This window comes from Scleropages formosus, chromosome 13, assembly GCF_900964775.1.
Source record: "Scleropages formosus chromosome 13, fSclFor1.1, whole genome shotgun sequence".
In the NCBI taxonomy this organism is placed as follows: Eukaryota; Metazoa; Chordata; class Actinopteri; order Osteoglossiformes; family Osteoglossidae; genus Scleropages; species Scleropages formosus.
Genome location: NC_041818.1, coordinates 23491625 through 23635803, shown reverse-complemented (window position 1 = coordinate 23635803; position 144179 = coordinate 23491625). Strand labels below are relative to the sequence as shown.

The 144179-nt window shown below is 48.9% G+C and overlaps 1 protein-coding gene across 4 annotated transcripts; it reads right to left on the bottom strand.

Annotated features, from left to right (window-relative positions):
- Positions 1 to 59103: 59103 nt before the first annotated feature.
- On the bottom strand, positions 59104 to 116438 carry pcdh19 (protocadherin 19). 4 transcript variants are annotated; one of them, XM_029257378.1, is made up of 5 exons: positions 114208 to 116438; positions 109726 to 110071; positions 83578 to 83636; positions 81577 to 81749; positions 59104 to 61474 (listed from the first exon to the last, which is right to left on the bottom strand). In XM_029257378.1, exons 1-5 carry the CDS (start codon positions 116355 to 116357, stop codon positions 60918 to 60920), a joined length of 3285 nt encoding a protein of 1094 aa, XP_029113211.1. In that variant the 5' UTR covers positions 116358 to 116438; the 3' UTR covers positions 59104 to 60917. The 4 variants fall into 4 exon arrangements, with proteins under 4 accessions (XP_029113211.1, XP_029113212.1, XP_018588945.2 ...); XM_029257379.1 differs by having other exon boundaries at positions 109939 to 110071; XM_018733429.2 differs by having other exon boundaries at positions 109726 to 110053.
- Between the last annotated feature and the right edge of the window lie 27741 nt (positions 116439 to 144179).

Sequence of the window (144179 nt, the reverse complement as noted above, 5' to 3'; positions counted from 1 at the left end):
TGCCATATGTGATTGTCATAATTAATCTTTTGTGTTGAAAAAGAAAGAAAACTGCAAGTGAGAAAAGTGCTTACTCTAAACGTGCCCCTGAGTGTAGGGATGGGTGTTAAATACAGTTGCTGGGCCCACTTTTTTTTTTTTTTTTTAAATCAGGCACATGGGGGGCAAATTTATTTAGCATTAGGTTTACAGCCACCCTGAAGAACCCCGACGGTAAATCCGACATGGGTGAGAGGAGCACTAATACATTTCAAAGAGCCACCAGGAACAATGAAATGAGTTCTTTAGAGCCTCTATCTGTTTGTTAATGTTTTAAAAGACGTCCTATTAAATTTAGAGTTTTTTTCCCCTTCTTGGGAACTGGAACTGGGAGTAAAATGGAACTGATTGGCAAAATAAACCAACCAATTTCATAACCGCTTCTCCCGAGCGGGATCACGGCAAGCAGGAGCCTGTCCTGGAGACACTGGGCACAAGGGGCACACCCTGGACGGGACGCCAGTCCATCACAGGGCCACGACTAGGTACCCAGGCACAGCCGAGCGAAGGTACTGGAGCAAGTGCAGGGCAAGCGCTTTGCTTAAAGCTACCACAGCTGGAGGCGGGGATCGAAACGGCAACCCTCGGAGCCAAAGGCAGCTGCTCCAATCGTGATGCCACCAGCCGCCCTTCTGGTTGGTACATTCACTTCAAAATAGCAGCTCAGCAGCCTCCCTAGTGGCTCATAGGTAATTTACCGTTCACCAAGTTTAAATCTTTTGGTACACTAGCCATCTGTGGCAAGGAACACCAGGAAACAGACTGGTGTGTGTTTCTGTAGGTAGGGATTATGGCTGGATCGATGGTTCTCCCTTGATTCTCACTAGCGCCACCTGTGGTCAGCAAAGGAACTGCATGGCTCAAGGCGGAATCCGGAGTACGCCGACGATGCCACATCGCGCCGTGAAGCCTGCAACCTGCCCAGTGAAATAAGTGGGCAGCTCGTCACTCGCGAGTTGGTCCGGGTTGCGTACTTGGAAGGGTGATGAACGTATCTTGAAATTGGCCATAACTAAATTGGGAGAAATATGGGCAATGAAAATAAAGACAAGCTGAGACGCACACTTTCTCAGCGTCAGATGCGATGCAAACTTGCATTTGGATTTTCAGCCACAAACTGAACTCAGTTTGGAAATTATTTCCATGGCCCCTTGAAACCCCTCTCCATTCACACACACGCAAGCACACGCACACACACACACGCCACCGTTCGAGAATCCGACCACCTCCTGTTAAGTAACGCAGCAGATTCGAATCCCCCTAGTGATCGGTATTGATTCAAAGGGCAAGTTGATTACCAATTTCTTCACATGTTTATGAGTACTTCTGTGCGCTCGCTCGGTTACAATGAGCACCTGCTGGGGACGTATTGATCAGCTCAAACCTTTGAAGGCCATTGATTATTTCATCTATGTTTCCACAGCGATCTCCCGCATGTAGTTATTTTCAAACTGAATTTTTCTCTTGGACTTTGTCCATAAGACAATTCTCGAGAATTCCTCGTGACAGAAAACACTTTGACATTTACACAAACGCACGCGCTCACGCACGCCCGAGAAAATTATGAACAGACGACAAATTACTCTCGGAGCAGAGTGCAACCTGTCAAGAATCTACTTGTTTATTGGAATCTCACGATTTTTGTAGCCTTTCGCTTTTACCGAAGAAACGCTGATGAGGACATCGGCGCTTTGTGGGATTGGTAGGAGCCCAGGATGTTGGAGGAAGGATAGGGTGCCTGGGGGACCCGGGGGAAATTTGGAGCGGTGCGGTTACGAGGTGTGGTATGCCAAACACCGTATTAACGCTGCAAATAGCCAAAAACAAATAGCTAACAGAAAAGAGGATAGCTTCCACACGGAACGGTGTAGTGTTGAGAGCGTTGGGGGGGGCAGCGAGCCGCATTTGTGTAAACAACTGGCAGTGAGCAGGAGCAGAATCCATCTTTCCTCGGCACTGTGCTGAGAGCCACCCCTGTCGCCTTCTCACCGTCGTTTGCTTCTCCAAGTTTTTTTTTTTTTGCCTTTTTCCACTCCGATAAAAGTTAATTGAATTGGATCTTAATCTCTTTTAAGATGTGTCAAGAGGAAATAAATAAAGAACTACCATTAGTGAGAGCAAAGAAATCCTCTATCTCCCCTTCGCTCGGCCCCCAGGATCGGCTGGTTCTGCCGATTAGCTTCGAACCGTTTGGCGCTGAATGGCGAGGTTTTTATCAGGTCCTGTTTTTCGCTCTCGGGTCAAGGTGCACCGAGCGAGACCCCCGGGGCGTCGTCTCACGGGGCGGCTGACAGGGGAACGCACGACGGCGCAAAGCCCCCCACGGGGGCAGAAAAACGAGTCCGCCAGCTGCCCCTTTGCCTCCTGTAATCACAATGTTCTTCGTGTTTGCCGCAGGACAAATGTGTCAGTAACATCTCTGTTTCTATGCCATTTCTCCTCTTATTACATTTTGCATGAAGGAGAAACGTCTTTATCATTCCAACGTGTCTGTAAAGTGATTCTCTCAGGATGGCGGCTGCTCGCCGCACACACAGTCTAGACTTAATTGTATGGACAGATTCTTTTACACGGAACATCCTGATGATGTGTTAATTGTTGTGCAGTACCCTTCACGAAGATATTATCCTTGACTAGTCCAGTAAGATGAGCTTAATGCATAAATAATTGTATGCAGCTTAATGTACTGTACATATGTAGCATCATAACTAATCTTGGACAAAGGGGTTGACTAAAAATCCAAATTATATTTAAAGATAATATTTAATTATGAAGCAATTGTGCAAATTTCTTTGGTTTGGATTGATTAAAATTCTTTAATATTTATTTGTGCAGCTACCTAAAAAAACTGACCTGTGCCCCTCCCTTTGCATCATAGCTCCGCCTCCTTTTCCACGCAGCGAATCAGCTTGCACCCAAGCACCGATTGGATGAGCTGGGCCACCAGCGGCCTGCAAGCTCCTGACAATTTTACTGAGTCTATGAGCAGCCGAGGGGTGGACCCCACTGATTTTCTCACCCTCCCTCCAGTGGATCGAAGCCAATTTGTTCCGCCGCCGGGCCTTCCAGTCACAGTCTGGGAATTAATATTTAGTTGACGCCTTTTTCCAAATCGGCTTACAGTGTGAGGACCCTTAAACATGTTTGCGCTCTCGAGAGTACAGGGCAGCACCCTCACGAAACAGGCGCAGATCAGCTAAAATACAATTAAATGTTAAACATCCCGTTTTATTTATATATATGCTGATGTGCGACAGCTTCCTTTAAGAGCACGGCCGAAAGGTGTGCACTTCACAACTCAAAAATGTAATGTATTTCAGCGGTTCCACGGCGTGAGAACGTTGCTCTAAGCGGCCCTGGTTCCACGACACGTCCATTCCAGAACACCTTGTTATGTTTGCGTAACTTAGTAATTTTAGGCCAGCAGCACACATTGTGGCTACAGGTCTTCAGTTTTACTCTCTGAAATGTTTAAGAAGGTGGGTGTTTGTGTTGAGTTCGGGAAGCTCTGTGCTGTCTGCCCCACTTTTCTTCCAGAAGACACACCGGTGAACTGATTTGTGTAACTGAGCTGAAAACCCAAACAAAGACGGTCTCATTGCGTGTCCTTACAGCAATTTGGTATTCGGTTTTCTAAAAAATGTTTCTCTAAAGAAGCTTCTCCTGCGACCGTGTCAATGAGGTGTTGTACAGAGGCAGGCAAATGACCCCTGGGAGGAGAACAAGAAGAGAGAAAAGCGGGAGTTACGCTGTCACCAGGAATGATATTAATACAAACCTTACTTTCACAATGTAGGGTGACCGGAGGGTGGAACAACTAATGCATAAAACAAAGCATCTCTCCTCCTAATAAGAAATACATGAGCCGCTGCAGAGTTTTAGAAATTAAATTATTAAAAGGAAATATTGTATGAAATAAGCTCCAATCTGTCTCAATAAAGCGTACATTTCCCCACCGCTGTCACGTCATTACCCCTTGGGCTGTAAATCTTTGAAAAGCGGGACGTGGCTGTCGCCAGCTGTCTGGTGACAAACGGTGACAAATCAAACCCCGACGAAGGTGGTCCGAGGGTCGAGCGCGTCCCCCGCGTGGGCGCACACGCACAAATACGCACGCATACTCCGAGATCCTTTCCCCTGTCAACCGGAGGAGCGCCACTCCTCTGCTGGAATTTTATTTGGCAAATCATTTTTAATTTGCTGGGACTGATGGCCATCTCAGTTTCAATGTGTTTTTTTTTCCCCCCTCTCTTTTTTCGGCCTGCCATACACTTTTTTGGCAGTGAATTTATGGGCTGCACTGCTGGGAGATGAATGCGTTCCATATTTCATGCTGTCATTTCTGCTCGCGCTAGTTACAGCGCGCTTGTGTGCATTCCTTCAGACGGCATATGGAGCCGCGAAGGCCCGGCCGCCTGTCATCCGAGGACCCCAGATGCCACGAGGAAGGTGGATGTACAAACACAGCAGTGCTCTTTGTCCTCCCGACCAATTAGGACCAGGGGAAATGTGAAGGATGCAGCCTGCCCCAAGGACCGGATACCAGCATTAGCTGTGGCACATGGCAGTTGCTAAGCAACGGCATCTATCTGTTATTGAGCAAACTTGCTGTCTTTAAGGCATTTTTCAAACATAAATTTGAAGTGTTTTGTATATTCCTGATAAGACCAGATGCTGCCAAAATACAGCCGCATACCTTCCTCGCGTTGCTGTCACGAGAAGCCTTGCATTGATTTTAATTGTAATTACAGCTCTTGAATTTATAAGGGTGCACAGTTATGAAGCAAATAAAAATCTTGTCCTGAAATCTGAGTGCTGCTCGATGGCAGGTTGCGCGCTTCTTCACGTCTTAGACCGTGCCGCCCTAAAATCCCAGGCAGTTAAAATGTGGTTTTCCTGTGTGTGTGATGTAAACACCTAAGGTGGGGGTGTTTGTTTTTGTGTGTGTGCGTGTATTAGTGGCCTTGTGTGGAAAGCAGATGGTAACGTGCCGGGACAGGTGTGGGCCAGGTAAAAGTAATGTGAGGAGGAACATGGTGTCCAGGGATGAGTAATCGGGGCCCCGGTGTTTGTGCAAGGACAGGGGAGACGGGTGCGGGGGAAGGCGATACGGCGCGGTGACGGCCGGGTGGACGTCTGACGAGATGTCTCCTCCGCAGATCACAAAACTGTGCAACCGAATCCAGGGTTACGACCTCATCGTGACACGGTTGAGATCACAACCCCGAGGGAACTTGATACGTGTGCTGAGGCCCAACATCAGAGCGTAGCAGGAGTCCGCTTCATTGTTTGTATGGAATGATGGACGAGAAAAAAAAAAAATCACCTGTTTCACAGTGATTAATGGACGGCCGGCTCTTCAGATCACATGGCCAGAGACTTGCTTTCAGGTTTGCTCCACCTCAATCCTTGACCCGTGTTCCCCATGGCGTCCGGTTGAAAAACATTCATCCATAACCATGGCAGTTGTACGTCATCCCAGGAAACCCAACGGTCACTCACTTTGTAAACAGTAAAAATGCCCTGAACCATGAGAAGCAATGTAATGTGCATATAATGTGCCCTGGGAGGCCCTGATTTATGACTCGAGGCCGTCGATATGTCTCCTCATCATGGCGAAGTTCCCCTGTGTCTTCACCGGGATCAAAACAGCCCATTCACTTCAGATTCTTCATACGTCACTTTTTTTTTTTTGTAAAAAACAAATCTGCTGGTGTACGTTCGGGCTTTGATGCAAGGTCAGATGTGAACAAATACAAAGTCAGAGAGTAATAAAAATGTTCAGTCCGTCCTTCGCTTGTAACGGAGCTTCTCCGTGATTCTCTCTTCCCTGCTGCGACTTCAGGTTCCGTTGATGAACTTCAATCAAAAGGCTCTACACACACACACCGGTACCGGTGTCTGAATCAATGGTGCTCGAGACGCATGTGACACGGGTGCCAGGGACACTTCAGTCATCATCAAGTGCCCTGTTGTCGTTCACCATCTCGGGCTCTTTGTACGCTGGATTAGCGATTCTTCGGCACCCGCCATTTCTAAAATGAGTTGGACGCCTGGAGAGACCTTTTGTTTTTCTGTTTCGGTATGCCAGGCTCCAGAACACGGGGGAGATAACCTGATCCAATGAAAACCTTCGTCTCATAGCGATAGAGAGCACTTCCAGATAACTAGGCAACTACCTCGTCGGTAATCTTACGAATTCGAAGGTCGGTAAAGAGGCTTACTGCCATTGCTTTTCTTTTCCATTCCGCCGCCGTGGTGTGTTGCCTATGCAGGCTGCCGATGAGGAACCTGTTTTGTCGCCAGTATGAGGCCACCCACACGTTATCGTTTCCTATGGAAATGGCAGGGGAAACGATTAAATGTGCGCCTGTGTTTTTTTTTCGCTCATACCGCAAGGTTGCCGCAGAGGACCGAGTAGAAAGATTACTTCACAGTTTACGAAATAACACGCCGGAGTCAATAACCCATAAAAAAGTTTGAAATGTCAGCTCGAAAATACGGGCCCCGCGATGTCCCTTCAAGATTGCTGTAAATGCTGCTTTACAGTTAGCCATCGATTGAGACGGCTTGCCTATATCCAGTGGCAGCCAAGTGGAGTTCCAGAAGGGCGCGAGAAGGAGCGTCCGACTCGGAGGCGATCGGAGAAGGGGGACGCAGGCGTCGCGTTCAAGGTGTTGCCGGGAAGTTGGTAAAAGTGCCAAACGTGGCAGGGAGCCAATAATCCGTTGTGTTAAGTGACCCAACTTCTCAGGTGTTGTAAAAGGCTGCAAATCAGCCATTTCTGCGTTTTTCCCTCTCCCTCCCGCGATGCAGGTTTTACCAAAGCTTTTAGTTACACTTAAAGGGTGACAAGTAGCACAGTGTTTAAGGACAGGAATTGTAACATAATTTTGCCGGTTCAAGGCCAAAGTGGGGCCCTGTTAAAATACCTGTTGAGATTTTAACCTGTATTTTTCTACCCAGTTGCCTGCAATGTTGTAAACGGTCACTTTGGATAAAAGCCCCAGCTAAGCAAGAATATAAAAACATGGTTTTACCCTCTCTTGACTGGCAGGGTTTGTTTTGTGAAACCACATCGTTAGGTGGCTCAAATCACAAATTATTTCTTATGGGAAGAAAAATAAATTATGCATCTATGTTCCCCACAACACCTAACACCTAAAAATCACTAAAACACCAAAACAAAGATGTTTCCAACAATAACATTATCATATCAGCATACTTTATTTATTTATTTTAAAATATTTTATTTCTGCATTTATTTAATCACGGAAGAAGCCACATTGGCAGCACTACGTTTGACAAAACATTTTGGCTTGTAGACACATTTGTGTGTTGCTACATCAAAACGGCTGGAACTTGATTTGCACCAAAAACACCCGTACCGCGAGTCCAAAATGTAGTGTGAGCCAAGTTCGGCGTAGCAGTCGAACTGGCCTATATATTTTGCAAAAAATCCCAGTGAATCGAGCCAAAGGGCACCTATTTTTGTGTCCCGCCTAATTGAGTTTTCATTATGGGAGGACACATACATTTACATTCATTCACTCCGTGGACACTTTTCTCCAAAGTGACATCCAACTCAGGGTAAACTGAAGTTCATTTCATGGCTGGCAAAGCTTTAGCTGCAGATACACGACCGTCAAAGCACAAGTTTGTCCAATTCCAACCATTTTTTCCCAGTGCACATTAAATGAGTAGATGGACACAGAATTGAGTCTGATAAAACAATACTAAAGTGACTGTGACAGATGGTATGATGCAAATTTATAAAGCAGTCAGGAGATCGGGAAAGAAGCGGGTCTGAAGGGGATGCATCTCGAGACCCTTCTTGAATGTTCGAAGGCATTCAGCAGCTCTGAGGGAGAAGGGGAGATCGTTCCACCAGAAGCAAGAAGCTACAGATTTTCAGTTTTGGACATCTCATGAATGGGGCCACAGAGGAGTCAGAAGTGGAAGAGCCCGGCAGTTTTAGAGGAAATGTGAGGAGCGAGCAGGTCCTCTAGGGAGCCGAACTCACTTCTGCGGGAGGTGAGTATGACAGTTCTTTTGTGGCTTCGCTCATTGCTTCCCACATTATATGCAGACGTTGAAAACGTGTCAAAGTGTGCCCCAAACAGTTAAAATTTTGACACGGTCATTTTTGAAGTCACCGCTTAATGTTCAGTCCTTGATATTCAGGATCGAGCGCAGCAGACGCACAATGTTGCCCATCGCGACGAACACGTCACTCTCGAGGCTGAAGTGTGCGGTACGATCGGCGAGTCGACGCGTGCGCTGACACCCTGGCCTTGGTCTTCCATTCGACTCTCGCCTCTCTTCACTTTTCCACCGAGCCTTTTCTGCCGAAGCGCATTTCGCTCGCCGAGGACACCTTGACACCGTGCTCTTTCGGGCCTTTTGTTGCTGCTCACAAAATCAAGTATTTATGTCGATTCCCCAGCAAAAATACCAGAATTTGCATAGACAACATCTTCATTCAAAAATTATAGGTGAGAGCACCAGAAGACAAAATTTCCTGTAAAAGGTCAGCAGAATTAGCTGTTTACCTTTACCATTTCCCAAAAAACTGGGGGAGGGGTCAAAACAGAGACCTTTGTTCAGACCTAGCGTTCACCGTGTTTTTAGGAAAGGCGTTTGGCTGGAAAGGACCGGGCACGGCGCGGCGTGACTCACGGAGAGAAGCCGCTGAATTGAGTCGTCACGGTCAGGGACGAATGGGTCTCGCTGCGTCCCTCCAATAGTGACAGTCAATCAAGTGACGGAATTTTTTTATTCCACAAATCGAATTCGGGCAGAAAGGCTCAATTGCAGTGAAGATTAAATTATTACGAAATGACTCCAGCGAAACTCGTGTGGTGTCGGTTGTCCTGATCCATGGGCCCATTCGTTGGACAGAGGACCAGTGGTGAAGGTCACAGTTGAGCTAGAAGGAGGGAAGGTGGGAGTAGGAGGGAAAACACAAGCAGCTCAACAATAACATCCAGCTCAGGGTTGGATTTCTCCATTTACCCCGGTAGACACGGTGCCCAGGACCTGCAAAATTTTTGGCACCTGCAAAAGAGAGAAAAAATATCAAAAAGTGACAAAAAAAAATTAGGAAAAAGGATCGAGACACAGAAATTTAATACAATCAATCAAATTTAGTGCAATTAAAACTTAAAAATGACATTTCAGAAACATCATTACAGAATTTCTGAGCATTTTCTAAGATTCCTTTCGTTTCTTTCTTCAGCTTCTCCCTCAGTCACATGGTTTAGCATTTACATTTATTTATTTAGCAGATGCTTTTCTCCAAAGCAACTTCCAATGAACTCTATGTAGTGTTATCAGCCCACACACCTTATTCACCCTGGTGACTTACACTGCTAGATACACTACTTACAGTGGGTCACTCATCCATACATCAGTGGAAGGCACACACTCTCTCTGTCACTCACACACTATGGGTGAACGGCATGTTTTCAGACTGTGGGAGGAAACCAGAGCACCCGGAGGAAACCCACCCAGACGCTGGGAGAACTTGCAAACTCCACACAGACTGAGCGGGGATCGAACTCCAACCCTAACCACACAGGTGCTGTGCGACAGTAGCGCTAGTCGCTGTGCCACCGTGCCGCCCATTAAAGTATTTTAATGTGCCTCACATCAGGCGATGTAACTCACTTGGCATTTACTTCCTTTTCGCTCATTTCAGGGTGAACGCAGACACCAAAATCAGGCGCGATCAATTACGGATCAAGGACCTGATCTGAGCGTTTATGAACCTTTGATGAACTGACACCTTTGAAGGGGATGATTGAGTCGTCCTAGTAGAATTTTCCAGCAAACTCTATGTAAGTGATATGAGGGGCGTGAGGTGCAGTGGAAGCAAAGTACCCTTGACTCCCCCCGCCCCCTTCCAGCAGTCATGTCCACTCACACTAACTGGCCCCGTTACTTTGAAGCACCGGGATGGTGATCGGAGCCAGAGAATCGACATCGACTTGGCTGCGGGCTGGGCTGGGCGGCGGCCTGGGCGCCGCTCTCACACCGGAGGACGGCGTCGTCCGAATCCTAATGGGCTCCCAAGCCACCTCGTTGTCCTCACCGCCCCCTCGGCCTTCCTCCTGCTTCGAGGCCTTCATTTGCAGTCCGGCCAAGCGCCGCGTCCCGAGCCCTTTGGCCCCTCGTTCCGGTGCAACGGTTGTTGCTCATTTGCTCACGAAGCCACCTGAAAGCCGAACAGCATTTTTTCTAAAATGGTGACAACACACCGGAGAATAATAGCTTTTTCGTCCTTTGGATTCCCTGAGCGTTCTCACATACATACAGATGGAGGAAATGGCTGCCGGGGCCCTTCGGCCGTTTCGTTTTTTCGCTCGTTCGGCGGACGCTTTTCTCCAAAGAGACTTACGGTGTTGAACTACTTAGCGATTAAGCCATTGATGCAGCAGGGTAAAGTTTACTGTATCGGTTCAGGGTAAGTACTTAGGCTCGGGGGATCCAAGTCGGGGTTCTCGGAACGGAACGCGGAAGCTCAAAGCGCGGCGTCATCCGCTGCTCCCGAGGAAATCGTTCTTCTCTATGCGTTCCTCGCGTTGCCTTTAACCTCGTTGACCTGCGATTGTCCGCAAAAAATATGCGCGTTCTGCTCGGATCCAAGGAGCGCCGCTGGGCGGTTCCCGCGCGCCCCGATTCATGCCGAGAACCACACCCGTGTCACGTTTCGAGCTGTAGAATATTACGATAATGGCCACAAGACAAAATCGTGCACCCCGGGTTTGGCGGCGACGTGGGGAAGAGACGGTGCGGAGGGGCACGTGTTTCGAGATGCCCGTCGACATTTCGCTTCCGCTCGGATCCATCCGAACGCGGGCGACGCCCCGAGAGACCGCGGTTAAAATCACATTGTTCTCGCTGTGGGGTACCTGCTGGAAAGGGCAGGTGCGAAGCCAGTAGATTGCTGTGGGAGGGGGGGAGGGGGTGCTGATAATGTGACACGGTGTCACTAGATGGGGGGCGGGTACTGAGGTCATGTCCGGAGGAGAGGGCACCTGGGAGCTCTCATTCCCCTCGAAGCTACTGTGCCCGGCATCCCGAGTCAAAACGCGGCTTTCCTGGGAGCGCGGTTAACGTGGTGCCCCGGATCAGGGTGCGTGTCTCCAGAAAGCCCCTCCCCCTCCCCCACCCCCACCCCACCCCACCGGCGTCCTGTAGGTGCTCATTGTGTCTTTTTTCCCTTTTTCTTCCTCATGTCTTTTATTTTTATCCCTCCTGCTGCTGTGTGGTGAGCTGCGAGGCGGACAACAGCTGCAAACACGTGCGAGCACACGGACACACAAACTCACACACACACACACACACACACCGCTTGATAAGCAGAGCCCTTGTTTTTTGGGGGGGGGGGGGGGTCTGTAGGACAAAATCTTCTAGCCCTGCTGGGGGCGCCGGGTGTCAGTCACAATGCTGACTGCTCGCGGGGGTGGCAGGAGACCTAATTATCGGTCTCGAATGAACCCCACCCCCACCCCCTCTCCTGACTCTTCCCCGTCCTTCTCCGTAACCTGACAGGATTTTAAATGGGCCATTTAATTAGCATTTTCTAAACATGTAGGGGCAGTATTAAGTTAACAGGCATCCCTTTAATTATTCATGAAAACAAATTAACCTTTAAATATCAGCGAGAGTGAGGGGCCCCGCCTGTTTTTCCTCCGCCGCGGCTCTCGTGAGCTCGCAAATTTTTTCTGGATGCACTCCTCTCGTCGTTTTCCCGAGGTCCGACTCTCGCGGTCTCGGCGAGACCCCCCTCCGGCCCCGGCTGCGGTACGAGGTTCGGCTGTACGTGGGGCACTAAGTGGTTCGTTATGTGACCGGCGGTCAAATGGGGTCAGATGGATGCAAGGCCGCCTCGGGCAAGGATTTGATCGCCAGCAAGGAAATGCGTAATAATAAGTTAATTAGACGTTGGCTTGCCGGACCCGGAGCCACGCTCGCGACGCCACGGCTCCGCGATAGGCTTTGGCGTTTGCGAATCCCGCCCCGGAACATCTTATCAGTCGACCGAAGTAACACGAGCTCTCGCATTAGGATTAAAACTCGCGTGACTTCGGAATTTTAATTGTTTCCGTGTGAAGCAAGAGTTTATTTGGGCGACTTTTCTTCCGAAACGAGACTGAAATAAGCCAATTTTAACCTTGTTTACTCCAGGATCCTCACTGACAACAGCGGCTTTAATTAACGCCGTTGAACGCGTGCATCCTTGCGACTCCAACAATATGTGACCTTTAAATATCACACTTGGAGCGTCGGCCGATTGAAGCCGCGCTCGGCACATGAGACCGGACATGTGGTGCCGGAGCCGCGGGCCGCGGGCCGCGTTCGCGCGGCCGCCGCGTGACCGCCAATGAAAGGAAACCCATCAGACGGCTGGAAGACTAAAAAAAAAGGGTCTCATTTAGCTGGTTTCATGTGTGAGGTCGGGGAGCGCAGCGAGGGAATAGGGGCGCCGGCTGGGGAAGCCAGGCAGCGGCGCGCTTTGGTCCGAGTGACGTACTTTAATACATGGAATTAGAGCACGTTCGGTGGCGGCTGCGGCGCTAGCCCCGGATTTTAATATTTCATTTTTAGAGGCATACATAATTTACTCGCATGATAAAAAAGGTTTATAAATACATGTAAATTGTCACGTACCCCCCGCCGACTGCTGCCTCTGAAGTGCGGAAAGGTCAAAGGTCGCTCCGTGAAAATGTCACCTCCCCGCGGGTTAACGTCACCGCGTTGTTCTCTTTTTTGGGACCTCGGGCATAAGATGGGTGTTTATTTGACAGCCGCTCTGTCCAGAAATACACCGAGCAGGAAGGGGGCGCTCATTATAGTCTGCAAAGAACGGCCGGAAAGGGCTGGGTTTAAGCTCACGTCTTACTCCAGTTCTGTATCTGTGTTAGGAGTTATTATATTGATATTCTTATTATGCAGCATATTTTCATTCTGTGTGTGTGTGTGTGTGTGTGCGCCCGCTGAAAAAGCTGAGAGTTGAACAGCCACTCTGTGAAAGCCCTTCCTCATCTCCACGGGTACGTGTTCGCTATGGACCATTGTCTCTATTCGTAACGTAGTTTAGATTTACTCTTCGTGGGTTTCTCCTATATTTTTCTTTTCTGTGTTTCTCACACCTTCGTCTGCAGCTATTTAACTCTCTTCCGTTTATAAAGTGGGCTATTTATCGAGCCAATTTGGGGTAACTATCCGACACAAGGGAACCACAGAAAATCCTCTCTTGGAACATTCTGGTAACAGATTCAATTTCTTACCACTACCTGCTGCTGCATGTTCTAGAAGCTCAGTGATGGAATGTGCAGAGACCAGTAGCCCGGCGGTTAAGAAACGGCAGCTGTGGGTCAAAAATCGCCGGAAGTGTCCTGCTGTTGGACCTTGGTTCTCCCTCTGTCCTTCAGTTCAGTGCTTTGGCAAAAACATGAAGATCGATCAATAAATTCCTGGGGTGCAGCTGATACCATAGTGCAAAGCACTGCTGACTTTAGATCTGAAGGTTACAGGTTTGAATCCCACCCTCCTGCCGCAGTACCCTTGAGCAAGGTACTTACCCTAAATTGCTCCATTAAAATTACCCAGCTGTATAAATGGGTGAATAATTGTAACCTTAACATTGAAAGTTACTTTGGAGCAAAGCATTCGGGTAAATATAATGTAAAATAGTGGTTTAAGCTCCTGTCTTCGTATGTGACCATCATAGGTTTGAGCCCTTTCTCTTGGTCTTGTACCCTTGAGCAAGTTTTCTCCCGTGGAAATTCTCAGCTGTGAAAAAGGGTCAATCACCGTAGGCAGGTAAACGTTAGAATTCGTTCTGGAGGCAAGCGTCCCATAAATGAATTAAACACAATGCATAAGTGCATAATAAAAAAAAGAACATTAAGCCTTTAAATAGCAGCGTTTTTTGATACTTCCCTTACGGAAAGGTACGAGGAGTACCTGGGAATAAAGGCGTCCGGGACGGCAGGCGCCGCGGATGAAAAGAACAGCGTGGCGTGTCGATCTCACAATAGGCCTGATCCGCCTGTGCTTGGAAATCACAGTCGCTCTAAAGTTCCTTTTGTGCCACTGTTGCAGCTGGAGAAAAAAAAAGAAAAATAAATGCGGCAAACATTTTGTCTTCATTGTTCTTCTCGCGCCGTCGCGGAATTAACTTAAACGATCTTTTAAGGAGCAAGGGGAGACGATTTTTGTTTCTTCGGCAATCGACCGCCGTAAATTGAGGCATTTGTACGGGGGAGACGCCGTAATTGCCGTGCAGAATTGTATTCAGATTTTTACTCATCAATAAATTAAGAACCATCAGCATCGTCTGATGATGGCGCGATCGTTACTCTTAAGTAGTGGGACGGAATTAATAAGGGAGCGGCGGAATATTCATTTGGAGGCGTGAATGATGGCGACCCTTTTAGAAGGGAGAATCGCGGCGCGGCGGCTTGTTTCGCTCGTTGCTCACGCGCTCTGTGGTCCTGTTTACAACGTCTGTTTACAACGCGAGGCGTGCGCCCGCTTCCCTTTTGATGATTCGCCCTGCGGTCGTTGAAGATTTCGTTTGCGGGCCGTTGGGCGAACCAGATGGACGGGCGTTTACTCCGGGGAGTTCTGCACTTGGCTCCGTTTCCGTTCGAGGGGTGTCGGAGAGCGGTGCTTCGGCTCTCGGTCCTTCCCTCTGGGAATGGCCCCCAGGGCTACGTCGCACTTTTAACCCCTTGTTGAGGGCGGTAATAAGCATCTTCCTCCACCCACCCACCCCCGTACTTAAAAATTCACGCATGCTCTCCTCCTGTGCTGTTGGCCTGAAAGGGAAGAAACCCCAGGTGTGGTATTAAAACAAAAACAACAACAAAAAAACAGGACGGAGGGTCTCGATCTTCCCAGGTGGTGTGCAAGTGTCACTCAGCCGCTCCCAACTGTCTCGGCTCCCGGTGCACGGTGACACGCCATTAAGGGCGCCGCTGGTAAGACGCTCGCTGCACCGCCCTCGATGGGGGACTGTTTACGTTGGAAAGACGTTTGTTTGTGTCAGGCTGGTGGCTCACTAATAGAAGTCTGTTTCTCACCACGGTGCTCTCTGAGTTCATCATAATAGCACACACACACACACACACACACACACTGACTGAAACCGCTTGTCCCGAGCGGGGCCGCAGCAAACCAGAGCCTAACCCGGGGCATAAGGCTGGAGGGGACACACGCCAGTCCATCGCATGGCACTTCTAGTGGGACTCGAACCCCAGACCCGCCAGAGAGCAGGCCCCAGGCAAACCCCCTGTCATAATAATAATAATAATGCAATTGAGTATGTGCATTTATCTGACACTTCTCTCCAAAGCAACTGTTTGCCCATTTAAACAGGTGGACAGTTTTACTTTAATATTTAGGGTAAGTAAATTTCTCCAGCATACTAGTGCTGGGGGGAGGATTTGAACCTGCAACATTTGGAGTAGCAGACAGCAGCTCTAACCATGATGCTACCAGCTGCCCCCGAAGTGTTTCGCGCTTTGATTAATTGCAGTAAGCGCCAGCATGTCAACAGATTGTCGGTTGAGTTCGTTTTGTTCCTTTGGTTTTGAGGATGGGGGGCAGATATCTCATAAATAATTTCCCCGGACTGTCGGGGGGTTTAGAAGTTTGGATAGACTAATGAGCTTCTGTAGGCGTGCGCTGGTCAAATAGTCAAAGAGACCCGAGGAGGGGCTTTACCACTTCGCATGGGCACCAGTGATGAGCATGTATTTAAAGGTAATTGTGAGCTTTTGCACAGCACGCTGGGTATGGTATTTCACCACGCTCGTCCAGATCATTCCCCACATTAAGGAAAATGGAACAAAAGAGTTTCAGCTGTTTAGTGGAACCAATCCACAGCTAAAAATTCACCATAGTGTTTATTGCTGCTTTAGTGCTGCCTTGCACCAGAAAGTTGTGGGTTTGAATCCCACCACCTGCTGTAGTACCTTCGAGCAAGGTCCTTACCCTGAATTCATGCAGTAAAAATTACACGGCTTTGTAAACGGACAATAACTGGAAGCTGCTGATACATCATTTTAAGTCGCTGTAGAGAGAAGCGTCAAATAAACGGTATTATTAACGATGGAGAGTAGTTACCTGGATGGGCAGCTTAAACACACTTCTTCACTGCTGCTGAGTGACCGTTGACCTCGAGAAACCGTCCATTTTTTAAGTCAACCTGGAATTTGCACCAGGTTCCACTTTGTATTTAACAACATCATCTCACGCTCTCTCTGTTAACCACAAAGGACCAGCCAGCAGGATGCCGGTCGATGTGACCAAAGCGGAAGGTAGCACCCGGTCTTCTTTTTAACCGGGTCCTGGATATGTAGGGCAGCGGTTCAGAGCGTGATGGCTGTGCTGAGAAGGCGAAAAGCCATTTGGAGAGGTGCGGTGGGGTGCTTTAGGGTTGGCGCACAGCTCTCTCTGCTCTCCCTTTGGAGTCGACGCTATAATTAAGTGAACACCTGTCTTTTACGGTTCAACCACACCCATATCGGACTTCATATGCCTGGGTCTTTAAGTATTTATGCCGTCACCCGATACGCCGTAATGTAAGAGGGAACATGCTTTTCGCCTCCGAAGAGCTCTTTTGGTGCACATTAGAGATGCAGCCATAGGCGGTAGTGCGGTGTAATTCCCTGACCTCACCGCTGACCGCTCCCCTTTCCTGCGTTATCCACCCTGATAATGATTTAATTTGCACTAGTGTTTCACTCCCTTTGTATCGCCTGTCTCACCATATCGATTTCGCCGCCGCTGTCTGCTGCAGAACTGTGCCGCCGCGAGAGAACGGCACGGCGCTCCCGAGGTGCGTCAATAATTAATCGGTGCGCGCTCATGCATGCGAAAACAGTTGACCGTTGCTGTGACCGCCCCAATATATTCCCAGACCGCAGCATCCAAGTATAGGCTCATTGTCAGCGTGTTTGCGCTTTAATGGCGCGTGTGCAGCCGAGCGCCTGAGAAATGAGCAGAAGAATGTGTTTCGGGCTTTGAGAAATTGTCGAGACTCTGGAGGTGAGGTGAGGTGTGGTGTGCTGTGGTACGCTGTGCTACGCTGTGCTGTGCTGCACTGTGGTGCGGTGTGTGCTCCGTCTCGCTGCAATCTCAGTCGTGAACACGAGACGAACCGTTCAGATGTGCTCGACGACACCTAATAGGCCCTCTTTCGGAAATGGCACTTTTATGGCTGCACAGTTGTGCCGAACTCTTTACGAACGCTTCGTTTGCTCTGTTCATCATCCAGTGGCGCCTCGAAATCCTCCCTCACAGAAGCCGATAAAATCGGGACACGTCACAGTGCAGAGAAAATAAGCACAGCTGGAGTGTCCTTCCACCATGCACCGTGCTGTGCTGTGCTGTGCTGTGCTGTGCTGTGCTGTGCTGTACAGGCACATGGGGCTTATTGTGAGAAGGGCTCCTCCTCTTCCGCTTCCTCTACTTGCACACTGCCGGTGTCTTTTGGGCTTTGAAAATGTGTGTCTGCGGGCCGAGGAGAAATAACTTTCCTGCACTGACAGCTCAGAGTGTATGAGAAAATGCTTCAGTGATAGGGACAGTTTACAAGTAAAGACACTAACTACCTCATTGATGGATACAGTGAACCAGTGAAGACGCTAACTACTTCATTAATGGATGCAGTGAACCAGTAAACACACTAACTACCTCATTGATGGATAGAGCGAACCAGTAAACACACTAACTACCTCATGAATGGATACAGCGAACCAGTAAACACACTAACTACCTCATTAGTGGATAGAGCGAACCAGTAAACACACTAACTACCTCATTGATGGATACAGCGAACCAGTAAACACACTAACTACCTCATTGATGGATAGAGTGAACCAGTAAACACACTAACTACCTCATTGATGGATAGAGCGAACCAGTAAACACACTAACTACCTCATTAGTGGATAGAGCGAACCAGTAAACACACTAACTACCTCATTGATGGATAGAGCAAACCAGTAAACACACTAACTACCTCATTGATGGATAGAGCGAACCAGTAAACACACTAACTACCTCATTGATGGATAGAGCGAACCAGTAAACACACTAACTACCTCATTGATGGATAGAGCGAACCAGTAAACACACTAACTACCTCATGAATGGATACAGCAAACCAGTAAACACACTAACTACCTCATTGATGGATAGAGCAAACCAGTAAACACACTAACTACCTCATTGATGGATACAGCGAACCAGTAAACACACTAACTACCTCATTGATGAATAGAGTGAAACAGTAAAGACCTAAATTAACTACTGCATTGATGGACACAGTGTATTAGTAAAGACAGATACAAACTTGGATGAACCCCTCTGATGTGTATTATGGCTCATGTCCAACGGGGGCTTACGCTTTCACACCTTTACCTGTGTGGGTTATTGCCGCAAACGCCAAAAAGCACACCCCCGCCCCCAAACCCTTTCCTTCCCTTTCAAATACAAAGACGTCTTCAGAGGGACGACGCAGCGTGAGGCATCGCTCTCCTTTGTCTCGCGGCTCACACGCTAACGCGCGCACCGTATTGTAAGCAGGGCGCACGGTGTCGTCCGGCGATCAAAGGTTTGCCGATATTTCGCTGAGCCCAGTTTCATTCGCTCCAATCTGGCTGTCTGCAAGATTAAGTGCAGCCATTACAAATGAGTGTCATTCATTTTGATGTCACAAAATGCAGAGACATTTGAAAGGCGGCAGCGGCGATATCTCGAGAACCGGAGTCACACATGAAGGCAGCCAGTTATCGGAGTGTATGAAATTGTGTTTCTGCCTGCACTTCTTGGACTCTGAATGCATTTTTTTTCCGCCACAAAAGGAGATGAAAAACTGCCCTCGCTGAGAGATTTTCCTCTGTAGCGGCTGCTATTCAGGATCATTGGGGAACGGGTAAAATGGACTCCAGGGTGTGTACGGATGCCTGGTTTTCACCTCCAATACGCACGTTCCTTCTAAGATCCATCCTGTTGTGGTCGAGGTCAAACCGCTTCGCCGTGGCATTCCCTGTGCGAGATGCCGTAATTTCACGTAGGACGCACGAACACTTACACTCGCTGAGCGGAGGCTGGTTTAGGACCACGAGCTCTGCGGCCGTTGGAGCGTTCTGAGCGGTTGAGGCTGGAAACTCGGTCACCTTGACCCGTTCCACTAACGGGGTTTGGCAGAGAAGGCCCTAGGCCCCGCATGGTGCGGCGGCACACAGAGGTGTGACCGTTGCCATCACTTGATCCTTGGGGCCACGTGGGAGCTGCTGTCCTGATCAGTGAGCCACTCACTGGAGAGGGGGACCCACAGCATCATTGTGAATAACTCATCCCACACTCTTGTTCAGTTTTTTCCCCACATCTTCATTCATATATCTGAAACTTTTCTCTAAAGAATCTTACAGTATTAAGTTTACTACAATTATTTACCAATTTACACTGCTGGGTAATTTTACAGGAGCAATTTAGGGTAAGTACCTTCTTCAAGGCTACTACAGTCAGAGGTGGGATTTGAACCAGCAACCTTTGGGTCCAAAGGCAGCAGCTCTAACCACTATGCCTGAATTCATATTCAACATGGAAAAACTGCTTGATGACAAATCACTATAAAAAACGTACTATGATATATCACATTATACCTCTTAATTGAACCAGAGTCACATGATACTCAGACTGAGGAGTAATAAACTTAAATACTGGAAATGAACACTGTAGGCCTGTGAGGTTTCTGTATTCAAATTAAAGTACATCTTTAATGACACGTGTTTTATGCCAATAAGAAATTTCTGTTAGTCTGTCAGCTTTTGGATATGGCTGATAATTCAAATTTGACAGTTACACACACAATCCACATAGAACAATTAAAGAGTAAAACTCCATGATATTGGTTCTGAATTAATCTCCATTATGGAAAGCTTTTAATTTCTCCCAGACTTGTGTCAAACTTTTTGTTTTATTGAGTTTAATCTCCTGAGTTTCTGTCCACATATTTGCTTAATCCTGCCATGTACCGGCACTCTTTTGAAAGGCGTAACACGTTTAATTGCTTCCTTTCTAGATCATTCTCCAAAGAACGCGTAAGGAAGGTGTTTATCTAAGCATTGCCTCCTGTGGCTGTGGAAGAAGGAACATAACTGAATTTCGATTTAAAGTGCTTTTCAGTTCCGTCATTCCCGCTTATTACACTTACTCATTTACCTGATGCTTTTCTCCAGAGCTACTTACTTTCTAAGTTACTTACACCGATTTACCCATTTATACAGCTGGGTAATTTTTACTCCACCAGTTTGGGGTAAGTACCTTCAGCAAGGGTGCTACAGCAGGAGAGAGATTTGAACCTGGGCCCTTTGAGACCAAACTAAGTGGCTCCAACCACCATGCCACCAACTAACCCCCCCCAGGCAGGTGCAGCCGAACTCGGGTTCGAAGTGGGTTGAGTCTGTGATCTCGGTTAAACCTTCAACCAGGCCTCCTTGAAGGGACACCGCATGGACAGACAGAAGGATTGTTATGGTGACGGCCATGAGATGAGCAGCTGAGACTCATGGGTAACTGTTTCAGTTTGAAAACAAACAAGTGCCTCCATGACATGACCCTGCACCCTCCCCCATCCTGAGTCCCCACAACCAACTCCCGAAAATAGTGTGGAGGTGGAGGGAGCGGGGCTGGTTACTAGGCAGTGGGAGTGCGATTAGTGTATTGAGCATCTCGACCCCCTTCAAGCCTTGTTGGAGTGGGGGGGTGCGATAAATTGCTTTAATATCACTTCATTGTGCTCACAATAGCAACAGTTGTCTTTGCTCGCCTGCCAGGGTGGTGGCAGACAGAGGCGCAAGGCTTTATGGGGGTGTATGACTTCCCCACAGGCCAAACCCCAGCTCGACACACACACACACACCAGCGACTGCCTCCCACCTGACCCTCTGGGACCCCTGAAACAATGAACGAGAAGTCTTGGGAGGGGGTTGGGCTGGTGCAGGCAAACAAAACGAATCCGATGCTCTGTTTTCTCTTTCTAATCCCCGGAGGGGCCGGTCTGACCCCTTGCCCCCACCCCAGGGCAGCAAGGACTCCGGCAGCCAGCCGGCTAACCCCACCCCATCCCCCTACCCCCCGGCCCCCACCCGGATCGGCCGTTAGCACATTCCCAAGTGCTGAGCGGGACAAGGCGGGGGGCTGGGAGCCGGAATGATAGACTGCGTCACTGGTCGGCACCGACAGTTCACTCAGTCATCGCGCTCATCATTCATCGCTTCCCCGTATCTTATCTTCAGCTATTTTTATTATTTTTTAATAAGAAAAACTGAGCTTTTGCAGAGAACAGCGAGCGACTTGCGATTCGTTCTCACACAGGAATATTGAAGATCAATTTTTGAACACAGGTCCTCGCACCACCGCTTCCCGCGTCGTTCCAGCTCGCGTGTCGAAACGCCTGTTTCGAAGCAGCTCGACGGCCCACACGCATGTTCCTTTGTCGCACGCGCCCGGGAGGAACTCGCCATGTGGCTTCGGAGTAAACGCTAATTAAATAAATAAGGGGAACGTGCTGTTGAGGCACAAAACATCTTTGGGTTCGTGTTGATGTGTCTGCGCAAATGTTTCTGTGCTCATGCGGCGCCATATTGACGACTGAACGGCAGCTTGGCGGTTTAAAAATAGCGCTCGGCTTTGAAGGTCTCTTTGTGTGTCTTGGGTAGCTGCCACGACGTTCGCGTGGTCGCCTGGTGAACGTCTCGCCTCCAGATCGATCGATTGATCGATTAGAAGGGGCCCAGAGACACCTGCAAGAAGAGAGTCTGACATAATAATAATAATAATAAGGGGGGCGCGGCAGGTTGAGCCGGTGCCCGCTGTGTGGCGGGTCTGGGGTTCGAGCCCTGCTTGGGGTGCCTTGCGACAGACTGGTGTCCCATCCTGGACGTGTCCCCCCGCTTCGGCCCGTGCTACCGGGTAAGGCTCTCGGTCGCCTCGACCCCGCTCGAGACAAGCAGTTGTTGCCGATAGATGGTTGGATGATAATAATGCAGTTGCCGGTTTGGATGTTTTGCTCCAGCTCAGTCTGCACATTCTCCCTGTGTTCAAATGGATTTCCTATATGTGCTCTGGTTTCCTCCCACAGTTCAAAGACATATTTCAGTTGCATTGGTGACTCTAACCTGCCCTTAGTGCGTTAAGTGAGTAGTTACAATTATTTATTTAGCAGATGCTTTTCTCCAAAGCAACTTCCAATGAACTCTGTGTAGTGTTATGATCCCACACACCTTATTCACCGCGGTGCCTTACACCGCTAGATACACTACTTACACTGGATCACTCAACCATACATCAGTGAAACGCACTCTCTCTGTGTCACTCGCACACTAAAGGGGAACCTGAATAGCATGTCTTTGGACTGGGGGAGGAAACAGGAGCACCTGGTGGAAACCCACAGACACGGGGAGAACATGCAAATTCCACACAGACCGAGCGGGGATCGAACCCGTGTCCTCTCGCTGTGCCGCCGTGCCGATTACACTGTGATGGACTGGTGTCCCCTCCACGGTGTTACCTGCCTCACACGCTATGCTTCCAGGATAGGCTCCAGACCACTGCAACCCCCACACTGGACAAGAGGTTGTTAAAAACGGAAAACAATAACAATAAGAAAATAAAACTAGTGCCTTTGAGTTGACAGTGGAGCACATGCTTAACTGCCTGACTATCGTTTTGGGAGCAACACCAGGCGAGAGACACACCATCACACACACCGCTACAGCGGTAATTGCTTAACGCTGGAGGATTATTTTGTGTCTCAAAAATGAATGGGAATGAGCTGGACTCCATGTGAAGCGTAAAGCGGTTTGCGTGATGCGTCTTTCCACTCCATGTGTGATGTTTTCAGACGCATCAACATTCTTGTGAGGTGTGGGATGACGGGAACATAAAGGGTCCCTTCCCTGGGTTTCCATATAATGGGGAGACAGAGGTTCGAGGCGCCTGGGCTGAATACGTGCCCATAATTAGGAGCGAAGGTCTGAAAATGCCAGAGCTGTGCTCTTCTTCACTCATCTACACACATGCCGCCTCTTCTCGAAGCTCCTTTAAATGAGCGGGAAGCTCAGTAACGCCGTTCACCACGATTCACAGTACAGCACAGCTTCATTCCCATGTTTTCATCTCACGGGTTCCTTTGGCACTCGAGACACCTATGAAAATAATCATCAGATTACCTTTTCCCAGCCAGAAATATGACTCCGGCGGAGCGGTGGCAGGAGAAGGGTTGTCCCCGGGGGGGACGAGGGGGTCGGCCTGAAATCGGGACAAAGACCTTTCGGCTCTCGGAAGCGTTCCGTCCACATTGTATTGCACCACAAACTGCAGTGGGCAGAAAGGGTTTTTAAGAAGACATCTCATTTCTTTCTTTCGCTTGTTCAGATCAGAGCGACCACCTTAACGTTACAATCGCCGGACTTACTGCGCTGAACACATTTGTCATTGTGTGAAACTGAATGCAAGAATTTCTTCTAATTTCCACTTCATCGCCCTAGATGGACAGTAATTACATCACACATCACATCGTCAGAACCGCTTGTCCCGTACGGGGTCGCGGGGAGCCGGAGCCTAACCGGGTAACACAGGGCGGAAGGCCGGAGGGGGAGGGGACACACCCAGGACGGGACGCCAGTCCATCGCAAGGTGCCCCAAGCGGGACTGGAACTCCAGACCCACCGGAGAGCAAGACCCAGTCAAACCCACTGCTCCACCGCGCCCCCCTCTGTACAGTAACTAGTTGGAGTGTTTTGCGTTTGAGAAGTTAAAAAAAAAAGCCCCTCAGGAAATACCATTTTGAGCAGCGGGGCAGCAGGTGGCGTGGCGGTTCGAGCCGAGGCCTTTCTATCTTAAGGAACCCAGTTCAAATCCACCTCTTTCTGTAGTACCCTTAAACAAGGTACTTACCCTGAATCAATACGGTAAAAATTACCCAGCTTTTCAAATCATTGTAAAGTTGATTATCTCACATTATAAGTTGCCTTTGACAAAGGTGTCAGCTAAAAAGAAAAATAATAAGATTAATGTGTTTGTATCCACCTTGGATATTGACTGATAGCTAGAAAACACATTTCCGTGGTGACGCTGGAGAGTCATGCGGTGCAAAGCACAGCTGAGATGAAACCGCGCCTTGCTGTGCCATTGATGTATGGTCAATAACGGCAGGACAAAAAACGTAAATGTTCAGTCGTAGCCGTCTGTCCAGGCCTAGTAAAGGATTTAGAGGAAAGCATCCAGTCCTGTTTTCTCGGAAGAATGGCTTTGGGGAAGTTATGAGCCGCTTGCCCTTGAAGGCTCGGCGCCCGGAGCGTTGCGGTGGACTACGGTCTCGCTGTATCCTTCCCCGCGCAGCATGCCGTTCTTCATCTGAGCCGCGCCGCCACTTCGATCGAAGAGCCGCCCCGCGAGACGCCACTCGTGGCCTTGACGGAATCATCCGGGCTTTGGCGGGTCCCCCCCTCCCGGGTCGACAGCGCTCGAGCATCGTCGGACGCAGCTTGAAGGGAAGGGATGGCGAGAAGGAGATGGGAAGGAAGTCGGCGACGGGACGACAGGGGGCCGGCGGGGGATCAGCGCCGCTCTGCCTTGCCAGCTGTCCGAGGTCGGGCGACCCCGACGCGCTCGTCAAATCGCCCGAGTGTAAAGCGGCGATGACTGGTGTAAACACGGCACGGCATCCCGCCTGTTTTACAGCCTGTCGTTGGAAGTGCGGCGCTGGGGAAGGTCTGCATGACGGTGCTAATGTTGCCCCTCGTGAATATGTGTGTATGGATGAAGATGAGAGAGGAGCGAAACCGTCTCGGGGAGCAGAGTCAGTAAGAAGAGCGAAGCCCCTGGTGAGGTCCAGAAGATGTGCAGGTGGAGACCCCCCCACCCCCTGCCTCACAGGTGATGGTCAGCGGTCACACACAGGGTCAGCCCGTCCAGGTTCCCAGCATCGCGCCTTGCTGCCAACTGTCACCGCGCGACGGCCGCCCGTGAGGGTCCGCGGTTCGGGACGGCTCCGGGAGCGACCCGAGAGGCGGGAGGCGAGCCTCCGGAGGAGAACCTTCCAGAACCGGCGCGGATTGTCATTCCGAGGTGTGGACGGCGCGTTACGGAACTGAACCGAACAGCGCCGGGGGGCGCCGGGTCCGTGTCGGGTCCTCCGCAGGACGAAATTATTCCACATCCCCTTGAGACACAGCAAAACCGAGAGGTTCCATTTTCCGCACAAAATAAATAAAAAGGCCTGGAAGGGAATTTTTTTTTTTTAAATGATGAAATTGATTTTCAGCGCCATCAGTTTGGCCATATCCCGCTCTGACACTGTAAATCTATATAGGCTGGTGTGCGCGCGAGGCACGGAGCACATCATGTTGAGAACAAGCGGCTCGGGGAGGAAATCATGAATTCTATTTGGCAGAAAAATGTAGGGCCTCCCAATAAGCACTGCTGCGAAGGCCTCCCGAGGCTCTGGAATTTTATTTCTGTCTTACGAATGCGTCCGTGATTATAAACCGGAAATTCTAACCTTGAATCGGGATTATTGCAAAAAAAAAAAAAAAAAAAGAAAAAAAAATCAGTAAATTATGAGCGGTGAGCTCGACCTCGGAGATAAACGGACCTTTGCGCCGTCATCGGAAGCGAGCGTTATTTCCTTATTTTCTCGTGGCTCCGATGGGCCGGAGTTGACACCTGCGCCTCTAGCTGAGAAGACGACAAAGAATTATTAATAGCACTTATCTTCAAAGGTCACCCGCAAATTGAATAAATTATGGCAAATATCAGTGTTTATTATGTGATTTGCATTGCACAAATGCGTCGTGACGGGGGTCTCCGCATTCAATTATGCTGCCAGCTGCTCAACGTCTTAGACTTAAGTGTCACCGAGACCAATAATCTCGCCACCTTTCTCATTTGAACGATGATTGTATCGACAGCATATACATTGGCGCGCGCGCACGCGTGTGTGTGTGCGTGTGTGAGTGTGCACGTGCGGATGTCTTCCACTCAATACGAGGAGGCGCTGAGTGGAACGTTGAGCGGCAGAAAACAGTGCCGACAAGCTACCTCGCATTTCTTTGTTGTCCTTACAATATGAGGAAAGCGGTTTACAACACGGCTTCTTCGAAACATCCTTGGAATAGATTTTCACACAGATGTAGCCGGGCAGCGAATACGCAAACACTTGTGGAGGAGTGGTTATTATTTGTCGATCTTGTAGTGCCATGTCAAAGGTAAACTAAGAGATATGTGGACATAACCACTGTGTGTGTGTGTGTGTGTGTGTGTGTAAATATGAATACTGTATATTCCTGATGTGGGGAAAATGCACTTTACAAGGAATGGAAGAATTTTACCCTCCTAAAACTGTGGTGGCGCAGTGGGTTGGACCGCAGTCCTGCTCTCTGGTGGGTCTGGGGTTCGAGTCCCGCTTGGGGTGCCTTGCGACAGACTGGCATCTTGTCCTGGGTGTGTCCCCTCTCCCTCTGGCCTTACGCCCTGTGTTGCTGGGTTGGCTCCGTGACCCCGTATGGAACGAGCAGTTCTGAAAATGTATGTGTGTGTGTGTGTGTGTGTACCCTCCTAAAACATGTACTTGAAATACACACACACACATTGTCTGAAGCCACTTGTTCCGAGCAGGGTCGCAGCAAACCTGAAGGGGAAGGGGACACACCCTGGATGGGACAGCAGTCTATCGAAAGGCACCACAAATGGGACTCGAACCCCCGATGTGCCAGAGAGCAGGACCCGGCCAAACCCGCTGCACCACCGTGCCCCCTGCTCTTTACTTTAAATACATTTAGGAAATCGGGTCTTCTAACTTTTACCTTTTAAAGGTGACTCTACGTCTACTCCATACTACCTGAGTGCCAGGTAACTTCTTTCTTGGGTTGCGCATCATCTCTTTTCTGCAAACTTGGATGGTTGCGGCTTTTCAGCACATGAAAAGCATGCCGGTTAACGTAGTTAATTGCATTTAGTTAACGTTAGTAATTTTTAACGATCTATAGTGGTTCTTCGGGGAAACACTCGATCGCAAACCACGTCTGCTGCTCTAAGTGCACCGGGGCTCAAAGCTGCCTTCTTTCGCTGTGTGTTTTTGCACGGGTCCTACTGCGCCTTTCTCCTCCGCACAGTGATGTGTTTCTCGCACACATAATGTCTTGACAGCAGCATCCCCAGCTCTCCAATTGACCGCTGTACGTCTGAATGAAGCCCTCCAGCGTGGCACTTTGGCTCTTTTGTGATCGGAGGTGGGGTGCGTCAAGGCCTCGGGTGGAGAAGAAATGGTGTTTTTAACAAGCTGAGCAGTGGTTCACGTGTTCCTCCAAAATCTGTGTGAATGATTAAAAAATTATGATTTTTACATGGTTATCTATCTATCTATCTATCTATCTATCAGTGCAGGATTATGGGGATTTACAGATTGTTCCAGAAGAACCTGGTGTGAGACAGGCTACTGAGGGAATAATAATAATAATTAGATTTAATCTCATTATCTTGTTTGACTTATTTTTTCGGTGATCTGTTTTTCTGGTAGGTTAGATGCTGGTTAGACGGAGGTCTCCAGGTACACACAACGTCTTACTTTTTATTGTACAACTCACTGCTTTGGGAATAATGCCTCTATCCTCCATTAAATCCTTCTGATGTCTGGTTGTCTTGAAAAGCAATAAAAAAAGATTTTCTTTTATTTTTTTTTTACTGTGAGTCAGAGGGAACAATAACTATTGTTAAATTCTCTTTGTGAATTCCTCCGCCTCTAATGATATTTGAGTTGCTCGAATGCAGGGTTGCGGTTTCCTTCCTATTACAGCTGACCTGGGAAGGTTCCCCTAATCAACACCATCAAACTCTCATGCTTGCATATTTATAATAGAAGATATTTCACTTCACAGATAATTGTTCCCTTTTTTCATGGCAAATTGAGAGGGGAAAAGCAATATCTAAGAGATTATCAAACAAAGCCAAACAAACGAATGCATCCACGAGCTCCCGTTTGTTTTTCATCTTTTCGGACAGACCTTGAGATCGATGGATTTGGGCCGTTTTTCCTTTTCTCTTCGTACCCCGTCAACGGTTCGTCCTCTGCCTTTGATCGGACGGACTGGAATTTGCCCTCGATCTGATACCGCGGTAGGAAAACTCTCGTCACCAGGCAGTTTTCCGCACGGCGGTAGTTACTATGTAATTATAGCGCGACGTGCCGCTGTCGTTACGGAAACCATTGCGGTTTAATTGCGAAGCAGGCCGAGTTGGCGAGAGCGTCTGGGCCCGCGGTCCGCCGAAAAGTGCTTTGTAATTCATGCAACCTTCGACGATATTTATATTCCACCTGAGTGTATTGCCCAGAGCCCCACTCAGAGATAAAAGGGTTGTGCTTGTTAAAAGGTAGCATTAGAAAGCGAGTTAATTTAGCCACTTTAATGTCAACTACTTGGTTAAGACATGTATGATTATACGAGACGTGCGCTTGCCAGGGGTCGATGCGAGGAGGCCGTCTATCAGCCCCGTGACCCGCCGGCGTCTCTGCGTGGGCGCTCGTTTTTTTGATACGGCAACATTAGCATCTGCTTAGTGGCCGGGACGGGACGGGATGGGACGGGGGTGGCGGGGGGGGTTGGGGGGGGACAAGCGGCTCTCGCGATAACGTCTCTCCTCCGCGTGTTCCCCCCGATTCAATTAGCACGGCCGCCTCTGCCAGTCAGGGTTGCGTGCAACGTTTCCGGGACTTTTCCCCACATTTGTAAACTAATAAAGCGCCGCTACCCTCCTCGGAATCTCCAGCTTGGAAATAATCATAGTTTTAATCTTATTTCTATGTAATTAAATCAGCACCAGCTTATGTATATCCATACTGTATAAATAGAGCGCCGTGCGGTTTGGAATATATGGCCTGTAGTCACACGTCTAAGATAATTATTTCCATGCCTAATTATTAATTCTGAGTAACCATATTAAAGTGAAATGTATTAATTCAAATTGAATTAGGTTTGCGTTTTGTTTTATTGGTCACATGTCTTCCGTTGCTTTATTTGCATTATTATCCTTGCCGGCGTTATTATTGTTTAATTGTTCGTACGGTTTTGTTTGCGCGCTGGGAGTCGCGGCGGCGTGTTTGCGGCCCGATCGGTGCCGGGAGTTTGATTTTGAGAGAGGCTTCCTGCGTCAGCGGGCTGCCGGAGCCGACACACTCACTTGTCAGGCAGTGCAGTCACTGAGCATGCTGGGTACTGGAGAGGTTTCATTACCAGAGGCTCAGTAAACACTTCCGTCGAGGAGCGGCAGAACAGAGCTGGACGCCCCAGTGAATCACCTGTCTCTTTAAATATGTGAGACTTTTAGTCTCCCGGCCTGAGCGTATGGAGTGTGTGTGTTTGTGTGTGTTTTACAGAGCGAGCGAGTGTGTCCAAGGGCCGGGCGGGAGAGCGTTTATTTGTTTTCTGCGGGCCGGAGACGGACCCCAGTGTTGGGTTAAAGCTGTTATTGTTATTTGTCAGCGGGTCGAACCGCCCTGCAGGAACATTCAGCCCTCAAAGTGCCATAATAGCACCGCTCTGAAATACCCCTCTTTAATCCTGTCTCGAACCTGAGGCCGGAGCTTCTCCAGTAACAGATACACACACACACACACATTGTCTGAGCCGCTTGTCGTGGGGAATTGGAGCCTAACCCGGCAACACACGGCGTAAGGCTGGAGGGGGAGGGGACGCACCCAGGACAGGACGCCAGTCCATCGCAAGGCACCCCAAGCGGGACTCGAACCCCAGACCCACTGGAGAGCAGGACTCGGTCCAACCCGCTGCACTACCACGCCCCCCTCCGGTAGCAGATAGCATTTTAATTTTCAAAATACCCATTTATACAGCATTTTTACTGTATTTGTTCCTGGTAAATTCCTTGGCCAACGGTGCTATGGAGGAGGTGGTATTCAAACCCAGGTCTTTGCCCTGGGAGGCAGCGGCTCTAACCATTGCGCCCCCTGCTGTGGAGGCACGACATGTTCACCATTCAGTTCATTGTATTACATGGGCGCTGCAGCTTGAATGATGATTAACTTCGGTCGGTGAGAGGTGTTTACTGTTTGTGTGCGTGAGTGTGTGTGTCCGCCCGGCTTTGTCAAGAGCATCAGTATGCGACTTCAGCATGGCGGAAATAAAACTTAATTACTCAAACGCCGCAGAAGAGTGCTAGGGCTAGCAGCTGGTGCTGTTGGGTTTCATTGGCGAGTTGACGAGGAGCTGTCAGCATCCGCAGCACAGCGCCACCTTGTCTTAAAGGACCCTTAAAGGAGCGGCGTACTTATTTTCGTTTAGTAGCGTGCGGTAGTCCTCTGACCAGGGTGTGATGTGTGTGAGAGGCAGCCTGGAACCTGCAGGGGCGCTGTGTTGAGTCCAAACCTTTGCTTGTTCCCACTGTTCTACTGCAGCGGCCCTGATCACATATAGGGGGCGAGGCTGGAGGAGAAAGAGCCCCTAATTGCCCACGCCCCCTCGGCAGCCCGCTCTCCCAGCCGGTCCCCCGGTAAGCACGGTGCGGTAATACTGACCACGGTATTCACATGGCAGGGAAGGGACCAGCAAGAGCACACTGAACAAATGCTTCCAGTCGCATTCCAGCATTTGATGCTTGCCGGTAACCTTGGCGATGGGCTGCGCCGCGAGCTTTACATTCCAGTCACGGCCCGGGCTGCGCCGAGTCCGGTTGCCTACCTTCCAGACGCACACGGAATACCAGCCAGGCTGGAGCAAACGTCCAACCCCCTAGACGCCGGCGGGCGCAGCGTGCCGCTTCTCCCGAAAATGGGCCGCAGCTCCGCATACCCCCTCCTCCTCACCCCTTGCTTCGCCACCTACTGCCCTCTGCCACACACACTGGAGAGTACTTTGTTTCCCCCCCATTTGTATCTGTGTGTGTGGGAGAGAGAGAGACTCGAAATGTACCCTCTCCCCATCCTGCCCTCCCCGCCCACACCCTTTGTCCATTCCATTCAGCTCTCAGGCGCCTGACAGCAGTGGTCACCTCAACCGGACCCTCTGATAAAGTGTTTGCTTTGATTCCCGGTAGCTGCCACTGAGCCGAGGACACGGCGCGAGGAGACTCGTCCCGACAGCGCCGCGATGCCCCCGACACGAATCCACTGGGGTCCCACTCAGACGAGCGCTGTCCTCCAGCATAATGACCACGCGAGCGTAAAAAAAAGAAGGATCCGCATCCACGACTTCCTTCCTCTCATTATCCCAGTTCCCCCTAATAAGATGAGAGTTTAGACTTTTTTTTCCCTTTAAGTAATAAAAGACGATGTAAAAATAAAAATGTTGAAAAGACGCTTTTATGATGGTCTGATGAATGAGGAGTTATTTTAAAAAGTAGGTGTCAATGAGGCATCTCTAAACATCTCATCAGCATTCGCCAAGCAAATGGTGTTGGCACCGTGCCGCGATTCCATTCTCCACTTGCGAGCTGGGAACGGAGAAAAATTCAGGCTTACGTAGCCTCGCTCGCTGTGAAGGACACGTTTCACGATGTCACGTCTGACCCGTGACCCCGAAACAAACGCCGCTTTGCTTTTACCCCCCCCAACCCATTCACCCTGGTTTTAATCAGCCGCTCGTACCAAGGTTACGTGTCGTAACACCTCTGACGGATCCATAAAGCAGTCAGTCATAAACTGTGTTTTTTCCCAACAGTTTACGTGTTCCACCCCCACCCCCCGCCTGCTGTTTTCCCACCCCCTTCAATCTCTTTACATGCAGCTCTGCTGAACAACCCAGGCAGCACGATGATGAGGCGAGAACTTCATTTAAGGCAGGAGCTGTGGAATCGGTGAACGGTGGAGATGAATGATGATTGGACGACCAGGTAGTTCAGGGCAAGTCACTTCCGAGCCATCGCGCACCCCCCCCACATCACATACATGTGGGAGCGATCAACGCACCGCCGCACGGTTTTGGGAACCACAGGCATCTGCTACCACCCCGTCTATCGACTCTCGCTCTGCTGTTGTTGTTTCAAAGCATCTGATGTTTGTTATGACAAGTTGGGTCTCTGGAGGTAGGCTGCTGGAGCGCCGGGCTACCCTCTCTCCACTCCGGCTGCTCGTGTGGGTCTGCCGGAGCTCTTGTGGCTGGCGTCGGCCCGCTCCAGACCTTCCCGTTGTGCACGAGGCCATTTGTGCTTCTGCTCCGGTGGATCTTTCATGAGAAATGTTATGGAACGGACTGCCGTACTCTTTGAAAGCAGCCATAGAAGCGAGAGGGAAGGGACAGAAGAGTCGGTGGCTAAGAGACATGCTCGGGGTGGTGCCGGGGGCCATGCCAGCTAGCATGCACACCACACTTGCCGATCCCCCGCTTGCCCGGCTGCCCGCACACGCTCAATTCATCTCCATCGTGTCGGACCCCCATTGAAGTGCTATAAATAAAAATGAACATTTTGTCACAAGGAAATGATGTATGGATGTTTCCAAGGAGAGATCATGGCGAGGAGGTGCAGGAGGGATGGGGGCTCATCGTGGACTGAAGGCATCTGTCTGGGAGTGGCTGTAATTGGTTGCGGCGTGGCGCTGCCTCATTAATATGGAGCCCAGGGGAAGGAGACAGCCAGCTTCTTCCCCCTGTGTTTGACTGTTCAGCTGTGTCTCCGTCGATGCTAAGCGCACGGTGCCCCCACCGGCCCCGCAGCCTGTTGTGAGCTTCGTTAGAAAAGAGGAAATGAATATTAATGCTGTGTGGTGGAGTTTGAACAGGAGGCGGGATGGACGGGCCCCAGCCCCCCTCCTCTCGACCGTGCTTAGAGGGGTCTGGTTGCCGGGGTCACGTCTTGCTCTCGGAAACTCTGCTTTGTCAGCACGCCGGACAGAGCCGAGGATTTCGTCTAGTTGACTTTGCGTGACACAGCACCTCTGAGGCCCCGTGAAAGAGAACGTGACGACGTCGCGTGCTCTGTGAGTCCAAAGGATTGAGTGGAGTAGCAGCGCTTTGACTCGACTGGCTTGCTTTATCTTCAACAGGTTTAAAAAAAATGTTGGCATGACTGGAGTGTGAAAGACAGTGACGGTGGAGCCCCTCTTCTCAATCACCTATTTGGAGTGTTTACATTTGTAATTAGACTCCCCTTTAATTTGAAAGGAATCCTAATCGATGCAAACCCATTACAATCTGTGTCCTCTGTTGTGTCGAGTGCTTTAAGTGGGGGAAATAAAAGCTGTCGATTTACTTAACTGGATGTGTTGAGTTTTAGTTGAGTCTGTTTTTCTGCATTCTATGTTGAACGGAGTCGGCGTAAAAACACGGTGCTTGACGGGCGCTGAAGGTGCGGCACACATGAAATGTTGATTCAGTAGAAACTGTTGAAAAGTCCTTAATTACCGACACAACTGCTTAGACTCACCAAGACAAGAGGTTTCGGGGATTTGGGTGGCAGAGGGTTCAGTAGAGTTCATGCTCAATACTTGGTTAGGAATTTGAGTGAGGAGGTGTCACCTTCCACGGTTTTCTCACCATGAGCGATCAAACGGTCGGACATATGTGAATCAGTCTGGATGAAACATGAGCAGTGACATGGGACGGACTTGAACCTGAAACCCTGTGATCGTCAACTCAACTGATTAAACCCAACAAGGTTCGTTAGCGATCATTTGTTGACCATAGTCCATCGCAAGAATGCTTTTTCTTTAGGCAAAAATCTTTAGAAAAACATACAAGCAATATAACTCTTTTTAGAGCATAGGGAAAAGTTTTTAAATTTCCCAAACATATCTTCGGTTTCCATCCTCCAGTTGGACCGCCAACTGTGACATCACTGCGTGTAACACAAAGTTACACTAAGATATCTGATAAGATGATGCCCAGTTTACCTTATCAGTTTCAGCCACATGTCTTTCATAGTGACCTGCTGTGGGATAAGAGGTCGGATCTAGACAGGATGGAACGGCAAGCGACTATCAGTTAGTTAGCAATCCATGCTGGGAGATCCTTAAACGGTTCTTGTGTGTGTGCATCGTCTCGGAAGTTGGTTGTTATGAAGTACCTGTGTGAAGTTATGGCCTCACTTTATACAATCATCGATGTGGACTTTCTATTTTCCAGTAGGGGAACAAAATCTGGTCATCCTCTAAAAACTTAACTGCAAGTATACGATAATTTAACTGCACTTGCTGGATAGTAGCTCTTTTTCATAATTGACAAGGTTTCACAACCATGTCATTAGTCTGAGTTGTCCTTTGTTGCCTTTTTTGGCCAGATCTTTGGGGCGTATTTTGACTTGTTGCTTTGATAAAGAATGAAGGACTGGCCAACTAGCCATATCCCTGATGGAATGATATGCCTCTGAAATATGCCATTATATCTATGCTGGTTGAGGTTGTTACACATACCTCCAAATAACCGCTTCAAGCTTTGATACTTTAATAGTATGTTATCAGTCCAACCATATCTTATTTTGCCAATCTAATCTAATCTTATCTTGTCTTGTCTCATGGGTTTGATAAAGATTACCAGTTCTGTGACTAAAAATGCTACCCCGTGCCATGATACTGCCACCCCCATGCTGGACTGGGGGAACTAAACAGGCACAAACCTGCACTCTCCTTCTCTGTGTATTATGAATACTCACTGGTTGGACCCAAATATGTCAGTGCATAAAATTAACTTCAGCTCTTCAAACATCCAGTTTCTCAGTTTTTTTTTTTTTGAGCCCAGGGAAATCTGGTTTCAAATGGGTATATTAAAATATTTGAGCGACACTGTTGGTAAGGTCGAAAAATAACGTTGACGGTACCTGTATTCATATGTAGTGTGTCAGAAACAATAGGGGAGGACAAGACCTGTAAATGGAATCAACAAAATCTCTGTATAGTCTGCAAAGTGTTTTTAGGAAACCACAACCCTTAGGAAACACAAAATGTCATTAAAGGATATAAGTCCTCAAACTTAGACGAATGTGCTTCCATTAAAGTTAACTCATCAAAATCCTGTGGTTAACAATGAATTATTCATTAAAAAAAATACATAAAAAAACTCTCTAGTGGAACATGCCAGATCCTCAGAGCAGAATTGCTAAGGGAATGCGAAGGTCAAATTAAATAGGTTTCCACACAAACTATTTAATGATGAAGAAGAATGAAAATGAGCTATAATTGGTTTAAAATGTCTAAATGTAAAGGACCCGTACAGGCCCTACAGCCAAATTAACATTTTCTGCAGTCGTCTTTGAGCAAAGTTAATAACTCTTCAATTAATCATGAGGGGTCCGAATTTCACCCTACTGTTCTTTAGACGTGAGGAGGTTCGAGCTCGCCCGGCTGCAGTGCGGCACGGAATGCTTCGCAGCACCTTTTCAGGCCCAAAGGAGGGATGCGGAGAACTTCCTTTCCTCAACTACAAACACGCTGAGCGACTTTACCATCAAGCCGTGCTAGAAAGCATCAATTAACCACACACAATGTTTGCCTCTTAACCGGTGTAAATTTTTCGTGTGTATTTTATTTATTTATGTATTTATTTATTTATTAATTTGTGAAGAATCAGTGCTCCATGATTCGTTTTGTGGTTTATGAGCCCGTACAGAAACATTAAACAGAAGAGGAGAGCTCGGTATTCCTCCGTGCCTCCTCTCTGTATTTGCTCTCATCCGTGGTTCTGAGCGATCGGCTTTTTAAGTGTTCTTTTTTCCTTCAGATGTTCTTTGAGCTGTTTACCCATGTCACGCAAAACAGGCCCTTATCTCCCTTTCCCCCTCCATTCTCCAGAGACATGTCCCCCCCCCCCTCCCCCCCACCTCCGCCTCCGCCACGCAGCTGAAAAATTGTACGGACTCCTCATTAGCATGTCTAATCTGCATAACCTTTGACCCTCCCCAACCCCGCAAACCAGGCTCTGCATCCTGAATGCAATTCTTCTGAATGACGGTCAAATGCGGCAATGGTTGATTTTGATGCGTGGAAGGGGCTCTCAACTTCAGCTGTGATGTCACCCCCCCCCGTCCCCAGTAACAGGACCTGGTCCCACACATTTAAATTATTCAGCCCCTTTTATTCAAAAGAAACCCAACCAGTGTCTTTCTTGCCAGGAAAACCCAAAAGCGAGAGGGATTTGGCACAGAGAAGGGGACGGCTGTGGGTCCCAGTGGGGCAATGGGGCAACAACCTGCTTGTTTGTGTTTGTGTCCTCCACAGCTCTGTGCCTCGGGCGTTAAGGTTGGCTCGTCCTTTGCGCTTCTTAGGCCAATATCATTCATGTCTTCGCTCAATTCAAAATATGTTTTATTTTAAGCTGCTTAAAAGTATGATTCATTCACAGCAGCAGTGGGTGGGCAGCAGGTGCAGTGGTCTGGATTTACCACTTTTACACTCAAAGAACCAGCTCTGTATCCCACCTCCTGCTGCGGTAGCCTTGATCAAGATACTTACCCAGAATTGACGCAGTAAAAATTACTCTGCTGTAGAAATGGGTAAATCATCGTAAGCGGCTTAACATTGTAAGTTGCTTTGGAGAAACACATTGCATGAATGTAAAGAAGCAGAGAAGCATCGGCTAGATGCACGAATATAAAAATAAAATGAATGCTCCCCTCTCCACCCCAAGGACATAAGTGGAGGAGAGAACATTCTGGAAGCATGTCATGAGGTCACCATGAGTTGATATTGATTCGACTGCACTTAACAACAATAACAGCGGTTTGATGGCTCTTTTCCTTGGCTGCTGGTTTCCTGACTGACATGCCTTTTCGCACTTGTCACGTTCCTTTTTGTAGCATTAGTAGATTCGCTTCAGAAGCTCCCCCCGCCACCGATGAGCCCAGCTAGGAAAGGGCGCCGCATTCCGGGAGCAACGACGCATGCCTCGCCGAGGTCGGCCTGCCGCTCACGCGTCCGTTCTTCCTACACAATCATCATCATCTCTGTCGCTCGCTCTCATCCCGCACATGTACGGAGAGCGAGCCCCTCATGGCGAGCTGTGGCGGAACCTCTCCGGCCCGCTAACAGCTAACAGCCGAGAGTCCTCGGACGCCCGGCGGCGCCCGTCTCTCCCAATCACCGTTAACTGCAGCAAAGTTCTCAAAATTGTTTTCTCACTTCGTCGCCACTTGGACGGCCAACTCGTAACCCGGCCCCTCGCTCTAAGTCAAAACATTTAGTCTTCACGCCGCTCTTAAACGGGGCCCAAATCTCGCTTCATTAAGCTGGATGCGCAGGTTCCCTCTCCGTGGAGAATCGCTCCGGCTGTCAGGTTGCTTCCAGCAAGGCGACCCGATAGCAACACGTGAGACGACTTTCTGCCCGGCACCGTATCGATCCCGGCGCTTTCGGCCGCCGTGAGATCAGTTTTGTTTTCTCTCCTGGGCAAGACTTGGCATGTTTTTTTGGAGAAACTTGATCCTTTTCCCCATTAGGGTTGACGTTTTTTTTCTGCAAAGACCAACTGGGAAGAATAACAATTAGCTCAGTGGCATTTTTCTGCTCCTTGGTGTGTCGGTAATAACATAACTGCCATTCTTTAGAAACCACTCCGCTTGCGCCGTTGTTGGCTCAGTTTCTATGGATACTGTTTTTACCAAAGCAATAATATCAAGCTAACTGAAAGGAGGATGCTGAAGTTGAATATCCCCCTTCTTTTCTCATTTCCTTGGAGAGAGCGAGAAAAAAAATAATCTGCCGAATGGGGTCGTAATTGTTTTGCCATTAGCGTGCGGAATATTTAGTTTGTGTGCAAACTGGATGCGTATCAGCTGCAATTCATGCCGGTGCATCTTTTGGTAATGCATGATGCTAAGGTTTACACACACACACGCGCACACAAGGTAAAGCAATGGAAGGTAAAGCAAAAACAAATATTTTCATCAGTCATGGAATCCCAGGTGTTACCTAACCTTTTTTTTGACTTTAAGACACTTTCTCAAATTTTTCTGCATTTACATTTACACTAATACAGGCGGTCGCCGACTTACTATGGGGTTACGTTCTGCGAAACCCACCGTAAGTCAAAAATGCATTTAATACACCTAACCCTACCGATCACAGCTTAGCATACGTGTGATTGCATTACGGGCTTGCCGCCTTCATGCCGGGCAATTATGTTGAGTTTCTCCTCAAGAGTAATCGCCCTCCTCCTCTTCTTCTTCCCACCAGTAGCAGGAGACACAGATGTGCGTTTCTGTGACATTATGGAGGGACAAAACACAGCTGTGTGACAGACTGGGAGATGCGCATCCCTGCTGCTGTCCAGCATCGCGAGAGAGTTTCGCTCAGCAAATCGCTTACCTGGGAAAAAAAAAATCAAAATTCAAAATTCGAAGTACAGTTTCTACTGAATGTCTTTCGCCAGCAGCGGGGTGCGGTGGCGCAGTGGGTTGGACCACGGTCCTGCTGTCCGGTGGGTCTGGGGTTCGAGTCCCGCTTGGGGTGCCTTGCGACGGACTGGCGTCCCGTCCTGGGTGTGTCCCCTCCCCCTCCGGCCTTGCGCCCTGTGTTGCCGGGTAGGCTCCGGTTCCCCGTGACCCCGTATGGGACAAGCGGTTCTGAAAATGTGTGTGTGTGTGTGTGTCTTTCGCCAGCTCGCCATCGTAAAGTCGAAAAATCGTAAGTCGAACCATGGTAAATTTGGGACCATCTGTATTCGGTTTTATATTTGTTCGTTTATCTGAGATCCTTGTCCTGGTCGGCTTATACAGTTAGATTAGTATTTATGTTGCTCACAGTTATTTTCCCATAGAAGAGCTGGGTTATTGTTTCAGGGTTAGTACGCTGAGCAACGGCACGATGGCTCTAACCACTTCGCCACCTGCTGCCTGAGTAGTAGTAGCTGCTTTGCAGTCATGGCGAATGTGGACTTGGTGGGGCCGTTCTTTAAAAAGTTAAATGGAGAACAACATTATCTCTAACACACACACACACACACACACACACACACACACACACGAGAGCCAAGTTCAGTGCGTAGCACAGCTGGCATTTATTCCACTGCAATTATTTATTGCCTTTAACATTCTTTTCCAGATTAACTGCGTCACCTGCGCTACGCACAGACATTTTAACGGAGAGATTTGAACCGGAGGAGTTCAGGTTTAATAGGGGTTCGCATGTCCTGCAGGTTCAGATGTCCCTCAGCACCCGAACCATAATTCAAACTGTGACCCTGCGGCTCGGCTCCTTAACGGCGCCTCCTCGCTGCCGCATTGTTGTGTGGATTGTTTTTTTTTTCGATACCGAGAACCGTCAGGCTCCGAAACAGCGCTTTTCTCCCCCTTTTAGAATTCCAGAGCGCATGATGCAATTTATAAGTCGCTCGACAGAAGCCGTCTGACTGTTTTCCCCTGAAAGAAGGCATTTTGTGGGCGCTGGCCCATCTCCGGAGCGTGTCGGCGATGGAGTTAAAGTCGCCGGGCGGCTCAGTGCCGCTTGCGCGTTCTCGTTCGCGGAGAACGTTGCCTGGAGCTGCGGGTGAGAGACGCCCGACCGCGGAGAGATCGGACACGCTCGTGCGGACGGCGAGCGAGCTGCCAGCCAGAAGTTGACCGAAGTCGTGGGGTCGTGAGGACGGGCCCGCTCCAAGAGGAACCGTTAATCTCCCGTCGAGGAGCCGCCTTGCGGAAAGGAGACGTCGCAAAGGCCTCGGATTTACAACCGGAGGCGCTAAACGCAAAGTCCTCCCAGGTCTGGGAGAACGACGGGGGGTGGATTTATTTACCCGAAGTGGGCACTCATACCAGGACTGGGTCAATGAGGTGCCCGCCCTCCTGTGGAACCGCGGCTCCTTGTCACAGAGGGCCCGGGACTCCCGGTCCCCCGCAACGCTGTGCAAAATGACCGTCGTTAAGCAAATTTGCATTGCTCCGGGATTAGAGCAATTACGGCGGCATTATTGCTTCATTACTGTGGGCAGACAGAAATTGTCTCTGATGAAATGGCTCCTGAATGAGGAAGTAATGATCAAGCGAAAAAAAAAAAGAAAAAAATTTGAAAAAAGAGAAGATTTGACAAAATAAATAAATAGGCGACAAAGGGGAGGACGACGGTCGCTCGCGGCAACGTGACAGCACGCGTCCGGTTTGACGGGGAGCGCGAGGACCACCCGCACCCTGGACGGGAATAAATTCAACACACACACACACACACACACAGAGAGAGACAGGCGCACGCGAGCCGCAGGTATCCATTAATCATACCAAACACCAATTATGATGGCGGCCGTCATCGGAGTCGCAAAGCTCCCTTTGTTTTCTAAACAAAGTACACAGCTCTGAGGAAAGGCAGAAGTGTAATTTCGGGGATTGATGTCTGCATAATAATAGCAATTATTATTGTTGTCATTATTGTGATGACAGGTTTTTTGCTTGGGCTCTTTTAGGTCAATGCAATTAAGCTGAATTAAATTTCTTGGAACAAACACAAATACGGACGGTGCGTGTGGGCCGCGCCCCTGCCTCTCGGCCTCACCTACGCGGGCCTCGACCGTAGCCGCGATGGCCGGTTTTTCGAAACAGGCTTCCGGACCGTTCCGCGAGCGCTAAGGCGAGCGGATTGCTATGGTAACTTTGTCCGCTCTTGTATGTCTCTCCGTCTCGCTCTCTCTCGCTCCCTCCACCCATTGCTTGTCTGTCTTTGGTGATAGATAAAAGCTGCGGAGTTGATCGCCCCCCGCTAGCGGGCGGGCGATGCATTGTGGGATCGCGCCGCGGCTTAGCCAAGTGGTCTCCGGAGGCGTGTGACACTGTTCTGATGTGGGCAAAGGCTCGATTAGCAGTACCATCGCCTCCATCATCCCACAGGCCTCCTCACAGCGAGCGAATCTGCTGGTTCCACTCATCCAGCTGGAGCTCGAGAAGGCGGACAACTTCCTTACGGGAAGCGGAAAACAAACGCCGGGATGAAAAGCGTGAGCGAAGGCCCTGTGATGAGACATTGCAGGTGGAATCAGCGCGACCTTCGGGTCGCTTTACCGCGGCTCAATACCGGGGTGCGGAGCGGCATGGTTACTAATGAGTATATCCTGCGAACACCAGGGTACCGACGGCCTACTAGGTTGGTCTAATAGCACACAATTAATCTGCGTCTCCAAGGTCTCTGCTGAACGGGTCGTGTGATCTATACCGCCGCGGTCCTTGATCCTTCCTACGTGTTGCTCCGCTGCCCTGAACCGCGGCGCCAGTCATCCGCACGCATGACCCTGAAACATTACTTTAGCAGACACATTGTTTTTTGTTAAATGCACATGTGCAGGTGAATATTTCTCTGGACTAATTTCCTTTACTGAAAACATCCATTTACATCATCCTCGACCTTTTTGCTTTTAGTGCTGGCTGTTTTCGAATGTATTTTTTTATTTATTTATTTATTTTTTTTTTTTTTTTTTATTCACCCCCCCCTTTCCTCCCCGGCTAGAGAAAACATTTTCAGCAGTTTATTTTTTTTAATATTCACCGATCCTTTTATCTGAAGTGACTTATATAGCTTCCCATTTACACATTTTCCCATTTATTCAGCTTTATATTTCCCTGAACAAACAAGGGTCATGTGCCGCGGCAACTCTAAACCCCCAGGCTTTCAGTGAGAAGTGTGCTGCCCTAACCGCCACCCTGGTGGCCTTCCGTTTTTCTTTTTTGTGTCAGTCTTTTATCCAGTATCTTTGCCTGCTTTACTTCATTGTTGACATCTTTTTCCATCAGTACTATTTTAACTGGTCTGCATCCTGCCTTTATTTTAAACATATAATATTAATAATAAAGTCTTAATCATTTGTGTATATATATATATGTATATAATCTGCATCTGTATACATACATATTCTAACAAAATTTTATATATGGTATATATATATATATATATACATATATATACTGTGTATAATGTATCAAGTACATTATCGATATAGTTTATATAGTAAATCTATATTTTGCATTGATCACACAGAAGTTACTTATTCACACTGTGATGAGTTAAAATTCTTTGCGCTATATTTTTACAATTATAATATGCAACATATAAATAAAAATACATTAAATATTATATTAAATTTTCCTTCTCCTCTTTCCTCATTTCCACCTCTCTTTTATTCCATTCACTTCAAAGTACGTTTCCCGAAAAGCGTTCTGCGTTGCATCGGCACCGAATGCATATCGTATGTACTATAGAGACAGCGTTGGCAACTATAGGGTATGGATTTTTCTCCTCTTAAAATTATGAAAAGAAATATATATCTTCTTCAGTTCGTATGGTAATATGTTCTTTTCTGCAGCAACTTCAGACAACTAAGATCATCTTTGATGATTTCGCCAAAAAAAAAGTAGAAAAATCGTGGAGAAGCAAACAGAAAGCAAATGGAGTTTATTTGTGAAAAAGAAATAAACGAGTAAACTCATTGAACTGTGTCGCTTTCCAGACAGGGCTTTAGCGTTTTGTGTGCTGTAATTATACGCGACGGATAATGATTCCTAATACTTACGGTTGGCAATGTGTCGTTCAGAAGGCAAACATCTGTCGACTCTGACACACGCGTTGCTTTATCATGTGCTGATTTATAATGCATCGCAATCTGGGATCACATCTTGATGTTGATTTATTCTTTTTTTTTATGTGCGTGCTTAGTAGGCCTTTCGCGGATATGGCTCGGCGGTAGGGGGGAGGAGCGGGCGCCTGGACATCCCCCCTCAGCCTCTCCAGTCAAGCACAGAAAAGTCCGGTCTTCCTAATAATTTCTTTCTTTCCTTCCCTTTTGTGCCCCTTCGCAATGTATTTTCCTAATGGTCTTATGTTTGAGCAAACTGCCCCACTGCAGAATTGCACCAGGAAATCCCTCAAGGACCCTTTCTAATAGCAGCACACTGTTCCATTAAAAAAAAGCCAAGTTTGCTTTCGAATTGAAGTCCGGGTTCATTAGCGGAATTCCTGTTGAATTTGGATCTCGCTCCCCAGTGGGACGAAGGCTGGAGCTGCGTACCGGGGCGTGTGATCGCGCGTGTGTGTGCGCGCTCGTGCTGTGCATACTCTCCCCAGAAACCAGCCAGGCCTCTGCGGTCGGACAGCATCGGCCGAGACTATGGAAATTTGCATTTGTCTGCACAACCGTGACTTTCCAAGTGTTCATAATCAACCCATGAGCCTCCAGGGGAACTTTGAAGTGGCTTTAAAGTCGCCACACGGAAGTGTAGGTTGCGTATGAGGGTTCAACACCTATTTTTTGCATGCGCATGTTGAACGGACAGCTTATTGCCAGCATCTCGCCGAGAGGAGCTGCGCTCGTTTGTTTGGCCGGCGGTCAGGGGAGCGGTGATCCACCTGTGCCGTTGTCCAGATGCTGCAGATTAAGGCTCGTCACAGTCGCTGGCCGTGACCGTAGAACTCTGGGAGGACTCACCGGTGGCCCGAGTTTGGTCCGAGCCAGAACTCCCTCGGACTGCGGCCATAAGCAGCGACGCCCTGCTTTCCGTGCCATCCCCACCTCCTCGCTCGTCGAAAAGACCAAACTCTATTTTCCGCTAATTTGCTTACTGCATTCACTCCTACCTGCAGCCCTTGGCGGAGCGAACAAACATGCCGCTTTGTTTTGTTGGTTGGACGGGCCCTTCTGCACGTCGTCCCCACCTCCTTGATGTGGCAGAGGCTCTGAATCGGAGAGATCACAAAGCGGGCCCACCGCGTTGCGAGGCCTTTGTGTGTCCCGCCAGCTTTGTGTGTCCCGCCAGCTCTGTGCGTCGAGCAGTAATTATGCCTCCCTTACCCGTTGGTGTGAAGACACTCGTGGCTGGTGTGGTATCGTTAATGGGAAAGTTTATTAAGCTAATCTGTTTTAAAGCAAGAAAAATCGGGAGATTAAAAAGATTATCCTGCTCGTAGGCACCGGCCCCTTGGACTTGGTTTTTCTGCCTTTAATACCCCCTTAGGTCATTGTCTTTGGGTTCTTACTCAATCGCTGCATCTCTTACTCTGCTCGTACTGTACTTTGCCTGTGACTCACATTTTTTTCCAGATATTAGAACGCTCAAGACATCGTGATGAACCGCTGCCTTCGCATCACCTCAAGGAGACCTGGTTTTTATTCTCTCGTTTCTGGTGCACTCCTCATCCGTCGCACGGCCGGAGCGGGAGACGGGAGGCAAGGGAGAAGGTACATTTAATGGATTCCACCTGCTGCGCCGAAAGTTGTGTACACCTGTCGTCAAACCAGCTGGCAAGCGACTGGCCTTTGTTTGAAGAATTAATTACTGCCAGGCCGGGGTACCAAAGGGCACGGGAGCGGTCGAAATGTCAGAGCCCCATGGTCCGTGGCGCTCAAGGCCCGTTGAGCTCCGAGACGACGCGTTGCTCCGCCGGCACGGTTAGCTGCCGCTGATCCTGTCATAGCAGTCCGTGGGTGGCAGCGGCGTAGTCTGATTTTTTTCTACCTTTCCCACATGGTGAGGACGTGTCACAGAAGTACAGGTGACATGTATCCCTTTCAACCCGTCTTGTCATTAGCAATGCATGCTGGGTCTTTCTTTTTTCGCAACACGGTTTGTCCCCGGAGCAGCGGGCACTAGGAGGGAGAAGGAAGAGTTGTCATTAAAGGGCCGGCAGTAGCGAAACGGGCTTGGGCCCAGGTGGTGCCTCCCATGGGATGGCTCAGCTGGGTGGTCCTTCACCGTACAAAATAAAACCCTCCTCCAAATAAGGGTCTCGCCATTTGACAGGAGCTATCGCTCCGGCATGCCGCAGCTGCGCCCCTCTTTGGCGGCCTGCTAATTGATTGGGAATCTGTGATTGCCCGCCTGAGGGCGAACCGCGAGACGCTGCCGTTTGATTGGGTTTTGATTAGCGATCGGATAAATCACCATCTCGGCTTCCAAGCAAGGCCCGCACCGAGGCGGGAATCCGCAAGCCTGCGCTGCGCGCTCCATTCCTATACCTCTGCGTATAAATAATTCAGCCGCGCTGCAGTGCAGTACGTATCTTCAAACACCAGGAACATTCTGGAATGCTATCCCGCTCTGCCACAATATGTAGTGATGTATTGCCCATGTACTGTTTTGCTATTTATCTGGAGAATGTTGCATCCTTACTCACTTCCTTGTTTTTCTCCCCAGGTGTTTGTCTCCGGGCAAAGAATTTTATTAAATATTCTTCATTCCCCCACCACCTCAGTCTTGTGTTACGTATCACGATGATAGGAAAGCTGATTTGGTTGTTGTTGCCACCGGATATTTTCGTGTGCAACCAATTATTTTCTTTTTAGATGCACAAAATGGCTCCTATGGTTAAAGCTAAAGAAAAGACTGATGATTATCTTGTGGAGTTCAAGCCAATTACTGTATATAGCGGTACCAGGGAAAAATTGAAGGCAAAATGTGTTTGTTTGGAAGGACAGCAAGGGCCAATAAGTATAATGAGACGTCGGAAACAGGTAGACGGCCAATATAATTTCAACAAAAAGCGGAGGAATGACTTGGCTTTTTTGCCCCTGACGCTTAGAAGGTTGCATTAATACCAGTCAATTGGGCAAAAGTACACAGAATAATTGCATCGCTGGGCACTAAAGCTCTAAGTCATAATAGCATTAGAAATATACTTGCATTTCCGCCGTTATTGGGCTGAGAGTGATGAGCAAAGTGTCATCAGAGAAGGACAACTGGTGTTTCCACAAGTCATGGATGGAGTGTAGCAGGATGTAACCGCAACCTTGCTGTTCATTGCAGGCACAATGATAGAGCTGCAATCCACATATTTCCATGACTCAGTCACCTTTCACTACTTAATGTTTTTAATCTGTTGGTGAAACATGCAATCAAAGAAATATCTTTGCAATGCCTCAAGTAGAAAGCTCATGTCCCATTTAACACGCCGTACAGCACGTATTCAAAAAAACGGTCATGTAATTAAAGTCTACTTTTGACTGTCAATGGAAATCCTTACTGCTTACATTTTTCTTTTAAAGGATGAATGAATGAGCTCTGCGCAGGCCTTCGTCGGACAAAAAACAGAAGGAGGATATTAAAAAGACATTTATTCACTTAGCACATTCTTTCGTTTGAAACAGAACCATTGCATGAAAATCCAGCAGGTACAGAAGGGGAAATCAGCTCCCCTGCACAAACTGAGGTTTGCTACTTGAGCTTGATTTTGCTTGTCATGCATGAGTTCCTCTACTTTTGTAATGATGTGGAGATGGTTGACGTATACTGTGCGTTGCGGAATCCTAGTGCCATTTCCTTCTGGGGATTAATCGGGTTTTCATTCTTTCATTCGGTCATTCATTCGTATTCGGCTGATCACCACGCTTGGCAGTTCGGGTCAAAGTGTTTTGTTACCAATTTGAGGTCACATTGTTAGCATATAGAAAGTTTAGGGGAGTTGGAAGAAGGAGTTTGTATATATAGTGTAGTTGGGGTGAGCAGATGACATTGTGGTTCGAGCCATCGCGTAACAATTGAGATACCTGGGCTCGAATATTCACTTCTGCTCTAGTATCCTTCAGAAAGAAACTTCTGGGTTTTAATCGCACTCTAATAGCCTTGATCGAGGTTCCTGCCCTGAAATGACGTAGCCAAAATTACCCGGCTGTACAAATTTGTAAATCATTGCAAGTAATGTTGTGTCGACAACTAACACCATAAGTCACCTTGGAGAAAAGCGTCAGCTAAATAAACGGCAAAGTGAATTTAGCTTACATTTACCTCATTTCTCCAACATGACTTACACTTATTTACTCATTTCACTGGGTAAAGTAAGGTAAGTACCTTGCTCAAGAGTATTGCAGCTAGAGGGGGAACTTGAACCTGCAACCGTTGGGTCCAAAGGCAGCAGCGCCAACCACAATGCTACCAGCTGTTCCTTGTTACGAAGTAACTCTCAGTGCTTCTTGATTGCGGTCGGCTCGTTCACAATTAATCTTAACTTTTGACCTTTTCGTGGTTCTGCTTGTGCTCATCCCAAATCTTCTTTTTATCTGTGCTACAGAGAGATTTCTTCCCTGCCCGGAAAAGTAGACATAGCCTAATGGTCATACTTTTCGCTGAGGACCTCAGCAAACCACAAAGCTTGCAAAAAGGTCACTTGAAAGGTCAATGCTGCAGTCTGATCAGGATCTGAACAGAATCGGTTGGGGCACAAAGGCGTCACGCCTCGTGAAGACAGCACTGTTCTACAGTACCGAGAAGAAATTACAATAGCGCGGTTCGATGGTTATTATCCAGTAATTACATTTGAAACCTTCAAGTGCAGTAGATGCCCAACTGTCAAAGCGAAAAAAAGAGAAAGAACAAGTGGAGAAGCTGTTGTCGTCTGCTGTCTTTAGCGTTAATGGAAAATCTGTACTTACGGAGACACCTAAGCGGTGCTTTTTTCACCTTACTGTAAGGTAATATTGCTCTCCAAGCTCGGACGCTCGCATTCTTCACATGACACCGCTTGTGTATCGTTCTGTAATGTGCTTAACCTCAGCTGCTGAAGCAGCGACCTGCCACTGAATGGGAGGCCCCATGTGAAGGTGCAGGGAGGCATTGTAAGTTGCCCTGGAAACAGGCGGTCGTCCTCACTGTCGAAGTGTTCGGTGGTGGAACGGTGGAAAATGACAATAAAAACGGCCAGCTGCCACTCACAGCAAAATTAAAGCATGCTTTTCATAAGTACTTTTGGTGTTGTGTTCGGTTTTTGTCCCTCTGCTGCCCCATCATTCCAACATTCACACGTATGTAGCCTCGATGTTAAGTGTCATTCAGTCAACGTTGACTCTTGGCAGCCATGTACATAGAGTTCCTCCGGAATGTTCTGTCCTCCACTTTTGTTCTTAGTCTTGAGAGGGGTGTGTCCATAGTCTCTGTGATTGAGTCCATCCATCTGGTTGGTGCTCGTACTCTTCTTCAATGTTCCCTAAGAATCAATATCTTCCTTTCAAGAGAATCCAGACTTGTCCAAAGTATAACCTCACCTCAGTCTTATCATTTGTGCTTCCAGTGAGAGTTTGATCCGGCGTCCATATGCTTGTATTCCTGTCCGTCCATCGCGTCCTCAAAGCTCTCCTTCGGCTCGATAGGAGCTCGAGTTTCTCCATCACGATTTTTCATTTTCCACGATTTTCAGATTTCACATCTGTGCACTGGTAGAGAAAACCCCACAACTCGAATACTCGTTCTTGTGGCTCACGTTGGTGAGGATCTTGCCCAGAATGTCCTTTGCAGCTCTTCCCGTTGTCGTCTTGGGCGGATCTCTAGAGCCTCTCGCTCTGATGCTACGTTATCAGGCCCTTGTTTCTGGCTATGTTACCTGGCCGATCCGTTTTGTCGCACTAAACGGGAAACAACGTTTCTTTGTTAATAAGGCCTTCTTTGTGGCGCTCTGCGACGCGGGGCCCCCTTCCCTCCTCCGAAACCGATGCACACGGCCGCGTGGCGGCTCAAAGCGCCTCCGCAGCCACAGAGCCATGGCGGCGGCAGCAAATTAATTAGGAAACAAACAAGATAAAGCGCGAGAGACTTCTCTTCTGCTCGCCAGGGTTTCATCTCCGCGCCGCACGGATCACAGGCTCCTGGCAACACACAACACGCACACACAACGCGCACGCTCTCACACACACAAACACACATGCGGACAGAAGAACGCCCCCGAATCTCAGCAGCTTCCTTCCTGTGCATTCAAAAAAAAAAGAAAGAACGAAAGCACAACCAACTCACCTTTGTTCTGCCAGTCCTGTGAGTTAATCATCAGGTAGCGACAAAGCAAGTGGAATTCCACCTCTGTGATGATGGCAAAAAAGTACATAAAGTGTAAGGCTGCGGTTTTAGTAAATTGTGTTAATACTGCGTCGTCATAAAATTATTTTTTCTCCCGTTTTCGGAGGATTTGTAATTATGAAGAATGAATGAAAAACTGATTTTTATACCTAGTATTTAGCGGCACTGTTTTTGACAAATTCTCACAACCCAACTGTGTGTGTGTTGTGTGTGTGTGGTTCTTTTGAACAAGTGATGCATTTAACCCACAGATCAGTTATCCGTTGTATTTGTCATTTAAGAGCTGCGGGGAAGAGGAGCAGGGCCATGAAGACCGACACTGCGCCACGCAGATGGTTATTGACACACTGAGTCTATTTCTGGGCATCCAAGTGGCTGCGCTTTTTCAGCCTAAGTGACCTTGTGTTTGCATACAAAGTTGTCATCATCCCACTGTTTGTGTCTACGCTCGTGTGTGTGTGTGTGTGTCACCGTGTGTATTTTTCCATCGCGTTCCTAGGTGGCACAGAAGCTGGAACTGTCACCTTCCAACTGAAGGACCTGGGTTTGAATCCCACTCGCACTGTAAAAGTCTTGATCAAGGTGCTTACACTGATTTGACACAGTAAAAATGATCCGGTTGTATAAATGGCTAAATGACTGGAAACCACGTAGAGTAAAAAATATCACGGTAAAAGTTGTCTTAGTAGAAAGTCTCACATAAATTCATTTAGCTGACACTTTTCTCCAAAGCAACTTACAGTGTAAAGTTACTTACAGTGATTTACCCATTTATACAGCTGGGTAGCTTTTGCTTGAGCAATTTAGGGTAAGTATCTCGCTCAAGGGTACTACAGTAGTAGGAGGGATTCGAACTTGTCACCTCCAGATCTCAAGCTACCAGCTTCCCCCATAAATAAGTAAATGTAAATATACTTATCTGTACATTAAGAGGGTTAGTCATTTTAGGAGCTGAAAACTTGCTGTGATTTAGTGGGGCTGTGGGAGGCATTTAAACATTTACGTGTGTGTGTGTGTGTGTGTGTGTGTGTGTGTGTGTGTGTGTGTGAAAGGCCAAAAACACACCAGTTACATCGGCAGCTTGTTGATTTTTTTATTCAGGGAACAAAATGAAATGTGACACAAGAAGCGCTTGCTCCCACCGCTCGCGTTTCCTTTTTCGTCGGAAGAAAAAAAGCAGCAGCGCTTTTGTTGCCTTCCTGCGCAAAGCGTTTAAGGCGACCACACAGCGGTGAATTAGCGCGCTCGCGGAAGGCGTCACGCGCAGCAGATGCTGAACGGAGGCGCTCTCCTGCAGGCGCGCTCTCGCTCCTCGCGAGGCCTTCGTTTCTCGTGACTCATGCGACTCCCTCGCGCGTCTCTGCTCCGGGACACGTGGCTATGAAAAGGACTGGATTAGGCTGTGTGATGTGCTGAGCTGATGTGCTGAAATTCTAACACATGTGGTGTGTGTGTGTGTGTGTGTGTGTTTACATCTGTCAGTTCTGCACATGGGGTCTGTGAACTGGGTGGCCATGGAAACATCACACAACCTGAGAGGCCTTCCCTCCAATTTCTCTAACAAACACTGCCTCTCCCTCTCTCTCTCTCTCTCTCTCTCTCTCTCTCTCTCTCTCTCTCTCTCTTGCTCGCTCGCTCCCCCCCTCTCTCAACCTTGAGACGCCCACCAGACCCAAGTAATGAGTGTGGTAATTAACGAGGAGCACTGCTTGGCTTTGTAAATTAGCGTGGACCATGTTGCGTCAGCTGGAACACACGCCTGCAGAGCCCAGCGATAAAAAAAATGAAAGACTCCTATGGAATACATAAAAGCAGCAGGCTCATATACTCCCAGTGCTGTTCTCATGTATATCTAAAGGACATTATTATTATTATTATTATTATTATTATTATTATTAGGTGGGCATGGTAGTACAGCGGGTTTGGCTGGTGCACGCTGGGTGGTGGGTCTGGAGTTCGAGCACTGCTTGGGGTGCCTTGCAATGGAATGGTGTCTCGTCCTGGGTGTGTCCCTTCGGCCTTGCACCCTGTGGGATAAGTTGTTGTCGGGAATGACGTTATTATTATTATTATGTGTGTTTGTACATTTTAAGATGCTGTATATGTTTTAATTTACAGCTGTCATTATATATATAGACTCACTCAGTTTCGCAAACCATTCATCCAGTTAGAGTTGCGGCACTATCTTGGAGTCACCGGGTGCAAAGATTGGGGTTACACCCTGGATGGGATAACGGTGAGTCAGAGGGTAGCCATACATGCGCACAAACTCACATACACTCACCCATAAACCCGCTGAGGGGTTTATTATTTAGTGTCACCAGTTCACCTGAACTTCATGTGTTTGGATTGAGGGAGGAAACCAGAGCAAGGAAACCAGAGCAACTGGTGGAAACCCATGCAGATGGGGGGAACACAAACTCTGCATGTACGGAGGTGGATTTGAACCTGAACGGTCCAGGTATTTTTTCTGTGCCACTGCCCTGACACCCCCCCCGTCCCCCTGATATATATACTGTACTCTACATATTTGTATATATAAATAGTCGACACCTTATGCATATATTGTACAGCGCTGCTTAGAAGTATGTGAACTGTATATGAATGGTAAAAATTCTTATCTAAAATATTTTTAAAAAAATCTAAATCTGAAAATAAACTTAAAAAATGAATAAATTATTATGATTCACACACCTATTTGCTTTAACCAATGCGATTTGCACCAGCACTACTTCCATGTTTCTGCTACACACGTGATTTCCTCTAAAGCAACTTATAGAATTGCTCAATACGCACATATTATATCACACGAGAAAGACTGGTTCTGATTAAATGACCATCCCATGGTAAAAGTAGGGACACAAGGGGTTCACATATTTCCGAGCAGTACTCTATATGTATATATAAATACATATACCCACAACATTTGTATAAAGTATATAGTATACTCTATACAATACAATCCAATACAATTACACACACACACACATATATATATATATTCCTCTGTGTAATATTTAATAAAGTCTCCCTGGTGTTTAGTGGTACTGTGGTAGCACTGAAACAAGATCTAGTCACCGATATAGAACAGGAACCCCGGACTAAAGCTCTTTGTTGAAGTGAAATAGAAGGCGGCAGGTCCATTACTCATCTTTGTCCAAAAAAACAGAAAAACACTTGTGGATGAAACACACGGCGTGCAGCAACTGACCCCCCCCCCCCCACCCCCCCTTCAATATGCTTGGCCTGCAATATGAAATGGCATTTGAACTGACATGCTCCTGTAATTTCGGCTATTCCTTGCACATTCGCGATCGCACCGTGCACCACAAGCCATCCTTTTGAATTACTCTAACTCGGGGAGAAGATTGCTTCTGGTCATCTCTCTAGAAATCGCCTTCGCCGCGTCGTGGAAAGGTTACCGGCCACCGGAATGGGGGGAGGAGGGTTCTCCTTGCCAAGATGAAGCCATTGGGCTTGCGGCGCCGCTGGACTTCGGTCAGCACACATCTTCCGTGTTCCCTGCCCGCTCCTCACCGTCATCTGCTTGCGTCTCCTCCTGGGAAAGAGTATCAGAGAGGGGTTGCGTTCTCCATGCGATGATCAAAACACCGAAATCAGATTTGTCTCTGAATTGACTCCGCCCACCAACACCCTTCTGCCTTTTGCTGACCAAAAGGGAGCTCACTGCTTTATTCCATTTATTAACTATCTGATGCACTTCTCTAAAGTAACCTACTGTTGTTTGCTTACTTATACAGCTGAGGAATTTTTACTATAGCAGTTGAGGGTAATTACCTCAATCGAGGGTACTACAGCAGGAGGCGGGCTTCGCACGTGGGTCTGGGAGGCAGGTGCTTTAACCACTAAACCACCTGTTGCTCCGATGACAGAGATGAAGGGAGACTCTTAGAGTCTTCAGCTCCATTTCTGCGCATCGTCCCTCTGATCTCTCCAGCACCGGCCACCGCAAACTCACCTGCAGTGAGACGGTCGAGCCCCGTGGAGGCGCTAGCGTCCTCGAAGCGCCTGGAAACCCTCGCCGAGAAGCGCCACTTGGTTCTTGATGTCGGCAGAGTGTAATGACCTTGATATTGGCTGTCGGCGTGCTGTGGGACATCCTCAGAGGATCACTCTATTTCTGCTTTTTTGTGCCTTTATCCCCTTTTATCTCCCAGTTTAGTCATTGCCAATTAGCTGCTTCTCACGTCTTTCGCCCAACGACACCCTTGCCGACCGGGGGAAGGGGAACACTGGCGCACTGGTCCATTCCCTACTTTTCACTCCACAGGCTGCCGGCGTCATGGGGCGACACACCATCTAAGAGGAGAGCGCTATTATCTTGATTGCACCCGGATCCCCACCAAACTGCGCCGAGAGCCGAGGGAATTTACCACGTCTGCCAACCGCAGGGTGAGCTCTCAGACGCCCTCGCAGACAGCCCACATGACGCATCAGCTGGACGCCCGGCTTATCCTAAGGTCGTTGTTAACGTTCCCTTTCTCTTTCACGTCTGGGTCAAAGGGGTCATTGTGGTGCCCCCCCCCCCCTAGACTGCTGGATTAGCCACACCCACATGCATGTTTTATGTATGAGATTAACCAGTGGCCTTTGAGAAAAGGGTAACCGTATCTGCATAGCAAGCTGGTTAACTGATAAAATCTGACTCGGGGTTTGGTTAAAAGAACACCCAGAGGCTTATCAACCATGTCCGACTAGAAGAACCTCTTAATCACCTGAAGTGAATGGCGTAGGGTGGACTAGGGTTCAGGGCGCTGGTTCTCAGTTTTGGCCCCAGTGTGGTGGAACCATCTCCCACTGCCCCTCAGGGTTGCTGAAGCCCTTTTGTAATTAAGGAAGGGTCTCAGAACGCAGACGAATAGATCTCGGATCTCTTCCTCACTTCTTTACTGATCTCCCAACAGCAACACAAACTTACATCAGGCCATCCTTCTCGATCAGAGTCAGTTCCATTTGCAGCTACTCATGACCGTTACATCTGCATATGTAACTCTTTGTCTGTTATGAAATTCACTTTTGTTAACCGAGTTATACATCGCAATGGAGAAAATAAATAGCTGTAAATAAACAAAAGGGACATACTGTATATTCATTATTCATAATCATTTGTCCAGTGCAGAAATGTGGTATAAAGCATAGTGCTTGAGGGAGGGTATAGACTGAACACAATACCTGTCCAGTTACACACAGATTCACAGCAGGTAGTACAGAGTCAGCAGTTCACCTAAAACATGTATTTGGACTGTAGGAGGAAACCTGGACAAAGAGGCAGAAAATGCAAACTCTCTACAGACTGAGCCAGAGTCGAAACCAGAGCTAGAAGCTGTGAGGCACCAGTGCTACCTGCTGTGCCACAGGATGGACTGTGGGCAGCTTTAGCAATAACGACCGAACCACACTAAAGAGTCCAGTGACAGGTGCTGTACTCGCACTCACACACACACACATACAAAGGAGCAATTTAGCTCACTACTGTTTACATTTGCTATGCACCGATTGTCCAGCAGGTGGCATAGTGGTTAAGGAGCTGCTGCCATTGGACTTGGAGGTCAGGGATTAAAATTCCACCTCCTGCTGTAGTACCCTTCACCGAGGTACTTAACTTGAACGTCTCCAGGAAAAAATACCCAGCTGTATAAAAAGGTAAATCATAGTAATTCACTCTTAGCGTTGTAAATTGCTTTGGAGAAAAACATTGGCCAGATGAATGAATGTGAATGTGAAGATGAAACTATGCTTGGCTGCATTAGCCGGCGGTGCCCCCGTTGCGGCCATGAAGAAGTCAGTCGAACAGGGAGGATTATGGGGGTTTTTGATACCGGTGTCCTGCCTTGTATCTGCGGCCCGAATGCGGGCCTCGAAAGGGTTCACGCGGGCGGCCGTGCTGCGGAGAGCAGCTTTCCGTCTGATTACTCTCCCGCGGTGAAGATAATGGCCTCGCCTAAAGCTACGGGGCCGTCCAGTGGCCCTCCCTCCCCAAGCGCCAGCAGAAGGCTGCGCCTTTATCCCATAATGCTCCGGCTGCCACAGGAAAGGGGATACTGCTATTCTTCATGCTTGGCAATTGCGCACATCTTTTCTCTCTCTTTATTTTTAAGATGGTTTGCCGTTTCTCTCCGCGCCTTTTCTTCTTTCTGGATTCCGGCCGAGATCTCGCCGCGTCGGGAGAATTAAAGAGGCACGGAAAACAGAGCCCGGCCCCTATTTTGCATATGTAGGAAAAAAGAGGCTGTGTCGGGGGGGGGGGGGGGGGGGGGGGGGGGGGGGAGAATTAGCTTTGGATATATAGAACCTGAAATGAAAACAAACAAGGGAAAACAATAGAAGAAGTAATTTTGGGAATTTTGGAAGGCGCAAACAACTGAAGGATGCAAATGGAAGGACTCGCGCACACAAAGCCTTCGCGGAGCAGGGCTGTGCGATACCCTTTAATTGTTGCCGTGGAAAAAAAAATGAAATGAATACGGGGGTGTGCGGGCAGTGCGGGGCAGCTCAGGGGCTCTCGGTCCGCAGGGGGTCCGCAGGGGGTCCGCAAGGAAAGAGGGCATCAGGGGTCGAACGGAAAAAGGTGCTCTGAAAGCCTACCTTGGCTGTAGGTATTTTTTTTTAAACAAATATGGATTTTATCCTGTTGTTTACCCATTGGGGAGAGAGTTTTTATTTTTGTCTTCACCAACACTACAGGCCTTGAGTTTATATTAATAAATATTACCGCTCGCTCCATTGATACTCTTAATGTTTTCACTGTGCTTTTCGTCGTCATTTTTTTTGTTTTTTCTTCATAAGAACCAGTTATTTTTAACTCTCATTATTGCCGTCTTGGTTTACTATTCATAGGTAAGAAAGAGCAGCGGTAGGAGTGTAGCACCATTAAAACAATGCTTTAATTATCCCTTTAGCTCCGGTTTCGTTACCTAATTACATATTTGACGCAACGCTCTGTCATCGCGAGCACTGCGCCCCTGACACTGTTTAATGCGGCCCCTCTGTGTTCTGCAATTGCTGCCGAAAACCTATGCAGGAGATATTCATGCGAGCTGTAAATTTGCATCTATTTATTTCGCGGATCCTTTTCTCCAAAGGAAGTCGCCGATTAATGGCATGCAAATACAGTAAGGGCATAAAGTAAAACAGTCGATCAACGCAAACACTCTCGGCGCGCGGTAATCAGTTGTGAATTACGGGTACGCTGCGAGTTTTTCTAAGTGACTGGGTTATTATTTGGCTTACTGGGCAGGAATTGTAAAACAGTTGGGAATGCGGCTGTCACGGCTAATGATGGAATGAGGTCGGCCCGAGAATGAAGATCGTTTGCACCGATCGGGCGCGGGGAGGATAACGGAAAAAGGACTCGGGGAACTGTTTTTGTTTTTCGGCAACGAACGCCTCGCCCTCGTTCCCTGCCTGCTCCGAGCCTCTGCGTTCGAAACAAATCACTTTAATTGTCCACCGATTCTCGTTTCACAATTCTTGAAATGATAATTGAAACGCTAATAGGATGCTAATAGGACGCGTGTCCTGGAGACCTTTGATATAAATCTCTCCGTAGCCACGCTTGGATGGAGGGGTTTCAGGGGGCTTCTTGCCGAACGATGGGATTGGGACGCGATTGCAGGCGAGCAGACGACGGCAAATTTTGGGGACGTCTTGAAATTCCGCTCCGGCTGAGCCGGGAAGGGTCTCGCGAAGGGCCTCGCGTCCCAGGGGTTTTCCAATATTTTAGATAAGACGATGAATCTCTTTGAAGTTCATGTTTTGACCTTAAAGAATCTGGGCCCCTCGGGTCGAGAAGGGAGTGTTATGAGAACCCTAGGGTCCAAACACCATTATAGGAATATTACTCACCCTCCCGACATTAGCAGGAGTCAGGGTACTATAGATTATCTGGACCCCTGGCTGGAAGAAAAAAGATCCTTCTTGTAGATTGAAGGAGGTGTGTGCGCGCATGTACATTACGAAAACTTTCATGTTTGCAGGACTGGGGGGCAGAGGCGACAGAAAATTAATTTGGAGGAAAAAAAAGAGCCCCCTTTGCTTATCGAAAAGGGCAGCTGTGTGGCAGCAGCTTATCTGCCTTGAGTGTGTGTGTGTGTGTGTGTGTGTGTGTGTGTGTGAGTGTTTCTTCAGCTATAACCCAGTCATGTTACCTCCAAGACACATTTTCCCATCAACATGGAACTTGTCGCACCCTAATTCCCGAGACGACAATCGGGCCCCTTTCACGAGTGTGTCCCCCTTCCAGGAATGGAGACCAGGGATCTTTAACCGTCCCCACTCGCTGGTGCGTGTCCAATATGAGCAACCTTTCTTTCCGCCGAGGGAGGGGGCACTTTAATTTCAATAATAAAATGGCAGTTTATTTTATTATTTCTAATAAAATCCATATAGAAATTCAAGCCTCGCTCGTAATTTATACACTGTGGCTTTTGTAATGAGGAATGCATAATATGTTCAAATAGGAAGATATTAATTAAATCCGTGCTTCAGTGGCATTAAGTAAATTTCCTCCTCGCCTGTCAGCGCGACACCAGCGGCTACCAGGCCTCTTGTGACGAGCGTCAGCGCCTATTTTTATTTTTGTTGTGAGGGCTCTGTTGCGTCAAATTCCGTGAGGTGAGGACCCCGGGAATAATTTATTCCGGTGACAACGGCGAGTGTGGCCCTCTTCTGATAAAAAATACAGCCCAGACATTTTTAATAAAATGTCATTGGCTGAAGCTCTTCCAGTTACCTCTTTCCACATTTCCATTTTTATTACTAATTAACTGACGCCTTTTTCCAGTGTGACTTCCAATATTAGACGATCAACTTTACACTTATGTATCTATTTAGAAAGATGGGTAGTTTTCACTTTTCCAGTTGAAGGTAAGTACCTTGTTCAATGGCACTACAGCAAGAGCAGTGATTTGAAGCAGGAACCTCCAGGTTAGAAGGCGAGACCTTAAGCAGAATACCACCAATACACCTATATAGTTCATTAATATTACTCACCCTCTCGATATTAGCAGACATGGTGACCATTCATCCGTTTATGTTATCAATAAGTGCATGTCCAATGCAGGGTCGCTCTGGTCCAGAGTCAATCCTGGAAAGAGAGGGTGTGAAGATGGGATGCCAGTCCATCGCAGGCCAATCACACACTCGTTCACTCACTAAGGGGAATTTAGAGCCACCGGTTCTCCCTGAAACATGTCTCAGACACCAGAGGGAGAACACGTAAACTCCACATAGATCGAGCCAGATTCGAACCTGCATCTCCTTGCAAGGAGATCATCTTTGTTTCATTTTTTTTTAATCTGTTATTTGGGGACAAAGGGGGCGCGGTGGCGCAGTGGGTTGGACCGGGTCCTGCTCTTCCGTGGGTCTGCGGTTCGAGTCCCGCTTGGGGTGCCTTGCGACGGACTGGCGTCCCGTCCTGGGTGTGTCCCTTATGCCCTGTGTTACCGGGTTGGCTCCAGTTCCCCGTGACCCCATATGGGACAAGCGGTTCTGAAAATGTGTGTGTGTGTGTGTTTGGGGACACCTGAAACATAATGTTGCACAACTTGTGCGGTGATATTGGTTGTAACCCCTGGGTTAAAACATCGTTTTAATTGTCAGTTCACACCCAGAGCGAATAAAATCTCCCCATCGGTGAGACACGTTCGCCAGCCACTGCCCTTATTCTCAGCGTCCCTGAGAGAGACTCCGTGTTCCTTAAATGATCACATCCCGCTATATATTTTAATGTACTGCCCACAGGCACGCGATCATTTTCAGATGGTCGCATTCAGCGTCGTGTTAGTCGAGCTAGTTCGCCATCGCGTGTCAGGACCCGTTCCAAAGCCGCTGACTCAGCACTTCCCCGAGCAACACAACGAGCACACAGTCATGACAACGAAGCAGAGTGAGAACATTTAATAGTTTAATAATAAGCTGTTGTATACATTCAGTGATTATTCTCCGATTTTCATGTTGCCAGAAGCTATTGGTGAGACCTGTAAAACATTCAGCTACAACCTCTATTTCACCGTATGCATGTTTGTCCTTTTTAGTCATTGGTGTTTCTCCAAAGTGTTGTATTCGGCGAAGCGACTCAGAAACTCGTCAACAACAACAGATTTGCGATATGACCTTTTTTTTTTTTCTCGAACTTTTAGGTTTACGCCTACAGCTGCACCACCCGCATTTTGCAACTATCTACGGTTTTGCATACCAGCCGATACTCCGTCACCTTCCGGAATATCGGTTCGAGAAAAGGCGGGATGGCGCGGTCGTTGAGAGGAGCAGATTGTGTTTTCTTGAAGAGATCGCGAGATGTTACTCTCAGGACGGTCCTTTGTGGCAGTCTGGTTGGACCGAGGCCTTGCTGTAAAGCCAACTTCCAACAGACACTCATCATTCAGATTATTATTCAGAATATTCCGGAACGCAGAGTCTCCAGCCAACTGACAGATCTAGTTCAAACTCTCCTTTTCATGTACAAATTACCACCTGTAGTCTTGGCTCTTTTACGTTTGCATCGTATTTTTGGTTTACTTTTGCTATGTCACTCTAAGCTCATTGAACTGACACTACTGTTGGTGCTGAAATTGCTTTTTTTTTTGTCTTTTTTTTCTTTTTCTATTTGCCCACACAGAAACTTGATGGCACAAGAACTGACCAATAAGAAACTCTTTTACAACAAGGTAGACTGCAATTCAACAGTTGCCAGGGGTAACACAGTAAACAAAAAGTCCATGTTCAATTTGAAAATAAAAGAATTCGAAAAGAGGGGAACAAAAAGCCTGTTAATTTCAAGTATAACTTACTAATAAAATAACTACACAGCATTAAATATTCTCATTATACATTTTAAATTATTTATAAAATATATTTTGGCATATATGTTTTTTTCTTTTTTGTGTTTGTGTAACAAACGCTACTTTAGCTTCAGTTGAACACCAAGGTTTATTTTTTCCTCTCGAAACGAAACATTTAAAGGGATTGTCACATAACAACAGGTTATTAAAAATGATAATAATAGTAAACCCTATGAAGAGTTTCACGTAGCAACACATGTGAGTGACGATCCCTTCTACCCTAGCCCCACAGTCCGAAGTCAAGAGTTTCCCCCCAAAAAAAGGTACAAGACTGGAGCACGAAGTTCTAGCAAACTGCGCCCCACTGGCTACAATCAAGAAAGGGCACAGGAGATACTAAAGAAAATGAGTCTCCCTCTGCTTTATCTCGCTTGGGAGGATCCGTCTTGTCCTCCTTCCAGTGTTCGGAGGGCCTCGGCCAATACTCAGCGTTCATTTAGCTCCATCAGAGATAAAAAATAAATACCGTAACGACCTCAGCGTTTTTTTTCCTTTCCGTGACACTGGAATGTCCTCCGGGACGCACGGAATCTCTTATCGAACAAATGGAAGCCGGAAAAATTAGGACGGGAGAAAGAGGAGTTTCTTTGTGTCTCCGTCCTTTTGCTTTACACGGCATGAAGACCAAATAAGCCAATTGTTTCCTGCAAAAGAAATGGGTCATATTGTCATGGTTGCGTCTGGGGGTCTTGCACTAAAAAAAGGGGTCAGTTTATAAGCAACGTCGAACAATCTGGCGGCTGAGAACCTCTCTGCGAACAAAAAAAGGCAATCTCATAAAATAATAGAAATAGTTCTTAAAAGGCATGATTCTACTTGTATCCAAGATTGCAGGTGTCCAAGAACATCCAGCTCAATGCCGCTGCGGCTCCCACAAAAGAAGGGTACAATTTGGCATGTTACACAGTAAACGGAAACGCCGGGCCCCCCCCGGTCCGCGGGGTGGTGGACGAAAAAGCGAGAAATGACTGCAAGAAAGATAAAGCCAGAGCGAAGCGGTCTGCTGGCCAGCAGACCCAACATGGCAGCATCCGCCCTGTTCCTCGTCGCTCTCGGGGTCGCTTCCCCGCTTCCCCGCTTCCCCGCTTCCCCGCCACAGCTCCTCCTCCTTTCCACTTCCTCTGTTGTTTTCCTGCTCTTGCACACACTCGCGCGCGCACACACACTCAAGCGCTTGTTCTCTCGCACACACTCAGAGGCACGTCTGTGGATGCGTGCGCTCCCGCGCTCCGGCTCCCGTCTGGCCAGTTAAAGCACGATGTCCTTGAGCCGCTTGCCACCGGGGGAGTCCTTGTCGCGGGCGTCCTGCAGCAGCTGGCCCACCTCCCGCACGGCCGGCTCGCTGTCCTTCCCCTCCGGCTGCCGCAGCAGGCTGTGGTTGGCGATGCGTTCGGCGTCGCGGCATTTCAGGGTACCATAGGTGGCGGGCGCCTTCGACAGGGGGCTCTTTAGGTGCACGGGGGAGGTGATGGGGCTGGCGGCTTCCCGCCCATTGCCGGCCTCTCGGACAGCGCCGTTGGCCTTGGGGCTGCACGCAGGCGGCTCGGCTGTCCGCTTGGCCCTGGGCTCGGTCCGCTCCGGCTCCTCTGACCCGTCCTTGCCAAAGGTGGCAAAAGTCCTTTTGGCGCCGGAGTCCTCGTAGTGCGGCACGTCCACCGTGGTGGCCTCGATGGACAGAGCAATGACGTTGCGACCGTGCTCCGGGGACTTGGCTCGGGCCGGCATGGGCACCCGGGGCATCCAGCAGCGATCCGAGTGGCCCAGGATGCGACACTCGTCCTGGCAGTGGAAACTCTCAGCAGGTTCTGGGGAAACAGACACATTCGAGAGGGTGGTGTTGAGTTAATCCGTTAAATAATTGCCTTCTGTCGTGACCCACACCCTTCCCAGAAGAGTCATCCGCTCTTCCTTTCGGGAGCCTGAGCAAGACTCATTCCGGGTTGCTTCATTAAACACGCACGCTGCTGAAACGTGATAGGGTGGGGGTGGGATGAGGATGGGGGGTCGGCAGCGATTTGAGCGGCTCGGCCTCGTTCCCTAAGTCATTTGCTTTCCGTCTTTAATGCGTAGAACCGCATCTCCTTCCTCCTCTGCTGCCTCTGCGCAACTTCCACATGACAGAGCACTACGGGGAAGAAAGAAGTTTGAGGCACTTTTAATAAACCAATTTAAGGGTATATTGTTAAATCAAAAGTCTGTTTCCAGCTGAAGCATAATTGGTTTTTGGCAGCAGCGTGCGATAAAAGGCAAGACTTAAACAAGTGGAAATCAGATATTTTAGTGCGGAAGATGCGAGGAGAAGCTGCGGCGCTGCCTACCGCTTCGTCCCTGTGACGTCTGGCAACGGTTATAAATATGTAATGATGTTTTAACGCTGCGGTGAGAAAAAAAGATTTGTCTGAGTCTGTTTTTCATGATGCGCAGTCATGCCGCTTTTTGTTTGCTGCGTGGGGGGGAGGACTTTCTAGGTAACTTCTGCATCATTAGAAGAACACGGAGCCGCGTGCGCCGGATCGGCTTGAAGGCCCGTCGCCCTCCTCCTCGTCCCCATTACTTCACAGAGGAGCGCTTCGTGAGGCTCGACTCGGCTCCCGTTCCGCAGGAGTCTGGCGCGGAGACAAGCCGAGTTTCCGTTTTATTCAAAACATGTCTTGCTGGCCATCTGGTCAGATAACCTCTTAAAGAACTCAAACCTAATACGCTCGTATGTTTTCATGCAGCATGTGCACACTTAACCCAGACCCGGACGGCGTGAAGCTCGGCACGCAGTGCTAAACATATTTCGGTGACACATTGCGCCGGACCATTCCAACACGTACCAGTACAGAGAGGCAGGCTGTCGTGAGCGAAGCAAAATAAAGAACTAAACATGGATCCACTAGATAAACGGATGTCTGTTTCATAGCATCAGATCATCTCTAAGCAGGATGTACAAGCGTTGACATAGCTGGGTTGTCTGGGGTAGTTCTCATGATACCAGCCGTCATCGTGATAATGGCCCTCTGCACAATACTCACCCTAATCTTGAGTCCATCCATCCCTCTTCACGACACACACCCTCATAATGATGCCGTCCCTTCCTTATGATGCCATTCCTCATCACGATACAACTCTCCTCACAATTCCATCCCACATTATGTTTTTTTACTCCTCAAAATACTATGCCTCCTCATCATACCGTTCCTCGCTGTGGTATCTCGTGGTATAATGCTTCTTCACAATATATTCTTTCAACGTGATTCCATCCCTTCCCGTTATATGCGTCAATTCCCATAATACCATCCTTCCTCAAGGTACTCCCACCACCATGATACTACGGCTTTGATGTGGGGGTCCAATGGTAGGGAATTGAAGGGCGTGTCGACCTTAATATCGGCTTTGACGTTTGTTCTGTCCATCTCAACAGTGGACCGAATTAAAATAATGAGTTCCCCAGCACCTTTACGCATCCATGTGGGATGCGCATCAGGACTGTGTGGGCTTCTGCCCCGTGCTTCCTCCTTTAATCCACACTCCGATGAAGATAGGTGCTAGGCCACATGGTTTTGGCTTACCAATGAGACCATTGCCCTTGTCACTGCATGGCTCTGAGTGTGGCACGTGGGCTGGGGGGGCACCCATCGGCAGGAAGGAGGCCCCGATCGCATCCCTCGCTAATATTTCACAAACTCAGGGGCTGGGTGGCTAACGGCTTGCCGCACAGTTTTGTCCAAGGTGCAGGCCGAAGCAAGGGTCCACCACATGGTGGACACACCCGCACGTTCACACACTTGAAGCATGCTAGAGAGGCAAGGACAATACAAAAAAGGGAAAGAAAATGACCACAGAGGCTCAAGTGGCTCAATTTTAGTCTGTAATTACCAGCCCTCCTGAACACACAAGTCCACATCCTGAAATGGCTTTTCATCACCCGTAGTCAATGTTATTGCCATAGCAACAAGGCTAAGTCACATTGCCCACACACATACACAAACTTGCACAGGCACTGGCTTGTACACCTGCCATCGCTCTTTTTTTTCCCCTCCCTATACTCGTTCAGCCAAATGGAGATAGTCCGCTTTTCAAGGAACACAAATTAATCAGAATCCAATCGTCAAAGTGCACGCCTGCTTTTAATAGATTCCTGTCGCATCTCTTCGTCCTGTGAAGACGAAAGGCTTTGCAAGCACGCAGCAAAAGCCGCACTTTCAACACACCACTCTGGTAAGGCAACAAGGACTTCATGAATATCCTCCCACCCCGGTCCCCCACGCGGGGGTCTCCTGGGGAGCAATTCAGCTCTAAATGACACCGCTCTGAAAGCAAAACGTCAGTAACGCTCTGCTCTCACCGCCTTGCCTCCGCACACTGCTCACAGCACACAGATGTTGCTCACAAAGGTCCCCAGTAACTACATAAGAAAGTGAAATAATAAATGACAGGCTGCAAACCCCCCCCGCCAAAAAAAAAAAAAAAAATCTATTCCCAATCTTTTTTTCCGAAAAGGCAGGAACTTAATGCTAACAAATGAAGCAATTAAATGCTCTCGCATGAAATGGGCCAACCGGAGTAGAGTATAGTAGGGAAACCGCACCCTACTGAGACGGCCCATTGAAAGTCATTGGGAAGAGCGCTAGCCAATCAGTCTGTAGAACACACATAAAACGCAGTTCCGAACACTATATCTGTGGGAACGTTTCCTATCTACAATTTAATAGCTAATTACCGATTCGCCTCCGTTGGGAAGCGGAAACTCACTGTTTTTTGAATTTGAAATTAAATAACGGGTTGAAAGGGATAAAAAAATAATTCATGGAGATCCAAGTCCCTCAACACAGCTGATGCATTAGAAATGTTTTTTTTTTCTTTTTAATCAGTTTTTTTTCTTTATCAGATTTGGGGTTCAAAGAAAGCAAGAGTACGGGGGGGGAGGGGGGGGGGGGCACTTTAATAGTGCTTGCACAAATACATGTGGTGATGTCCTTGTTTCAAATGCAAAAATGTACACCTCTTGATAAAATCACATGTGACCACTGCCTTTTTTCTACAAAGGGACATATAATTTCAGTCATTTATACAGCTGGATACTGTTCTGGATCAGAGAGATATATCTGGTTAGACATGACTCTACAAGGTAAAGCAGCAGGGTGCCTCCAGGTCCTTTAAACAGAAACTTTCAAGTGTTGCAGGTTTGTTCGCACTGTTGCAAAAGGTTAAACCTTATTTGTCTTCACATAACAACCATCCATCCGTCCGTCCATCCATAACATGTCCAGCGCAGGGTCATGGTGGTTGAGAGTCTATCCTGGTATTCCATGGTACTCTCTGCATGGGATGCCAGTCCATCACAAGGCAATAATCACTCACGCTACAGGCTATTCGGTCATAATTTCACCTCCCAAATACACTTAATATTGTCACTTCCGGTTTTGTGACATGACAGAAGTAAAATGCCAAGTTATAGTTTCCATCCTATAAGCCATCTTGTCTTGTAACAAGCCTGGCTTAATGTTTGATGCATTCAGCCCCCATATTTTCCATCACATGTCATCTTGCACAGTCCCTCTATCGTTTTATTTGTTGCTTCTATTTGTTGCTAGTGATGCAGCGCAGTAAGTCAGCAGGATGAAAGACCTCATTTGGAATCCCCGGGCACAACAGGGATAACTGCTTATTTGAAGAAAAGATTCCCAAATTCTCTGTGCGTTTGCCAGACTGTTTGCGCTCTTTGGCGAGCAGTGTTTGTCAGGACTGTAAAACAGGCCCAGTCCTGTTTCCAGCAAAGCTGCAAAACAAGCAGGTTCAAGCTGTGGATGGATTGCTATTAAAATTGTCCGCGGTCACGGCAACGTGTAAAGCCAAAATTATGCTTTGACTTCGCAGACGGGTTGACTCAGCACCAGCTGCCTAGATGGGACACAGTATTAATGTAATTCACGTAACTCATGTCATTCATTAATGTGCTCTACAGCTGACATATTAGTTTCATAGAGGACATGGCATGGGCCCATTAAGAATAATTGGATTCTAATAATACAGGCACAGTATAGGGTGTGTCCGCCGCACAATAATAATATGGACAGAGGAAGTGTGTCTAATAGCAAAATAATGTACAGAAACCCCTCTACTTCTGTAAATTCGATTTACAGTATGCAAATCCGGATTTACGTAAAAAATTCCCGACATACGCATTACTTACGGATAGTGCTTTAATTTTACGCAAAACACCTGAAATACATTAAGAGCAAGTCGGCGTAACCAGACAAGGCAGGAAGCTGCATCTTCCCAGGGCGCAGGGCTGGAGGGGGAGGGGACACACCCAGGACGGGACGCCAGTCCATTACAAGGCACCCCAAGCAGGACTTGAAGCCCAGACTCACCGGAGAGTAGAATCCGGCCAAGCTCACAGCGCCACCGCACCCCTCGAATACCAAATATATTTTAAAAAAATTTTGGTTGATTTTTGCATTGGAAATGTATATTTTGGATGCTGTGTGTACATTATGGCAGCGCATTAATTCAAACATTAGCAGCAGGCGCCCACAGCAAACATTTTCTCACTACCGCAGAAAATGCATTAAGTGCTGTAGTTTAAAAGACGTGTGCCTGTGCACTATTTTCTTTAAAAAGACATTTTGCCATGAAAAACAATCATTACATACATACATACATACATACATACATACATATATATATATATATAATATATGACATTGAGCAAAAATGCACCTCTCGAGTCTAGTGAGTTAAAGGGTATTCCCGATAAGGAGGGGCGTATCTGCAAAACAGTGGAGTCCTTATTTACCATCAAATAATAATAATAATATTAATGAAACAACAGTAATTGCAGTTGCATTTGCAGTTACGTCTATGATTGCAGTTACCAGTTAATTGCCGTCACATCTATGATAATGATTACAACAAATGCGGCTTCAAATCACATTTGAAGCTACATTTGTTGTAGTCATTATTACAGATGAAATCTTGCACAGCTACAGACAGCTTCTTCCCACGTATTGAGCGGATCCTACACTGTTTGAGTATACAGGGTACGGTACGATAGTAGTAGTGGCCCACTGATAGCTCTAATGCCATATTCATGTCATCAAAAGTACTTTGTCTATAGCGGTTGTAATGCCCCGTCCGACAGCAGGGCGCCCCTGAGAACTTGAGCGACAGAAGTGCGCTAATGGACAAACATCTGTGCTTAATTATAGGCTCCCGCGACGAGGGCATCGCCGCAATCCGTGCTCGCCCCGCGGTAAGATGTCTTCACCCCCTCCTCTCAGCGGTTAATGAAAGGTGGGAACCAGAGGATAATCATGCATGTCAAAACATTGATCAGGGCTGCCCTCGCTACTCCGTGCTCTTCTGGACGAGTCGGAATGCGGACACCGAGCCCCCGCTTTCAGCAACCCCGCTCCGTTCTCGGTGGAGCCGCAGACCAGCAGGGACCCCCGGAGCGGCGCGGGCCTTGACCCGCTATTAAGGCAAACCGCTCGGTTCTACCGTCGCATGAGTCGAGCGCCCACGTTGGCGTCTTCGGTCTCGCAGTAATCGATCGAGGCCCCGGGAATACCGAGACACCTGCGGGCGCCCACCAAGGACGCGCGGATACGTTTTTCCGGCAGGTGGAAGTGCCCGTCTAAATGTGTGTTAGAGAGATAAAGGAGACAAGGACAGGGAGAGTGAATTTACCCTGGGAGAAAGATGGCTGAGTTCTTACCAATAAACATCAAGAGAGACCACTGCTGAACCCATGGACACGGTACCCAAAGTGACTCGGTAAACACCCAACTGCTGCAACGTTTTTCGGCCTGGATTAAGATGTCCAGACAATTTTTTTTACTATTACTCAAATGACTTTACTTACAGTTGCTTAAATTTCGTTTTCTAATACACGTACTGTATATGTGGGAGGGGGCAGCAGACCGCATCTTTGAAAGACATCTAAAATTTCCCTTTCTGTTTATGACACACGTCCCTGAGGAGGGCAACTATTGTTCTATAAATGGGAAGTTTTTGAAACTTTTTAAAATATTTTTGGTAAGTTACAAATGTGCCACTTTTAAGAGCGGTCTTTTCGGTTTGTTTGTTTGTTGCCTTGTTGCCGTGGTCCCTTGATACGGCGTCCAGCGGATGTAAGAATGCGTTTCGACTTGGCCTGTCTGAAAAGACAAATAATTGCTTGCAAAGCTGAAGCGAACAGACATCGCAGATGACGGTTTGATTTAGTGTCTTTCGCAGCGCCGCGCGTGGGGAGTCGGGATCGAGAGCGGAGCGACTGCTCGATGGATGCAGGACTAATTCCTCGGGCTCCCTCGGAATGGGTCGGGACGAGCGCGCGCGGCGGTGGCACATCCACGCTGGACACAGTAAGAGTTTCTATCGTCACATTCAAGAACAATGTGTTCGGTGCATTAAAACAGCAGCATGTTGTGCTGCGTTTGTGGTTTTTTTTTTTTTTTTTTTGTGTGCAAGCCTCCCTGGCTGTTCCATTAAGCGCCCCGCTACTCAGATAGTTGTTCACCGATTGTGCCCGGTATTGATTGCTTTCATTCTGCCAGATGCATATTGCCTGATCAGCTGACTGCCCAACGTACCTGCAGCAACAACAACAACAACAACAACAACAACGAAACGACTCACTGCAAAGCTACAGCGACTCTCAGCAGAAACGGCTGAGTCCAAGCTTCGGAGGCTTGGTGGGGGGCAGGGGCCAGGGTCTGCGGTCCCCGTTCCCGACCGAAGCCGCCGTCGCCGCTGCCGCCGCCGCCGCGGAAACCGCCAGGGAGGTCAGAAATGCAACTATCAGCCCTGTCCGGCCATTCTGCTTCCCCGGCATAAATCAGCCTGGAGCGTGAGGTCCTGCGGGAGCCCCAAGATGGAGTGTGATGGTCTTGTTTTTACAAACAGGCAAGGAACCACCCCCCCACCGAAGGGGGAGAAGCCATCAATCCTTGCATGGTGTGCGCCACACGTCTGCCCCCCCAACTGTCCATCTGGCTGTCTCCCCGTCGCCGGTTTGGCCGCTCCACCCCGAGATCATTCCCCCGAAGAACCTTCCCTTTCCCTGCCGACCCGAACGACTTCCTCGCCTCCTTCTTCGGACATTAATTATAGAAAAAGTCTCGGTAACCCAGCAGGCCACGTGAAGGAGGATGCCTTACGGATGGTAAATCAACTGTTCTTGCTGGGCTGCTTCCGCTCCTCGGCATTAGTACCAGTCAATTTATCAGGAAATGATTCACGATCCAGGCTCTTGAGCGGCGGTGAGTGCGTCTGACAGCAAGTCACTTCGATGAAGTCACGCCACAGTTACTTTGAACGTAATCCGAAACGACAGGGGAGCTCGTATCGCCGGTCAGCACCGGAACACCCTTTCTTTACAAGAACGAGTTCATTAATTAATGTAAAAGCCTACATAAATCACGCCGAATTTACTATACCCCCCCCCCCACCCCACCGCACCCCATCCACTGACGCCACCGCTACGTAGCAGGTCCCCATTAAGCGATGACTTTCCAAAGTGGTGTTTGACAAACAATGCAGTTTAGCAGCTGTGCAACTCAAAACAGCAAAGCAAGACCAGACGAAAATTTGCTGTATTATCTAAAAAAATTCCATTGCGATTGTAAGAGGTTTTAATCCAGCAGAAATTACACAGACCGAGGGGATGTCTGCATTCTGGTCACACGATATAGCACATGGAAGGCTCGGGCGATATTTCATTCAAAGGCAGCCATAGACATGGGACCAGAAATAAAAATTTTACTGTGAATGAGGGCAGCTGCGGAGTGCAGAACGGTGGTGCGAGCAGAGCCAATGCAAGGGTTTTTTTGGCCGTGCACCTCTTTATCGCTAAATTAATAAAGGCACGCGCACACACACACATTATTATATATACTGAATTTAGAAATAAGATATTTTTATGTAATTATTTAATATACCGGGGGGCGCGGTGGCGCAGTGGGTTGGACCACGGTCCTGCTCTTCAGTGGGTCTGGGGTTCGAGTCCCGCTTGGGGTGCCTTGCGATGGACTGGCGTCCTGTCCTGGGTGTGTCCCCTCCCCCTCCGGCCTTACGCCCTGAGTTGCCGGGTTAGGCTCCGGTTCCCCCCCGTGACCCCGTATGGGACAAGCGGTTCTGAAAATGTGTGTGTGTGTGTATTTAATATACAGTAATATCTAATGCCACAGCTCTTCCTCAGTCTACTTGAGTTTCTACATTATTAACCAAGGTTAAGGAATATTTTCTCCATGATTACAATTAATTTTTCAATTTTAATAGAAAAATTTGGCAGCCCCAAATTCTGTCACCTCTAGGCAATTACCCAGGTTATCCAATTAATAAAACTGGCCCTGGGTAAGAGACGTGCTCGGAGACTTTGGGCACGGGCTCACCGAAAAAGACCATTTCTCCAGCATAACGTCGCCAGGAAAATAAGACCTTAGGGAAATAGATCCCTGTCGCCGAGGCTGTGCCGGTACAGCCGAATCCACCAAAGAGGGGTTGGGGAGGAAAGACAACACCTCCTAGGTTGCACGCATGCAAACCGTTTGGAGTTCACGCAGGTGGCCGAAGCAACGGTCACGGGTACGAGCTGTCCGGTAGCCCTTCCTCTAGGAAATTGGTGAAGGATGCTGGCTCCCGCGCTGGAGCCTCACTGAGTCAGTGGACTAATTTGCCGCTAGACCCTCGAGTCTGTGATGAGCAAAGGGGGCTGAGCAGACAGTAAATTGCATCTGTGAGTGAAGGAGATGGGAGGGGGTTTATCCCTTTGGGTTGGGGGCATACAGAGGATGAGCTGCCTCTTAGAGCAGCTTGTTCCCTTTCAGACTCTCTCAAGTTGTGGTATTAGTTAGGGAAGGCCTGCGATATGTTTGTTCCACTGAGGATTTATTTGTAGTCCTTAAGGCTGACAGTGAACCTAGAGTGTGTGAATATTTCTGGGAAAATGCCTGCGAGCGTAAAAAGGAGTGGATAGAATCTAATTTTAGCCCCGGAGGTCATTTACCGAGGGCCCCGGGGCCGTGCATGTGCACCGTGTATCCGTCGCCTCATTATTTAATCAATCTACCTGTCCTGATCAGCAGGAATTGTGAGATACTTATTTATTCATTTATTCATTTGACACTTTTCCCCAAAGCAACTTACAGAGCTAAGCTTAATGTGTACATTACGCTACTTACACTGATTTATGCATTTATACAGCGGGGTAATTTTTACTGTGTAAATTTAAGGTAAGTATGTGGATCAAGGGTGCTACAGCGGGAAGAGAGATGCAAACTCGGGTTTTCGGTTTGCAAGGTGACGGCTCTTATCCGCGTACTTACCCTAAAAATAAGAATAAAACAGGACTTGTTACACTAGCTCGCAGCTGGAGCAAGCGGAACAAGTCCTATTTTATTCTTATTCTTACTCGCTGAGGGAGGTTTTACAGCTGACTGTTGGAGACATGTTGCATCCAAAGTCCTATAAGATCATCATATCTTCATGCGCACGATTTTGGCTATTTTGCTTTCTGTTAGTAAAACCCTAAATATAAAGTCATCCTTGTAATTATTCATTGCAGATCAAAGGCTGGCCATTCAGAGCAATAAATTTCGAAAAGCGGACGGAACAAAGGCTCCTAGTCAACTCTTGGCTGCGTGAAATTTCAAGCATAATTTCTGAAAGAGGCGTAGGTCCTTCTCGTTCCACTGGAAAGGGAGCTGTCCTCAGATGAAATGTACGCAGAAACCATTCAAAGTGATCCCCCCCCCCCCCCCGCAGAATCCTGTTTTTTCATCCCCCTAGACGCCTTTTCAAAGCACCGTAACAATGGACACAGCAGAGCGATGAGAAAAGGAGAGACTGGTGTCACTTCCACAGCCCTTAGTTATTAAATATACACATACACCTGAGCTTGGTGATCATGATACGTACGAAGAAAAATATGTGAACGACAACTGCGGGATTTCAGGCACTCTAGCTGCACAGCTTGAGTAACAAAGTGAGTACATCTGCCAACGTCAAACCGAGTACAACACGCTCTACATCAACACTGAGTATAAAACAGTCAACACTGAGTACAGTACACTCAGCAGCTACACCGAGTACAGGAGTCAGCACCTACACCGAGTACAGCAGTCAGTACCTACACTGAGTACAGCAGTCAGTACCTACACCGAGTACAGCGGTCAGCATCTACATCAAGTACAACAATCAGCATCTACACCAAGTACAGCAATGAGCACCTACACTGAGTACAGCAGTCAGCATCTACACCGAGTACAGCGGTCAGTACCTACACCGAGTACAGCGGTCAGGCCCTACACCGAGTACAGGAGTCAGCACCTACACCGAGTACAGCAGTCAGCATCTATACCGAGTACAACACACTTATCTTGTACCCTACATACAATGTGACAGTGGCTGCCGGGGTCATGCGGAAGTAATGTCGGTGGTGTGCATTGCTCTAATTGCCCCCATCTCCCCCGTACAGCACCGTGCCCACCCTCAGGCTGCATGCTGGGCTATGACATTAAATGCCCTTAGCCGTGGTCGGTGGGGAGCGATAAATGTGAGGAACAGTAGCGGCAGGGGCCCCTCCTGTGCCAATTTCTGTACGGGCTGGAGAGAGGGCATTTCTTGGCCCTGTGACAGCCTGCCAATTTGTAACACGGCCCAGGAAGCAGCTCCACGGGACAAAGTGGCAGGGAGGTGGGGTCCATACGTCAACCGCATCAGGGCACGATACTGTACTGTACTGTATATATCACACACATAACACACATATAGAGAAATTGTTACCCCGCTAAGAGTTGTGTAACTCCCACCTACTGAGACTGCTCAACGCTGCGCAGCTTTTTTTGTTGTCTTTTGTCATGTAAGTGCAAGTGTAATATTAAAACGCAGCAGAATTTGCACAGTGCCTTTCTGTATTATTTATAGCCCTGATAAAACAAGGGGAAGGCAACTCCCCACAGCATCCCTGGTGGGTTTAGGGCTGTTTTTTCCCTCTCTCTCTCCCTGTTGACCCTTCGAGTCCCTGTCTTCTCCCTCTCTGCAGCGCTGCCTTGGCTTTAATGGGAACCACATGCAAACTGTCGCATCGTTATATACATACATACATACATACATATACAGTATATATATATATATATATATATATGCTCTGAATGTTTTTCTAGCAATATATATATATATATATATATATATATATAAACACTCAGAGCGTTTTCCTGTCCGCCATTAAAGTTAACTGCCAACCTCTTCCATTACTTTTTATTCTTCTTCTCCATCGGGCTGTGGGGGAGGGCCTGGAATCATAAAGGTTAATTGGCTGCCCAGAGGATGAAGCAACTGAATTCCATCCTTTCCATAACAAATAGGAGAGAACAGAGAGAAGGCTGAGGAGCACCACCGGGGGAGGGGATGGGGAGCCCTGAATCGACACGCACGACGTGCACGGTTCTGGGGGAAGCATCTCTGCGACTGCAAACACCGAGTCGATGCAGAAGAAAACGGTGCGTCAGAGCCGAGGCACGGGAGCGTTTGAACGGGAACGGGTGCGTGTGTGTCTGTGTGCGCTGCAGCGTGGGGGGATATGTGAAGGCTTCCTTGGACATGATAGGCAGCAGGTTCTCCGTTAGGTCAACAGGAGTTTTGCTCGTCTTTCCGATTCTCCTTATTTTTTTTTTTCCCACTTTCTTTCAATCAGTACGGCACAATCTGCCCCTCCTTTGTTCACCTTGCGGAAGGGAATGAAAGTCATCTTCTTGATGAGCGAACGTGATTTTGAACTACTGCGGCGAGCGGCGATCACAAAACGTGTGGAATGGATGGGAGGAGTGAGCGTGTCACCATGCTGGCCATTCCAGAGCTAGAGGAGGGGGATGCAGGGAGGAGAAAACACGATAAAATAAAAATCTTAGGTCGTTCAGCCAATGTGTGGGGTATGATGTCAGCTAGTCCTGCACACCATGAGCGCACGTGTGTGTCTCTGTGTGTGTGCGCACTCTATTCATAAGGGGAGCTCTATGCTCAGGATGGCTTAATGTTAAGGGCATTAATCATCCAGCCTGAATATACATGAGCGCAGCAGGAAGTGGAAATGCCAACTGCCCATGTTGGTAACCTTTTTGTCGCGGCCTTAATTACAAGAGAGAGGTGGCACGGCCGGTTTCCCCGCGACGCACTTCAGTGGCTTGTACCGTGGTTAAGGGGACAGCGGACGATGCAAAGTCACTAACCCTGGGTGGTCACGGTGCAACAATGCCAACTCAGCATGGCCCAAAGTAACAGCCTGGGCGAGCGTGTGCCCGTGTGCGCACGCATGCACGCGTGTGCATGCGTGCGCTGTGTGGACTCACTGCAGCGGAGCGGGATGGTCCTGCCGCTCAGCTGCAGTGATAAATATCTCTTCGTATAGCAGAGGGAGAAAGTGCAGGCTGAGCTGCGCTTGTCGGCTGATTCGACTTAAACAGCCCGCCGTGCCGTACACCCTTAACGATCCCCTTCAGAGGAACGCCGCAGCGGACTGCCAAGATCCATCTTATTTGGCGCCGCTGTGCCCTCTCCAGCCCTCACTGACTTGGGTGTGTGCGCGCACACACACACATATCCGCACGCACACACACCACTCACATTATATTAAAGTCAAGTGATTACAAAACAACAGTTTGGCCTAAGTGGTGCTATTTTTTTATTTTTGGCTTTTAGCGGCGTTTTACATGGGCAGGCCGTGATTATGGGAGTCAATTCGCTGTGCGAGGGGAGAGCCGCCTGCAGTTAATGGAGTTTCGCTGAGGCTGGCTGTGGGAACGCGGCCAGGGCCGACGAGCCCGCGGGGATATCTGCCTCGTGTCAGTTACCCGGGGATCCGAGTAATAGGAGCCGGGCTCGGGTGCAACCGGGCCGGCCCGCTCCGCACAAGGGTGGTCCAGGGGCTGTGTGGTGCAGGAGTCCCCCCCGTGGTGCGGGCCCTATTATCGACCCGGTTTTGTCTTTGCGAGATGCAATCTCAACAGCCGGAGAGAGAGAGCCCGCGAGGCGCCGCACTCTGCGACTTTTAAAAGCTGGCTCTCTCCCATCCGATCACACCCGCCCAACTGGGCCGCAGCCGTGAGCCGACCTCCGGGAGAAAGCTTTGCAGAGGAGCGGCCGAACATGGGCCGACGCCAGGCCTCCTCTTGGGAGCGGGCCACGGACTTCGCTGACCGATAATTTACAGCGCCATTAAAGCGCAGGGAGGGTCGGGCGCCAAGCCGTGGTTAGCCCAAACCTCCAGGCCTCCTGACAGACACCACAAGTGACTTTGTCCCCTGAACCGGGTGACTTAAGCGGTGTGATGGTTGTCAGGTGATACTGATCCCCCCCAAATAACTCATCAAGAGGCGGTGGGGTGCCGATAAGGGGGCGGGGCAATCTCTGATGACCCCCCTCTGATCGCTCATTGTGTTTCCACTCTTTGATGCAGAGCAACCAGGATCCACAACCCCCTGCTAGGAGGGAGTGAGGCCCCACCACTCGGGTTGCAGACCTTCCGCTCCCTCCAACTCCCAGCTCTGTCTTACTCATTAAGCTTTAAACACACGCACCGTGATCCCCTCGCAGGCAGCTCACATCCAGAAGTGGACGACCGCGGGGAATTCCTGATCCTTCCCTCTTTGTTTTTACTTATTTATTTTTAAAAAAAATCTTTTCTTTTTTTCCTTTTCTCTCTCAGTCACATTCAGTCCCAGCCCTGTTATCAGCATTAAGCCCCTGTTATTATGTTCAGGATGGGCCTGATCCTGCAGTATTCCCCACTGCCATGAATTATACAGGCATTCGTGTTCTACAAACAATTTTGGTTCCGCGAGTTTCCGAGGGAATTATTAGCGCACCTTGATGTAATTGATTCATGAATAAGGAATGGTACTGTGCGTACAGCAAGGCCCGGGAACAGACCTCGTCTCTGGAAGGTCCTTCGTCCGGAGATGCGGATCAGAACCTGCGTCCCACCGGCTGTCCAGGGGCAGCACCGCAGCGGAACCGCACGCACCCCGCGTGACCGGGACGAACGCTCGAGAACATGCTTCCCTCTGTGGGTCACGTGAGACCTGCGAGGTGAGCCAGCCCCCAGGAGACAGCGGAGGATGCCAGGTACCCTCATTCTCCCATCTACACCTTTTACAGAAAGAATAAACCCATAATCACCTGGGGACACCTCCAGGCAAGAGAAGGGGAAAATAAACAAGGGAGGGAAGTTGCCACAGGGTAGGATTTTTTTTTTTTCTCTCTCTCTCTCTCTCTCTCTCTCTCTCTCTCTTCAACTGAGAAGAAACAGGGAAAAAAATAATGAGAGTTGACGGCAGAATGTCTTAAAACCCAAGGGATATTGACAGAGCCAGGCGAGATGTGTGAATCGCTCAAAATGGCAAAAAATAGCCAATGCGTCCAATAATATACATAGCGAACGCTGTAAGTCGCCTCGGACAAAGAAAACAGCAAAGTGCACAGCAATGATAAAAATAATTAAATGGAGAGTACTAAAGAAGTGCAGGCGTTGTGATATTATTATTATAATACCTTTCCCCTGCCCTTACAACCGGTGCCGAATGTGGGGAAGCGGAACGTTTGACAATTTCTACGAGGCGAGGGTGGGTGGCTTGAAAGTGAGCCAATTTAGTTTTTGTTAAATATATATATTTGAAAGCAAAACACTTTGATCCCGCTGCGTTCTCGAGTTGCGCCGGTGAGATATAGTAAAAATTCAAGAAGGGTACAACTTAATTAGGCGACTTTTTGCGCGGTTATCTTGCTTTCCGCGCATCAGTTAATTTCCTGCAGCGGCGACGCCGCTCCCCTCCTCGCGCCGCAGCGCCGCGCGCGCCAGCCCATTGTTCCGCAGCCACTTTAGCTCGCGCTCCGCCGCCGGAGCAGCTTTCGCGTCTGACTAAGCAAATAAACCTAAAAAATAGATGATCCCGATGTCTGGTTTTTTAATTAAAAAGATGAGAAGACAGCAGGAAGAGGGGAGGCGTTGGGGAGGGGGGGTTTATTTAAGTAGAAAACGCTGAAACGGGAGTTTGATGTTTAATTCAACAACATGGTCGTGCTGTGTGTTTATTTGAGACACAAGTCGGATCGTGTGATTCGCCCCCCGGGATGGCTTAGTGGGTGGGGGGGTTAAAAACCCTCGTACGTGTCAGGTACACTGTCCTCTCCCTCCCTCGCATATACACACACACTCTTTCGACGCCTTTTTACTGAATATCCTCAGCACTATTAGTCGGCTCCGAGCTACCCGCTCCGCGGTCAGGTCATCAGTGGAGCGCGGCTCGCGCGGCCATCGCGAGCTGGACACCTGTCGGCGTTTTCATTGGCGGATCGCTGCAGTGCCGCGCGCGCGCCCAGGTTCCCACGAGCCGAATCTGGGACGCCTGCACAGCGCAAACGCGCCATCCGCGCGCGCGCGCCCTTTCCTTAATTTCGCATCTGTGCGCCCCGCGTCAAGCACGGGTTTGTGTTCGTGTTGTTTTTTTAAAATGTATTCTGCATATGAAAGGGGGGGGGGGAGAGAGAGAGAGAAAACCGCCATTTTTGGGGTTAGGGCGCTGCAGGTTCGTACACCCATAGGCTGACTGTGCCTCGGCGCTTCCGGCTACTGCTCACGAAGTTGCCCTGTGCGCTTCCGCCGCTCTCGCGACACGCACGCGATGCAGACGGCCTCGCGGACGGATCACTGCCGGGAGAGGGATACAATCCATTCTCCTCATAGCGCTGGCTTTCCGTGCTCTTTTTTTCTCAGCAAATAAAACTCACCGTGTCATTATAGTCTATTTCATGTGTCCTATGTTGTATTTAAGGATGAAGGATGTTCATTGCTTACAAGGTGCTTCTCACCACACCCCTCCTTCCCCCTTGTACTCTCCAGTTCCATTATTTAATGATTCATACAACTGGATGTTTTATTGAAGCCGTTCAGGTTGAGCGCAGAGCTCAAAGGTTCGAGGAGGCCACTAAATTGACTTGAATTCGGAAACCTGCGGTCGCAGCTCGCAGCCAGACATGAGCTGGGGGAAAAAAAAAAGAATCTGAAGGTAGCAATAGTCAAACGGCAAAAAAAAAAACAAACTGTTTCTGTCACCCAGACTCCAGTGGTACTAATGAGTTCATGAGAGCTCCAACAAACACGCCATTAGGTTCAGGGCCGGATTTTGGTGTCCGTAGGCCCTAGGCATTTTCGCTCCGGAATGTCCAAAAAGGGATCGGTGCCAACCGAATTCACTCGACTGACATGATGCAACCATTATAAAGCTAAAGCACGTGATTGAGGGAGAGGCCGAAGAAAGAAACTTTCTTAGGAAATGCCTATAAATTGCAGAATTAATTTTTTCCTGTGATGTTGAAGCGTTTGTCGCATTCAATTTCTGTCTCAACCTTTTCCCTTATTTTTCTACTGTTTTTTTTTTTCCCCCTCCTTCGCAGGCCCTAAAAATTCCATAGGCCCTAGGCGGTGTGCCTACAGGGCGTAATGGGAAATCCGACGCCGCGTGAGGTGTAACGCGGTATTACGGCCGAGCTCGACAGCCTTGCAGGTAATCGCCCGATCTGGGATGCACGTGAACGGTCGTGTTCCGCGCTCCCGTTGGGTCGCGCCACCTGGTGTGACTGCAAAGGACATCGAATTTAAATGGCAGCTGTGGAGAATCGATGCGCCAGTTGGTTTGGTGTGCGAGGTGGATGCTCTGAAGTGAGCAAAACTCCTGTAGCCTGAGAAAATGCGATTTGTTTGTCCGAAGGTGTTTGAGGTGCGCCAAGCGGGGTCACGAGGTCACGGGTTCGATGTCAGCAGGGGCACTTTGCGACTCAGTGACCCGGGCCTGAACATAAAGCGCAGGGCCGGCAGGTGTGAAGAGGCGCTGCAGCGTGGCACAATACTGAGTGGATGGTGGTATAAAAAAGAAAAACAGAGAGGAAACGGCCCCGGTAACAGAGGCACGGCAGTAACAGGAAGCAGAGTTGAGCGCAGCACGTTGGGGGAGGGGCACCATTGTGTACAGAAACAAGAGCCACCATGGATGTGTTTTGGGTTCTGTATGGATTCCCACCTTCAGCGCTCTGAGGATGTGGGCGTGGGGAGGGGGCCTTGCAGCACATCCCCTGTGCACACACCACCTTTGTGTGCCACTGTGAGAATCGCAAACATTTAAACTGTAAAGGGGCTCTGGGAACAAGGGAAGGGATTTTTTACTGCCCCGCTTCTTCCTGCTTATGTTTGTTAAAACATGAAATAAAATAATAAAAAAAACAAAGGGAAGGCTTTGTAACAGAAGCTCGTATTTGTGTCCTTTGGCAATTGCTTCGTCGAAACACTCAACGTTGCGCCCAGAGAGGCAGGCCGAGCCTCTGTAGTGGCCCTGGGGGGCAACGCCGTGCATTCTGCATACATGTTTGTTTATTTAACGCCACACCTTGTCTCATGCTTTAACGTTAACCAGCGACAGGAGACACGCTTACCGTACCAAAACGTCCAAGAAATATTAACTAGAGCTACCCCCCCCACCTCGAACATCATTGTGATTATTATGTTTACTTATTTAGCAGCCACTTTTCTCCAGAGCAACATATGATTACCATTATGTAGTATTTAGCTGATGCCTTTATCTAAGGTAAATTACAATGCTTGATACACTACACTGGACTCTGTATTCTCATTCATATAGCAGAGGATTGTAACACACACTCAGTCACACACATTACAGGTCATTTTGTCACCAGTCCACCTGAAACATCTCTTTTGGCTGTGCGAGGAAACCAGAGCACCCGGAAGAAAGCCTTCCAAACACTGCAGCCCAGGTGCTACGAGGCACCAATGCTACCCGCTGTTCCGCTCTGCTGGACGCAGAACTTCATACGCACATTTCACACTGAAAGGATTTCAGCTGAAAATATGGCTTTAATCCATCCTCGAAAACATCCCGCTGTAAAGGTTAAGGCGGGCGCGTCCACTGCAGCGAGGCCGATCGAATTGTGTCCGGGTCCGGGACGGCTTAACAGGCCAACAGTACTCTTTAACTTTGTAATTAGACCATTGAGCTGGTAATGGAACGACAATTCCATTTGTGATGTTATTACATTTCTGCATGTGTAAGGCCCTTTGGTCAATTCATTTAATAATTATTAACGGTTCTCATTACATCTCGGGCGCGAGTGTGCGTGGCTGTGAATTATTCTCCGAGACGACGAGAGGCAGGACTGGAAAATCCCACCGTTGTGCTCCTCGTTCAGTGGGAACAGCAGAAAGGAATCCTACCCGACGCACACCTTGGTCTCGAGTTGACAAAACAAAGCGACTGAGATACGATCGCTCCGCACAAGCGGCCGAGCGAGTTTTCACAACAGCTCTTGGCACCACAGTACGGGGGACGTTTTGTACCGCGGTAGCTGATTTGCGTCACACACACGTTTTTATTTAATTTTGGCGCACCCTAGTAAGTTCTTTGAAGGATCATCACAATGACGTGCCCTTGAAAATCTACAAGGGACCCTTGTTCCCTCTGTATGATTTTTTGCTGACCACTCCTATTAATGAGATCCCCTGGCTGAAGATCACACCCATGTGCTTTTTTTTCTTCATGTACCAGCACTTCTCCAGCGGTGAAAAAGCGATTTCTGTAAAACCGAGGTGCAGCGAACTTGCCGATCTCTCCCAATACTGTCTCATTTGGATAACATCATCCAAATGCGTCATCCCAACATCATCCTAAGACTGGTGACCAACGGGGTCACACTTGAGGCATAACGACGGCACCCGCCCTTCCGTTACGAGTTCCTGCAAGATCGGAAAGTGCCAGTTAATATCCGTGCAGAAGCAACCGGTGGGGCGTGCGATCTGGTGCCAGCGTGTGCACCATTGGTTCTTCTAACAATTTACTACCGTTACAGCACATGCCAGAGGAACGCTTCTCGTATAAATAATTTTTGCGGCCATTAGCACATCTAAGCGCCATTTCTTTTTCCTAACCTTTTTCACTCATTACACTTTCTGTTCGCGAGAGTCTGGAGGGAGGGCTGCACACGGGGAGGGCTGTGGCACAGCTTTGCCGGGCCCAAGATCCGGCTGTGTGCGGTGCGCCGGGGAACGAGGGGGTGGATTTCAGCGGGGGCCAACAAAGTGGATTGTTGAAGCTAAAAAAAGGATGCTATCAGATGTCAACACAGCTCTCCGTTCGTCTTGTCTGCTCCCCCAGAATTTAAGTGCTTGTTGCGAATCTATTTTCTTTTCATCTGCGGCGTCGTCCCGCTCCATGTCAAGCGTCGGCATTAAGGAAAACAAGTAAACAATGTGGATGGGGAAGGAACTCGGCTAAGCAGGTTGTACGCCTCCCACACAAACGCGCGCCTCCTTATTTGCTGCTCGAGACTTTCCATTGTTTCAAAATTACTGGGGTAAAAAGGCCTATTTGCGGGTGAAAAACAAAGCGGAGGTTCCTTCTCCCTCCACGTTGCCGTTCATCTCATCACCAGCCGGGGGGGGGGGGGGGGGGAGAAGTGTCCCGGCGGCAATTTCATTCCTAAGCGGCGCCTCTGTCGCTAGCTTTCCGCAATCCAGAGACTGTCGCCCTCAGGTCGACCCAGACATTGGCCTGGTTCTGATTCTCCGTGCACCTGAGGAGGTGCTTCTCTTTGCCAGAGCTCCTGGTCGCTCCAGGGCAGAGCTTCGCCAGGCGACGGCGGCAGAACTCTGACACGGGTGCCGCTCTGCTAAGCTACGCTAACAAGCACAGGCGTTTTCTTCAAGGGATTTTTCACCTGAACGCAGGACCTGTTTAGAGATCCCTCTGCACACCGCCTCGAGGAAGATGTACCAAATGTACACGCCGAGTGTTGATGTCAGACTAGCTCCACCCGTCGTTCATGTCACAGCGCCCGAGGATGGAGACCCTGCTCCTACCTTGATCCGGCAGCTGGCAGCCGCTGGGTGGAGCGCTCATGTTCAGCACGTCGTTCACGGCCGTGTCCGCGTACAGGCCTCTCTGGACGTCGTGTTCGCTGTCCGTCTGGTCGCTCTCCTCATGACCGCTGTCCTTCAGACTGTTGCCTTCCATGTCCTTGAAGGTGGATGTGCTGCGATGGGATGGCATGGGGAGCGGGGGTAGGAGGTGGACGAGAGGTGGACGAAGGGGGAAAACGTTCACTGACTGTCCCGTAGGGTTGCTCTCAGATGATGCTCCCTGCCCTACGACACCCTCGCTGGCTTTGACCCATGCCCCCTCCCCAGGGGGCAGATCTAAGTCCTCGGTGTGCAGCTAAGGGCCTGGAGGTGTGTGATGATCACAGCCCAGAGACCCACAGAGCAAAGAGCTCATCTCCCACACACGACGGCACGTAGCAACACTGGCTTTTGTACATATATATGTATAAAATTCAGCGTTTGTGAGTGTGTATTTTTAAGTTCAAGATGGGAACAGTACTCGCCATTCCCTAGCGCAGCTAAGAGGCTAACCGTATATCTGAAGCAAGGATCAGATGTTTCGCCTTCATTTGTTTCATTTTTTTAACAGTGCGGTGAAAGCGGAGCCTTTTTCTTCTGCGATTCTAATGGGCACGGCACCGATCTATCCCCTTTGAGGGTGGTAACGTGAGCAGGCCGGGTTCGAGCCCTCCCGCCGAGAGATGCTGCTGTTAGGAGTCCGTGCCAGAGATAGCAGGGGCAATGGAACTGGCGCCACGGGAGCAGAGGGGCGAGAGCGTGGCTTCACGTCGGCTTTCTTCCGGAGATCAACAGCTTTGGAGAAGAACCGCGGGTCCGTTTTAATTCGACCGACTCCCCGCCTCACACCCCGCCGTGCACTGCAACCCATTTTTATTGTGCGATGAACGAATTTACAGCGGACTGTACGTGTGTACATTTGCATGCATGTCTGCAGGTTTTATAAAACCTTTTTTTCCGACTGCGGCGACCGCCGTGGAGATCCTCTGATGTTATCATTGTAATTGTACCTTCGCCAGACCTCAGGCCACTACCCCCCCCCCCCCCCCCCCACTACTATGTACCAAAGAGCAGCGTCTGCACAACAGTGCCCCTTGTTTACATGAATGCAAAGGGAATCTTTTTCTGCAGGGGAATCGCCATAATTGTTTCTAAAGAAAAGGAAGAAAATTCATGGTTGCCTCGCGGTTGGGTAGGCTGGGGTGCGCCACAGCTTCAGGTAAAAACACCAATTAGAGACCCGTTGAGGATCTTGCCACAGGCGCCGGAGCGCGGGGGCTCTGTTCATTATGTATCTGTTCGCCAGCTCGCCCTGCGCGAACCCAGGGGTTTCGTCCATATCTCCCCGGCCCCGGCGGCTCTCAAAGGAAACCCTTGTTCGCTGGGATTTGGGTCCACAGCGAGAAAATGACTTTAATGCAACGACTGCCTGTCTTCGCAAAGGCTCCGGTTTAAGAGAGACCTCGCTGGGACCGGCCACATTTTGGCCCTGCGAGAGAGCAATTTTTTTGCTTTTCTCTTCGCTTCCCTTCGCGTACGTACGAGGAGCCGAGCGCAGGGAATGCAGAATTACGACGTGAATATATGGAATTTGTAGAATTATTCATTACTTGTGAAAATCCACGCTCTGCAACGTTTAAGATTAAAGATGAGCCGTCGGTAAATGCAAGAAATGAAAGAGAATAACCGTTTTGGTGCCTGCTGAATAAGGAATTGGCCCCGTTTCGGTGCTACATTATACCGTTATAAAATCTTGCAAGTGATTAAGTGCAAATGATTAATAATAATAAAGCCTCGCAAATATTAAGCAATGCAGCAGCCATTTTCCCCGGCTGCTTTCAATACCTCCACTTGTGCATAATGTATGGGCTCACCTGTTTGCACACGCTGAAATTACAAAAGAAAAATTACACATCACAATGGGTGAGAGGAAATTATGCTTATTTTCTAATCAAGACATACCTTTTAATAAGGTGTGCTCTGCTGTTTACATAACTGGAGTCCATGGAATAATTCTCCGTCTGAAAGAGAGAGAGGGGGGAGGGGGGGTAGAGGGAAAACAGAGATGCATTTAATTATGAAGGGACCAAAATAATGTTGCCGGTAATTGCCTTTCAATAGAAATGTTATTTTACACAAAGGGTCCCGGCGAGCTGCCTTGGCTTTCAAAGGCAGAGCGCGTTCTCTTTCCGAGAGCCGTGCGCCGTACGGAGGAGAGTGGAGCCGAGAGCGCAGCGGCGGCCCGGCTCCCCCCTTCCCGTGCATTAGCCACTCAGCCGGGTCTAAGTTCTCCAAATGGAGTCATTAGGGAGCGCTGTACATCACACAGCACGGGAAGGGGGAGCTTCTCCCTTCTATCTCTTAAAAATCTCTCTTTTTTTTCCGATCATCATTGCTCAATTTAAATTTTTCTGAAGATACGTTAATATATAAATATTTCAGCGTGCAAGGCTGAGAAATTAAAACGCATGTCGGGGGATTTTTAAACTTGGCAAGCGCAGACGTGGAAAAAGCCGGGCAGTCGGCGTACGATGGGATCTCTGACCCACATGGAACAGACCGAGCTCAAAGGCGTCCCGCAGTCAACATCCGTCGCCTCTGCCGGGAGCGCGAGGGTGGAGAATGCGGGCGGTAGAAAAGGAAAAAAAAAAAAAAAAGAATTAGAATGGTGCGAGAAAAATGGTGCATGGTGTTTGGATGCGGTTTGGATGTTCTTAGTGACCGGCTGTTACAGAAACCCACGGTCAAAGTCTCACGCAGTGATTTCAGCAAAGAGCCCACAAGAAAATGCCCTTACAGTTGGTATTCTGGCAAGGGGCAGGTGTTTACCTTGGAAACAAAAAAGAAGAACAGGCTGCTGTGCTTGTCAACTAGCGCACTTGATGTCACGCTGCGATTAGGAAGGAGTCCGCGACCCCCCCTCCGGAGGAAAGGCTACACCTCACACCCATAACAAACGGCTCGGCAAAGATAAGAAAGGCAGATGCCTGCGTTGGAGGGAAAAAGGTTGATAATGAGGGTCCGGTCCTTCCCCTGAGCACCGTCCCGCTCCTCTGAAACCTTGCAACTCATGTCATTCCATTATGAGGTGCCGGGCGAGATAACAAAGCGCATCTGAGGCCTCAAAGAAAGCCGCAATTGTGTTTTCTGGTTAGCGAAACGTTCCGCGAAGGACCTGCTTCTGAAGCAATCCGAACGAAATTAGGTCCGAATGTTTTACCTCGCACACCTGGCGTGGGGCGAGAACGGCCCCGTTTGTAGATGACTCCTTTCAGAAGCATAACGAGTAGAGGGTAAACTGTTTACACCTTAATGCAGGTAATACTGGTAACGCCTCCCCATGACCCACACGGTACACATCAGCAGGTATGGAATAACCCTGCTGCTTTCTCCGAACTTTAAAGATAGCAATGCTCTCCAGACCTCTCCATAACCTACACACACGGAGCTGATGCTGATTTAGGAATGAAGGCCCAGATGCTCTTCACCACATCCCAGGAACACACAACCGGCTCAAACACACTTCTCTTCTAACAACCCTGTCCGCATGGCCCAAACATCCTCCATCAATGGCAAATACAGCATCATTTCTTTCTTTTAATTTACCTCTAAAACTCTTAATTATAACCCCAGCAAGATAATATTTTTAATTACTTAACGGCGGCGGTGGGGCAGACCACAGATTGAAATTTGCGAGACAGCCGTGCAATCTGGACGCAACGGAGGTTAACACGGAGCGTTTTGTTTGCCGCTAATTAAACCTTAGATCATTGTTATCTGGGAGATCATTTGTAAAGAGCGTTTTAATTAACGCTGTGTTCGTGCCCGTAGTTTGGAGAGCGCACCGTTTGTTCTCGGCGACGGTGTACATGAGTTGCGGACTCAAACGCTTAGCTCCCATCCACCTCGACTCCATTAGCGCCGTAGTTAGCGATTATTGCTGCCGTTGTACTGGAGATCCTCAATTTACATGGAAATAATGTATAATTTTTGTTATTTTGAGTGCAACGTGCCACCTGTGTTCTACTTTTGTCCCTCCGAGGACTCATTATAACGACTCTTTTTACACCGGTACCCAGTGAGAGCTTAATGAGTACGGAAGGCAGGAGAACTTTATTAAAGAGACTGCAGAAATCCGCGCCGAGCCCCAACGCTTATCCCGGCACATAATTGATACGGAGATGGCAAAATGTCACACTGACACTCTTTTGCAGGAAACGCTGCTTGTGGGTGGGTGGGGGGGGGGCATTCAACCAGGTACGTGCCATTTTCATTAAAAGAAAAACACACCAGGCATGAGGCTTGACATCCAGAATTTGATTTTGCTCGCTTAATAGAAACAAGCAAAATGGTAAACATAAAAGGGTAGGAGCGTGTGCATTTATAAGGCACTCGGAGCTGCACGTTCTGAAAGGGAACCTGCTGCATTAGCGGCGGCTTCCTGTAAAGAAATGTCGGGCGCGACCCCCGCCTCCCACCGGCGTCAAATCGAAGCGTGAACCGATATCTCGCGCGCAGAGGTCGAGTTTCGGGCCCGAGGATGAGAGCCGCGTAACTAGTGCAAGGCCACCGCAAATGGCTACTTAATCAGACCCTACGGTGTGTGGTTGTGATCCAAATGGCCCCAGTTTGGCGGCCGGTGTCATTCAATCCCTGCCGAATATTGTTGCCGTTTTATCTGGAGTGGACAGAAGCAGAGCCTGGGCAGACTATGTCACCCACCCAGCCCTGTGAGTGAAGGTCTGGGAGCGCCACCACCACCCAACCCCCATCCTGGTCCCCGGCCGCGCGTCGGGCAAAGCGGGGTGAAGGCGCTCAGCACCGCAGAGACACTCGGAGAGGAAAAAGCAATCTCCTCGCTTAGTTGGCGCTGTGTGATTTGATTTGCCTTCCTCCCGGCGTGGCAATTGGTTCCATAGTTCCGATGCGAGTGCATTCACTGCGCGCGCAATGCGGGCAGAGGGCCAGAGCGAGGGCCGCAGACACCCCCCCGGCCGCAACCGTCCCCGAGAAGCCAGGCACACCGACACTGCCGCTCCTGTGCCATGCCTGCCAAGGCCGATACGTCCACCAATACAATTACACTCCCATTTCCACATGATAGCGTGCATAAAATTAAGCACTAATTGAAGCAGCATGCTATAACAGCAAATTATTAATTATCAGGCTGTATCCCTATTTTCCGCACAATAGATAAAATGCCTCCTAATATTCGTTTTAATTTATTTCCGAGAGCCAAACACTTAATGTGATGACAAAACCTTGCGCAAATGTGGCAGGAATACGGAATGCCAGATAAAAACGTGCACGGGAATTAAAACACTCGAAGCCGCTACGCTGCCTCCTTCGGCAGAAGCGCTAAGCCACTTAGGAGAAGCAGTCCTTAACGGTACACGTGTGGATTGCGGGGGAGTAGGTGGAGAATAGGTGGAGCGAGCCGGAATCTGAACTCGCAAGTCGAGAATTTGAGTTCATAAGGCCAAACGCAACGCTGTGGAAAAAAGGAAAATTTGTTCGATTTAATGTCTCGGATTTCTTGGCTGCACAATTTCTCGGCTGATGCCGCATATCGCTAGACCTTATCGACGGACTCCCCCGGGAACAGGAAGGAACAGTCGTACATAATGAGGCCTGTTGTTTATGCTATAGCGAAAGCGTAGTCCATGAGGTTCGGGGTACGAGGAATGGGGAACAGCGAGCCGAGATGCCCAAACTCGCTCCTCTTGGCTCGCCCAGACCGGCCGGTTGAGGTGGGGCCAGTTTGTCTTCACTAGGAGGTGAACAAGGAGCAGATTCCAAGCTAATATCGTTCCACGTTGAGACCGAAGGCCGTAGTTTACCGCCATTTTGTATTCCTCCCTCATTTGGCGTGGCTTGTCGGCTCCTGCAGAGAGGAGTCTGTTTGCCCCGTCTCCACATCCCCAAACGCCTCCCACGTTGGCGACACCCTGTTACCGTGGCAGCCGATCGGGACCACCCGGGGGTTGGCCCGCTAATCGAGCGTGGATTTGCCGCAGTCGTGCGGCTCGGCGGCAGGCGGGAGCGCCGCTCCTACCGCTGTCATCCTGCCAAACCGCCAATTGTAGAATTTCCCATTGATCCTTTGCCATACGCTAGATTACAGATTTCCATTCCATTCCATTCTATTCCATTCCACTCCATTCCAGAGGAAGCTTGCCGGTGCGAGGGGCGTGCATGAGCCCGAGGCTGGCCCATGGCTCGCGGTGCGATTACATCTTCTGCTCCAGCCTGCACGAAGGCCCAAGGCGTGGGACTTGTTAATACACTTCTGCATCAAGTGGCATCTAATAAACACAAATCATCCACCACCACCACTTGGAAACGGGGCCTTGGCTACAAATAGCCTGTCACAGAGCTGCCCTGCTTTCGCTGCATCACCTGTCAGACCCTACAGAACTCAATTTGCACAAATGGGAATTAGTCTCATGAGGATGGAAAGTTAATTTGAACAGTGACTGTAATTGTCTGGCTTTAAAAAAATAATAAAAAAAACCACAGGACGAGCGACTGAGCGGTACCAACGTCTGAACGGACACCCTCCAAACACATCCTTTTTCCTTTCCCACTGTGATAATTCAAGATTCTTGTGTAATCTTGCGCTATTTCTCTGTTTCTCTCTCTCTCTTTCTCTATACATATATATTTATATCTTCAGTATTGTACGGCTTCAGGGTCGCAGAACAACAAGAACAGGCATCCGTGCTTTTCCTGCTCATTCTTTCAGCAATTGGGCCAGCCTTCCCGTGTGAACTGCACATTATTGTCCTGCATCAGGTGTTCTTTTTTCTTTTTTCGCCCAAACGTAAAGTAAGGAAGCAGCCATGACCCTTTTCCTGTATTTGTATTTATTATTTATATGTATTATAAATAGGGAGACAGAGAGACGGTGTCCTGCTGTTTTATCCTGTAATATATCCTGTAATTTCGATTTCCGGCACGCAGCCACATGGAAGCACGGGACTATAGGGTCCATTTGCGTACAGTCAGTTAAGATGTGATTAATTATACATACACTGATAGCAGCCGCATTAATAAGTCATGAAGTCATCAACATCAAGGTATCTCTCCTCCTTTCATAATGATTGAAAGATTTTAAGTAATAGGGCTTGTGTCAGATGGCCAGATCCTAGTATCTACTCTCTCATCGTTGGTCGTCACCCGTGTTTTCGCTGGCGTCAGACAGGAAGGTAACGGGAGACGCCTGACGCCTCCTTCGCGGAGCTCGGAATATCCTTCAGCCGGGCCGCGCGGGCAACCTCGGGCGCGATCCGGGAGACGTCACGCCGCAGCCGCGCACCCGTCTCTGCAATGACCCCAAAAATTATTACGAGATTAAGATTTTGGAGTTTTCGTACTTAAAGAGTGCGGCAGGAAAGAGAAAAAAGCACGACTATCATGTTGCCTTTTTTTTCCCTCCACCGGATAAATCGGCTTACTTTCCTTTAAGCCTGTGGAACCTAATCAAACTCTAAAAAAGAGCTTAGCCCCCCCCCCCCCCGGGGCGGCCTTAAAAGATATGCCTTAATGTTAATGTCAGGGGAGAAGCAGACCTCGCTGTCAGAGATGGCGTGTAGAGACGATTTGGTCCACATAAACTGTGTTGACTCCCGAGAAGAAGCGTGACAACCTTCAGATGCTACCCGCGGGTCCTGTGCCTGCGGAGCGAAGCCCCTGCCAGCATCCTTGTGGGCTGATCCCATTTACGCCAGCGTTTGTTATCCAGTTCCAGTGTGCCGGAACTCTCCGCTAAGTTCTCCAAGCTGGTACGCCACTTTGCGGCCTCTTACCGTGCTAGCACGGCCGTAAACTTTACACACGCGCGGCCCGCATCGAAGTGTGTAAAAGAAAAAAAAAAGAGGCAAATTTGGTGCGCAGGAGTGTGACGGACCCTCAGCTCAGGTTACGCGGCCGCTACTGTCCAAAGACCGCGGCGATGTTCTGTTCGCCAAACTGCAGCATAAATCCGGGAGATTTTTTTTGTTTGTTCGTCACGGTACCCCCCTCGGCTCCGTCTTGTTTTTTTCTTCGACGGATATTCCCAGCACCTCATTAGAGACATCACGCGGGCTCCCACCAGCCGAGTGGACAGTCGCGCTCCGAGATGGATTGAGTCGGCCTCGTTATTGACATCGACTAATCTAACGGCCGCTAACGAATGAGTCGCAGCCTCCAGGAGCTGCGACGGCGCTCCGGCAAACGGCATCGCGGGGAGGGAGGATACAGGTGGAACTTCATCATCTTTCATTAATGGCGGCACCCGGGCGGCTCGCTCAAACAGACAATATTTACCCTGGACCTGGCCGGAGCGCTGCGGCGCAGACCGGGCGGGGCCACGGCCGCCTTTACCGCGAGCTCCTTTCGCGGTGCCGCAGCCAGGTGGCAACGCGACGGAGATGCGGGTGCGCCAGCCGGCCAGCGGGCGTACAGCTCTGGGCCTGGCCCAGGTCTAAATGCATGACGCACATCTGTCGCTAATATTTTTTTCAGACTGGTGTTTTTAAGCAGCTGTCAAAATCGGGATTGACCGGAGCGCATTACCGTGGCGCGCGTCATCCGCGCATCTGCAGGCGGGTGGAAACACGAGGAGCTCGTAATTACAAGTGCCCGCTGTCCGGAGAGCCGAACCGTGTCTGCTACCTTTCGAATAAACGCCCGCGTTTGTAAGTGCTCCTTAGCCGCTTCTCGGAGAAAATGTTAATCATGCCATTTTGTCTGCGCTAAATAGCTTTGGTAAATTACACTGCATTTATCAAATCTTAATTGTCTTTTCCTGTGTGTGGCTGCGTCGTAGACGCCAGCACAGTGAGACCGCTCAGGGTGATGTTCCATATGGGGCTGCGTGGGCAGACTGCGCGCGCACAGGCACACACAAACCGGCGCGCGGATACACCAACAAACAGGAACGCGCACCCATTCGCGCACAGTCGGCCAGGCACGCGCAAACATTCGTACGCTCAGATACGCAAACACACACCGGCAGGCAGGTTTACGCCCACGGAGGGCTATACACTCGTGCAATCGTACAGAGACGCACAAACGCACACACGCGTTCGTACACGGGTAGCAAAAGTCAGGCTTACACCCGTTAAGAGGCTCACACACACACACACACACGGACACACGCGCAAACACGGGAAAATACACAGAGACAGACAGACTTGGACTTACACCCACAAAGAGCCTCCCGACCCCACTCCACCCCACACACACACAGACAAAATAATTTTAAAAATCAAGCAGACGAGCACATGTTAAGAGATACTAAAACCAGGCACACACAGGCCTAGTCACAGTGAGACACACACACACACACACACACACACTTGTCCATACATATTCTGAAGCTCATACGAAAACACAAGCAAAGTCCCACTAAACACCCACGGAAAACACACGCAGACCCACCATTAAGCGCACAAACACACGCACGAAAACAAACACAAACACGCTGCGATAAGAAAGAAAAACAGCACACAGACACACATGGTCCCAAAGGCACGGTGCAGGACTACGGCAGGGCCGGCCAGCCTTCTGGTCCGCCACTCGGGGAACGTGAGAACAGCTTGCGAGCTCGCTGGGCCGAGCGGGGCCAGATGCAGCAGGCTTGACCCCTCGGTTCAGCAGGGATTCCAGCAGCTGAAACACACAGGGATTAGCCGCACAGCCTTCATTTAATTTAATTTGTATTAGGCCGTCTTTGGGAGCGACCGGGTTTTTCAACCAGGAAATCACGGGGTCATTTAAACGACGGCGGGCGGGACGGCGCTCCTCGCAACGCGGCCCGCTCATTCGCAGGGGAATGGCGGGGATGCGTTCCTTTCCCATCTGTTTCCCGATACAGACCGAGCGTGTCACTTCGAGTTCACGTACCTGCAGCTGACAAAGTCCCCGCTTCCTCCGGTGTGGAAAAGCACGGCCCCGCCGCGCATCCGAAACACGGATTCCCTTTAGATTAACCTCAGACCGCTCGGCCGTGCTGCTGGAAAACACAACAAGCGGCGACTGTTGCTTTCTGCGATCCGGGCCTTTTTCACGCAGGGAACAGTCCCGCGCTGAGAACGTGTCTCGGGGCTCGATGTTTATCGGTCCTGATGCGCATCGTGTAGGTCGGCCTTCGCATCTGTGTGCCAGACGTGTGTTTTACGTGTTTTTTCATGCCTCTTTAATTCTGCTCCTCACTGCCAGATGCACTCTGACACCCAACCGGGGTGGATCGCTTTCATTTGCCTCCAATACGCTCTCCGTTTCAACCTGACCCATTTATCCAAACCTAAGGCCATTCACTTTCGCCCCATCTCCCTACCGTGGTCGATACGGGACAACTTTAAAAAATTCCGGTGGCGTGGCCAGGGTTCGAGACCCTGCTCCTCGTGCAGTACTAAAATGCAGACTGGTACACTGCAACTTAGCTGGCTGTATAAATGGCAGAATAACTCTGAGCAGCTTAGTAAACAAGCCTGATGTTAGTTGTCTTGAAGAAAACGATCAGCCGAATGAATAAATAATAGTAATAAAATCAGTGCCGTCGATAAGCCCCCTCTGGCACCTGAAAGCAATTGAACCCGCATCAATTTTTTTAGTAAAAAGCCACAGATAGTAACGCAGCACACAAAAACTGAAGTAACCCCTCCGGCGCACCTTACATTCGAGATAAATACCGACGTCTCGCGCTCGTGTTCATAATAAGGCTGCATAATGACACTTGACCACCGTTCGTTAGCGTTCATGCAGAAGCATATACATAATGGCACTTAGACGCAGTCGCAAAAATTGCCAGCCAATTTTTTTGGCTCCGACTTCAAAGGGCCCCTGACCTTTTGTACCTCCCTTGTTCTGAGGGAAGTTCGAGACCATTAAAAGGGTTCGAACCTTCTTACTCACTAATTGTGGGCTGGAGTAACGGGGAGCAGCTCTCTGACACATTTCCCAGTAATGGCAGCCATCTGAAAGAATGCTCCAACTCTCCGCCGTTCATTCATGTTTGGGCTTTGAAAGATTTTGCCTCTGTGATAACTGCTTTTTTTTGCAAAACGTAAGCGATCAGACGCCCGAGGTGCTAGACCTCGGTCTAATAGGCAATTTTTAAAAAAAATAAAAAAAATCTCTGAGAAATGATCCACCTTTCATCCATAATTGTTCAGCGGGCATGTGTTATAGTGAGATGGGAATCACAATGACCCTACTCTCCAGTGAGGTGTTTACCCATGCAAAAACTCCTTTCCTGGAGTTCTATCTGCCTTCTTGGTTTCTCTGCGATGCCAGGATGGGCTTGGCACTCCTACCGCACCCGCTGGGTTATAATTAACCATTATTTATCTCACATCCTTCTCCAAAGCAGCTTGCACTGTTCAGTTTGTACACTAAGCTACTTACATTGATTGACCCATTTATACAGCAGGGTAATTTCTTCTGTATTGATCCCGGGTAAGTACCTCGATCAAGGGTACTACAACAGGAGTAGGGATTCAAACCCAGGACCTTCAGAGCGCAAGGCAACAGCTCTAACCAGTACACCACCCTAAGGACTGAGGATTCACCTGTCAACATGATTATTTGTCATAAAAAAGGTCTGGAGGTTGTTCCTCTTGAGCCGTGACCTTCACAGATTACCTGTAGAGCATGGAAAAGCTGCCATCCGGGGCTGTCCCATAATGCAACACACAGGCAGATCAGTGCACCATTTATACAGGTGGCACGGGTCCACTGGGGGTATCCGGAGCCGTCGCGACCGACCCCCTTCCCCCAACTGAGCTGGGTTCCGCTCGCTGGGACTTACCTGCCAAGAATAGCGCAACCGTCCCTTCAAATAAATCCCATGTAATTACAGGCCTGGTTAACAGGGTCTCGGTGATGGTAATAATTAGCAGTGCCGTGCCAAAGGTCATGCTAAACAATTTAGTGAGGAAGCAGGCTGCATGCCAAGTGACGGGGCGGGAGAGACGGGAGGAGGGCCAAACATCGCTCCGAGAGGGACGGTGCAAATGTCCTTTGTTTTTATTATCATTATTATTATTATACTGGGGGTGCGGTGGCGCAGTGGGTTGAACCACAGTCCTGCTCCCCGGTGGGTCTGGGGTTCCAGTCCTGCTTGGGGTGCCTTGCGACGGACTGGCGTCCTGTCCTGGGTGTGTCCCCTCCCTCTCCGGCCTTATGCCCTGTGTTACTGGGTAGGCTCCGTGACCCTGTATGGGACAAGCGGTTCTGAAAATGTGTGTGTGTGTGTGTGTGTGTGTGTGTATATATATATTATTATTATTACAAGAGGATAAGAAGAAAGGGGGCGTAGTGGCGCAGCGGGTCTGGGGTTCGAGCCCTGCTTGGGGTGTCTTGCGACGGACTGGCGTCCTGTCCAGGGTGTGTCCCCTACCCCTTCGGCCTTGTGCCCTGGGTTTCCAGGATAGGCTCTGGCTCGCCGTGACCCCGCTCGGGACAAGCGGTTGTTGACATTGGTTGGTTAGTTGGATAAGATGAAATATTAAGCACAGTGGAATCGACACAAGAGCGACACATTGAGCAGTTTGGGACGCTCTGTTTTCCAGCTGATTCAGCTGATCCCACACACGAGATCAAGTGGAGGCAGAGTTATTGCTCTCCCTTCTGTATATTTACATGTGAATCATACACCTGGGTTAAAACGTGAAAGGAAGGCTACGTGTGTGTGTTTGCCCGGCCCCGGTGCGTTTTGTGCCGTGCCGTGGGATTCCCCCCCTCCCCGTCCCTCTCGCACCCACAGGTGAGGCGGGACTAAAACGGCCTTGCTTTGTAAACAAGCGTTCGCAGTGCCCCTATTTTTTACTGTGTGCTCCCTCTGCGCCAGGCTTTCCCACCCTCAGGAGATTCGCAGGCCCTTTGTTTGCTCTCCGGAGGGTATTGCCCCCCTTGTGACCCCCCTCCCCCGACACCGACCCCACGAGAGGAGCGACCGGCTGCTATTTTGTGCCAAAGCTTTGCTCCGAAAGTGTGACATGAGACTCCGTTCCCTGTGCACCTCTGACAGGCAGTCAGCCGCAAAAAAAAAAAATAAAGAAGAACACTTCATTAGCAGCGACTGAGACAAGCAGGCCTACAGTGGAAGTTCTCCTGATCGCCTCCGTGTTTACATTTACTCACGTAGCTGATGCTTTTCTCCAAAGCAAGTTACACCGTTAAGGTATTTCCAATCATTTATCCATTTATACAGCTCGGTAATGTTACTGGAGCAACTCAGGGTAAGTAAGTTTCTTGCTCAAGGGTATAACAGTCCAAGGTGGGAATAAAACCTGCAACCTTTGGGTCCAACGGCTGCATCCCTAACCACTATGCTAGCAGCTGTTTATTTATTCATTCACTCATCCGACACTTTGGAAGGCGACTCACACTATTAAGCTGGTACCCTAAGCTACTTAGACTGAAATACCCATTAATACAGCAGTGTAACTTTTACCATGTCCATTCAGGGTATGTACTTTGACCAAGGGTACAGACGGTGTGGGGATTCAAACCCTGGTTTCTCACTGCAAGGTAATGACTCTAACCATTATACCAAAATCTGCCCTTGTCTTCCCCACCTCTCCTCCTGATCTTCTCCATCTCTCCTCCAGCTTTACTTCTATCCTCCTCCAAGACGTACTGACCCCGTTCACCGATTCCATACTACTTCCGCATCCGGTAGGTCTGCAACGCACCCTGAGACCTCCGTAAGAGGTACGACGGTGATTCAACGCAGAAGGACGGGGAAATATCAAAACGCTTTATTTCAAAATGTTATTTATTCTAGGTCAAAAAACTGCATTTCAGGAAAATAAAGAAAGCCGTTTACCTCGGCTGCATTTCGCTGCTGTCTTTTAATGCAAGCCGAAGAAAGAAAAAAATTAAATAAATGCTTTAATGCACTAATTTAAGAGCAGGCTTTAATCATTTCGCTCTTTGCATGGTCCCATTTTTTTTTTCCTGGAACACAAAAAATCCCGACCGGTCCGAGGAAAACGTGTTAAGAGGCGCTTATAAAAACGAGAATGGTCAGGCTTATGTAAACAGCTGGAGCCTTGATGCCGACGGCGAGTATTTATTTACTCGGCTATTTACAGTCATCATGTATGCTTTACTCCAGCTCCCAGGACTTAGGCGCGAATAAATGAGCAGGAGTACACCGGTGCCCCGGAGGAGCCCCCCTTTGGGTGTTCTCCCCCTGGGCTCTTGGTACAAAGGATGAGGACACTGGCCAACTTAATTTTAAAAGGAGTATATTTGTGACGGCCTTCGGAGAGCAATAAATGCGTACCCCACCTTTTATACGCCATCGATTAATGTGAGAAATACCTCATAAAAGGGCATCTCGTTATAGGAAAGCAAAGTATGAAAAAATTAACATCAGTGTCACCAGCCAGTATTGCAATACACTGGGCTTCATTTTTTAGAATCATGCATCCTACACAAGTATTTATAAAATACTGTGATTTATATAAGGACAGCTATTTATAGCTCAGTAATTTGTTATTCTCTTATATAATAGACTGACAGCGTGGGGTGCTGGACGGCTGGAAGACAACATGTCCCCCCACTGTAAACACCGCAGGGCCGTGTCGAGGAATCCCCTGGTTAGCAAGAGTGATCCCTTTAAAGACGTCCCCCTAATCCGGCAAAGAGGAAGCTGCAGCTTTAAGAGCCTTAGTCTGGATTATTGCTAGTCCTTCAAATTAAAGCAAAAGTCAGCTTTTCGTAGCTGCTCATGCAAACCGGAGCCTGGCGCCACGCCGCCGCAGAGAGGCGCCGGAGGGGCTATAATTAGAAAAGCTCTGTCTTCCTCCTGGGCCGGGGCACACAGGTAACGGGCAGGGGCTAAGGCCCGCCCGCCGCCTGCTGTGATTGGCCAAGGGGCATCCCGGGACATTTGTCCCCGGTACCCGGTCCCCATCCCCCTGCTGCCCGTGGCAGCTGGCTCACACGTGGGGTCGGCTTCAGCGCCGCTCTGACTACCTCTCGGCACGCAAACGCAAACAACACGGTTTGTTTTTCCCGGTGCGTGTGTGTGTGTGTGTGTGTGTGTCTGTGTGTCTCTGTGTGTGTGTATATGATACAGTTCCAAGAAAAAGGCCCTAACGGAATATTGCTGAGTGCTACGTTTTTTTTATCCTCCCATCCAAGACACTTCAAAATAAGCCAAGTGGGACTCAGCAAAAATATGACATAGGCCTTAACCCACGGAACACCCCCCGTCTGCAACCCTACATCCCGACACACAGACAACACTAAACGAACCGGAGCGGTGACTCAGCCACTCAGGCGACCGGCTCCTTAGCACAACGCATTACCGTGGATACGTTACCGGGGCCAGCGCTGGTCACCTGTACCCGAGCAATATAGTAAAGTATCTGGATCTGGGTGCGTGTATGCGTTGTGTGTGTTCGTATGCTTTTGCGTGCGTTTGCTTGCTATTAATGGCCGTGTCAGCTGCGTTCTGGATAATGATCCCTCAGCACTTCCGAGGAGCCGAGGCGCTGCGAGAGACTCCATGGTGACCCATTCCCCTAGCACCCCCCCCCCCCCCGCTCCCCCTCCCTCCAGGGGGCACATTAAATTCTCATCATTACAGGAGAGATACAAGTTGCAGTCTGCGCGGCCTCCCCTCGGCCCATCCCGGACCGCGGGACCCCCCGGTGAGGAGCCGTAGCCCAGAGCCACCCGCCGACGCCCCACAGCAAATCCGCTCTAATCTCCTCACTCCGCTACTTTCACTCTGGGGTGTAAAACACTGAACGGAAGCCAAAACCCCAAGTCGAAATGACACCCTGATAGGTCCTAGAACCGATTTCTGACTGTGGACCGAGAAAAGCGAAAACAGTATTTGAAATGAGTCTTAATTTATGATTACTGTGTTACTATTGTGTTATTACTGTGTTGTTCTATTGGATGCAGACTCAGTGTGACGCTTTTTCTAAAGCCATTTTGCACCCAACGTGCCAGCAAGGACATTTCACATGACCCCGATGGTGTGTTATAACTTCGGGAGGCAGGAGATGCGCTCGGACCGTCAGACACCTCCTTCCACACGCTGATAATCTCGGGAAAACATGTTGGGGGCAAACCAGGCCCACCTGAGTGGCTTTCGGGACGCGGGAGTAATCAAAATGCAAAACAGGATTAAAACAGCAGCGCAAAGCCAAGCTGCCACCACAAATCCCACGACTAACATCAGCACTTTTTTTTTTCTCCTGATTTCACTTTTGTTTGTTTCCTTTGTTTTTGTCTGAGCCTCTATGTGTGTGTGTGTGTGTGTGTGTGTGTGTGAGAGAGAGCTTTACTACTACTACTACTATTATTATAGAATAAATATATTATAGAAATATATAATATTTTATTATTTCATTAAATGTTCACTTATTATTATTATTATTATTATTATTATTATTATTATTATTTACAGCCATTACGGACCCCCTCAGACCATCTGTGCTCACTCCGCTGATTTTCATTCCTTCTGAAAGGTGTGTTGACATTTTTATACTGGTTTTCCTGAACTTGAGACAGGGTTCTGTTCTGGACACCCCATTGTTAGTTGACTTTCTCTTAAGTGAAAATCCCATAATATTATAGGTCATTATATTACGAACTGGGATGACCTCCCCCTCTCACTCAGAACTGCTGAATCTCTGTCCACATTTAAAAAGGGTCCTAAAACTCACCTCTTCCAGACTTTTTGTCAAAAAACAAACAAACAAACTGTACTTAAGAATCACACCTCTGCATCTAATTGTCTCTTTCTGCTAATGTAATGAACACCTTGTATTTTCTATGAGATGTATGTCGCTTTGGAGAAAAGCATCTGATAAATGAATAAATGTTAATGAACTGCTTGAATACATATATATACACATCAATTCCCATGCCTGAATGCTACACTGTATGATTAGATTTGCTTATATTTCTCAGTGATTTCACACATTATTCCTGTTAAAATAATACTGTTGTAGAATAATAACCTAAATTCAGGACAGTATTTTCTTGCAAAGTATTATTTTCACTTTCATTTCGAAATCTATTGTCTTCTGCCTGTTCTTTTCCGCGCCAGCAGAACGCTCGCGATTTCGCTTGCTGCAAATTTTTAAATGTAAATGTAAACTTGAAAGGAAGCACAAATGAAAAGTTTTATAAACAGAATGCAACCGCTGCTTGAATTTTGGCATCTGGAGAGAGCGGGTTTATGGTGATGACGCACGAGACGTGTGTCTCCGAGTCACACGGGTGCCTAAGGGCCATGAAGCTGTCGTGAGAGCTCCATCCCGCCGTGAGCTCCGTCCTTGGCTCCGCCTCCTGCTCTATACGCCCAACACTCAGCACATCCGCTAATGGCCACTGGGCCACGGTACTCCCGTTGATCTACTGCAAAAATCATAAGAACTGACGAAACTGCTAACATGGATTGCAATTTCCTTTGGGACAAACAACGTTCCCATCCATCCATCCATCCATCCATCCATCCATCCATCCATCCAAGTAAATACGTCTGAGAAATTTGACAGCTGTGCCCATGTAAAACACATGTAAAACACATGCAAAACCTCGCTTTCAAGCCCCTGAGCCCTGTGGTCTCCTCACACTAATAACTCCACTAGAGTTTTCATCTTAGACACCCGTTAATATTTGATACGCATCACTGGGTCTATTATTTCTCATTTGTGGCTTATTTGTCTCAGGGAATGTTGAAAGACCTGGCTGTGCGCGAGGTTCATTTTGCAGCTGCTATAGATTCTGTTCATCTTGTGGGATCCTCATTCTCCTCATCCTTCTCATCCTCCTCATCCTCCTCGTCCCCCAAAAGTCCTGCGCCCCGCACACTGGCTGCTAAAACGAAATGGAAACGGGGATAAAAAGACATTTCTTTTTCTCTCCAGCCGCAAAACCTCCCTTTTTTCTTTTCCCTCCCAACAGTAATGCATGCAGAGGCTGACATTTAATGAGGTCCGGAAAATCCTAGCAAACATCTTCCTCCTCCCGTTACGTCTACGGGGAGCAAAAAAAAAAACAAAAAAAAAGCAGACGGTTTAAAAGGTTCTTCTGCTCGCGTCTGTTTACCGCATCCAAAAAATCCCGCTTTTGTCTTACAACGCAACACCTCGGCCGCACCTGGAACTCTCAGCCTCCGTAATACGAGGCCTCCTTGGAGGAAGTCCGGGCGGTCAGTAATGGATCGCGGATGGAGCACCGACACTGTAAAGAAGACATCTTCTTTCCACTTACGCCTGGAATAAGTCCACGTATTCATCTTTATTTGCTCATTTTAATTAATACCGTTTTGCCCACTCGTGCAATAGGGCAAAATTCATTTGCAGTGTTTTTATCACTAAGGGCACTAAATCTATAATTACTTCCCTCCGCCAGCGCCTCCCAAACAGAGGCCGGCCAGGTTTTCCTCCAAGTGCCGTGGCATGTAAAACGACTTCTATTTTTAATTTCCCCAAAGAGCTGCCGCTGACCTCACCTCTCCTGCCAGTCTTAATTGGCACGAGGCGAACGCCGTCCGCCTTCGGCGCGTCCGCCCCCGTTGCCATGACAGGCCGGCGTGTGGCGGTCGCCCCGGCCATCGCCTTGTTTAACGTCAGCGAAAGATGGATTTTTTATTTATTTATTCATTTATTTATTTATTTATTTATTTATTTTGGCTTTGATTTTTCTGCCGCTCCAGGGGTACAAGTGCAGCCCAGGGAACCGCGCGGAGGCACGATGCTAGTGCCGCACCCTGCTCCCGGCAAGCTGCGCTTTCTTAAATATTGATGGGTGGGACCGGAGCTTTCCCTCGCACCCCTTGGCAACTGCAACTAGTCCAGTTTGCGTTTAAAAAAAAAGAAAAAGAAAAAATTGTGGGCTGACCTTTCATATCCTGTTAATTTAACTGCGGGCATTTCGAGCTGGCAGCAAAATCTGTGCTAATGAGAGGACAAAAAAAAAATCAGTTAATGAAGTTATTTTCGCTCGCTCTCCTGTTGCGAAACTGCCAGAGAGCGGCGTCGGTTTGATTCGTCTTGGCGCGAGCCGTCGGATCGGCCCCTGGAAGACGCGGGGCCCTCAGAAGTCCGGGCACGAACGCGGGGGACAAATACATTCTTAACGCGTCTGCTGGTGTCAGGATCCTTCTTTTTAATGAGCAATAAACAAAGGGCGGATCAACTTTGTGCTTTTTACTACGGCTAACAGCAGGTTTGTTTACCGCGGAACCAAAAAGGAAGAATTTTAAGATCTGCTGTTAATTTAGGAAATACGCCTGTATCGACGGCCATTGAACCGATTCCTTAGTGCTGATCAATTAACACACTGGAGCCCATCGGCTCTGAAATACCGGTTCGCGTCTTCTTAGGAAATGCGCTTAATGATATTTCCCGCGTCTCCAAAAGCACTTTCCTGCCGCCTGGGGTTTCGTTCATTTGCATGGGGTTATGTTTATTTATTTTCAGTCCTTCAGGCCTACGTTAGTGTCACCGAAGTTACGAGAGGCTAAGAAACGAAAAAGTCGCGCGCTACGAAGAGCTAATTCTCGCCTTTGTAAATATTAAACACGAGTAGCGCGTGCGAGGACGGTAAGCGGAGGCCGGCCCCGCGAAACATCTCGACAACATCTGATGATCGAGACTTAAAAAGTGGTTTCGATTTCTAACTTTTAAAAAAGGCTGGACCGGTATTTTATGAAATGCGTGCTCGAAATATCAAAACCGTGAATGCGAGCGCTCAAGGTCAGCGTCTTGTGTCGATTTTTTTTTTTTTCCCTCCCGAAGTGACGTCTCGAATCCGTCACAGAGTTCAGCGTCATCCCGTTAAAATCGGCGCATCATTATGGCATCATTACGCATCGTTCGCGTAATACATGAACTCGCACTTGAATAATATAACCTAGATTAAATCGCTGTTTTGTTATTTTTACTGTCGCCGTCGTTATTTAACAAGACGGCTTCGCTCAAGGGGTCGTCCGCTTCGCGTCCTTCGCATACAGCTATTCTTGATCTTTCCATGTATTTTTGATTGTATTTCGTATTTACAGTGCCTTTAAAAAACATCTCTGCATAAAGAAGTGCTGTTTTGACTTGAGGCTCCGTGTCCCATTTCTGAGACCCCCCCCCCCCCCACCACCCCAAAGTCTCCAAGTGTTTCGAGCAGGCAGGAGCCTCGAGCTTATCGCTGTTACCAGGATACACTTTGAATGGCGCACAGCGTGCACGTGAACGCGGGGCCCACTTTTTTCCCTTTCTTTCTTTCTTTAACCTTGAGAAAATATTGACCGCACAGTCAATAAATTATTCATTTTATGCATGCTGAGGATTCAGTAAGATTCGAGTTTTTGTCCACATTACTGTTACTGCGCCTACGGCGCGGCCCCGTGATCTCCGCTTTTAGGGCCGCACAAATAGGCCTGCAGAACGGAATGCGCCCCTTTGATGCCGCGGCGGAAAAATAATGTTAAACCTTGGAGGGCCGGCGTTATGCTGTTTAAACTTTCATCATCTCTGTACCTTATGCTGTACAACACTATATGTTACTCTTCGTTCTCTATTCATTGTTTCTTCTTTATGATAATCTTCTCACGCGTTCCTTCGGCTTTAATTCCGTCTCTCGCCAGGGTCTGAAGCTCAGCTGAATATATAAGCGCGCGTTTCGTTTCCAGTTTATTGTGTGTTGCGCGAGTTATTTGACCTCTGCCACCTTCACTTGACCTGAGCCGCTTTCTGCATTTTCCTTGAAAAGCAGCCTATGAATAAAGATATTACGATTAAAGACAACGTATGGAAAACTTCGCCGGAAATTAAATCGAGCACCTTGCGTCACGTCTTATAGGGCTTTCGCTTTTCCATGTGTGCGAGTGAAGTTCTCGAAAATACCGTAATTTTGAAACGAACTGCATTTTAGCCCTCTTTTTTCTTTTGCGGATAAAAGCGACTGAAACCGCGCGCGTGAAATATTTCCACGGTGTTAATAGCAATTCTTGGTTTAATTAATTTATAACGAAAAAACATATATAATACTTAACACGTACACAGATCTCCGGCATTTAATATAATGCACTCGTATGACAAAATGAATTATTGATTTTTTGCAGCGGTTTCGTGTAACACGTATTAAATACAAGGCTTCTCGATATCCTAAACTCAGCTTGGTGGTGACAGTGTGCCAGCAGACCCCTGATGTGTGCCTACCAGTGTCCGACTGTGTCAGCATGCGTTTGCCTGTGTCAGCCTGTGTACAAATGTATTAGCCTGCGTGGTTACATCTGTGTCCATCCGCATCAGCCTGCGTCTTTCTGTGTCAGTGCCCGTGTCCACGTATTTTAGCCTCAGTGTACCTGTATCAGCTTGTGTACACTGGTATTATCCTGTACAGCTACTCCTGTGTCCACCTGTATTCTCTGGTTTCTACCCGCATCAGCCCTTGTCTACCTGAGTCTACCTGTGTTCACATGTATCAGCCTGCGTCCTTCTCTATCGCTCGATCTTTACAAGTGTCAACATGTGCCCACCTGTGTCAGCCCTTGTCCACCTGTACTAGCCAGTGTCCACCTGTGTCGGCCTTTGACCGTCTGTATTAGTCTGTGTCTACCTGTGCCATCCTGTATCTACCTGTGTCAACCTTTGTTCACTTGTATTAACCTGTATCTACCTGTGTCATCCTGTGTACACCTGTGTAAGTCTGTGTCCACCTGTATTAGCGAGTGTCCACCTGCGTCAGCCTTTGTCCGTCTGTATTAGTCTGCGTCCACTTGTGTCATCCTGTATCTACCTGTGCCCGTCTGTGTCCACCTGTGTCAGCCTTTGGCCGTCTGTATTAGTCTGTGTCTACCTGTGCCATCCTGTGTCCACCTGTGTCAGCCGTTGTCCACCTCTATTAGCCTGTGTCTATCTGTGTCATCCCGTATCCACCAAAGCCCAGCCTTTATCAGTCCGGCCTGCCACGGCACTTGGCCGGAGGCCTGCACACACACTTATCCGCACCACAGACTGAGACCCAGACGCGGGCTTCCCATCGTGCACCTCCGGTTCCAGCAACCCCCACCCCCACCCACCCTAATCCTCCCACAACAAAATGAAATATCTTGTATGTAGTTTTTCTTTTTAGAAAACGGAAAGGTATTCCGGTGAATAAGGACATGTGACATTTCTCAAACAGTAATTAACATTCCTCGGGAGCATTAGCGCCGCACTTGATAAAAGGTTGCAGTGTTTCCTGGCTCCGGCCACCCATTCACATTTCTTTCTGATTTCCTCTTGCTTTTAAAAAGCAGAGCAAACCCTGCTTCTCGGCGTAATAAACTGCCCTTTTCACGCGGCCCGTCCGCTGAAAGAGATTTGAAATTAAACAAATATCTTGGAATTCGAGCAGCGCGGCTTTGGCTTTCTCTGCAGTTTGTTTTTCTGACATCTTTTTTTTTGTCCCTCCGCCTCCTAGTGCTCGAGACGCTCCTCTCGGGGAAACGGTGTAAATCTGCCCATCTCTTCCGAGAGCGTGAGCTCAACGAGGACTTTGCGCAAAGCCTTCCAGAGAGACGGCGAACTGTGACCTTTACTTTGTCGTCTGCGGGATTTAGGCTGATTAATTGGATTACGCTGATTAAATCTGGAAAAAGACAAAACCCTGCATATTAGATCAAGTAAGAAATGTTTTTTTTTTTTTGCCACTTCTCCATGTGTTCCGTGTCACGGGCCCACAGCATGACCAGCTAGCGGTAAACACAAGCTTTCCTTATTGCCTCCTCCTCTTCCTTTAACTCTCCTCGACCACAAACCCCTCTAAGAATCTGAGGAACGCTAAGGACCTCTCCTTGAAAAACATCGCTTAATAAATTCAGAGAAGATATTGCACTCAATTTATTTCACAGAAATTTGACTACTTTCCATATTATTATGCCGTAAATAAGAAGCGCGTAGTGATATTTTATTCTATATTTACCTTTTATTTATTTACAGTTATTTTCTAAGCAAGCCTACGATTCCCCGGCCCCCCTGGATGGCCCAAGGGGCCCACAGGTCTACAGGTCCCAGATTAAGAAAAACCTCACCATAACATACCATAGAGAACAGGCACATAGATCACAAGAAGTAATAAATTCAAATGATTGTGGATGCCTGGGGGCACAGTGGCGCAGCAGGCTTGGCCGGGTCCTGCTCTCTGGTGGATCTGGGGTTCGAGTCCTGCTTGGGGTGCCTTGTGATGGACTGGTGTCCTGTCCTGGATGTGTCCCCTCCCCCTTATGCCCTGTGTTGCCAGATTAGGCTCCAGCTCGCCGTGACCCTGCTTGGGATAAGCGGTTTCAGTCAGTGTGTGTGTGTGTGTGTGTGTGTGTGTGTGTGTGTGTGTGTGTGTGTGTGTGTGTGAGAGATTCTGGATGTTTGCTGTACTATGGTTTATTCCAACATGTGAAAAATGAGTATGGTATACTCTAGCATGTTGAAAAGAAATGTGATATACTATGGTACGGTTTACTCTGTCATGTAGAAAAAGACCATGGTTTACTGTACCATGGTAAACTCTAGCATGTGGAGAAGGACCTGGGTTTACTGTAACCGTACCCCCAAGCAAAAAATGCAGAAACGCGGCCCTTGGTCGAAGAGGGGCACCCAGGTCGACTCTGTCAACGGACGAGCATTGTTAACCCCCCCGACCCGACCCAACCGGTACATTATGGCCAACCACTGGTTCAACAGACAATACCCCTATTCACAAGCACAACAAAGGGGGTCAAGGAGGACAGAACAACGCGGGGGGGAAGTACCCTGGAGTCCGACAGCAACGAGAGTCTGTGAGAAACACTGTCGTCAGTATCGCCGTGCCGTTTATCCGTCAGATTGAAGGCTGAGATATTTTTTGGCTAATTGTGTTTAAGCACACTGATATCTGGCACACAGCGGGGGAGCGAGCTCAAACTGGAAGTTATGCAAATTTGGCCGTTGCGTTCTGTTTACAAAACAGACGTGCTCGAAGCCCGCCTATCGTAAGCAGCGATCCAAGCGCCGACCGAGTTGTGCTTTCAGCCGCAGATCGTATCTCCTCTCCCACCCTGGGCACGTCACCCAGACACCTGCAAATTAAACAACATCGGAGGCCCATACACTCACAATAGGGTTTAAGTAGTGATCTTTCTAGCGACGGCACGGAAGCATCTGGAAGAGCTCTTCAATTAGCGCCGAGCGAAACTTAGCAAATTGCTGGAGGGAACGGAGGACGGCATCTCGCAGCGTTTCCACCGAGCGACACCCGGTACGGCGCACCTGGCCGAAGGGCAATGGCGAAATCACAGCATCCAGTCAAAGCAATACCAGGCAGCTCCATCTCCCAAGCAATGCTAATGCTAAAATCAGTCGATATTCATAAGAACGTTTTGTTTCGCCGGATGAATTATTTATGTCACATGTGTTTTCGGTACCTATTATGATTCAGAAACACAAAGCCTAAGGCACCATATAATTGTCTGTCTCCCCGAAATGATGACTTAACAGAGCCGTAATAATGGCGAGCCAAGTGCCGGCCGCCACAGAGTCTCTCTCTCTGAAAAACCACGTGTACCACACAACCCTCCTTGGAGGCTTCTTGAGAACTACTGCAAAACCAGGTAGAAATCCTTCGGGGACTTTTATGGATCCCCCCAAGAGCCCTGCAGGGGCTTTACGGTTGCTGGCACCAAGCCACCGGGACATTCGTCATCGTTAGCCGCTACCCGACGGTAACGTGTCCGATATAGGCCAGAGTGTGACCCGCAGGCTTGGCAAGGGGCCAACGTGATCTTCACCCAGCTGGACCCCACAGTAACTCCTAGAGGTTAAGGTGATCCATCAAACATCAGGCCCCCCCAACAGAGAACTGAAAATGAATTGACATGCAGCCCCCAGCTATTCCACGCCCAAGAGAGATGGACAAAGAGAAGTTCAGAGCATTACGGTAACAAACTGTCCGTGTTTACCTGTCCTTCTATCTTATCAACATCCAGAAGATCAGGATTTTTCTTACCAGTTACGAATGTCAGGCTCGTGTTAGCGTGGAGACTCCAAAGAGGGCTTGTCAAGTACCATTTCCAGATCCTAACTTTGCGCAACCACCTTTGAGGGCAATAGCATAACACCATGGAGCCTCGACTTCTACTTAACCCTTGGGTTTTGTTCCGCTCAAATTTGAGCCATTTACAGCTTTTCTCTGTCATACATATGGTTCCTTTAATCTGGTATTCGCAAGGCTTCATGCAACCCTCCACTAAGCATATGGACACATAAAATTCATGGTCACCAGTTTTAATTGAATTTTGTGTGTTTTACTGAAATTTTATGAATCTTTGATGTGTCCGGTCACATCTGGCTGGCCATAGGAAATGATTGGCCGAGTGTTCGGTAAGGTCCAAAGAGTATCAAATGCCAAGTCCAGGAGTTCACACACACACGAGTAGTATAATTAGAGGTAGATGAAGTCTATAGACCATAAATTCCAAAAGTAAGAGTAAGAACTTGTGATAATGACCAGGAATGAAGTTAATTAAAATGTGTAACACCACATTGGGTGATCATCTATGTTTTATAATTGCTTTATGAAGAATTATACTGGGCTGAAATATTCTGGGAAGGAACACCAAAAATATCTGACTTTTAAACTCCAACCCCCACACTCACACCCCCCATCCAGAACGACACCAGCCACTTTAATACGGACTCCGCAGAATGTCTTTTTTTCATGCCACTGACAGTTTCTGCTGAAAAACTTAAATTGGTGTCCATACCAAGTGCAGCTGCTGTATTTCTTAAATTCATTCTATATCGACCTACAAACAATTATCGCACAAAAAAAACCCCTCACTTTTTTGCACTATCCCCTGTAAAATCTGTTCACATTTCTATTTATTGAACCAAACATATCATTATAATTTATCGCGGAGTGTTTTTAGTTTTATAGCTTGTCGCTGTAAATTATTGTAGTAGCGGCAGTACACGTCGTCCTCTATGTTCACACTCTGGTCAAGAAGAAATGCTCTTTCACTCCAATGTATGTCCTAAGCATATTGTGGAAATGACAATAAAGTTGACTTTGATGAAAGTGTCATGAACTCAGCCCAAGGGTTAAAGGGTTAAAGAACTCTAGGCATGGTGATGTGATGCTCCCCCGGAACCGGGAACCTTTTTCAGCGGACGGGGACGAGGAGTTCATGACCGCCCGACATCGCATGCCTTCAGGTCCAGATCCCACTGAACGACACCGAGTCTTTAGTCTGAGTGCCAGCGTCGGCGTTTTCTTTCGATATCGATAGTGGGAGGACCGTTTTGTACCAATTTCCATAAATGCAAGTAAAACGCAGCGGTGTACCCTCAATCGGACAGTCTCCGCACGTCTCCCTCTCTTCCCTTCCCCTCCTCCCCTTCTAAGCACCTCGCAGTGTATCTACGCGGTACCCACGGGCGCCCCGTCTCTGCCCGCAGCCAGCGCAAGGAGCCTGTGGTCAAAGGGATGTTTGTCAACGTCGCGCGGTCCGCGGGCCACGACGGCATTTGCATGCTAAGCAGCGCCGCCTTTTATGAGCCGGATGATTAGAGATGTGAAAGTGACATAGTAAGCCGGGTCTCGGACACCTGGCATTAAGGCACGCACGCACACACACACACTCGCTCCTCGCTCGTCGGCCAACGAGACACGTAAGCTTTGCATATGAGATAATAAAAATCAATCTGCTACCTTATTTGTTTTGTCCCCCCCCCCTTTTTTTTCATTAAGCGTGACAAATAAAGAACCCCTAATCCAGCCACAAAGGTCCCTTTATTTGACGTCTAAGCCGCCGCGCCTGGTGACCGCTCTCCGATTTCTTCCAGCGCCTCGTAATTCCTTTGTTTCCTCCCTCCCACAGTTCATCCTTGCAGACACGTGGTTGCGGGGAGCATGACCCCAACGCTACCTGGGTGTCAATAAAGCGGTGTGGCGCCAGCAGACCCCCACGGCGCTCCCGCCGCCTCTCGGAAGGCCCGGCCACCCGGCGCTGCTGCGGCGAGCGCCTTATTGATCCCCGCGACCACAGCGCACGTTTCACCAACCACTCTACTCACAGGTGCGTTTCTTACGCCGCTTTTCTTCACTCGTCATTTGTTGTTATTGGTTTCTTATTTTTTCTTTTCTTTGGTTCCTTCATACACTCTTTGATTTGAGTCATTCTGTCAATTACATGTGGTTTTCGCCACCCTTTGGAACAGGATATGCTGGCCCACCCCCCCCAACCCACTCAGTAGACAAAGCATGGGCGGAAAAAGAAGGCTGTCCAAGGGATCCAATAGACCGGCTCACAAAGCCAAAAATCCATAACATAAAGATCAGGAGTGCTGGTGTACAGCCTGTCTGCTTTGATAGCCTCTGCAATGACTGTTTTTTTTTTTTCATCCAGTAGCACTCTTATCCACATCTGACAAAACACAACAGCAAACCACTGCCGCGCATGAGTCCATTTGTCGTTTTTCTTTTTTTTTTTTTGGTCTAATTTATGTTGTTTTGGAGATAATAAAAATAATTAGTATGTGCTGGCTCATCTGCTGGTTTCAAGCATTTATTCTGGAATGAAATGACACCAGAAACGACTTGGTGCAGCTGACTGGCGAAGTCGGCACCACTGGCACGTCTTCAAGCTCCTGTCCGGTCCTGATTGCTCGACACAAAGCGGAGACGCGAGCCAGACGGTCCATTTTGTCAGGCCTCCAAGAGCCGCCTGGCGCGCTCGCCGTAACGAGAGGATCTCCCTCATCCGAGCTCACAAAGACGCTTCGGCGACACGGTTGCAGAAGTCACGCGACCTGTGTCTTCGCGAGCTCAGGTGGCACCCCGCGAAGGTTCAGGGAGCGGGAAAAGAGCAAGACGAGCACCACGTTCGCCATCGGCGGGGGTGGAATTCCACCAGCGGCTGAGTAACCGCGCACCTGTCTGCGGCGCCAAGCTGCTGGAACACATGCTCGAACCTCACGCTCGGTGTGTGTTGGAATGCGGTGCGACATGCATGGTGTCAAACATTCATGACAGTGCGCTGGTGAAAAGTGGCAGGCTTGGAAACGGTGCCCCCCCTCCCCTCCACATCCAGTCCCACCCCAGCCCCTCCCCTCTGTAGGACAGAGCGGGTCTCACCTCTGGCAGTGGCATGCCGTTGATGATGAGGTCAGGCTGCTGTGGACCCTGCCCGGTGAAGGTGTGGTGATAGCCGTGGTTGGGGGCAGCATTGCGTGAGTTCTGGCTCTCCACGTTGAGGAAGGTGCTTTCCGAGCGCCGGCAGCCCAGAGGCAAGGTCTGCTGGTGGTAGTCGAAGTAGTTGAGCGAGGAGGTGAGAGACGAGCAACTCACCACGTTCATCTTGTCCGTCTCCTCGACGTCGCGCGGCACCAGCCGGATGTCGTTCTTGCTGAGCTTCTTCTTCTTGCTCGACTTCTTCTGGTTGCCGTAGGAGTACTCCGCCACCCTGTGCAGGTAGAAGAAACTGAACAGACTCAATAAAGCAGTGCTCTGCCTCGGCGGCTCTCCGCGACAGTCCAGGCCTGCAGCAGCGCCATGCGGCGAGGCGCCGCCGCGGTCCCATGCTGCGCCTCGGACAAGCAATCACGATGCAAACATGCCCAGTCACAAAACGCACAACGTGCACAAACAGAGAGAGCCACCGAGGGGGGACACGGCGAGGTTTCGGAGCCCGACCCGGCGCCCTTTCGCGTCACGGCAAGAGGATGCCGGCAAGAGGATGCCAAGTACCGCGAAAAGGGCTGAGAATTAAAATTCGCTGAATCTGATTCGCTCCGGTCCAAAATGGAAAATAAATAAATAAATTCAATTAAATAAACATTTTGCTTTTTCATGGAAGACTGCCTCCGTTGGAGAATTTCCCCACGCACCGTTTTGGTGCAGAGCTGCAGCGCCTGCCTTCCGCTCTCATTTCACTGGGACGTCTCAGGCCCCGCAAAGTTCTCCGAGCCTCACCTATGTGAATAGCCATACGCAGCACACGCTCACGGCCCGGCTGCTTTATTCCGGCCTCCACCGGAAAGAGCGGCCATTTATTCCTATGTTCTTTTCTGAATGAATGTATCTAGAGGACAAAAAAAGATTTTCTGCATAAACAACACCCATAAATCTGGAAGGTTCCAGCCTCGCTCTCCCGAATCCATTTTTCATCGTGACGCCACCTGCGTCCGAACGATCCTCCCTTCTTGTTCTTCGAAGAATTAAAAGAAGAAGAGGAGGAGGAGGAAGAAAGGAAACAGAGCTGCACCTTATCGTCGCGACAGCATCGCAAAAACCGCTCGCCTCGGGATTTAGAAAGAGACGGGCGGGGGGAGGGGTGGGCGTGCGACTCGGGGTCTGTCTTAATAACGGCAATGAAAGCGCCGCGTTCCGTCCTTGTTCTCCGCGCTTTGGTGGCTGAATGGAGACGTGGACGGGGAGGGTCCTCAGCGAAGCCGACAGCGAACACTAATTTGCAAATAAGAGAGATGCGCGTTTGTAAGGAAGGTTGCGCTGAAAGCACCATACATCAATATAGATTAAAGACCTCAGCAGGTACAGCTTTTCGGGCCCGAACAAAAACCTGTATTTGTTTGAAAAAGGATTAGGGGGTGTTTAAAGGACCTACTTCTGCGTTTTTTCTTCCCTTTTTTGTGTGTGCCGAGCCATCTTGTCTTAGTGGATTTTTTTTTTTTTTTTTTTTTTACTTAAGCTATTTCCGTAACAGAGCAGCTTCCTTAATGAAAATAATTAAGAGGAAGATTACACCTTTGCGTGCGCCGCTGTCTGACACTTGGGTGGCTTTCACGCCGCGACGACTAATCGGGAATCTGGCGCAAAGATGGGCTTGCTTCTTTGGCGGCGGCGGCGGTGTCGCCGAATCCTGGGCGGGGGGCGGAGGTGGGGGACATGCATGGCTACAGCCACCCCGGGTGTTACGTTGAGCACCCAAGGCCAGTTTATTGAAAACAAGCTGACGCACAGCACTTAACATCGCCAGAGGCCGCCTCCTCCGACCAGCTTGTGTCGTTCTGTACAAATACCAATGTGAACAGTAGCTACACCTCAGCTGGACCTCAGCAACCGTCCACCTGTGGCCGCCCGGTGGTCCCACACTCAAGGAGTTCAAAATCAAAAGCGCTAAAATGCTTTCCCTTCTGGATTCAATGTGGCGGAATGATCTCCCTCTGCCCCTCAGAGCTGCTGAATCCCTCTGGAAGAATCTCGAAACACACCTCTCTTGGACCCACTTCTCCCCTGCTCTATCTGCTCAATAAACCTTCAATACTTATCTGTTAAAAAAGCTCCCTATAAGTTCTATACGCAGCTGTTTGTGTCGCGTATGCTGGCAGAAATGGTGGTGTCGGACCACGTGACCGTACGCTGTCAATCGCCTGTCTGTAGCTCTGTCTCTCCGTCTGTCGGTGAAATGCACTTTTGTTTACTCCGAGTTCCTCGTCGCTTCGGAAAAAAAGCGGCTGCCAAATGAATAAATGTAAATGTAAATGCGCTTGAGATTTTGGCAGCTATTTGTTTACTATGAGGACGTCCGAGTGGATTTCTGTAGTGACTTGCGTCAGACTGTGAACTTTGACAGCGTGTACAAAGCCCATGCTTCGGTTATTAATAACCGCTTGTTCGGTGCGGGGTCACACTAGTCCAGAGCCCACTATACAGAGCATTGTTGTGAAAACAACCCAGCGAGGCCTTGGGTGCATGCAAATGAGCAACGATGGGCATCAAGGCCAAAATGCCATTTCCTCACTGCAGCACACAGAGCGCTGTATTCCCACCCTATTCGTCCAGAGGCCACGAAACACACAGGTGAAGCAGAACCCCCAGTCCGCACTTCTGCGCCGGCCACTCGGTAGCCATAAAGAGAGCGATTACTCTATTGCGTCAATGTCCAATCGACCGCATTCGAACAACGATCACATTGCATACCCCCCGCAGCTGTGCGAACTGGTGGACAGCGGTAAAATACACACTCCCCGGACGGCTTAATCGCTCAATAACACCCTCAACAGCATCCACGGTATGGCGTATGGAGATGCTTTAAGTTTAAACCTACAAATGCAATTTATATGGAAATGTTGGGTAGTTATGAGGCTGAAATATGGGAATGCAGCAGCGCACAGTCCGCACATAAAGGCAATTATTCTCATATTTTTCAGTGGAAATCACATTCTGACAATCTGGGCCTTGTATTTCGCTGTCGACGTTATTGCGATGTTGTTAATTCTACACGGCGACACAGCGGCGCGTCAGACTTAAACTTAGGGCTGTGTGAGTATGAAAGGTGCGTCAGGTGACTGATGGAGACAGCTGCGTTATTCTTACAGTGCGTGACGATAATCTGTGCGCAGTGCTTCGCAGATAATGGGGTGCTGTAAATATAAATAGATTGTAAACAGCCAAAAACCGAACACCCGTGGAGGGGAACAACATATCAGTAAAACAAATGTATTTGTGCCACTGTCCCTGATGTTTTGTCTCCTTTCCAGTCACTTTGACTCTTCAAATTCCCTCAGATTTTTTGATTTATGACTTTTATTCTCTCTGCTGATGTATCTGTTCTTTTAGTATCTCTGATCTGCATTTTTTGTTGACATGACTTATGTCGTGTAGCAAGGCAGTTGGTAATAATTTCTTCGGAACCAGAAAGGGTATGAATGTTTTTGGGAAGAACCGAAGAACTGACTGGCAGGAAAAAAATGATCATTTTATTACATAATGTTGAGGATGGGAATTTTCAGTGCCTTGTGGAACACATCTAAAGCTGGTGTGTTCGTTTGTGTATGAATCGGGTAAAAGGTTGATTTGTATGATAAACGGTCAGGTTTAAGGGTCTGATGTGTGCAGGGACAGCCCAGGCTAGTGTGAGGTCCAGCACAGGGAGCAGGCTAACAGCTGGGCATCCGTGAAACACAGTGAGACACACACTGCATCTGTTAACAAGAAACAGTCTTAAAAATCTCATCTGAAATATCTAGGAAAATATGGTTGATCCGTGTGCCATTTCGGTATATTAAATGCATCCTATTGAAAAAAAAAATGTCATTACACTTATTGTTACAAAATATATCAGCACTTACAATTGTAGCAAAAAGTGGCACAAGAATGATATTGTCGGAATTTAACGCAGGCAATGTGAATTCAGGGTAAAATGATGTGTAATTGTTGGGATTTCTGATGGACATGAAATGATCATGAAAGAAGCGGAACAACAGCGGACCCGCGCGCGGGTTTACTGGGATTTACAGATTGGAGCTTTTTTTTTTTTCCTTCTTCTTTACGCAAAGCGACCGCAGGTGTGGCGAAAACGGCGCGCTCGGGCAACAAGGGAAACGCGCGCTCCCGCCGGCGCGTGCATGCACATGCACACCCGGGCGCGTGCACACAAACACGCACACACACACACACGCACACGCACACGCACACACACAGGCACAAGTTACAGCGGCTACGACCATGCAGAAGTTCAGAAATGCTTCCACGCGCAATCAATGATGATCAAATATAAATGACTTATCGAAATGTCTGCGCACAACTATAATAATACGCTGCATAAAAACACACATATGTAAAGTTTCAGACAAAGTTTGTGTGTGTTGTTGTTACCTGCAGTTGTACGTGCGGATCTCCTTGTTGTCCCTCTTGCACTTGACGGCCACGAAGATCATGGTGACGAAGAGGATGGCGGCGATGGAGCCCAGGGCGATGATGAAGATGAGCGACAGGTTCACGGGTCCCATGGACTCCTGCGCGTTCAGGTCCGGGGACAGGTAGACCACGATGAAGGCGGAGGCCGACAGGGAGGTCTTGCCGTGGTCGTGGGCCACCACGGTGATCTCGTACGTGGTCTTGGCGTTCTCGCCGAACATCCTGGTGGTGCGCACCTCCCCGTTCACCTGGTCGATCTCGAAGAAGGCGCGGTCCCCCTCCGAGATGGAGTAGGTGAGCCTGCCGTTCTCGCCCTCGTCGTAGTCATCCGCCTTCACCTGCGTGACCAGGTAGCCCACACCTGCGTTCCTGGGGATGGACACCTCGGCGGTGCCGTTGACCAGCGGCGGGGTGGTCATCACGGGCGTGTTGTCGTTCACGTCGAGCACCACGATGCGCACCGTGGCGTTGCTGGAGAGCGACGGGTTGCCCCCGTCCTTGGCCAGCACCTTGAACTCGAAGGTGCGCGTGTGCTCGTGGTTGAAGGACCTCAGCGCGTAGATGTCGCCCGAGTTGGGGTTGATGGACACGTACGTGAACACGGGCATGTCGCGCACCTGCGACGGCACGATCTGGTAGGTGACGGTGCCGTTGAGGCCCAGGTCCGGGTCGCGCGCCGACACCGACAGCAGGTACGCGCCGGGCGTGTTGTTCTCCAGGATCATCTCCTGGTAGTGCGGCTTCGTGAAGTGCGGCGGGTTGTCGTTCTCGTCCGTCACCCGCACCACGAAGGACTTGGTGGTCTTCAGGGAGGGCGTGCCGCCGTCCTCCGCCTCGATCGTCAGGTTGTAGGTGTCCCTCTGCTCCCTGTCCAGGCGGCCGTCCACCAGGATGGTGGAGAAGCTCTCGTACTCCTGCAGCCGGAAGGGCACGTTGCCCTGCAGCCTGCACTGCACCTTGCCGTTGGCGCCCGCGTCGCGGTCCGAGACGCGCACGAGCGCGATCACGTAGCCGAGCGGCGCGCTCTCGCTCACCTCCACGATCTCGCTGTGCACCGAGAGCAGGCTGATCACGGGCACGTTGTCGTTCGCGTCCATCACGTTCACCGTCACCTTGCAGTGCGCCGGGATCGAGTTGGGTCCCAGGTCCTTGGCTTGCACGTCGATCTCGTAGATGTGCGTGGACTCGTAGTCGAGGAGGCCGCTCACGGTGATGAGGCCGGTGCGCGGGTCGATCTTGAACACGTCCCGGGTCTTCTCGCTCACGTAGCTGTTGAAGGAGTAGAGCACCTCGCCGTTGCTGCCCTCGTCCGGGTCCGTGGCGTTCAGGTCGATCACCAGCGTGTTCACGGGCGAGTTCTCCATCACGTTCACCGTGTACACGGGCTCCTCGAACACCGGGTTGTTGTCGTTCGAGTCCAGCACCTTCACGTTCAGCTGCACGGTGCCGTACTTGGGCGGGTCTCCGCCGTCCACGGCCGTGATCTCGTAGCTGTAGTGCGACTGCGTCTCCCTGTCCAGGCTCTTCTCCACCACCAGCTCCGCTATCTTGGAGCCGTCGCCTCTCGTCTTGATCTCCAGGCCGAACAGGTCGTTCGGGGTGATCTCGTAGGTCTGCACGCCGAAGGTGCCCGAATCCGGGTCGCTGGCCGCCTCCAGGGGGAAGCGCGTGCCCGGGGACGCGTTCTCCGAGATCTCCACGTCGATGTGGTCGGTGGGGAAGCGGGGCGCGTTGTCGTTCAGGTCCTTGATCTCGATCTTGATCACGCAGATCTCCATGGAGTTGGACATCACCTCCAGCGATATGACGCACTTGGGGGTCTGCCGGCACGCGGCGTCCCGGTCGATCTTCTGCTTGGTGATGAGCAGCCCCGCCGGGCTGATGTCCACCCAGTGCGGCTCCGAGTTGGAGATGACCCGCAGGGACGGCTGTCTGGGGTCCACCACGAAGCCAGCGTCCTTGGCGTCCTTGGCCACGTTCGCGATGACCGTGCCCGCTCTCTGCTCCTCGTCCACGGAGTACTTGAGGTTGATCACGGCGTCGACCCCACTCCAGCACAGCAGAGCCACCAGCACGATCTGCGCGAAATCCATCTCTGCAGAGCTCATTATACTTGTTGATCTATTTCCACACGCGCGCACACACGCACACACACAGGCGCGCGCGCGCACACACACAGGCGCGCGCACACACACATATACACGCGCGCGCTCTCTCACACACACACGCCGTCGCCGCAAAAAAAAAAAAAAAAAAAAAAAAAAAAAAAAACAAACAAACAGATAAATTGCTTCTTCTTCGTCTAAAGTGCAACTCCTTCGGTGGTCACGCGCCTCTTCCGTCCGCACGAGCGCATTTCGTAATTATTAACCAAAAGTGCAAAATCCTCATCGAAGGAAAGAGAGAAAAAAAAAAGTTGTCAAGTGAATGTCAGATTTAGCCAAAATGTAACCAGTTGATGCGGCTCTCGATGTGGCCGGCGCCTGTCCCCCCCTCCCCTCCGCATCTGATTTATTCCCGTAGTAGAGATCCACGTTCCACCGACTTCATGTTTTTAAAAACTGTTAATTTTTAGATTATTGGTGAATTGCAAGGACCACAGAGGTGGCATCGGTGATCACGCATCCTGGAGGGAGTCGGCAAAGCGGCTTCACCCCACGCGCTCGGATGCGGTGGATGGGTGACAAACTGGGAGCCAAGACTGGTGTGGAGTACCGACCATTTTGTAGAAGAGAAGAAAAAAGGGCCCTACAAACGGCCCATGCTGTCAGAAAAATGGTTCAAAGTACCGGAGCATTCCGCAAAAAGACATACCCATGCAGAGCGAAATCAAATTCCAAAAAAAACACAGACACACACATCAGAGTGGATCCTCTCAGCATCCCACGGCTCCAGATGCCTCCAGATGTCTCTGAAATATTACATTATAACCATCATCTCCATCAGGTAGGTCGCTGATGTCTCAGCGAGGTTTTTTTTTTTCTCCTTTTTGCCAAAATTTGTAATTATTTCAAAATGCGCTTCTGGCATGAAAAAGAATCCACAGCGAAAAAATAATGATTAAACAAACAAACAAAAAAAAACCTGATGCGTTAAGACAAAATATAAATAAAATGACACAAGAAACGAGCCAGGGGATGGATGTGTGAAGCGCTGCTGCTGCTGCTGCTGCTGCTGCATACAGACCCTCAGTGGCACGAGTCCAGCGCAGTCCTCGGTCCCCAGTATTCCCAGTAACGCACAGTGAGGGAGATCTCCACGCTCTAAGTCTTGCGCGCGTTTGATTTATCTCTCCAGCTCCGCTGTAACCCGCAGCACTGAAACTGCTGCTTTTGCTGTCGATTTTTAATTTAAAAAAAAAAAAAAAATCAAAATCCGGATTAAAAAAGGTATTATATCTGCCCGGGTAGGAAATAGGTTGGCTGCGCGGTTGAAGAATGTGATAAAGGAAACGTGAGGGAGGCTCCGCACCAAGTCCGCCGCGCGCAGCCTCTCGGACTCCGGGATGCTCTCGGCTCGCGCTGCCCGAACACACTGTGGACCGTTCGGCCGGGCGCCTGTCGCTCAGTCCGCGAACCCGCAGCCCCTTGGCCAATCAGAGGCCACGCCGGAGGCGTGGCTCGGCTGCAGATGGGCTTCTGATTGGTTTGTGGGCGGGGTCGACCGCGCCATTGAGACTGAGCCGAAGTTCGCCGCACTTGTGCGACGGACGCTTCGGATGCGTGGAGTGCGGCTTCGGTCTCGTTGTTTGTGTCTAATAACAAGTAACAACTGCTGTGACTGTAGCGGAAGGCGGTTACATGGGATTTTATTAAAAAAGCATCGGCGAATTTTAATCGTTTATCCAGAAGTGTGTGATTAAGTAATACAATACAGTAACAGAATTTGCTGAATATTTGCTTTTTTTTTTAAATGTGTTCTGTACTTTTTTCTCCAGAAAACGGGCATCTCTGGACGTGTCTTTTTATTGCGTTTTTTTTTGCGGGTTGCTTGACGTTTGACAGATTTCTAAATAAAACCTGGCAAAGAAAGGTGTCAAAAGAGCCTGATCAGATGAGATTCAGTTTGGAATGGTAGGAGGACACGTCGTATGTCTAAAATAATGTTCCGTACATCTTACAGTCGGTGGTTAGAAAAATATATTGTGTGAAACATTCCTGTTTTCTTACGCGTCCTGTTTTCACACCTCTGCGGTTTTACACGTTTCAGCTACTATTTCAAAATAGAATAGTCTATAAAACATGTCATGTATCTGTTTTAATATCGCAACCCGTAACTGCGAGAATACACGTTGGAAATCCGCGGTCCGCACGAATGAGGAGTCCGAAACGTTATTAATTCCTTAAAAAACACGTTGACAATGTGCTGGATTTTCGCTTCGATTACATCCACAAGTGTCATTCTTCTTCGGTGCGCGGATAAAACGCGCGCGCGCGCGCCCGCGCGGCGACGCGCGAGAGAAAAGCGATGCTGTTTTATTTGCATTTGTTTCTCTCGCTCTTTTTTTATTATGTGGCAAATGGCTCGCGCGCCGTGGACGCGTAGACTGCAACCCGTCCTCCTGTCTGTCATTGCGGGAATCACGCAAATTGAAGCCGATGGAGGCAAATGAAGACGTTCTTCGGAAAAGGGTTGCGGTGCATCGATCATCTCCTCCACCATCGCCTTCATCTCTCCCTTCATCTGTCTCCATCTCCCTCATCACCTCCGCCCTCGTTTTCCTAATCTTCCCCTTTATCTCTCTCCATATTCCTCCTCATGTCCATCATTTCCTCACTCTTCATCACCCTCATCATCTTATTTCCTTAAGTGTCTCCCTTATTTATTATTATTATTATTATTATTATTATTATTATTATTATTATTATTATTATTTTTGCACAGTTACCATGTAATTGTTGCATGACATCATGAGAGGTGCCCACACACCCATTGCGGTGAATGTCAGTAGAGGGTAGAATGAGATGTGGTGTCCCATTCCGCTTGCATGCTCCCCTTCAACACCAACACCTTCCTGATAGTTTTAAAGGTTGATCTCAGCAAAAATTGGTGCCAGGCAGCCCTGCTCATATAGTCACCAACGCCTGCTGTCTGTTCTTCAGCTCAAATGCATCTCTTCATCAGCGATGCTCTTGAGGGAATGACAAGATGAACCCTTCCATCTGAATGAATGAAGACCCTCTAGTGTTTTCAGTAATCACGCAGCGGTAGCCGACCCAACGGCCGTACTTTAACACGCTAAATACACAGTCCGAATCCCTTCATTATAAATATAAACCCACGAACCTCCTAAATTGGAACGGAACAACTTGATCATCTGTGGGTGAAATCGTTTAGAATTTCAAAGATACCATATAGGCTACTAAATATAGATTTAACAAAAATATTTTTATCGTTATTCAGAGAATGAATAGAAGATAATCCCCTGACCGGTTTTTATTTTTACAAGTGAAACAATGCTGTCGGGCAGCACAGATGGTGCAAACAAGACACACTCCCTTAGTGCCTGTTGTTATTGAGCTGTTCTCACAATTAATGTTAACTAGAAAAGTTACCCATATTTCTCCTAACAGGTGCACCGTACACATTGGGGCCTCTAAAGACCTCAGCTCAACGCACTACCTGAGGACAATGAGGTTAAACAGGTGTTCCCCGTGGCCAAGGGCAAGAATACAAGGGTTAAAGTGTGCTGTGGGATGGAATATTCCTCATCTGCTGCTATGGTGTATCTCCCCGGATGGTCTGACCCTACAGCAGGTGAAGGATGATCTTCACCTGACAAGACACTTTCAGTACATCTGCACCTCCTGCAAGTTTCCAGGGGAAACACATGCACACAAACATACACACACATAAACACACATCCCCCTATCACTGCACATGAAGACAGGGCCGCATGGGGTAGATGGGGGGGAGGCAAAGCAGACACATTTAGGACCCTTAGCCACCTCCCTTAGGCATCTGAACTGAACATCTCCCTGAACTTATGGCCAGTAAGACCACTAGTTATTTCCATTTGACATGAGGCAAACACTTCTAAAGTATAACTCACTCACACTCGCGTTCAACATTCACTATTGATACCTACTTGTCATAATGCAGTCCAGAGCCTTTATTTTTGTTCTTACCTATTAATATTGTTCAATATTTTCCTTGAACAGAAATTAAATAAATCTGCTAGTACTTTTAAGTTCCCTATAAAGACATGCAAATAGTCCCCAAAAAATATATATATTAATTTAATTGTATTACATATTCATTTTATCAATTTCATTCATTGTAAATAAACACACATATTTGTATATATGTATATCTGTCTGTGTGTGTGTATGGTCTCCATATAACTGTACAGATATTTCTTCTTCTTTCCCTTCAGTCTGTCTGTCCCTCTGTCTTCTTTCCGTTTCCTCTTCTGTTTATAACTCCGGTGTGGTGATGGTGCATCCATGTGGTTCATCATCTGCACATCGTATTGATCAATACGGGAAACGTGGCGCCACCGAGATCACATCTAGCTGGAAAATGATTCTCCCAGTAAGAGCCCCGCCCCCACCGTAGGGACGGGCGGCGGATGGGCGAGTGGGGGCAAAAACAAAGTTTTCAAAAGTATGGACAGGAGCCCCCTCCCTCATTGTGCTCTCTCTCTCTCTCTCTCTCTCTCTCTCTCTCTCTCTCTCTCTCTCTCTCTCTCTCTCTCTCTCTCTCTCTTTCACACACACACACACACACACACACACACAATCAGCACAGTTATTCAAAGGAATTCTCCATATGTATTTTACTATCGCATATATTGCTATTGGTACCAAACAGTATCGTAAGCACATCTCCACATATTACTGCCAGAAACACAATTCTCTGTTTTTGCCCTCAGACCAAAGAGAACCTGCGTACAGTAACTGCTCCTCAAGATCCTTGATTATTGATCGCCGGTATAATTAATAATAGGTCCAATTCAATTAATTCCAACAGGCACGCATCTATTTCCGGTCCCTTTTAATGCATGTTTGTTCACGCACGTACGCACCGAACTGTGTGGAAAACATTTCCATTACACCGTCTCACGGTAAACTACCATAAATAATGACACTAATGGTGGTAATTTACATATAGCGCAAAAATACACTAGCAACGCAGTCAGTATCTATCTGCTTGGGATTACAGTGGGTATAAGTTGCGATATAAATGATAAACAGGTCTTATATAAATATGATTCTATTGCAGGCCTTGGAGTGGAGATGCTTTCCGAAGGGCTGTGAAAGTCACAAGGGTGACACCTAGTGTCCTGTTCACGACTGTCTCCTCCGCCGCTCCTGTCGCACCGCAGCACCGCTGGGCCTCGGCCCGGCCTGTCCCAAAGAACGTCCGAAAGAGCAGAAAATGGACCTCGTAATTTTCACGTGGATCCGCAGCCATATTCCCAAGATCCTGCGTACTTGAGGATAAAAGCAGCCCCGCAGCCTCGTGATGCCATGCGCTCCTTTGGAGCCACCTTCTTCGTTGGAGTGTGCGTTGCTGTGGGTTATTGCTCTTTGGGGTTCCGCTGTTGTGGAGGAGGGAAAGAAATAAATAAATAAAAATCCCCTGTCAAGCTTATAATACTCAGATGAAGATGGATTTGGTGACCTTTTGGGGCAAAGAGCTGCACCAGTACAGCCCCATTATATTTGTGGTCCAGTGTGTTTCTAGGCCTCAAAACTTGGAAATCACGGTCATCCAGGTTGAATTCGGAGGTGCAAGGAGGTAAAAGCGTTCAAAACACAGCACATTTTTATCCCTGTGTGTGTGTGTGTGTTTTTGCTATTGGGGATTTATTCCTGTTCAAAATGCCCCTTAATCAAATGCAAGTGAGTCATGCAAGTCAAAGATTATTTTTTGTTTATTTTTTGAAACATTGCAGTTGCGCTGCATCTGGACTTGGAGCGTAGAGGAGTGGGCAGCGTAGCCCCCACCGCCCGTCGCCCGTACATCCTCCGCCTCCACCTACGTTTTCTGCGTCAGGCCTTGAATGAGCGATCAGACGCAAACTGATAAAAGCTAAAGACATCAATCAGCCACCTGACAGCAGGGCCCCCCGTGGGGGCGAGACAGTCCTTTTCTTGACCTTGTGGCGACTCCTTCGCTCTCCTCCACAAATCCTTCCTGATTCCTCATGTTGATTATATAGATATGTGGAATTCCTTTCCACTCAGTCGCTTCATATCACAGCTTAGTTTCCCGGAGCTTTATACGGATGCATATATGCATTTTTCCATAAGCGATGAAAAAATAATGAAAGGCTTTATTATTTCTGCAAAAAAAAGTCAAATTGACAGAATGGTTGGACACAGTCTATAATAATAATAATAATAATAATAATCTTTCCTGAATTATCTGACTAATAATAATATATAGTTAGTATAGTCGGTTATTTTAAAGAGAAATTCATGTTGCTTTTTTAAGGGTACAATAGAAGCTCCCCTACAGGCTAATTCCTCATCCTTAATCACTGCGCTACCTGCTGGTCAGGATATAATGACCCGAAAGGATCTTTTTGCAACTGTCACTTGCAGCAGAAAGTAATGTTTTCTATGTTAGATATCAAGAGTGAGAGATCCGGTGTACTTGAGTTCAGCTCTGTGCGTGTGTGTGTGTGTGTGTGTGTGTGTGTGTGTGTGTGTGTGTGTGTGTGTGTGTGTGTGTGTAGGGGGTTCTCAGTGTTCTCCAAAGTCGCCAGCATGCTGCACAGCCTTGTTGATGCTCACCAGCCCCTTTTTATGTGCAGGTAGCTTCCACATGGACATTGCTGGGGTTCCTCAGGATCACAGGTCAGCATATTCTGCTCGCAGGGGTGGGAAACCTGTTTTATTCTTTATTTCTTTTTTCTTTTCAAGGGCTTTAATGAGAAAAGCTCACCGCAGCGATACCCCGCAACGATGCCTCGCTTGCGTTTTTCCCTCCCTGCAATGGTAGCTAGAAGCGTCCGGGTTTTATTGCGACCATTGATGCGGTCGACTGCTGTTTCTTCCCCGTTTCCCGAGGTCACGGTGTGTGTTCCGTGGCGTGCCGTCGCAGGCGGCAAACAGTTGGGCTCGATGTGGGGAGCAGCTGTCAGAGCGGCTCCAGGGGAGCCAGGAGGAACGAGGGCCGTTCCGCGGCCGCGGCGCCTCCTCCCCGTGGACCGGCCTTGTTTCGGCTGGCTATTCGCGAGACGCCCGCCCCACCCCTACTCCCCGCCCCCCCCATTCTACGGTAGGTGCGAACGTTCACAAAAAGAAGGAATTAAATGGCGGCGGGGCAGAGTTTGCACGTCTCGTCGGGGTGTTGCACGGTCTTGCAGCATGCTCCGAAGGCCGAGCGGCCGAGCGGTGGCGTTTTCAAAAGCCTTTCCACAGTCCGCCTGAAGAGCAGGGTGTGTGTGTGTGTGTGTGTGTGGGGGGCGTGCATTGATGGTCACTCCATGTTGACCGGTTTCTGAACGCAGGCCGCCGAGTCATCCTGGGGCGGTGTCCTCACAGCTCGAAGCACCCAAGTGCCCCGAGCGCCGCAGAAGTGCAAAGGTCAACCTCAACGCATGGCTCTCCCTTAACGACAAATAATTAAACGTCCGATCGAAAATTACATTTTATATGAAATCAAATTTTAGATTTTTTTGCTCCGTTATTTTTTCACCCGGAACACACGCACTTTTCCCCCGGGTACGCGCACTCATCCGCCGACTGTGACGGGGGAGCCTGATGACGAAACGGGGCGAGGCCTTCGGTCCATCCTCTCCGCCTGCCTCCCTCCCTTCATCTAATCCCCAATCGGGGCTCGGGGGGGTCATCCTAATATTCGCCGGGGAGCCGAACGAACACACGAGCCACCGGGCGGCGGTCCTTTCCCGCGTCGTCCGGCACAAGTGGCCGAGCGCTAATTTCTGCGCGGCCCTGATTGGGCGACGGCGGCGGGGAGCTGAATTCGCAGCTGATGAATGGGAAATTATCCTCACAAGAGTCATTACGCGCGTTCGCTTCCATACCTCAACATTCCGAGTGCTACATTATGTCCTTGGGAACAGCAGGATGCGAAACTGTACGCTTCCTTCAATGCTCGCCATTTATTTATAATGCAACAATCAGGCGCATGGTCATTTGTTCCAGAAAATGTATTTCCTCGGGGGTGAAACGGGGGCAGCGTGTTTATTCCTCTCCTCTTTCTTTCCCTTTCAAGTCGTTACTGCGGCCCACTTGTGTCTGCGAACGGAGCCCTTTGTCGGAAATTCGACGCGAACGCAATGACGGATAAATGAAAATAAATTTTGTCTGAATGAATGACGGTAAGCGAGACCCTCTGAAAAGCGGGGTCCCTTCATTAGAGGCCCCCAGACAGAGGCGTCCGTCTCGCACTCGCCGCCGACGCGGACATTCATTCTCCCTTCTTTGTGCCGTTCCCTGCTGTTTGTGAAATTTTATGAATGTTCCTCCTTTTATTTCGCCCGTGTTTATTTCGATTTGCGTTCCTTACATTTTGCTGTAAATTTTTATGCGGGGCGTAACGCGTTCAGACAGTTGAGAAACATCTTCCGACAGATACGGTGACGTCGCCGGAGCGTCGGGATCATTTCGAGAGGCGCGGAATATGGCTTTCGCCCCGTTTTCCCGACAGCTGGTTTCTGCAGGAGACAAACATCTTCTTTAAATGCTCTCCGTGTCTTCACACTTTAATGCAATTCCCATGCAAATGCGGCGCCGTGATCGTAAGAGGGGGTGCCCTCGTGTCATGTTCCTGCAAACTGCCTCGGAAGACACAGCGGAAGTGAAGGGGACAGTAATTGGTGTGGGGCGTCGTGGTAAAACGTCCCTTTTCCGAACTTTTAAAGAAATAATCACTGACTGCGGGGGGCAACGGGTCGTGCCTTCATCTCCCAATCAAAGGATCCAGGTTCAAATCCCACCTCCTGCTGTCGTACCCTTGATTAAAGTACTTTCTGTGAACTGCTGCGGTAAGAAATTACCCAACTGTGTAAATGGGTAAATCAGCGCAAGTCGCTTAGTGTTCAAACTCCCACTGCATGTCACTTGAGGCAGGGCAACACTAACAAAAAAATCAGGGCTTCTTAACTTTTTTTATGCCATGAACTTCTTTGGACAGTCTGGTGATGCCTATGGACCCTTCGTAGAAAAATGTATCTAAATGCATTAAATAAAACATTCAGGATTACAAAGAAAACCAATTAAACTGAAATACAGTTTTCAAATTATTAATAGTGCCTGCATTCAAAACTGAAGGAAATTATACATTTCACTTAGAGGTTAGCGAATATAAAGATGAATTTTTTTTCCTCATCCAAGTTCACGAACCCCCTGAAATCTGTGCAGGGACCCCCCCAAGGTGTCTGTGGATCGGATCCCAGGTGAAGAACCCCTGAAATAAAAGAATAAATAATAACCAATAATACTAGTTTGCCTCCCTGAATCCTGGTTCAGAGTGAAAAGTTCCCTCGGTGGAGACGGAGCGGAGGTGTTTCCTCTGTTTCCACGCTGAGCGCCGGACCTCAAACCAGTCATTCCCCGTGGCGTCGGGTGACATGTGGGGTCCGCGCTACGCCCAAATGTGAAACATAAATAAACGTAATTGAGTTGGGCGAAGTGCAGTAAAAAGCCTCGGTAATTACCTATCGGCCTGGCGCGGGCTCCCCCCCGGCCGCGCGCCCGCCATTTGTTCTCCCCAGGCGGAGCTGAGAGCCTTTTGATCTGGCTGTCGAGATTGATGCATATGGAAAGGGTTTTAATCTGTTTCAGAGCCGACCGTTTCAGCGGAGCAGGACACGATCGCCGAAGAGGCTCTTGACGCCGCTGCCGGCTCACGTGACAACAAGGGAGTCGCATCGGCCCCGTGGAGCAGGTGTAAGGACTCCCGGCGCCTCCCTATCACGGCCCCCCTCCGTGAAGAAGAATCAGAGTTGGAAGGACAACATATGAGAGAGTTCGTCGAAATCGCGCGGCGGAAATCGGCCGTTTGGGATGGGCGGGACTACCAAAGGGCCGTTGGCGTGAAAGCTCGGCATGTCGTGTTTCCACGCGTTACTTTCCTCGCACCGCTGTAATTTATCGCCGTCCACGCTAGAGGGTTTTGCTTGTCCACCCGTGTCCGGCTGTCCGTGGCCACGAGCGTTTCCTCTCTCGCCGGCGTTCGACGACAGAAAAAAACCAGCCTACCGTCGGCGCGGCCGCCGAGCCGGTCGCCGCCTGCAGGGGAAGTTTCGAGGCCCCCGCTCTGTTCTTTAATTTAATTTTTTTTTAAACATGTTTAAGGCATTTTGCAGCGAAGCCCCGAGCTGCGCAGGCCCCCACCATTCACACAGGATGACTGATTGCGCCTGCCAAGCCATGGTACCGCGCGAGTGCTCTGCCGCCACCGCCGCCACTGCCACCGCCACCGCCACCGCCACCGCCGCCTCCCTCACACCCTTCCTCTATTACCGCTCCCCGGATGCAGCTCCCGCTTGGCTGATGGCGGTGGACGACGGCTGTGTGGGGGGGGCAGCCGGCACTCGAGGCCGTTCTGGGAAGAGACGGAGGTGGCTCCGCCCCATCGGCACCTCAGTCCGCTCTATGTCCGCCGAATTTAACTTCACCCGCTGTTATTTATTACTCCTTCCTTTCTAGCCGGTGCCATTGTGAAGAGAAGCTACCGTCAGACCCGTCTCACGCAGCAGCTCTGTGCTCCAGGTTGTTCGAGGCGTGTACCACGTTCAAGGGTACAACATGGTACAACAGCAAGCGTGAGATTGTTACTGCTGTTGTTATAATAATTTCCTCATTCATTTATGTGATGCTTTTCTTCAAAGCACCTCGTAGTGTTAAGCTGTACATTAAGCTGCTTGCATGTTTTATTCATTATCCATCATGTGTTGTTCTCAGTGTATACTGCGCTACCTTGCAACATATTTACTGCGTTTGATGAATATTTCTTCAGGCTTGAAATGCATGCAGCATTCCTCCTTTTTCATTGTTTGCTCAATTATCTGGCACTTCTCTGCAAAGCAACGCTCAGCGTGAGGTTTGCGCACCACGTTCTTTACGCTGATTTACCCGTTCATGCAGCGTGGTGAGTTTTACCGGAGCATTTCAGGGTGAGTGCCTTGATGAAGAGTAATGCAGCGAAAGATGTGAACCCGGGTCCTCCGATTGCGAGACGATAGCTACCGGGACCGGGGGTCGACCGGGACTCCTGTCGTGCGGCCCCTCCTCGCCTGGCACCCACACAGCCAGCACCTGTATACCGATTAGGCCCCGCCCCCCCCACCTCCACCTGACAGGCGCTCGGTGTGACCTGCTTCCTTCTATCCTGCATGATGGCATTTCCTCTAGTTGTAGTTGTTGTTCTTCTTCTTCTTGTCTTTATAAGAAGTCTGACAAAGGCATGGAAGCCCAGCGCAGGTGACCTGGATACAGCTGCTCGGAGCCCCCGTACACCACTAATGAGGCAAGCGGCTGCCTGACACCTGCACACAATAATAGAATAATCTTTTAAAAAGTTATGTCGCAATAAAATATTAAAATAAGGTGAATAACATCATGTGTCTCTCCATACCGGGAGACTAATGGGATGTCTCTGTGAGCCTGTGACACATGTAGAGGCAATACCCAAACACTGCTTATTCCCTGGGGTGTTGTCCTGGCGTGTTAGCAGTGACATGGTGGCGGCGGGGAGGAGGGGGTGCCGTGTTGTATGGTGGCTGTCACTCCGCGCCGCCGCCGCTTGCCGAGTCGAATTTGCATGCCGGTTTTTCCGCGCGTTTCGATTTGGGAGCTTTTTTAAAATTATTTCTCATGCGATCCCTCGCTGACAGCGAGGCTCCGGTTTCCTGGACCGACGAAAACAAACGCGGCAGCCGGCCGGCCGGCAAGCGCCAGGGAAAGCGCGCGTCCGTCCCCAAGCCCGGGGCCTCGATGCGCGCCGGCGGACGCGCACGGCGACAGGACGCGGGACTCGAGCGGCGACAAACATGTTAATATATGCCGGTTCTGGATATATCATTGCAATTAATACTTTGTAACCAAAGGATCCATCTGCCTCGGAAGCAAAATACATCTAAGCTAAATATTTTCTGTTTGTGCATGATTAATTGGCGTATTTATGCACTTAGATTGCCATTAGCATATGCAGGCCTTCCTGTGCGCTTCCCGCCGACTTGGGTTCCTTCGGATGCTTTAGCAATTCGCTGCTATTAACGCCGCCCCCCCCCCCCACACCAAAATAGTGAACGAGCCATCGAGGCTACCGTGCAATTACCTGCAATTTAAAGTTTGCCGAACGAATTTGAAGAGCGCCATTACTTATTGATGGGCCTGGAGATGGGTCCGTTTGCCCGTGCTCTTCGGAGAGCAGTTAGGAACCCTGTCATTAATCTCAAACTCTAATGGGGAGCTGTGCGAAACGGCTTATTTATTTCTTGCGGTTTGAATAATAAAAAACAACCGGCCCGCGAGGTATGATTTGCTGACATCCTTGCTCCCGGCGGGTTCACCTGACGGCAGGTCGAGGACGTCCCTGCGAGGGATGTCTTTTCGTGAAGAAGTGGCGAGGGCGGCGGGCGCAGCGGTTCGAAGCCCGCGCCTGTAACTGGCGACAATGCGCCGGTCGGGCGTCTCGGGACGAGCCGGATCCAAAGTGCTTGGATAAAAATATCCGGCTGAGTAAACGGATCGATGCTTTAAGCCACGCGAGTCACTTTGGATAAATGCGTCCGCCCGGCAACTGAATGATGAGGAAGTTAAATAAACGGAAAGAGGAGGAGCCAACAACGCTTCGTGTCAATGCTAGTTCGCGTCAGCTTTCTTTCGAGCCGGACTGGACATTTCCCCGCAGCTCCTGGAACCCGAGCAAGGAGTAGCAAGCTGTTAGAGAAACGGCTGGTGCGTGCGTGTTGCCGAAGGCCTACGGTGACCCCCCCGCCCCACCTTTCCCGCCCACACCAACTGAATTGTCTTGTACGGCACCATGCTGGGGATCACAATTAGACCTGATTAGACCCGTACAGCCAATCAGTGGCCTTTGTGAGGTCGGTTTCGCGCTGGTGGTACAAAACGCACGCTGCGATGAAGGATTATGCGAAAGCCTAAAAGAAAAAGAAAACACCTGTACTTGGACGGCAGCCTCACCTGGCGCTGTTTGCCCGGTGTCGCCTCTTGATGAATTGGCTCGCCTATTGAACCAAACACCTGCGAATGCTGAGGGTGGGCGGGGCCGGCAGGGCAAAGCGCCACCTGATAGCATCTCCGAGACGGAGAGCTTGTCTCCGTCGCCCCCTCGGGTGTGTTTACAGCTGTTCTGCAGCCGTGACAAACGATCAACATGTGACTGAGTGTTTCCAGCGAGTACAGACATAGGTTTGGGAGGGGGGATTGGTGGCGTGCGTGCGCCACGGTCGATCTGTAATCACAAGTTGCGGTGCTGGTCGGAGGGGGTGGGGTCGAGGATCCGACTCACCGGTTGGGTCTCGGGGCCCAGAAATACTCTAGATGGTGAAGCTGCAGTTTTATTGTAGACCAATCTGGTAAATACCAGGGACAGTTTGTAGTGCAGTGGTTAGTGTTGCTACCAGAGGTTGAAGGTTTGAATCCCGGGGCCATAGAGCTCTAGTACCCTTGAGCAAGGTACTTATCCTAAGTTGCTCCAGTTAAATTTCCCAGCTGTATAAACGGGTAAATAATGTAACAAAATTTTTTTAATGTCGATTTTTTTGTGTCAGATAAAACATACTTCTGGCATTAGTTTGTACTGTATGCCAGTTTTGAGAAAAAATTCCACATTCTTGAAATTAGCAAATTTTGGTACATTTTGGCACTCCGTTTCAAGCACGAAAAACTCTAGTACCTTTAGAATGTTCTGGTGCCTTGAAGAATCTTCCAATAGATGTAAAGTCCATCAATCCATCGTCAACAATTGCTCGTCTCAAGCGGGGGTTATGGCGAGCCGGAGCCTTACCTGGCAAGACATGGCGCAAGGACGAAGGGGGAGGGGACACACCCCGGACGGGACGCCAGGCTGTTGCAAGGCACCAAACTAAAAACAACACTCTAGAAGAACTAGTGGCATTTTTGTAATCGGTAAACTTTAAGTCGTCATAATCAATGCAAAAATCAATATAAATAAGCACTTTGAAGAATTCTGTTGGGTTGTGTACTTGTAGGTAACTTAACACTCTACGACCCTTTGGAGGAAAGCGTCAGATAAATAAAAAAATGTAAATGGAAGAACAACAGCAAACGCTGCTTGATTCAGATGGTGTTAATATGTGTTTGTGGGATTCGTCTGCTCGTAACAGGACCTACAGCCACGTCTCTTTCTCGAAATCCACCCTTCTCACCCGACATCGAAATAGCTTTTCGGAGTCCAACAGGCAACTCGAATTCTGTACCGTTGCGTCTCCTTCATCTCCTTAGCAGTGGATGTCCACACCGTCACTCCCAGGCCACCCGCACGTTCGCGGAACCACCCTCCTAGTCCCCCACCCCCACTCTTTCTTCCCTTCCCGTCTCAGGTGAACCGAGCATGCACTCTGCATTTTTTCTCCTTTTTCCCTCTCTTAATGTGAGATAATCTATTTATCTGAAGGCTTTGGAGCCGAGCTGGAGGTTGGGGGGGGGGGGGGGGATTTACGGGGGCGTGAAAACGGCAGGACTGAAACATTTATTGGGTTTTAAGAGGAAAATGGACGACCGCGTGTTGCTCAGTCAGTTCGCCTCAGCTCCATTTGTGTCTTCTAGTGTATTTTCCCCCTTTCCATATTCGCATAATTTTGCCGGAAGACCTGGTGGCCTGTAGACACACTGCCCATTCATATGGGATATATCTCATAACACCCCCTGCTGCCTGGGTGTTATGTTGCCCCCCCACCCCAGTAAGCCATTGTCCCCCTGACTTTGCGCGTCTGCTTTTCGGAGCGTTGTACGCCAGCACAACCCCCCACCCCCCCCCCACGCCTAAACTTCTCAACCTCTAACAGGCGGGTTGACAGGCTGAGAAGAGCGCCTGCTGTCAGCCGTGTTGTATGTTTATAGACCAGTTCATCAACATATCATTTTCGCTTCCTGAATGCATGCTGGCAGCCTTCTAATAAATAATACCACCCCTCCCTCGGGTAATGATAGAGGAGTGAGCTCTGAGTGCATGCACAGAACTGGAGGGATGTATTTGTGCGTGTGTCTGTGGGGATGGCAGTGGATCGGGATGGGGGGGTGGTGTTGTATGTGTGATATTTGTGTGTTTGTTTGAGTGCTCAGAAAAAATAATCCCACGCTATTAATTCAATCCCTTTAAAAGATGACAGCAGTGTCCTGGGTGGGCTTAGTTGCCGCTGGTTTGCCACCGCTATACGGCGACTGGCGCGGTTCGGCACGCTGGGCCCGGCAGCTGTGTTACACTCCTGCTACCTGGCCCCACACCACACCCCCTACACAGATGCGTGCCCAGCTATTCAGGGCAGCTTCCTGCAGTCCCCAGCCGGTTAAGGGAGACAGAAGAGTCCTTCAGAGAGAGCAGAAGTCCAATTTTCCTTCTTCTCCCTGCAGGAAGGTTATCAGTGCTCTCTTTTCTCGAACCCGTGCCGTCCAAACTACCAGGCCCCGTGAAACCATTTGAAATTCCAAACCACCACCCTGCCGCAGTTCTCCCTCCCCTGCTGGACACAGCGGCCAGAAAGTGCCTGCCGTGCACCGCGCTGGAATTAAGGGTAAAAAGACGGAGTAAGGAGGAAGACATCAGTATGGAAATTAGACCCTTTTAAAGCCCCTGGCGATTAAAGGTGGTTTAAGAAGAGGCAAGAAGGTGGCATCACTCTTTGCAGATACCTGAGTATATAAAACTGAGGGAGAGAGGGAGATTGCTTGCCTTTTGGAGACTCATTTTCCTCCCTGCTAGAAATATGATAGGATTAGGAAAATAGTGCATGAAAGGCATAGCATGCTGTTTAGCGTGCGCTAATTGCACCACCCGTTACGGAGAAATATGTGGCTAGTAGATTGGGTTTCTTACGCTTTCTTTCCTTCGCGACGTGCTTTTTAATTTAATTTTTTTAATTTTTTTGCCTTTCCCCGGTCCGAGCCCGTATCTTCAGCCAGCTTTGATCTGTCTGAGCAGCGCATTTGCATTGCTGACCTGATTAGCATTTCGGAAACCCGAACAAGTCTCGCCCAGATAGGAAAATTAGATTTTGAAAGTACGTCCAAGATGCCAGGAGGAAAAAAATGCCGTCAAGAAGTTAAAAAAAAAAAAAAAAAAGGAATATGTCAGGACCCCACGGACTTGCTCAGGTTGATGACTTCTTTTTTCCTGTCAGTGACAAACCATTTGGAGGCCCGGGGATGCAGATTCCAGCACTTCCCCGGCCAGAATTACCCCCGCACCAGTAATTACCCTGGACGTCCCACCAGCCCTTTTTTTTTTTTCGCCCATGTACAAAGTGGAAGGCTGCGTTTCATGTCTGTTGGTCCGGGGTGGGTGATATTTTTTAGGACGGAGAGAGGGATTTTTATTGCCTTGTGTTAGCTAATGTTTGCTGTGCCCAGAGGTGCTTTAGAAGATCAGAGAGATTCACAATGAATCTAATTGCCTTTGTGTGGGTTGGGGTGGAAGGGTGTGTAGGGCAATCCTCATTGTGTCAACATGTTGCTGCATGGCTAATTGCTCCGTAGCTTCAGGGGTGAAACTCCAGACCCACGCTGTGGAGCGAAGGTACTCCCCCCCGTGCAGAAGCACCTTTGATGACTCGACAAGTTGCCTTCGCAAGCCTGATTTCTACTTTAGCTACGTTTTCTAACACTGCATATGTCGATCACGCCCTTGCAGTTTCACTGACTAGTGAATATGGATGAGATGCATCAAGTATCGCCCAGACTCATAAACATTGCATTGTAGCTCTTCTCAAGCCAAAGGTTGTTTCAAAAAGTGGTCTCGCACTAAATAGCTGAAAGTTACGGAGAGGTCGTGGAGAGTTGGTTATGAGTTCAGATGTGGTGGGAGTCTGGGTGATTTATTTCCCAGTGTAGCTTAACAAAATCCATTCATTTTTCTTTTAAAATGCCACGGTATCCCCTTAAACTTTCTTTTTTCTTTTTTTTTCGGCTGCGTATCGGAAATGGATGAACCATTTCTGCCTGAGAACCTAAATGTGTAACCAGACCCTTGTGCGCTTTGTGCAACATGGTGTGATATATAAGCCTCACATCTGACTCTGACCAAGCTGAATATTGAAAAAGGTGTATCGCACGTTTATCCTTCCCTGTATAAATGCGCCGTGGGAAATGTGTTTCCCTGTTAGTCTCGCGAGGGACTCGAAGCGCCACACTGGACATGCGGCACACCCTGGGGATCGAGCACTGAGCAATTGCCTACTCCTGCCTCCGCCCCATGTTGTTGAAGCTGAGCAATGGGCCATTTAACGGCATAGGAAAGGACTCCTCACCCCTGGCCTTTTCCCCCAGCCTCGATCCTCGGTTTCGACATCAATACGCATTACACTGGTTTTCAGGATGCGAGGATATCAGTGCCGTCGAACATCTGTCTCCTGGTTTGCATTAAAGAGGAGACGCAGCCTAACCGATGCAGGTCGCTGCCAAATGAACTTCGAATGTTGTGTTCGTATCGGATACCCCTTTCCCAGTCTGTGGCTCAGCCATACATCTGACTGCATCATTTTTTATTGCTTCTGTCTCGACAAGAAGTGAACTTGAATTCCTCTGCCTGGCGACACAGCAGATTGTTGGTCGAGGTGAAAGTGTGAGAGCAGGAAGTCTAGACCGTCTTGCTCCATGTTCTCATGGTAGGAGGGGCCATCGGATCTGTCGTCCTGCAGAAACAAGAGGCTGTTTTGGGGACACTGGGATCCTCAGTGGCCCGGCTCCTTGAAGTGGAAGTACCTGGCAGGAGTGAGCTTTGAGTCTCTTGTTATCCCACTCCTGCCACCAGTGCAAATGCTACCTCACAATAGTAGGGAATCCAACAGTTTGCAGGGATAACAAGGATGTGGCCAGTAGTAAGAAATGCGGGAAGGAAACGCCTGAGGCACCCAGTGAAACTCTAACAGGAAGTTCCCTGAGAAAGCCAATGTATAAACACCAAATGGATGGGGGGCATTTCTTTGTAATGGAGGCCTCACCAGTCGGACATACTGATATGTCAGTCAGCGCACTGTCAGTGAGAATGCCTGAAAATGTAATTCTACTGTAAGCCTATGCTTGTAATCTATTTATATAACTGAGATAGGTTAAAATAATGAATTTTACACATTAACTATAATAAAATATCTAGCTCTATATCATATACATACTGTAATACAGTATTAAGTGTTAATAGGTATTGTTTTCCACATTATTCAGCTGGGAACAGCATCTAGCCTTACGTACAACTCCTCTGCGTCCCTCGGTGTTAGATAAGACTGTAATATGATACACTGAAAGCTGGCCGATTAATCTGATATTTCACCTTGCTGAGAGATAGAAAAGATATGAAAACGTATTAGGAGTGGGCACTAAGAGGATTAGAGTATGGAAACGGATGTGCGCTGAGGTCTTAATCCAGTCACATTTAACCCCTTGCAGTCACAAGCCCAAACCCGTGCGTTTTTTTTCCACCTTTAACACCAAATTCGGGTCGATCTTTCTTTTTTGCTCTGTCTGGGAGGAAAGGCGATAATGGAGCAATCTGTGCGAGGGTTTGATTAAAGTCGCTGCCCAGTGACAGTGTCCATCCCCTGGACGAAGACCCTGGCTTGGTGGTGCTCTTATCAGACCGGGAGATTGTCATTAGGACTGACAGTCTCATATCTAACCTACAGAGTGGCTTAGTGTGTCTGCCCCCTATGCCGCAGCAGGTCATAAATCACCGTTAACGTCACGGCTGCAGTCCTGCGTCTGCTGGATGGCGATCGGAGGCCGGGGGGCAAGGAGGCCATACTGGAAGGACCCACCATTAGTGCAGAGAGGGACTATAAATGAAGAGATGCCTGTGGGAAGTGGGAACCCTGCCAACTAAAGATATGGGCTCTCTGATTTCGGTTGTTGAGGGGTCGTCATGAACAGGTGCTCTGCTGCCGTGTCTATACCCAAAGGACATGGCAGGTCTTCCATCCTCAGGGCTGTGAGGTCACGGGGTCACGGGGTCACGCAGGTCACGAGCAAGCCATCAACAGCAGGTGTCAGTCTCTGCTAAGTGTTACCTGCTGTGGCACAAAACCTCACATCAATCACTTGTTCGGCAGAAAAAATGAGTCTGCAGACCTTCGAAGCGTCTGACATCTTAATGAATTATTTCACTCCAAGAGGAATAGACTCCCTCCCCCGTGTCACATTTAGCCTGTTATTTTTTTAGAAGTAATTTGCTTTTTTTTTTTTTCCCTTTTTGCCCATAGAACAGAAGGGTGATTTGCCCATTCTTTGGTGGTGACAATAAGTTTGAGCTCCGCTGAGGTACACGGCTTTGATATGCAGGTGCTGTATATGCATGGCTAATATCTTAGCATGAATATTAATGGGAGGAATGCCTCCTAAGTGTTGTCGCTGTCAATGCCGTATAAATCAGATCATGCTTTTCTTGAAGCCCCAAAGTCATTGAACTCAATTATTTAACTTGGATAAAAATGCATAATCCAACAGTGGTGAGAACATCTCCAGTGGAATTTCATCATCAAATCACGTGTCGCAAATGAAACACATCCCTTGTCTTTATATCTATTTTAAGGACTTATAGCTTCAAAAAAAATTTTTTTGAACCGTGATATGAATTTAATTCATTTTTCTAGACCGTATATTCTGAGAGCAGTTGAATGGAGCTGTCTGTCACGGACCGTCACGGATGACGTATGCGTGAATAAGCTCTTTAATTCGGTGCGTGACGCCAGTTTTCCCTGCGCATTTGTGCGGCCGCGTGTGCTTCTCGCGAGGCGGCGTGTGGTCATCGGCGCACACGCGGCGTCTGTGGACACGCGGCGTCCGGAGATCTGAGAGGCGGGGAATTAAGGCGTCGCGATCCTCGGTTCGCAGTCGCTTACTTGACCGCGTTTAACCATGTAACAAATCGCCAAGCAGCTTGCAAAGTGAATTATGAGCCCGGAGGGGTCCTGCTGAAAAAAAAATGCACCACTGGCAATTTTAAAATGTGTGGCTACAAGGGCCAGAGCGCAGCGCAGTTAAGTGTGATGACAACCCGCAGGGGATGCGCCGGCGACTCTTTTATGAGCAGCAGCATGAAATAGGCAGCGCTGCAGCGGGAAGCGCGGCTAAGCCTTTCCGAAAGCAGCGGGATAATGGAGGAGGCCTCCGGAGGTCAGGGGTCAAATAAATGCCGTCGCGTATTCAACAAGGAAGCGCTTACCTGGCCGTATTTCGCACGGCATTTTTTCGTGCCGAAACGCCGTTGTTAAATTGAATTTGCCTCTCATTTGTTCGATAACGCTCTCCCTCGGCAACCCCTTAACACACACCCAGAGAGGCGCGCGCACACTTTATTTCCGCCCCAATTACTTTGACGTGCACCTGTGCACTACATAAGGGACCGTAAATGAACACGATGGCCATTTGTTTACAGTGACAGTCGGATTCAGCTCAGTTTTCGCTGCCGTCAGGGGGACGGGCAGGAGATGATGCGGGGAGATGGCCTTGTAATTAGCGCGCAGGACCGCCGGTCACTGGGACAACAACCTCAGCGGGCCGGTAGAAGCAGCCTCTCGCTAGGCGAGAACGCGGTCCTTCAGCACCGTTCATTTTCACTTAGCGTACAACCGAACCTGACAGCAGGTTCTGACAGTGGAAACTGACAGCGTTGTCAAATCGCTCTAAAATAAGTGTGGGAGGCAAGGACAGACAGTCTTTTTACATGCCGTGCGAGAAACTAAATCGGCGGAGGTTTTTTTTCCCCCTTCCCCCTTACATGATTTCGGCAGTGAGTGAGATAAACAGCGACATGAAAAACATTCGCACCCGAACGCCCTTAAATATTAATGCGGAGAACTGGCTGGGTAACTGTTTCGAGACCGTTTTCCGATGATTGATCACACGCTCACCTGCGCCGCATTTGCATCCGAGATGAAAATGTAAAAGAAGATTCATGGCGGTGCGGCGGGGGACCTTATTTTGCCGACATGCGAGCAGATATTCGCTTCCTTTTGTAATCTACGGGCGCGACGGCGCTTAAAAGTCAAGCACGGCCTTCCTTTGTTATTACAGTTCGTTTATTAGATTTCGAGTTTTTTTTTTTTTTTTTCCAAATTTTATCTCATGTAAGGTTATTTCTGACGAGCTAGCCTTCTTTATTTATTTATTTTATATTGGGCCGGCATTTCAGTCGAGCTGCTTATTTTATTTTGTGCTGTACAGCTGTTATTTTATAACCACATTGATCTGAAAGACACGACTATTACCGGAGAACGGGAGAATGTGCAATTACTGGGGGATAAAAAACAACGGAAAAACCTGCGAGTAGAGTTCACGACTGAAATAACGCGGTTATATCTGCTTATTAGACGCAAAATCCTCACAAAAGTGTACAGTATAATGACTAAAGGAACATTAAAACTGGCTCCCGCGAGTCCGAACTCTAGCGCTGTAATAAATATCAATTAGAGAGAGAAATTATGTTTAATATAAGACTTCTAATATGTTATTAAGTATACCCGAATGAATAGCTACGAGACATCGAGATAACAATATCGAGTATGCTAGCAAAATGTTTTTTTTTTTTCAATGACAGGCTAGCGCACTAATTTGCTAATTTTGCTTAAGCCAGCACTGCGGTTTGCAGGTTTAATTTCCCCAGCGTTGGGTGCCACTCTTCGCCCTGTTTTTCGGTCACGACCGTAATGAACTACTCCCGTGTCTGGTGCCGCTCGGAGATTGTGCTTTGTCATGGGCACGCGGAGCGCGCGGCCTGCTCGAGACCCACATAAATAACACAGTTTATTTGAGCGGATCTCTCCCGTCGTTAAAAATTTATGCCGGTGACGCTCGCGAAGAACCACTGCAGTGAGTCTGTAACACGTCCATGGGAGGTAGACTTTGCCTTTGATGAGTTTGCTTGCCAGCCTCCCAGATTTCCGTCCAGATCTGCTCTCGGACGGCCGTAAATTCGATAATGTTACCAAGAACATTCCGGGTGCAAATTGTTTAGCGGTCCACCTTCGGCGTGGAAAGCATGGACGTGAAGAAATTCTGTGCTTGTATGTGCGCTTTGGATTTTAAAATAGTCATTGCATTTTCCTGTTTGTACTGTCACGTCCATGCCCACAACTCACCCGACAGCACCTGACTCTGGTCCAGCACCCGACTAACTGCTCACCCTTTAAAAGACCCTCCTCAGCTCCCATACCTTTGCGGAATCTCGTCGGAGACAACCGCCCTCCCTCGTGACGTCCAGCGCACGCTCAACGCTAGTTCTTCGTTCTCGTCTTCCGGTTTTCATCCCTTTGCATTGTTTCCCGACCACGTCCACGCATCTTCGTTCAAACGCCGATCGACCGACCTTTCGCTTCATTCCCTGACGTCGTACATGAATCCTCGCTCCGACTCCGACCGCCGATCGACCGACCGTTCGCCTGTCCCCGACTCTGAGAACTTGCCTCATCCCCTGAACCCAGACAAACGACTCCGCACTTGGGTCCTGCTGTCCCGGTTCTCTCGGCCCCGCATGACAGGGACAATCTCAGTGGCATATTGTTATTATTTACTCATTTTGTCGACACTTTCTTCCAAGGTGACTTATAATGTCAGGTTTGCACACTAAGCTGCTGGCAGTGATTTACCCATTAATAAAGCTGGGTATTTCCTTTTTGCTGGAGTAATTTGTGGCCAGAACCTTGATCAAGTAGGAGTGGGATTTAATCCTGGTTCTATGACTTCAATGTGACACCTTGAACCGCTACGCTACCTGCTGAGCCATAATGGAACGCCCTCTCTTACTGTGATGGACATGTTGTGTGTCCTTCAGAGGCTATGCTTTCTGAGACAGGTTGACACCTTCCAGTGGATTTGCGCTGCTTACTTGCCCAGGTGAACATGAGTCAACCTCAACTGGAACAGTGATTTGATGTGCCATGCACACTGGGAAAAATCTTGCGAGAAAAGTCCCCATTTTTTTCCCCCAAGTTAAAAACCAAATCATTTTTGGTACATTGCGTCTCTAAATCGGCAGTATTACCACGACCACGACTGTCAACTTCTAGCTCTATAAAAAATGACAACTTATAACTGCTTGTGGAAATAAATTGAAGCTGTGCTTTTTTTTTCTCCGAGATGCGCTGCTTTGTTGGAGGGTGGGGAAATGATTACTGTTGCAGCGGCCACTTGTTTTCGAGCTCTCTCTCTTTGTCGGGCCAGATGTGTCGTTATTCTTGATTACTTCTTTACTTCAGCTGCACTTACAAGTCCCATGAGGACTGGATTAGTAGCATCTCGCAAGCTCAAACGGCCGCGTGCCGCCCTCAGCCGCCTGTCGGACTCCCATTTGCCGTCTCCGTCTCCGCCACTCAAGGAGCCGACGTCTCAGGGCCTTCTGCTATATTGCTCTCCAAAACCAACAGACACTTTTCTGACCATTTCATAGTCACTTAATCTGTAGGAGCACTGGACAGCAGGGAGTCCCGCAAGGACCACCAAACTACGCACACACACACACATTGACTGAAAGCGTCCTTCCCAAGTGGGGTCGCGGCAAGCCGGAGCCAAGCCCGGCAGGGCGGGGTGCAGGGCGGGAGGGACACACCCAGGGCGGAACGCCAGTCCGTTGCAGGGCAAATCTAGCACGACTCGAACCCCAGACACACCCCAGAGGAAGCCCTGTCCAAATCCGCTGCGCCACCATGCCCACCTCCACCAAACTATGACGCTTTCACTTTGAACTGCACAAAAATTTGTCCTGTGCATCAATGAAACTAACGGATACATAAATAAATCATTGTCTATGACAATATTTGCCAAGCGGCTTAAACAGCAAGGCCACCGTTAAGGGATTTCAAATCTAAGGGTTGCTGGTTCTAGTCTCACTACCTGATATTGTTGTCATACCCTTGAACTGTATGATTAAAAATAGCTGCCTGAAGAAACGGATAAGGGACCATGTCATTTTGGATGAAAGTGTCCGCCAGGCAAGGAGTTAATAATAATAATAACAATAATTTTCCAGTATCGAAGGCTCTGCTGGGAAGCGGCATGTCTCTCCGCTCATGTCTTCTGAGGCTGATATCAATATCCCAAAGTTTAGATTGGCTACAGTGAGCTGCGTTTGTGACTAATTTGATTTGGTGCACTGTTGGCGGAAATATTAAATAGGTAGCAGGCGGTGAAAGCGGTTAAGGTATTGTAATTGTAACTCAATGTTTGCAAGTAGAGGTACTCGTGTCCAGGCTGAATTGTTTCAGTAAACATCTGGCTCCATTAGAAGGTGAGGTGTGTAGCCGTAAGCTCTGTGAGTCACTCTGGATTCGGGGTATCTGCCAAAATGATAAATATATAAAAAAGAAGCATAATTGCCATTGACTCCACAGTTCTCCAGCTTCCTCTACTGACGTCCTGACACATCGGATCTAGTGTGATTGCATGTGTCTGGTGAATACTGATAATACTGCCTGAATAAAATAATACTGCGTGTATTTCAGGCCATACTGCCAAAGCTGTCATCGTGCATTTATGTACGTCTTGACTCAGAGATTCCACATCTTCTTTCACATTTGTGTGTGTGTGTGTGTGTGGGCGTGCGTGCGTGCGCGCGCGTGTGTTTTTAAACACCATTCAAGAGTGCACAAATGTGAACGATGAAGTGTAAACATTTGGGATAAGTGGCTCGATAAGCACTCCGCGTAGTTTGTTCGATTTTCATCCAGCCGTGTGATCCGTGTGGGTTCAAGGGCGTCGCGAGTGAAAAGCGTGTCAGAGAACACAACGATAAAAATGGTAAGCAGATGGATTCTTTTCTAGAAAACGAAAACACAGTCGCATGTTCAGCAGCTGTTTTCGCACCTTTGGGATACTTCCGAAAGCCTCGAGCTCCCACCTTTGGATCTCGTGGCCATCTTGAGGTTAGCAGTGCAAGTAGCCTTCATTTCCCGCTATTGTTGGCCAGCGTTTATCTGACTCCAGCGGCCCGGTGTGTGTACTTGTTTTTATAGCGGATTCTTAAAGGAGCTTTCTTAGCTAAGCGATTCTTAGGCTGTTCCTTTTTTTTCTCTCCTTGCTTAGCAAGGTCGCGTTCTTTATCCTTTTTCTCAGACTTTATGTGCAGGCAAAAAATGTGAAGTGGCGGTAAAAAGTGAGACTATACCATGTGGGTCTATATCACGGGTAATTCATCTCTCTAAGACACCAGTTAATTTGTCTTCACGTAATCCAGTGGCAGCTAGTGAAGCGCTGAGGAAGGCCTGTAAGACACCAGACGAGTTGTCTGATCCTGCGGCATCCGGCGAAGGTCTGGTGGATGGCTCCTGGACACCAGTTGACTTATCGTTGGGTTGCCCAAAGCCATCCTGCAAAGGGGCTCGATTACGGGTTGTTGGATCCCAGATGACTCATCTTTTTGTCCTCCGGTGGTGTCCAGCAAAGCAGTTCATTAAGGGCCGCTGACACCGGTTAACTCATCTTCACTGATCCAGTGTGGCGTCCAGTGAAGGTCTGCTGAAGTGTTGGTCATCGGTTGGCTTGTCTTTACGTTGGACACTAGCATCTGAAAAAAAAGGGCTGTTTGGCTGATCCTAGTGCTGCTCTTCTGTCTTCAAACTGCAGACGTGGTCAAATGCACACTTCATCTCCGAAACGGAAGACTTTGTTCACACGTGTGTAATGGAAGAGCCAGAAGGAGAAAAGCTGGACTGAATGAGGAATGACTGTTGGTTCCCCACAGGATCTCTCCGAACACCATTTCAAACAATCTAATTGCGTGGCTCTATCACACGTCCCTGTTCTGACTTGGTACTTCTTCATGAAACCCCACTGCCACGATTTTGGCCATGCTCAGTGCGGGACGGCAAGGGCGAGGAGAGTGATGCCTGTGAGAAGCCTGCAGGAGCTGGAAGACACCTGTCTCGCTCCGCGAAGTTCACTCCAGCCGGTGGCTCTGGCCTGCTGCCCCTGAAGGCCACGGGCAGCTGGAAGAGTTCATCATCTCTTCCTCTTTGTTTTCTGTTTAGCTTGCTTGTCATGAGCCTGTGGCCGGTGTCCTCGGGAAGGAGAGGGTGACCGGCAGTCTGCGACACACCGCGGTCGAGGCACGCGTGGCATTGGAACCTCGACAATTCGTCCGCGTCAGTGTCAGGGTGCTGTTTACACGTCTGATCCGCCACATGGGCCCCGGGCCGGCTCAACCTCCCGGGTTTTGATCAGCTTTTCAAGTCGGCTTAATCTTGTCAGCCTTCACAATGACGCCTGATCTCCTCTGTTCTTTTCAGCGCCGGAATCGGCCTACCGCTCGGGCTATTCAGACAGCCCCAGATTCTCCCGGAATTCATAATCATTTCTATTAAGAATTTAAATGTATCAAACATTGTGAATTTAAGGCACTGATCTGCATTCATGCGAACATAAGCCGGCCTGAGCGAATACAAAACCGGCCCGTTAAATTCCAACGGCCCCCCTTTCAGCGGCCTTAGATATGCATAAAGGATAGAGGAAAGAAAGAGGAAAAAGTCATTTCTCTTCTGAAAGGGGACGGGAGACGTAAAAAAAGTCTGTGAGCATTAAGGGAGCGCTGGGCTGAGGAGGAGACAAAGCGGCTGGGATCCAGCCTTCCCACAAGGCTCTGAAATTCCTTGGCGGAGGGGACCTAATGTAGCGATCCGTAATGGAGACTTTCTCCCAGCCCACTGGCTGCGTGGAGGAGCTCTGTCCCACGCATGGGTGGCGTGTTGCAGATTTAGAGTGCCAGTTGCGCTCCCGGTATCCCTGCTCCTCCAGACAGAACCGCGCCCTCGTTTATTCCAGACAGAAAGCGCTCCGCTATGAAAGCGCCGGACCCAATTTGCACCACGGCCTAAACGTGGGCAGCCAGCGAGGGCCACGGACTTGCAATGTAGCTCCGGGAAATCGGCACAGTGGCGCGGTGGGTGGAGGCGTTGACTTGTAAGTGGGAGGCACGGTGGCACAGCGAGTAGCGCTGCTGTCTCACAGCGCCTGGGTGGTGTGAGAGGACGTGGATTCGATCCCCGTTCAGTCTGTGTGGAGTCTGCATGTTCTCCCGGAGTCTACGTCTAGGTGCTCTGGTTTCCTCCCACAGTCCAAAGACATGCTGCTCAGGTTCCCCAAAGTGTGCGAGTGACAGAGAGAGTGTGTGTGTGTGTGTGTTCCACTGATGTATGAATGAGTGACTGATTGTAAGTAGTGTATCCAGCAGTGTAAGTCACTGCGGTGAATAAGATGTGTGGGCTGATAACACTACATAGAGCTTGTTGGAAGTCGCTTTGGAGAAAAGCATCTGATAACTAAGTAAATGTAAGTCCTGATGCTGGTTTACACATAGGGTTTGACACAAGCTCAGGGTCTTGACTCAGCTTGGATGTTGTCTCCATTTGCACCGCAAAGGCACGCAAGAAAGCACTGGTAAACCACATTTACCCTCCCTTACCATGAGGATAGTCACTACGAGTCAGAATTGCCTCAAAGGCACTTGTGCTAATAAAGCTGTCCCTCCTCTGAAAAACCCCAAGGAAATGCTGCGCCGTCTTAATGCCCGCCCTAACCTTGCGCTATGGCGATGATGGTGGCGTGGCCCTTCCGTGTGGCGTAAACACCAGGGCGCTAGCGTGTGGAAAATGCACCGGGTGCGATAACAGCGTTGCTCACGCTAATGGCTCGGTTTTCGCTAACGGCGGCGTTGTCACGAATGGCATCGCTATTGCTAACAGCGCTAATGGCCCCCGGTGCGTCGTGCGTCGTGCGACGTGCTGTTTACATTGCATTAAAGCATCCTCCCGCGGTGGAAAAATCGAG

Excerpts from the sequence above, each read along its gene's own strand:
- pcdh19 (XM_029257378.1), bottom strand. The coding sequence starts at position 116,357 with ATGAGCTCTGCAGAGATGGATTTCGCGCAGATCGTGCTGGTGGCTCTG. Across the intron at positions 110,072-114,207 it reads ATCCGCACGTACAACTGCAG|TTTCTTCTACCTGCACAGGG; the intron begins GTAACAACAACA and ends GAGTCTGTTCAG. Across the intron at positions 81,750-83,577 it reads AGAGCACACCTTATTAAAAG|CACATCCACCTTCAAGGACA; the intron begins GTATGTCTTGAT and ends ATCCCATCGCAG.